The sequence below is a fragment of the Salmo trutta genome, chromosome 5 (genome assembly GCF_901001165.1).
Source record: "Salmo trutta chromosome 5, fSalTru1.1, whole genome shotgun sequence".
In the NCBI taxonomy this organism is placed as follows: domain Eukaryota; kingdom Metazoa; phylum Chordata; class Actinopteri; order Salmoniformes; family Salmonidae; genus Salmo; species Salmo trutta.
In genome coordinates, this window is record NC_042961.1 from 20,959,566 (window position 1) to 21,103,744 (window position 144,179).

Consider the following 144,179-nt stretch of genomic DNA (forward strand, 5'->3'; position numbering starts at 1 on the left):
GTGATTAGGTTTACCCATTCAATTGTTGGGAGCATAGCGTGTGCAGCGTTCTTACATTTCTTTCTACAAGCTGTTAAATGAAATATCTCCCAACTTTTGTCAGCTGCATATAACTTGTATTTTCTTGCAGAATTTGCTAAACTTTTCTTGTTGAACTGAATAAAAACATAATGGTTGTTGAAGGAGTACCGAAGCCATTTGTAAAGACCACTGTATGAACTGTTGCTCGTAATGTTTGCCCGCAATACTCACCTTGGTGGAACGTATAGACAGCAATAGAGGAGGATGGAGGTAATTTTTTTTATTAAATCTCCAAGTAAAGTTGTACTCTAGTATGGATCAAAATTCAATAAATAACCCGTGCGCTCTTTGTGTGTTGACTCCTAGAGATGGACATCAGGCAACAAGCTGTGGATGAGATGATGCAGAGAATCAAAAGGGGGGTTAACCTCCGACCCGTTGGCCAGGCCCCCAACAAAACCAAGCCCGTCCAGGTACATGCAGAATATACCTCACAAAGGGTCCCCAACATCGTACCACTTCAGCTCAGAGAAAAGCTGAGTTTCTACATAAATGCACTCTTTTTCCTTGTTATAGGTGAAATGGCTTTATGACCTGTGCAATCATGTTTCATGAACCTGTGTCCTAAGAATAGTGTATGTGGTACTGAAGCGAGCTTGTTTTTGTACGTTGTAAGTCATGTCAACATGGAGCTCTGTACAGTATGTTTACCTTAGAGAAAAGCTGTGTTTCAACAGGAACACAGTGAAAGGCTTAATGACCTGTCAGAATCATGTTCACGGGCCTGTATGTTTCTAAGTAGCATAGCGTCTCTGATGGAAGAAAACCTTGTATCTCCATAATTGAAACTTCAGGAAATTTAAAAACTGCTCTATTTTACAAATTGGGTCCACACGACTATGTAAACTTCAGAAGCTATTTTGAACACATTGTCACATTCTAACAGGGATGACAGTGTGCTGTATGTGATTACCGCATGAGCTTGTTTTTCTTATGAGATCTCTAAGACATGTCAACATGTAGCACTCTGCCCACAGTTCTCTCAAAATTGGAGACCATTAGGACCTATACTTTACCCAAATTATTTTATAATGTGTAAATTGTCTGTTTGCATGGGAAATTAAATAATTATACACTATGTGGACATCTTTTTATTTTTTGACCCTGTTTTAACCCGTATTCTGGTCTCTGTGGTATGAAGAGTGGTCTAGAAATACACTACAATGCTAACAGGTTCTGTAGGCTGAAACAGTGATTGGGATAAATGTGTCAAATATGTGCTGCTTATTTACCAAACCCATCTTCCCATCTGTCCTCATCCTCTTACCAGCGAGAAAGGGTACCCTCTAATTCTGCCATTCAGGAACTTAAAGGAATTCTGGTAATGGAACCTTTTAATAATAGCAGTAGTCCTTTCTGAGGTACTTTTCTTTTCCAAAATGTTGTTATTTGTTGTTGGTGATAAAAACATGATTTGTTAGACACTACAGTATACAAGCTACCAGAACAAACAATATTTTATAATACATAGCTACTTAAGTTGTTAGAGGTTATTCTCAAAAACATACCAGAATCTGTTTCCCTTTTTGTTCCAACTGTACAGGCCACTTTCAAAAGGCCCTCCCCCCACCTTAAAGTTGGATCTCCATCAACAAACACTGAGTCTGAGTTGGAGAGAGTTCTACAGAGACGACGGGGCGCATTCAAGATCTCACAGGAAAGTTGTGAGTTTTGTCTCCTTTAAAATATATACAACTAAAGAATGACAAGCCCATACTTACTCTGGAGGGGGTTTCAGTGGTCGTAAAGATGACAAACAATATTGTATCACTTTTTGTCAATTTAGACAAAGGCAGTCTTATGTCCTGCTAAAGGTTTAAGTACGAATAGCTAAAGGATGGGATCATGGAGAGAGTCTTGTGTAACAAGGAATAGGTAAGATGCCATCCGTGGTAGAGTATCATAACGGAACGTTTCTTGTTTTTGCTTTATTGTTAATATTAAATTAAACAAGTAATTTTACATTTAGGAGACTATATATATGAGGCATGTTCAAATGAATTTCCAGTAATTAATGCAAGAATACGGTTATTGCCTTACTCCTTTCACCTGTTGTAAATTTTATATAAATATCAATCATTTGCAAACACATGTTCTAATTATTTAATAATTATTTAGTGAAACAACATATTGCAAATCTCAAAATATGACATCTCATCTTCCACACAGCCCACCCATGTTTTGTAGTATGGACAGCACTTTCTGCTTTGCTGAGGAGGTGGTTCCTGGTAGTTGATTTAGTTAAATGTTACATTATTTTACACTCCTCTGCAAACATACCTACAGAATAATATCAGTTCTCTGTCACTGCAGATCCTACCATCAGACAAATAGGTAAACATACTGTAGGCCTACAGTAGCAATTTCCAACTGTTGAATGTAGAAATACTGTGGATCTATATGTGATTGTGTTTGTGTCTGTCTCTGTGAAGGTTCGCCGTCGTCACCTCGTCCCTTCCCCAGCAGTGTTCTGGATGTCACCAGGGTGAGAGGGGACCAGCCCCAGACCAAGCAGAACTCTGTCCCGCTCTTGGCCCACTCAGCTGACCTGAGTCCTGGCCACTAGCACCCCAGGGCCCTGGGTAAGTGCGCCTCACAGAATGTCTCAACACCTGGAATCCCTGCATGATTTACAATGAAGTTTAAGTCCCAAGACCCAACTGATCGAAAATGAGAAACCTACTTCTTTCTGTAAGATAAATCTCCTAGAGTAAGAACCAGTCTGGCCCTAGTTGTTTCTGATGATTACAGGAATAATTAGAACAGCTCTTGAGATCCAGTGCACCGTGGCTTCATGTTGTATTAAGCTGTGATGTTTTCACACTGCTGCTTGTTTTGTTTTGGGGAGGGAGTGCACTACTGTATGAAGGATTACCATGGGGCGATTGATTTAGGTGAAATGAAATACTTTGTTCCCACAACCGGAGGCTTTGTTAAAATTTCTTTAATGGTGAAGGTGAAGCCCACATTTTTGACACAGTCTTTGTTTGCACTGAGAGGATCCGTCAGCCGGCTTTTGTAGCCTTGAACATTTGCCAAAGCAAGTATGTCTTTAAATTGGTCTGTCTAGACCAGTATTAACCTTGTAGCCTCCCAGTGAGCAATTACAGGGCACTGTGGCAGATTTTGTTTCCACTACTCCCCTCGCTCGATACTCCCCCGGTCTTTCATGGACCAAGATTATTTTTTTTGTGCAGGTGTTATTTGAAGGCATTATTGTAAAGATTTTTTATAGCAGAATCTATTTCAAGACTAAAGAATTTCAAGCATGTAAATGCACATATAGCATCGTAACTGGTAGTACATTTAGGTCATTTAGCAGACGCATCGTACTGGAGCTTTAGATTTTAGTCAAATGCTTGACATGTCAACTACAGGTTAAGCTGTTCTGCTAGGTGTTTGTTACGGAACAATTGGATTGGGATCAACTTGCTCTCAGAACGCCACAATGACCATCACGCTTAGTTGACCATGAGGATGGGCTTTTTTCACTCACCTGCACAAATTCGTTGGACTATTTCTGAAGTGAGGGGGGAATGTGAGAGCCAGAAACAGGAGTGTGACGTCCCGTAGCCATTGTGTGGGGCACTAATTGAGGATTTGGGTCTCATTTGTCACTAAGGCACAATTTCCACTTGGAGCACAGTTGAAAGGGTCAAATCCCCCAAGATTGTGGAGGAAATTCAATTTGAGTGACTTTTCTTTCTGCCATCTTGTTTACATGTATACTACTTACCCCCAAAAGCCTGTTTGAGGATAAAGTGTCTTATGTTAGATTTATCTTCCAGGCGCCTCAAGGGGCTCAGACTTCATCTTAAGACCTATTGGCTCTGCACATTCATTCATCAGCGGACTGCTGCAAAAATACAGACAGGGCTACAACGTTGTTGGAAGAGGAAGTCACTTTGTCATTTTATTTAACAGCAGAATTCCCCTCGACAATGGCCTTGCAGACAGTGGGATCAGTGGACAAGGGGATGTTTGCTTGCACCAAGGACTCGGAAATGACTAATTGTGCAGACTGACATGTTTTTCTTATGGCCCTCCATTCTCTCATGTTGAAGGAAGAGGAGGTTAACTAAGACTAAACTTAGATAACATCCAAGGAGATGAGAGTGTCATGGAGCATCACACATTGCTTGAGTAAGCCACTCTACGTGCTGGACAGACAGGAAGCGAGACAAAGAGAGAGAGAGAGAGAGAGAGAGAGAGAGAGAGAGAGAATACCTTAGTAATAATGGAAGTTATAGCAGGAAATGGTACCACCGGCTGGGATTCAAACACAGATAAACAACCTTCGCGCTGCGATCCTGATTCATAAATGTAAAATATTGCCTTGATTCCAACTGTGTTAACTGTCAAAATGCTAATAGAACTGGTACATCATTTCATTCAAACAGAAAATTAAGCTTCAAGGGAGAAAAGATTTTCATTGATTTGATGGCAGTTACTGCGGTTCCACCAAGTGCAGTGCGATGTCAGTAATCTGCGTTTCTTTGAATCCTGGCCTCAATCTCTCCTCACCCTCTTTGAAATGATTGCACTTAAAAAGTATGTCATTGTAGGTCTTCAGTATTTCGTACGGAATCTGATTCTAGAAGTCACAAACAGTATCACCGACTACGGCCAGCTGATGCTTGCTCTCCTTGGAGCTGTTGTTTTCAGCCCATGGACCTCAACAGCTCAACGTTGAAACAGAGTCCATGACCTGGCCTTTCCCTGCTTCCTCTTTAGCGATCTGCCGTCTGACATTGATTGACAAGCAGTAAAGATTCTGTCAATCACGGCGACAATGTAATTATCCGGAGGCATGCAGTGTCCCTTTTTATTTTGGTGAGAGCCATCTTTACCGCTCTCTATTTCTGTCGCCATCAGCCAATACAATGCAACGTTTTGTTGTTTTTTTTCCCCCCAGAGGGATTGCCAATTAGGAAGCCTCTTTTTAGTGTGTCTGGGAAACACTTAATTTAGCCTATTTTGTTAGTCATTCCGTTTATTTTCCAAACAGAGTAATTGCCTGGTGGGGAACCATGGCTGCTCAGGGCTAATTCACACGGCTGCTTTCTCTCTGCCCGCTACGTCTGGCTATCCACACTCATTGATTAGAGGATGTCTGTAGATCCAGTGAACTCCCTAGCTCTCTCTCTCTTTCTCTTCTTCCTTGGCTGGTTTGGATGTTAAGTAGATGGCTATATGAACACAGAATATTCTCTCATCTTTATCAACAATGCTGTATTACATACCATAGTAGTTGAGGCAATGCCGAGCTAAGCACTTTAAAACCAAGTGAAATCCAGTCTATTATGATGCTTACAATCTTTAGTAAGTTGATATTCCAATTAAAATGCGAGTTTACTCATGCTAAAATGTTGTAACGACGCAGGTATTCTTGATAACAGGAGTAATTGTGCTTTGTGCCATGTTCAGCTTTTTCTCAGATAGAATGTTATGCCTACGTAAGTTACGATAAAGATAAGCCAAGTTAAATAAGTATGGAAAAACTATCCTTAAATCATAAATCAAGTAAATTGATAGGTTAAATACAGTAATTAATGGATAAATCAATGTTGCATTTTCAGTTGAAAAGAGCATGAATGAAGAAGTCCTTTGACAGGCCCATTGAGGCAGGCCGTAAGTGCTCCAACACAGCTGTGTGGTGGCTCTCCCTGTCTGTTGGTGCACAAAGCACCACTGAACCGTCTACTTCCCACTGGAACAACTGCCCCCTCTGTTACACTGACGCAGGGCATGCCGCGACTGTTTAGACCGCTGGTTTTGTCTTTAAAAAGGGCTACATAATCATTTCCTCTAGGAACTGTGTTTTGGAGTCGGATGAGGATATGACAAATTATGAAGGGGGCCTTTCTCAGTGTGTTGGCTTTAATCGGTGGTCAGCATTGATTCGCTGTATGCTTTAGCCTTCTTTTGTGTCGGCTCTTTCAGATCCATCTGTCATCCTGTCAACATTGCTTAAAAATAGGACGTTTCCTAAACAATAACTTATATCAGCATTTACATGTTACACAAAGATATTGATTAATAGTCAGTTCCACTAATTGAGTAATAGTGAGTGCCACTAATATCAAATATTTTTCTGTCTGTATCAAACTATTCCAGTACTTTGGTGGATTTCTAATCAAGGTCGATTTAAAATTGCTTTACACTCAAACGCTTGTTAAGATGGATGAGTGTATAAATCGTTGGTCTTGCTCAGTGTTTCACATCTATGTTTCTTTTCATCTATTTCTCTTTAGACAACAGACCTGCACCTGTCGATGCTGCAGTCAGCTCTCTGGTGAAGGAAAGAAGACCTCAGAGTACAAAGCCTGCCTGGTGTCCCCACTGCACTACACAGGGTTGGGGAGTAATGAATTACATTTTGCAGTAGGTTGAACTTATTAAAATCTAAGTAGTGTTTTCAGTAGTTAATCCTTTTTTTTGCCATGTAGCGGTGTAGCTAACTACTGGAACTACACACTACTTTTTTCCAAAATGAAAAGATAATATGGGTGAAGTAGGCAATATTTTCCTTTCTTTTTCGGCATCAGACCTGCCTAATTCTCACTTGAAACACAGTTTTTGTGTTTAATAGGCTAAATTACACATTCAGATGTACATATGATACTTTTTCAAAAAGTCGTTTGGATGTAGTGAACTCCTTTTTCAAAGTAACTTCAGTTAATTCAACTATATTTTTCTTAAGGCTAGCATTAGTTTAGCTTAAATTCTTTCAGTGTGAAGTAATTGGTAGCTTGGTAAACTATCTTCTCAGAGTAGCTTCCCCAACACTGGCATTATACCAATAATGGAAATGTAGTCATAAACCACATAAAAATAGTGGTTATTAAATGGACAGGTTTATTCAAAATAATTGTGACCACAGTGTCACATAATCTTTTTTGTATGTGTGTGTATTTTTTATTTGGAATTTGCAAATATATGTGTAAATATCATGTTCTGTTTATTCCAGAGTATGTGATGCCAAATTATTGTGATTCCTTTATGTGCTCATTTTGATCAATTCAGTTTTGTTTCCACGAAAAAATACAGATCAACGCTGCATTTGGTTAGCGTGAAACCTTTTTGCACTAAGTGACGACTGAAAATTCATTCATTTTAATATGGGAAGAAATGTAATGGTGTATAATTTAAATAGATTGTATGAGCTATTCATTTTAAGACTTGTAATTACATTAGATTGACGTAAACATAAATAGAAAATGTCATTTTGGAATAAAAACACTATGGTATTCATTTAATCCTTGTCCTCAAGAATATTATGTAAATGACCGCTCCTCCGTTTCTCCAACAAAGAGCGAGGATGTGTCTTTTCTTAAATCTGCAGACAGAAAACAAGTGAAATAAGTTGAATGGACAACAAAGGCTTTAAAAAGGCCAAAGCGAAACTAGCCCCTGCATGACAGTCTATTGAACATGTTCTGTAGAGGTCTGTGCACATTGAACATGTCCCTCCTCGCTCCAGGCCCCTCTATTCTAGGTCTGTGATGATTTCTACTGCTGTGACAGCACTAAAAATATATATATTCCACATAGCCAGAGCCAAACGATATACAAGAGTCCTGTATATGCAATTGGTGCAGAAGTTAATTCTTTATTTTATACAAAGATGAACTCGCTTTTCAGTAATTGCCCAATATCCCTGTCCCTTTTTTTGGGAGGCGTAATTAGGTGGCCAATTAACAGAACCAAGGTAGGGGTTTTTCGCCAGCTCCTTTTCCCCCTCTTCATGATTCCTGACACACAGTTTCCTTTCACGTCCAGGGAGAAATGTATTCTCACCAGCCCAGCCATTACTGCCTCTCCTCCCCATAGCTTTGTCTAGCCCCCTCTTTCTACTGGCTGAAAAGGCGAGAGGAAAAAGCCATACCCAGTATTCCATGCTGGGCCAATTCTTCCTCTATAGAAATCCGACGGTTGTATTTAGTCAGCTGCTCTCCACGACTCAGACCTCCCAGTTTGACATACCCAACTCCCAGGCCTACGACCTGAGGGAGAGAGAGAAACGCACAATGACAAGAGTTTACGGGTGCCGAGTGCCAACGTGCGACGACTGCTCATCGCCAAGGGACGGAGAAGACGCCGTCACTTGGCTTTGTTTTGGTGTGAGTACACAATGACAGGCAAACTGTTTATTATATCACTTCAATAGAGGTTCTAGGGCCTTGTAAATACAGACATTTGTATTATAAAACTTGTACAGAGCAGAATACATACATAAGTGATGCAATGGATTGTCAGACTGAAATGTGCAGATTTTCAGTCCAACACATTACTAGATAAAGACAGACAGAGAGAGAGAGACATGTAAACATATAGATCTAAAGAGAATGACTAAGCCTCACCACATCTGAGAGTGAGTTGTCACTGCAGGGCTCACCACATGTCGTTCCAATTATTACCTCACCTGACATACAAAAAGACACACACACACACAAAAGTAATGTATTACCAGGTCAATGAATCAACTCTTTACACCAGGGATGGGCAACTTTTGAAGGGCCTCGGATCAACCCCCCACTCTTAACTATTTTTATGTCAGTCACTGATAGTCAGTCAATTAGCCCATGTCAGCTAACATTTTTTGGATTGTAAAGTTAGTTTAGCAGCCAGCTATCTAAACTTGTCGAATTACTGGCCGGGGGGCCCCCATTGATTTTATTAGTCAGTTTCACTCAGATATCATTGAAAACTGCAAACATTTCTCCCACCCTGTGGCAAAATGAGTAGAATTGCAGCAAACGTGCTTCAAAACGGCAACATTTTCTCTACAGCCCATGGGAAATGTGTAGAATTGCACAAAATTAACTCTAAAACGTTTATTTTGTATTTTCTTTTAGCTCTGCTGTCAAGACGGGGCTCGCAATGCAATCTTTTTTTTCCTTTTTTATGTGACCCCCACCCAATCAAAGCTGCCCACCCTGCTTTACACTATCTGTCATTACAGGGGTTCCTCTGAAAAACAGTGCATTCCCCAAAATAAGCATGAACAAACTAACAAACCATAGTTTCATATAGAAGAACATTCATTTGAGTGAGATTTTAAGAACAAAGGTTATCTCGGACACCAGAACTAAAATCTTGCGTAATTGCATCAGATGCTCAGTTGAGTTCAGGGGGAGACAGGTTAGAAAATATACTAACGAAACTAGCGAAGTCTCCACCCCTCTAATCGTAAACTCTCTGACAGTTCAAGCAAGTCTATTGGCCAAATGTCCCCTCCCATTCAGAAATTCAAAAGATGCGAGCACCTGCGGAATCATCATTTGCCCAAATGATCAGTGGCGAAAAATCTGCATACCGGAAACAAAGTTCCTCGTTAGTCATCGCATCCCAGTCTGTAGACAGATAATACTACCATTTATGCTACATGCATCTGTCCATGAGAGATTAGGACAAAGATAAACCGACTGAACATAATTTTGGGTCCCGTGACCTTTAACAGTAGAAGTATCGTCGGGTTGTGTCATTCGATCGATACATGGCCCACGCGGGCATTCATTTGGCTCCCTGTGATAAAATGTTCGATTCAGCACCACTCAAATGGGAAAATCTTCATTTGGAATTCATCCAACTGAATCCATCAGAGGAACCATGTAAGTCACCTATTTATTCCAAAATATTTATACTGTCGTGTTCATACTACTGTTTCTATTCACAGTATTGATGTTGTGATGGCAATTATTTGAGGTCAATCTGGCCAATATAACGGCTTATTCCCCTAGCATGGATTTGACCTCCAATTTGTCTTGACATTCCATCAATAAAATGATGCACACTGTACATTTGACCTACATTAGGACAATGAGTCATGTATTAGTAAACAATAGCTCTATGTAAAACTCCATCAGTGGATTCCCTTTGTGCTCTGTGGTGACGTAGGTCAGGTCGGTGACTTTATTGGTCTGATTCAGGATGTACCCCTGGAAGAGATGGGGCGTCTTCCTGTGAGCCGTAACACTGGGGCTTAGTGGAGATGTCAAGAGAGCAGGCTGCAGGAGGCTCCAGCCACACTGCTCAGTCTCTCCTACTGCTCCTTACACATCGGGTCACACACACACCGTGAGTTTCTATAAGCACACCAACGCATGTCTTTCGTTTACTGTGGATGTGTGTTCGGAGGGGTGTTCACATCTTACCTCTTTTCACAGAGGATTGATCAGGGCTACGAATGCTGGGTATTTACTAATCAAAGCCTCATCCACTAGTTAATTTGGAGACTTGGGGGTTCCTGTAATAACTTCATACTTTCCTTTTGGCTGTAGAGGAGCAAAGAGAGAGAAAATAAAATCTAACTTCAAAGTAGATCTTTTTGCAGCTTATATTTTGTATTGAATAACTACAGTATTTTAACATCAAATTCTAATTTTAACTAACAAAATCATTATTGAAGGTTAAACATTGGTTTCAATGGGAAATCAAATCAAATGTTATTTGTCACATGCTTACTTAAGGGCCCTTCCCAACAATGCAGAGAGAAATAAATTATAATATAATAATAAGTAATGATAACATGGCTATATACAAGGGGTACCAGTACTGAGTCGATGTGCAGGGGTAGAGGGATTTGAGGTAGATAGCTACATATTCTGTAACTAAGAATAAAGTGCCTAGGCAACAGGATAGATAATAAACAGTAGCAGATAGTCCGGGTAGCTATTTGGTTAACAATTTAACTAACTAATTAGCAGTCTTATGGCTTGGGGCTAGAAGCTGTTCAGGGTCCTGTTGGTTCCAGACTTGGTGCATCGGTACCGCTTGCTGTACCCGCATTTAGAATTTTACGTAAGGACACACTGTGCGTGTTTTAACGTTCTGTTTACATACATAGTCCATTATGTCGTGAGCAGCACAGTTTACTGCCAAATGGATCTCCTTTCCAAGTGCCAATCCAAGATTGTTAGATGCTTCCGTGATTAGATCTAGAGGCTGCTTAGGACTCAACAACTAAGGCTCTAGAGTCAGACAGTGTTGGCAGTACAGGCTGGAAAGAGAAGGAATGTCTAGTCAGCCATCATAAATGTACACAGTGTCATCGTTAATAATATGCATATATCTGTGGAAAGAAGTGCTGGATCATACTGTATGTCAGGGATTCTACATTTCCTCCTGCAAAGCTACTGGGCATGCAGGCTTTTGCTCCAGCCCTGCTCTAACACACCAGATTCAGCTCACCCAGTAATTCTCCAGGAGGAGGGATTGCCACCTCTAATGAACGTTAATGATATTTAAAATGCATGTACTTTAATTAGGTTAGCGGGTATGAATAGGATTTAGACGTTCCTGTTTCCAAAGCTTTTGAAGGTATTACATGGAATATATTTAACCCACCATCAATAATATTGTTAATCCTATAAATGTAGGCCGCGAGCTGTTATCGTCTCATCTTGTGATGTTCATCACATAATAAAATAGGGAAAGGGATTTCCTATCGACAACCTTTTATCTCTTCGCAGTTAGATAGTGCTTCTAGTGCTAAACACAGGACGTTGCTGAGGTGAGGACGGCTCATAATAATGTCTGGAATGGAGTCAATGGAATGGTATCAATCCCATGGAAGCCATGTGTTTGAGGAGTCCAATGTCATTCTATTAATTCCGTTCCATCCATTACTATCAGCCCATCCTCCCCAGTTAAGGTGCCACCAACCACCTGTGGCACTGCTAAACCATAGACAGACGGCATTGAATTGATTCTAACTTTGAAGAACGTAACTACAACGTTGAAATTGTGATATACTCAGAGAGTTGTCATGTAATGTATATATTCAGTCTTAAAAATAAATCATAAGCTCCCTATACTGTACAGTAGATCCCCTATACCAGGCTCTGCCGCAATGTTCCTTATCCCTGTTTTTGAAGCAATGTTCATTATTTGAATCATCTCCTTTTGAAGCTTGAGGACCATTGTGATGATCTGTTGGGGGAGTTCACAGATCGTTTTAGGTAAATGTTTCTTTATACTATGTACAGTGCCGTGCAACATTATTTGCCCTCTTTCTGATTTTCTCTATTTTCTTGTGCATATTTTTGGTACTAAATGTTATCAGATCTTCAACCAAAACCTATTATTAGATAAAGGGAACCTGAGTTTACAAATAAAACAAATTGATGCTTATTTAATTTAATGAGCAGTTATGCAACACCCAATTCCCCTGTGTGAAAAAGTAATTGCCCCCTTACACTCAATAACTGGTTGTGCCACCTTTGGCTGGCTGTAACCAAATACTTCCTGTAGTTGTTGATCTGTCTCACATCACTGTGGAGGAATTTTGACCCACTCTTGCATGCAGAACTGCTTTAACTCAGCGACATTTGTGGGTTTTAAAGCATGAACTGCTCATTTCAGGTCCTGACACAATATCTCAATCGGGTTTAGATATGGACTTTGACTAGGCCATTACAAAACTTCAGATTTGTTGCTTTGTAGACTTGATTGTGTGTTTTGGATCAGCTCACAGACAGATGGCCTGACATTCTCCTGTAGAATTCTCTGATACAGAGCAGAATTCATGGTTCCTTCTATTAAGGCAAGTCGTCCACGTCCTGAGGCAGCAAAGCATCCCCAAACCATCACACTACCACCACCATGCTAGACCGTTGGTATGAGGTTCTTACTGTGGAATGCAGTGTTTGGGTTTTTGCCAGACATAATGGGACCCATCTCATCCAAAAAGTTCTCTCAAGTTTGCCAAAAAAGCACTTGGAAGCACCTGGATGGTCGTCAAGACTCCTGGAAGAATGTTCTATGGACAGATGAGTCAGAAGTAGAACCTTTTGGACGACATGTGTCCTGTTATGTCTGGTGAAACCCAAACACTGTATTCCACAGTAAGAACCTTTTACCAATGGTCAAGCATGGTAGAGGTAGTGTGATGGTTTGGGGATACCCATATCACCTCCCTGGTCAAGGCCCTTCTCCCCTGATTGCTCAGTTTGTCCGGGCACCCAGCTCTAGGAAGAGTCTTGGTGGTTCCAAACTTCTTCCATTTAAGAATGATGGAGGCCACTGTGTTCTTGGGGACCTTCAATGCTGCAGACATTTTTTGGTACCCTTCCGCAGATCTGTGCCTCGACACAATCATGTCTCACAGCTCTACGGACAATTCCTTCGACCTCATGGCTTGGTTTTTGCTCTGACATGCGCTGTCAATTGTGGGACCTTATATAGACACGTGTGTGCCTTTCCAAATCCTGTCCAATCAATTGAATTTACCACAGGTGGACTCCAGTCAAGTTGTAAAAACATCTCAAGGATGATCAATGGAAAGAGGATGCACCTGAGCTCAATTTCGAGTCTCATAGTAAAGGGTCTGAATACTTATGTAAATAAGGTATTTTTTTAAATATTTTTTTTATACATTTGCTGAAATTACCAAACTAGTTTTCTCTTTGTCATGAGGGAAACAAATTATTTAATACATTTTATAATAAGGCTGTAACGTAACAAAATGTGGGAAAAGTGAAGGGGTCTGAATACTTTCTGAATGCAGTGTAGATGTTTCTACATCTGCATTGCTTACTCTGGGGTTTTAGGCTGGGTTTCTGTTTATTTTTATATATAAAAAAATGTATCCTTTATTTAACTAGGCAAGTCAGTTAAGAACAAATTATTATTTACAATGACTGCCTACCAAAAGGCCTCATGTGGGGACGGGGGCTGGGATTAAAAATAAATTCAATACAAAATATAGGACAAAACACATCACGATAAAAGAGACAACACAACACTACATAAAGAGAGACCTAAGACAACAACATAGCATGGCAGCAACACGTGACAACAGCAGGGTAGAAACACAACATGACAACAACATGGTAGCAGCACAACATGGTAGCAGCACAACATGGTAGCATCACAAAACAGGGTACAAAAATTATTGGGCACAGACAACAGCACAAAGGGCAAGAAGGTAGAGACAACAATTCATCACGCAAAGCAGCCACAACGGTCAGTAAGAGTGTCCATGATTGAGTCTTTGAATGAAGAGATTGAGATAAAACTGTCCAGTTTGAGTGTTTGCTGCAGATCGTTCCAGTCGTTAGCTAGAGCGAAATGAAAAGATGAGCGACCCAGGGATGTGTGTGCTTTGGGGACTTTTAACAGAATGTGACTGGCAGAACGGATGTTGTATGTGGAGGATTGATTGAAGATGGTCAATATTATTATTAAAAACTTGTTTTACTACACGCTACATGTTTCATATGACAACTAGATGAAATAGCCTCCCTTAACATCCACACATATATCTGGCATTGCCTTCAAGCCTATCATTCCTGATCAATGAACTATATAACATTGCATAACATCGCATGGTGTGTGTGTCAGTGTGTGTGTGCGTGCTCAAAGGGGAGCTCACTGACCTGTTTTTTCCTCCAGAACGGTGATGTACTTGCAGTAGAGCCCCAATCTTGGCCACAGCCATGGACACTGAACCAATGGCCATGCAGCCAGGCAGGACCGGCTTTGGAGGTGAGATGGGCTTCTCTGTGCTGCTACTTTTTTTGCCTGGAATACCAGAAACAAACTTAATCTGCCTCAATGTTGTTACACAACTTGAGAGGAAGAACAATTTCCAAAAGTGACTGTCTGAGAGGCCAGCCCTCCCACAGGGACTCTCTTACAAGACAAGGCTTTATCTGTCACTAGAGAGAGGGGAAGAGGAGGAGGTTTACCTCAGGGGACCACTAGGGAAATAAGCCAGAGACATGAGTGCATTGGACCAGCGCTTCAACCGAGATTCTCTGTGGAGATGGGACCTAATACTTGCAGAGCTAGCTCTTCAAATAACACCTAAAATAACACCTCTCGATGTGTCTCCCAGGTGTAAACTTCAGAGGCACACTTAACCTGCACATGACCTCTTTACTTATACTTAAAACACATGGTCCCTCTGAGGTATTTTATTGAGAACAAGCTAATGTTTTGAAAGGAAAGCATCCAGTGGTAATGCGATGTCAGAAATCTGTCATGCTGGCCCAGGGCAGAGGTTGTTATCTTTGTCTTCACCCTTCTTGTCAGCATGCTTGAATGACACTATGGGGTTGATAAGGACAATGGTTCCTTCTACCCTTGAATGAGCCATTGTATAATAGGAGAACTTGGACATCGAAATGTCAGATATCGACCAAAGAGGTACTGATGGAGAATGGAACATAGTCCTTGTGTCTAAATTACTATCGGCCCGTAGCACTCACATCTGTAGCTCTGAAATGCTTTGAAAGGCTGGCCATAGATCACATCAACACCATCATCCCTGACACCCTTGACCCATTCTAATTTGCATACCGCCCCAACAGATCCACACATGATGCAATCTCCATTGCACTCCACAATGCCACCTGGACAAGAGGAACACCTATGTAAGAATGCTGTTCATTGACTACAGCTCAACGTTCAACACTATAGTGTCTTCAAAGCTCATCACTAAGCTCAAGACCCTGGGACTGAACACGTCCCTCTGCAACTGGATCCTGGACTTCCTGATGGGCCGCCTCTAGGTGGTGAGAGTAGGCAACAACACATCCGCCACGCTGACCCTCAACACGTGGGCCCATCAGGGATGCGTGCTTAGTCCCCTCCTGTACTCCCTGTTCACCCACGACTGCGTGGCCGCGAATGACTCCAACACCATCATTAAGTTTGCTGATGACATGACAGAGTAGGCCTGATCACCGACGATGATTAGACAGCCTATAGGGAGGAGGTTAGTGACATGGCAGTGTGATGCCAGGACAACAACCTTTCCCTTAATGTCAACAAGACAAAGGAGCTGATCATTGGCTACAGGAAATGGAGGGCTGAGCACGCCCCCATCCACAGGGCTGTAGTGGAGAGCTTCAAGTTCCTCGGTGTCCACATCACCAAAGAATTAACATGGTCCACACACACACACACCAAAACAACAATGCCTCTTCCCCCTCACGAGGCTGAAAATATTTGGCATGGGCCCTTATATCGTCAAAAGGTTCTACTGCTGCCCCATGGAGAGCATCTTGACTGGCTGCATCACAGCTTGGTATGGCAACTGGTTGGCATCCGAACGCAAGGCGCTACAGGAGGTAGTGCATACGGCCCAGTACATAACTGGGGCTGTGCTGCCTGCCATCCAGGACCTCTATTCTGGGTGGTGTCGGAGGAAGGCCCTAAAGATTGTCAAAGACTGCAGCCACCCAAGTCATGGACTGTTTTCTCTGCTACCGCACGGCAAGCAGTACCATTGCACCAAGTCTGGAACCAACAGGACTCTGAACAGCTTCTACCCTCAAGCCATAAGACTGATAAATAGTTAGTTAAATAACTGCCCGGACTATCTGCATTGAACTCTTTTGACTCATCACATACACTGCTGCTACTGTTTATTATCTATCCTGTTGCCTAGTCATTTTACCCCGACCTATATGTACATGGACTCGGTACTGGTACCCAGTGTATATATCCAAGTTATCGTTACTTGTGTATTTATTCCCCGTGTTATTTTATTTTTCTATTATCTTTCTATTTTTCTCTCTGCATTGTTGGGAAGGGCCTGTAAGTAAGCATTTCTCTTCTAGTCTACACCTGTTGTTTACAAAGCATGTGACAAATACAATTTGATTTGATTTGATGTGACACCAGAATAACCAGATCATTGCATTTGAGAGAGGACAGCAAACTATGTTATGTCTCTGCTAGCACAGAGCCTTCAGAAAAAAAATCTCAAAATAAGCAGGATTTCTAATTATTTCTGAATTATGGCTAATGCTAGGCTATTTCTATTAGATTTTTGGGGGGCTTAGTAAGAATAGAGATGGAGGTACAGAGTAAACAAAACTTGCTTGATAAAATAACTTGCTTGACTAGGTATTTAAATACAAATCACAGGGTCTTCTTTTCAGTCGATATGTTTTAAACAAGTAGGCTAATATTTTTGTCATGTTAAACCACTAATCTACAGTCTTTATGATTTTAACAAACAGGAGGCAGGAGGCCCCAGTCCATCCAAAATGATGTGCAAAGGCAACCCTGCTGTTACTTCAATGAAATAGACTAGGTTGGATGACATTTCCCCTCCGAACAATACCAATAGGACACTCATAGGCCATCTCTGTTGGTTCATGTAAGGACGGTACAAAGGGACCAATAAAAAGACACAGTGCACTGTAATCATACGATTGGCTCTGACAAGCACAGAGCTTTTCTTCCCTGCGGGCATGACCTCACTCTGCAAGGTCAACAAACAGTGAGCAAAATATGTGTTGGTAAAAAATAAATAATGTTTTACCCCTTTTTCGTGGTATCCAATTGGTAGTTACAGTCTTGTTTCATCGCTGCAACTCTCTTATGGACTCGGGAGAGGTGAAGGTCGAGAGCCTTGCGTCCCCTGAAACACAACTCAACCAAGCCACACTGCTTCTTGACACAATGCCCACTTAACCCGGAAGCCAGCCGCACCAATGTGTCGGAGGAAACACCATACACCTGGCGACCGTGTCAGCATGCACTGCACCCGGCCCACCACAGGAGTCACTAGTGAGCGATGGGAAAAGTACATCCCTGCCAGCCAAACCCTCCCCTAACCCGGACGACGCTGGGCCAATTGTGCGCTGCCCCATGGGTCTCCCGGTCATGGCCGGCTGCGACAAGAGCCTGGACTCGAACCCAGAGTCTCTAGTGGCACAGCTAGCACTGCGATGCATTGCCTCAGACCACTGTGCCACTCGGGAGGCCCCACAGTGAGCTAAATTTGACCACATCTGTGCACAGATGAAGGAGACCCATTGGTGGATTTTCAGAGAAGTTTTGGCAAATAGGTCTATGTAGTGACATAAAAACATCTAACCATCTTGCTGAATCATTTTACCGCATGGTGATACACTAATGAGAGAAATAAAAAGGCTAGACACATTCAATAACTGTTACTTGGACTTTGGTTGAATTGCACAGTATTGATATACTGTATATATACCAAATGAAGACTGCTTCAGAAACAACCAAGATGAAAGTTTGATGACTTTCATGTTCGTGACACTAACGCAATCCCGTTTAGGCAAGGGTATCTCATCAGATATTGCAGATCTGCCAAGATGAGAGGATGACGGCAGTTCAGCAGAGGGCAATACCACGCTAGGCTTTGGCATCCTGGCAGTCTGCCCTGGGGGCAGGGGTAAAGCTAAGCAGTGCCCCCCACCTCCCTCTAACCCAGTGCCCTTGTGACTCCAGAGGGATGCCAACACCACCGCTTAACTTTGTGAGATCATATCATGGGACCATCACAGCTAATGTTGCCACTTGGAGAAGCGCCATAACTTTCAAATAATCTAATGAGCGTGCTCTGTTATCCTCTTAAGGATCCACCCCTTTAAAAAATATATATTTCACCTAAAATAACATACCCAAATCTAACTGCCTGTAGCTCAGGCCCTGAAGCAAGGATATGCATATGGTTGGTACCATTTGAAAGGAAACACTTTGAAGTTTGTGGAAATGTGAAAGGAATGTAGGAGAATATAACATAATAGATCTGGTAAAAGATAATCCAAAGAAAAAAATAACATTATTTTGTATTTTTTTGTACCATCATTTTGAAATGCAAGAAAAATGCCATAATGTATTCTTCCAGCCCAGGTGCAATTTAGATTTTGCCCACTAGATAGCAGTAGTGTATGTGCAACGTTTTAGACTGATCTAATGAACCATTGCATTTCTGTTCAAAATGTTGTATCAAGACTGCCCAAATGTGCCTAATTTGTTTATTAATAACTTTTCATGTTCAAAATTGGGCACTCTCCTCATATCAGATATGTCTATGTCCTGGGAAATGTTCTTGTTACTTACAACGTCAGACTAATCGCATTAACCTACGTTTTCTCAACCATCCCGTGGAAGGGACACCGATCCCGAAGACAATTTATACAAGTCTTGGCACTTTGCACTATGCCATCTGACAGTTAACCAACTTGGAGAGACAAACCTGAAAAACATCTCTCTAAGACGACTGGAATTTGGAATAAAGATTTGCTGGCTGGAGATTCAAGTTCTTTATTAATTCAAAACATTATCAGGGAACATTTATCAGGCATTGATATTGCACTAGGTTTTAGAACAAGCTACTTTTTATCTGCAGTCCCTGCAACTAGATTAAAACAACAAACCTGTTTCATCTACATCAAAACAACAAACCTGTTTCATTTATTGTAGATCAAAACAACGAACCTGTTTCCCTACTTCATGTGGATTGTTAGGGATTTTGTTTTTGTCTTTTGGGGCATTCTATAAAATAACTAGATAATACTATAGTTAATTAACCAGATACTCTTAAATATTTGTAGCCATGATAAACTGTCTAATTACATTTTTACATTAGATACTTTGTGGTCACCCACAGGCTCCATTGAATCAGTGCATTTCCTTAGTTATAGACTAATTCTGTTTTGATGATTGCTGTGATTCATCCATCACTGACCTTGGCTTTAATTTAATTGACCTGGGAGTCTTCGGGCTTGCTTCTTTTTATAGTTAGTAGTTACATATCCAACAATACCTTTAAAAAAGCAATGATTTCTGCAGTCTGCAAAAAATCTAGAATTTAACTTGTACTATGTGATAATCATTAATCACCAATATCTCGACTTTCAGTATTGGCAATTACTTGTTTTGCGAACATTTCTATCCACAGAACTTTAGAGAGGATGCGTACCTAAGTATTTTGACCATTCCTCTCTGGTCACAAGGATCAGAGCCCTTTAGGATTGTACTCAGTGATGCATGGATCAAGTGGAGAGTGGCCATCACCGACTCTCTCCTCTTATCATTGTTGATAATGGTCACACCACTTGCGTCCTGGAAATGGTCTTTGAAGACCTCACTGTGGTCTAAAATAAATCTATGGTCCCTCCTCCGATAACAAACCACAGGAGGTTGGTGGCACGTTAATTGGGGAGGACGGGCTCACTGTAATGGCTGGAGCAGAATAAGTGGAATGGTATAAAATAGATCAAACACATGGTTTCCATGCCATTCCATTCACTCCGTTCCAGCCATTATTATGTGTCGTCCTCCCCTCAGCAGCCTCCACTGTTACCAAGAAATGCTTACCATATGTCTATTCACATGGTCAATAAACAATAGAGATTGTTTTGGTACAGGGGGGGGAAAGAATGAGAAATGTAACCAGGGTGTTACAGTGTAATAAGGCAAACAAAACGGCAGACGTCAAAAGCATTGCACTCTGCACTGAGTTAATGGCCCAATGTGTGAAACAATGAAGTTATTGGCGGGACAGTGAGATAAAGGTTTGTTTGGATTTGCTCTTCCCTCTGCCATCTTAGAGAGGGCCCAAACTGTGATGAGCACTGAGGCAGGCATCGCTGACGCAGCCATCTCTCACTGACCTGAAGCCAGCAGCATTGTTAGGAGGTGGAGTATCTGAGTTAATATCCACTTTCCTCTCTCTCTCCCTTTAGGTTCAACCACTAGCCTCGTTGTTCCCTGTCATGGCCGATTACCATCAGCAATCTCACTGTATCTGCCAAATGGGTGTGGTAATAATCCTCGAGCATCACTCTACTAAAGGCTGATAAAGCCAGTGTGCTGTCCCTTATGCCGACTGTGAGAGAGGGACTGCTGTGTCGGATCTAAAACTGCTGGCATCAGCACAGTCTGTTACACATGCTGAGATTATGTAAATGAATGCCCGGGTGTTGTAGAGGCGACTGTTTAGTAAAAGCTGTCATTAAGGCAAAGGGTGGCTAATTTGAAGAATCTAAAATATATTTTGATTTGTTTCTTTTTTGGTTACTACATGATTCCATATGTGTTATTTCATAGTTTTGATGTCTTCACTATTATTTTACAATGTAGAAAATAGTAAAAATTAAGAAAAACTCTGGAATGAGTAGGTGGATCCAAACTTTTGACTGGTACTGTATGTATTATTAGCTTGCTAGCTACAGTAACTCAAATGAGCTGCTAACGTAATGTTAGCTAGCTAGCTAACTTTACGTACTGTATAGTTAGCTAGCTGAGTGAATTAAATATCACCAGCTAGCTAACTTCACTCACATAACAGAGGACAAAACAGAAAAAATGTATCTGCAGATGAAGAGTCCCAATGAATGTCCCAAGAGAAGTGTAAAAATCACACCAATGTATAAAATAGGGATATTAACGGTTAAATACATTTGACCGGTCATGCTTATCGTTCTATAGGTTAACTTGCATAATTTATATATATGTTAGCATTAGTCACTGCCTTCAGAAAGTATTCACACCCCTTGACTTTTTCCACATTTTGTTGTTTACAGCCTATAAAATGTAGATTGTGTCACTGATCTAAACACAATACTCGAATTATGTTTTTAGAAATGTTTACAAATGAATAAAAAATGAAAAGCTGAAATGTCTTGAGTCAATTAGTATTCAACCCTTTTGTTATGGCAAGCCTAAATAAGTTCAGGAGTAAAAATGTAACTTAGCTTAACAAGTCACATAATAGGTTGCATGGACCCACTTACTCTGTGTAAAATAATAGTGTTTAACGTGGTTTTAAATGACTGCCCCATCTCTGTACCCCACACATACAATTATCTGTAAGGTCCCCCAGTCGAGCAGTGAATTTCAAACACAGATTCAACCACAAAGGCCAGGGAGGTTTTCCAATGCCTCGCAAAGAAGGGCACCTATTGGTAGATGGGTAAAAAAAATAAAAAGCAGACACTGAATATCCCTTTGAGTGTGGTGCAGTTATTAATTACACTTTGGATGGTGTATCAATACACCCAGTCACTACAACGATACAGGCGCCTTTTCTAACTCAGTTGCCGGAGAGGAAGGAAACCACTCAGGGATTTCACCATGAGGCCAATGGCGATTTTAAAACAGTTACAGAGTTTAATGGCTGTGATTGATTTTATTAGGATCTCTTTTAGTCCTCATTAGGACTAGTCTTCCAAGAGTCCTTTAACATTAAAATACAGGAGGATGGATCAACAACATTGTAGTTACTACACAATACTAACAGGGTGAAAAGACAAATATTCCAAAACATTCATCCTGTTTGCAGCAAGGTACTAAAGAAATGCTGCAAAATATGTGGTAAAGAAATTAACTTTTTGTCCTGAATACAAAGCATTATGTTTGGGGCAAATCCAATATCACACATCACTGAGTACCACTCTTCATATTTTCAAGCATGGTGGGTATGGGTATGCCAAGATGTGGGTATGCTTGTCATCGGCAAAGACTAGGACATTTTTTTTAGGATAAAAACAAACGGAATAGAGCTAAGCACAGGCAAAATCCTAGAGGAAAACCTGGGTCCAGTCTGCTCTCCAAAAGACACTGGGAGACAAATTCACCTTTCAGCAGGACACTAACCTGAAGCACAAGGCCAAATATACACTGGAGTTGCTTATTAAGGCGACATTGAATATTCCTGAGTGGCCTCGTTACAGTTTTGACTTAAATTGGCTTGAAAATCTATGGCAAGACTTGAAAATGGATGTCTAGCAATGATTAACAACCAAATTTTCAGAGCTTGAAGAATTAAAAAAAGAATAATGGCCAAATATTGTATAATCCAGGTGTGCAAAGAAAATAAAGACTCACAGCTGTAATCGCTGCCAAAGGGGATTCAAACAGGTATTGACTCAGGAGGTTGAATACTTATCTAATCAAGATATATTTTTCATAAATAAAAAATATAATTTCTTCTACTTTGACATTACAGAGTATTTTGTGTGGACCGTTGACAAATAAATTACAATTAAAGCTGCAATATTCAACTTTTTGGCCGATCTGACCAAATTCACATATAAATGTTACATTTACATTACATTTAAGTCATTTAGCAGACGCTCTTATCCAGAGCGACTTACAAATTGGTGCATTCACCTTATGATATCCAGTGGAACAACCACTTTACAATAGTGCATCTAAATCTTTTAAGGGGGGGGTTAGAAGGATTACTTTATCCTATCCCAGGTATTCCTTAAAGAGGTGGGGTTTCAGGTGTCTCCGGAAGGTGGTGATTGACTCCGCTGTCCTGGCGTCGTGAGGGAGCTTGTTCCACCATTGGGGTGCCAGAGCAGCGAACAGTTTGGACTGGGCTGAGCGGGAACCGTGCTTCCTCAGAGGTAGGGGGGCCAGCAGGCCAGAGGTGGATGAACGCAGTGCCCTTGTTTGGGTGTAGGGCCTGATCAGAGCCTGAAGGTATGGAGGTGCCGTTCCCCTCACAGCTCCGTAGGTAAGCACCATGGTCTTGTAGCGGATGCGAGCTTCAACTGGAAGCCAGTGGAGAGAGCGGAGGAGAGGGGTGACGTGAGAGAACTTGGGAAGGTTGAACACCAGACGGGCTGCGGCGTTCTGGATGAGTTGTAGGGGTTTAATGGCTCAGGCAGGGAGCCCAGCCAACAGCGAGTTGCAGTAATCCAGACGGGAGATGACAAGTGCCTGGATTAGGACCTGCGTCGCTTCCTGTGTGAGGCAGGGTCGTACTCTGCGAATGTTGTAGAGCATGAACCTACAGGATCGGGTCACCGCCTTGATGTTAGTGGAGAACGACAGGGTGTTGTCCAGGATCACGCCAAGGTTCTTAGCACTCTGGGAGGAGGACACAAGGGAGTTGTCAACCGTGATGGCGAGATCATGGAACGGGCAGTCCTTCCCCGGGAGGAAGAGCAGCTCCGTCTTGCCGAGGTTCAGCTTGAGGTGGTGATCCGTCATCCACACTGATATGTCTGCCAGACATGCAGAGATGCGATTCGCCGCCTGGTTATCAGAAGGGGGAAAGGAGAAGATTAATTGTGTGTCGTCTGCATAGCAATGATAGGAGAGACCATGTGAGGATATGACAGAGCCAAGTGACTTGGTGTATAGCGAGAATAGGAGAGGGCCTAGAACAGAGCCCTGGGGGACACCAGTGGTGAGAGCGCGTGGTGCGGAGACAGATTCTCGCCACGCCACCTGGTAGGAGCGACCTGTTAGGTAGGACGCAATCCAAGTGTGGGCCGCGCCGGAGATGCCCAACTCGGAGAGGGTGGAGAGGAGGATCTGATGGTTCACAGTATCAAAGGCAGCAGATAGGTCTAGAAGGATGAGAGCAGAGGAGAGAGAGTTAGCTTTAGCAGTGCGGAGAGCCTCCGTGACACAGAGAAGAGCAGTCTCAGTTGAATGCCCAGTCTTGAAACCTGACTGATTAGGATCAAGAAGGTCATTCTGAGAGAGATAGCAGGAGAGCTGGCCAAGGACGGCACGTTCAAGAGTTTTGGAGAGAAAAGAAAGAAGGGATACTGGTCTGTAGTTGTTGACATGGGAGGGATCGAGTGTAGGTTTTTTCAGAAGGGGTGCAACTCTCGCTCTCTTGAAGACGGAAGGGACGTATCCAGCGGTCAAGGATGAGTTGATGAGCGAGGTGAGGTAGGGGAAAAGGTCTCCGGAAATGGTCTGGAGAAGAGAGGAGGGGATAGGGTCAAGTGGGCAGGTTGTTGGGCGGCTGGCCGTCACAAGACGCGAGATTTCATCTGGAGAGAGAGGGAAGAAAGAGGTCAAAGCACAGGGTAGGGCAGTGTGAGCAGGACCAGCGGTGTCGTTTGACTTAGCAAACGAGGATCGGATATCGTCAACCTTCTTTTCAAAATGGTTGACGAAGTCATCCGCAGAGAGGGAGGAGGGGGGGGGGAGGGGGGGAGGAGGATTCAGGAGGGAGGAGAAGGTAGCAAAGAGCTTCCTAGGGTTAGAGGCAGATGCTTGGAATTTAGAGTGGTAGAAAGTGGCTTTAGCAGCAGAGACAGAAGAGGAGAATGTAGAGAGGAGGGAGTGAAAGGATGCCAGGTCCGCAGGGAGGCGAGTTTTCCTCCATTTCCGCTCGGCTGCCCGGAGCCCTGTTCTGTGAGCTCGCAGTGAGTCGTCGAGCCACGGAGCAGGAGGGGAGGACCGAGCCGGCCTGGAGGATAGGGGACAGAGAAAATCAAAGGATGCAGAAAGGGAGGAGAGGAGGGTTGAGGAGGCAGAATCAGGAGATAGGTTGGAGAAGGTTTGAGCAGAGGGAAGAGATGATAGGATGGAAGAGGAGAGAGTAGCGGGAGAGAGAGAGCGAAGGTTGGGACGGCGCAATACCATCCGAGTAGGGGCAGAGTGAGAAGTGTTGGATGAGAGCGAGAGGGAAAAGGATACAAGGTAGTGGTCGGAGATTTGGAGGGGAGTTGCAATGAGATTAGTGGAAGAACAGCATCTAGTAAAGATGAGGTCAAGCGTATTGCCTGCCTTGTGAGTAGGGAGGGAATGTGAGAGGGTGAGGTCAAAAGAGGAGAGGAGTGGAAAGAAGGAGGCAGAGAGGAATGAGTCAAAGGTAGACGTGGGGAGGTTAAAGTCACCCAGAACTGTGAGAGGTGAGCCATCCTCAGGAAAGGAACTTATCAAGGTGTCAAGCTCATTGATGAACTCTCCAAGGGAACCTGGAGGGCGATAAATGATAAGAATGTTAAGCTTGAAAGGGCTGGTAACTGTGACAGCATGGAATTCAAATGAGGAGATAGACAGATGGGTCAGAGGAGAATGAGAGAATGTCCACTTGGGAGAGATGAGGATTCCAGTGCCACCACCCCGCTGGCTCGATGCTCTAGGGGTATGCGAGAATACGTGGGCAGACGAGGAGAGAGCAGTAGGAGTAGCAGTGTTATCTGTGGTAATCCATGTTTCCGTCAGCGCCAGGAAGTCTAGGGACTTACACTTTGGAAGGATTAAATGGGTGTTATGGATATGTCATTCTCATTAAAAGCAAGTCAAAGAAGCGGTAGATCTGTTCTATGTGCGCTATTTCTATGCTTCCCATTGTTAAATTTCGTTTTTGCGTCTTTTACTTTCGGTTTTGTACACCGGTGAAAATACAATATTTTTGGTTATGGAAAATATATTTCACAGCGGTTAAGATGGTACGATGATTCTCTACACTATACTTGCTTGTTTTGTCACATAAACTGAAATTAAACAAACTATTTGAATTCCATTTTAAAGTCAAGGGGCACTGCATCTTATTTATCACATGGGCACAGCATACAGAGCCTAACTTGAGGAGCATAATGACCTATCACCTGTCAGACATAAAAAAGATGGTACTGAAGTGAAACGTGCCTTTATAGGGTACCACACTATGAGTCATAATACCCATAAAACCTAGCGGTTAAACAGGGAAATGGTTTCAATTATTTTTCCCCCATTAATTTTTCCCATAGGGGATTTTAGAAACGCTTAAAATAAAGGCGTTGTTTCATGTAGGCCTACCCTGCCGTGACATTTTGATAACCATGTAAATCTCGGCAGGACAAGGTGACTTTAATAAATATATTCGCCTGTATTTACCCCCTTAAAATTAAATGCTAATTAGCTGCTAATGTGGCTATCATAAAGAACTACAAATGCCATGATGATCTGGACGAGACTGCTGAATCAAGACAAAGGTAAGAATCTCTGGATTGAGTATCTAATGTTAGCTAAATGTAGAAATTAATAAATTGGCAAAATTATAAGGTGTCTTATATAGTGGAGATCCCTACAGTATTTTCTGTTGGTCACGTCATTTTACTGTTTAGGAAAAACATAGCAGTTTGTTGACCGGTTAATGAGGGACGGTTAGTCAAAATTTGCATCCTTAGTGTAAACCTTTTACAACTGGAGCAAGCCAATCTTGCTGGGTGTGCAGGCTTCTGTTCCAGCCCAGCATTAACAAACACCTGATTCAAGTTATCATACCTAATTAGATGATAATCAAGTGTGCTATTGCTGGGATGGAATAGAAGTGATAAACAAGTAGATCAGGGATCAGTAGAGCGAGGCTGGTCACCTCCGGTATTGACTTTTTTTTTGTTCACCTGAATTTATGCGTTTAGTAATAATAGCCTACTTGTTACTAAGATGTCTAACCTTTACATGTGAGTTGTACACTTGTGCACTTTGAAATTATATGAAATAAAGTGTTGATTCTTTGAAGTGAAGTGTTTAAACTTGTTTACATTTTTGTTATAAAAAATATTATCCAAGACGATCTATTGTCAATGTTGATTAATCACAGATCGCAATCCTGCAATAAAGAGGGGAATCTGTCTCTAATTTGTCTGTGTTTCTGTGTTGTATTCTCAAATGAAGGTTACCTTTTTGTTCAGTTGTAAGCTCTTCAATTAGTTTCATTTGATTGTCACCCTCTCTCAGGATATCAGCCATGTGAACACATTTTGCAGCTCGTAATGGCATGCATCGCCAATGCAGCCATAGGTCTACAGTATGATGGCTAATGAGGCTAATGCCTTATTGGCATTTGCAATGCACCCCTTGACATTGTGCATCTGAAGCAGAGAATAGCTTCACTCACACATTATTTGCATATTGTTGAGCTGCAGTACAAGTCAAAAGTTTGGACACACCTACTCATTCAAGGGTTTTGCTTTATTTTTACTATTTTCTACATTGTAGAATAATAGTGAAGACATCAAAACGATGAAATAACACATGGAATCATGTAGTAACCAAAAAAGTGTTAAACAAATCTAAAAATAGCCACCCTTTGCCTTGATGACAGCTTTGCACGCTCTTGGCATTCTCTCAACCAGCTTCACCTGGAATGCTTTTCCAACATTCAGTCTTGAAGGAGTTCCCACATATGCTGAGCACTTGTTGGCTGCTTTTCCTTCACTCTGCAGTCCAACTCATCCAAAACTATCTCAATTGGGTTAAGGTCAGGTGATTGTGGAGGCCAGATCATCTGATGCAGCACTCCATCACTCTCCTTCTTGGTCAAATAGCCCTTACACAGCCTGGAAGTGTGTTGGATCATTGTCCTTGGAAAACAAAGGATAGTCCCACTAAGTACAAACCAGATGGGATGGTGTATCGCTGCAGAATGCTATCATTGCCATGCTGGTTAAGTGTGCCTTGAATTCTAAAGAAATCACAGACAGTGTCACCAGCAAAGCACCCCCACACCATCACACCTCCTCTTTATAATATAAAGTAACCCAATAAAATAACAATAAGGAGGCTATGTACAGGGGGTACCGGTAGTTAATGTACAGGTTAGTCGAGGTAATTTGTACATGTAGGTAGGGGTGAAGTGACTATGCATAGCTAAAAAACAGTGAGTAGCAGCAGTGTAAAAACGGGGGGGGGGGGGGGGGGGGGTCAATGTAAATAGTCCGGTGGCCATTTGATTCATTGTTCAGCAGTCTTATGGCTTGGGGGTATAATATGATCATAATGAAAATGTAATGAATTGCATAATAAGAATACAAATAATAATAAGAATACAAAGAAGAGCCTACTTGAGCTTAAGAAAATACATTTTCTATCATTCATGATTTATTGTGATTATTATTAATATCAGAAACAGCAGCAAGAGCTGAGGCTTATACACTGAGTTAGGAACACCTGCACTTTCCATGACAGACAAACCAGGTGAATCCAGGTGAAAGCTATGATCCCTTACTGATGTTACTTGTGAAATCTACTTCAATCAGTGTAGATGAAGGGGAGGAGATGGGTTAAAGAAGGATTTTTAAGCCTTGAGACAATAGAGACATTGATTGTGTGATTGCCATTCAGAGGGTGAATGGGCAAGACAAAATATGTAAATGCCTTTGAATGGTATGGTTGTAGGTGCCAGGCGAAATGGTTTGAGTGTGTCAAGAACACCCAGGCTGCTGGGTTTTTCATGCTCAACAGTTTCCCGTGTGTATTAAGAATGGTCCACTACCCAAAGGACATCCAGCCAACTTGACACAACTGTGGGAAGCATTGGAGTCAACATGGGCCAGCATCCCTGTGGAACGCTTTCAACACCTTGTATCCATGCCCCGCTGAAATGAGGCTGTTCTGAGGGCAAAAGGGGGTGCAGCTCAATATTAGGAAGGTGTTTAATGTTTTGTACACTTAGTGTACGTCTTGAAGGGTCAGAAAATAATGGCTTCGGTGTTCATAAGCCATGCAGCTGAGACTGGTATCACTGCATAGAGAAACCAAATCCCAAAATATTACAATAACCTATTGGCTCCCATGGTTGGAAAAATGACTTTGACTAAACGCTCGCACAGAGCTGGAGACAAATGATTGAATAAAGGACGACTATTCTGATCCCAACCACACAAAAAAATCCTACATATTTTTCTTCTACCATTGGCATTTCACTCAGACCTCCACTAAACTGTAGATAGGAGATAAAGCATGGTCGGAGTAGGCTATGCCTATGCCATTGAACATATTAACTCAGTGTTACGTACAGTTTCAGCAAAGACCCTAATGTTGTATTAGGCTCATTTAAAATAACAACAAAGGAACATTTCAAGATGATTGGTCGATGATCTTTGGAATTCCCATTCTCACGTCTGCTATTTGACCATCGGGCAACTGTATCAATAGCCTACATACGTCGGTATAATGGCCAATAACCTTTAACATCATTCTGCTTTCCACATCTTTATTTTAGACTGCACTGCATTCCACCTTGCCTGAATCTTACAACTAACTGGCTTTTAAGTTTGTCTAGAAATATGGCAATATCTTTGCATTATCCAAATGTATATATATGCTATAATATTTATTTGATAATAACTCAGGTCAGAAGAGAAGGCTGTATGCATAATTATCTGGGGTCAATCTGGTGATTCATTGAGGTTATCTGGCTAGATTATCCATAGACAACAGTAACAATGTGATATGGGTTTCCAACCCAAATGTAATTTTATGTAAAAAAAACTAAACAAAAAACAAGCAGACAAAAAACTGTGCCTTCGCCGTATTTACCGAAATGATCATGCTAGGCATTTGAACGCTGCTAATATTCATTCTCAACAAACACTCATTTTGTTAAGCCTATAGGAGCAACAGTTCATAGTTGCATGGCTTGAGTCATGGTTGATAACAATAAAACGAACAGTTTAAAAAACAGAGGTTGATGGCTGTTTAAATACAATTCATAGCCAAATCAATTTTTCTATAAAAAGTAAATGCCTAACGACTGGCCTAGAAGCAGACATCAATACACCTGGTTTAGCTGCCAATGTAATACCCTTCAACAACTAGGCCTATCTCTAGGCTAACCATCACTGTGGAATAAATTATATTCATATTTGAATCTTCCCCATAGAGGCTATATCCATATGAAATACGTTTCACTTCATGCTGTAAGGATGAGAGCATTCCACTTTGTCTTTCCTTTTAAAATGTTTGTGACCTTAAAACCTCTTAAGGATCCGCCCCCTTTTTTCAATTTTCACCTAAAATGACATACTCAAATCTAACTGCCTGTAGCTCAGGCCCTGAAGCAAGGATATGCATATCATTGATACCATTTGAAAGGAAACACTTTGAAGTTTGTGGAAATGTTAAATTAATGTAAGAGAATATAACACATTAGATCTGGTAAAAGATTTAATCACTTGGGGTATAGAAGGCATACCAAGGTGAACTTGTGACCATCTATTTTAAACCCTGTTAGAGGATAATGGACAAGCCTATCTGGTATGTAATTATATTGCAGTCCAGTCTTGTGTTGAAGTCACAAACACTAGTACACTATCGTAAGTGAGAACAGGACTCCTACATTCTGTTTTCATAGGGGTGCATTGGAGTATGAGGAGCGCAATATGCACAATTCAGGAATACTCCTCTAATTGCCAATCACTTTTCCCAGCTTGGTCCTTATAGAGAATTTACAGTCAATTACAATATCCCCAATATGCGTAAGATTGTTTAATCTGCATTTTTATATTTACTACATCCATTTCTAATAATAACACCTGGGCATTCAGGGTTGGCAGAATGCCAGAGTTCAATCCGGCAACACAGGGTCAAATAGCGGGCAGAGGTGAGATTAACACCAATGTGGCCATGTCTCGTTTAGTCTTCTATCAATAATCATGTTCGATATTAAAATGCTCACTTGCCAGAAGCCGAGGCTGCAACCTGGACTCAGGGTTAGACATAACATAATAAACGGAAATCCGGGACACTCCACTTAGTATGATATGTTATGTTTTGTATGGTATGCATTCATTTTTGGAAGTCCATCATCCATTTCGTCGTATGATATGTTACGAATTACAATTCATCTCATATGTTCCGAATATGCAAAATGTATAATATGTTACAAATTCCAATTTGTTCTCGCTAACATTAGCTAGGTTAGGATTAGCTAACATGCAAAGTAGCAAGTACTGTAGTTGCAAAGTTGTCTGTAATGAGATTCGAACACACAACCTTTGGGTTGGTAGACGTCCCCAACCAACCACCCTACCTTAAGTAACCTTCTGTCTTATGTAATCACACCAAACATAAAACACTGTATCATACTAATTTGAGTGTCCCGGATTTACATGTACTATGTTATGAGACAAGGCTGGAAGAAAACGCGGCAGTCACATTTGGCACGCTGAAATGTATAGAAAATGAATATGATTAAGTTGAACAAATAAGAGATGTTGAACATTTTCCATCCTCTTTAAATTCAACATTTACAGAAAAGGTCTGCTGTTCCACAGCCTAATTCTGTTTTTGTAAATATATTCACATCTTGGCAATATCTTTATTTGATTTATAGGCTGCATTTGGTCCAAATATATGTTTCAATTCATACACCTACATATTAGCCTACAAGCTGGGTTGAGGGTGGTTTAATCATTTGCATCTTTGAAATTCTAATTTATGTATATGTTTTAGTTAAGCCTATGTTTTATACGTCTTTATATACCCCCAAGACAATATAAATCATTGGTGGAAGAAAGCAAAATAATACATGTGAAATATAGCACTGCATAATTTGGGAACATACGCGCATAAAATCAAGGCATCTGCTAAAAACTGTAATACGGCCATGGCTACATTGTTTCGACATTAAAACAAACAAGCAACGTTGCTTAGAATGTGCCTCTACCTAAAAACTATGCAGCAAACTGTTCACCCCTCCCTTTACCCAAGTTAATACTGTGGCCTATGCTAAGCAGTCCTAAAACCGCATTGGATGAACAGCCACACGTGTATCAGCTCAAGCTTAACCAGGGTTCACTCAAAGGGCAGTTTGCTCCAGGACAGTAAGTCAACGAGGGCACCAGCGTCGGCAACGTCACGAAATCGAGCGCATTCATTGGCTAGTATCCAGGTTGTGGCTGGGTATGCAGATGCCACTGACACAACAAAATCTGTTTTATGTAAATACAAGCCCATCTCCATCACATTCACATATAGCATGCACATTGGGTTGTTTTATATAGCGAAAGCACAAATTATCGATCTAACAAAGTAATTTTCCCTGATGTGACTCCAGTGAGAGTAATTTTACGGTTTAGTTAACTGTATCGGGAGACTAATTATCCTGATAGTTAATACATGATCAATCACTGTTCTCAAGACAAAACCGTTAACTCCCTTTCCTTAAGAAATAAATTCCCTATAATTAATTGGGGGAAATGTCTTATTTGGATAACCGGCAGTGATTATAAAATTGGTCCAAAGCCAAACAGTCAATGCTATTAATTGTTATGCACATTTAAACATGTGTATTATTAATGATATATGCATGATTATTAGGTCATGTGGAGGTTTATACAAATAGTATGATTGCTTGTTACTGCCGCCATCGCCTGGACATAACATGAAGTAGTCATTGTACAGCCTTTTTATGATTTCAATATTCATAAACACAGGGGCGGACTGGCCATCTGGCATTTCGGGCAAATGCCAGATGGGCTGGTCCATTTTTAGCCCAGTGGGCCTGTCTAACTTTTTTAGGGGGCGCAAAATTATTATTGGTGACGAATGGGGACCTCAAGGTAAAAAATATGCCAGTGTGGGTGTCTCAAGAAATAAAATGAGCCGGTGTGTTAGAAATACCAGGGCTGATTTCTGGGCCCGGTCCTCCCCTGCATAAATACTTTAACCTTCAGGTATATCAAAATTCCATCTACCATGTGTCATTATCACTCTAAAAAGCTTCCTGGAGGATCCTTAAGATCATTTAACGTTAAAAAAAGGAAACTTTAGGTCAATGATCATCAACCTGTAGGTTCATTGGAGAACCCATACTCATTTAACCTTTGCAGATGTAAAAGGATGCTTTCAGGAACCCTTTTCAAAGAGGGGTTCATTTTGGAACCAACAGGACGCTCGTGCGTAAAATCCGAATATCCAAACGGACGCTTATAAGCCATTATACACACAAAAAAATAATGATAGTTCTAAATAAGGGTTATTTGGCTCGTAACGATAGCAGGATCCATTTTTGGAAGGTTCTATAAAGAACCATGCTCATAAAGTTTTGGGCTCCTGAGTGGCGGAGTGGTTTAAGGCACTGCATCTCCGTGCTAGAGATGTCACTACAGACCCTGGTTCTATTCCAGGCTATCACAACAACTGACTGTGATTGGGAGTCCCGTAGGCCGGTGCACAATTGGCCCAGCATTGTCCGGGTTAGGGTTTGGCTGGGGCAGGCTGTCATTGTAAATAAGAATTTGTTCTTAACTGAATTGCCTGGTTAAATAAAGAACCCTTTCCTAAGGTTCTATAAATAACTATTAAAAAAAGGTTCAATATAGCACCAAAAAGGTGGGTACAACCCATGGTTATATATAGAACCCTTTTTAATGGTTCTTTATAGAACCTCATTCTCAAAGGTTCTACAAATAAACTTTTGAAGAACCATACAAATTCCATAGGTTTTGTTATTGTGTTAATTGACAATTTGAATCAGGTGTGCCACTGATTCAGTCAACAGTTCTCAATTGATGCAAGGCCATATGTGAGTCTTTCACACAGTCACTGGCCAAAGTCATATTTAAAGAGATTCTCTGGTACTTTTGTATACTAAAAAGTATTAGCTAGTAGTTCTGAAAGTAGCATTCACGAGCCAAAAGTGGTTGTGAAACATTGTGTACTAGGTTACATATGTGCAAATATGCTGTGTCCACTGAGCCGTTGGGCCCGCCCTGCAACCTCATTGGATAACACTGGGCAGGCATCTTGCTAGCTGTCACTCAAATGCAATGAGGCTGAAGCTCATAGGCTGGAACTTGAATTGCTAGGGGGCTGGCCCACGTGGGGGGAAATGTAGGGAAAATGGCGCGGCACAGCTTCAAGAAAACAGTCGCTTTCAAACTAAGGATTTTGTGGTTAATTGAGGTAAAACAGTAATTCTGCTCATAGATTCTGCATTTATGAACTACAAATTGACACTTCCAACCCAAAGCAGAAGGTTTAAAAAACACTTTCTTAGTCGCCAAAGACCGGAGCATGTTTTTAACATGTAATGGCCTAACACAAGATATTAGATAAAATGGAATCCCACTCCCACTTATGATTGCACAAAAAAAGTTGTGAGTAAAGAAATAAAACATTTCTGAACTGTAAAGAACCATTGAAGGGCTCAAATGATTCTTTGGGTCAGTATGGTTCCACAGAACCATCATCCTTCCCAGAGTACCCTTTAGGAACCCTCTTTTCTTAGAGTTTACACTGGCAATGTTTTGAGGCTATACTGCAGAGCAATATTCCCAGCAATGGTTGCTGCAACCTTTTCCATTGAAAATGAGCAACTTTTTATTATCTGGTGAAATTTGATTGGAAGTGGCACCTAGTTGGCAAATTTGTGGGATCTTCCAATCAGAGCGCAGATATTAGCATAGTCATGTGATCACCATTCTAAAACCATTTAGAAACATGTCAGACGTTTTCTGAGTTGAAGCGAGAGAAAATCAACTCTGTCTTTGGAGTGAAATGTTGCTTGTTTGTTAGCTGATACATTTAAGTACAGCTGTGGCAGTCAACAGCCAATAACAAACTATAAGAAACAACAGATGCTTGTGCTTTTCTTTCTTCTGTATTATATATCTATATGGTTGTCAAGGTGTATGTCAAATGTAATGCAATTGTAATGGAAACAATAAAATTACAATTGGACTAAATGTGTTTCTGAACACTTCTAAATGCATTACCGAGACACAAATATGGCATCCCTATGATTAGTAATGGCTGGGAGGTTTCCCACTGGGCTAAAACTGTTTTAACATAATTTCAACAACAATAAAAATACATGTGATGACATTGTGGGAAACTGATTGGACTTGAAAAAAGTCATACTTTTTTTCATTTTATTTTTTTAACCAACTTTTAACCTTAATCCATTGACATGGTGACATCTTTTGTTGATTTCACGTTGAATTCATGTTAGTTGACAACTCAACCAAATATAAATAAAACTAGACGTTGAACTGACATTGTGCCCAGTGGGTTTTCTTTAGTCAGAAGTTACATGTTGGATAAATGCAGGCGTGGCAAAACAAGAGAAGGAACATAAATTCCCTACAAAAAAAAAAATGAAAAGGATTGAAAGACATAGATAACAATTCATCAAACAGCACAGCACGAAAACAGTACCCGGCACTCCGTTTGTCAGCCATTGTAAGAAGACAAAAAGTATAATAGAAATAAATGGTTAAAAAATAGCACAACCATGCGCGTAGCCGGGTACTCAATAGTCCCATGAAATCATGTGCCACAACATGTATCAAGTCCCAAAACGAATTCAATAAACAGGTTACACTAATAGGATGGCATAAAAAAAAAAGGTACAGATTTTGGACTTCCCTTTGTTGCCTCTCAGTGAAAATAGCAATAGACCTACCTGTGGGGGGAAAGAAAGATCAGTTACATTTTAGACCAAGCATATACGTTTGCTAAAATTGCTGACAATATATTTATTTTTTTGAATAGGTTATGACAGCATTACCAGTAAAGCCATCACTTTAAGTAGCCTTACTTGAGAAGCAGAAATCGATAAGTGATTTTCCACAAAAATACCAGCCCCGTCTCCCCAACCCCACCTTGACATTGAATTCGAGGCTGCATTTGGGGCCATGGGCAATTTTGGGGGCATGGGCAATGCTGGGGTGCCTATAGACTTCTAAAGCGAAGGCTACGCCATTTCAATGTAGGGCCCTAGGCTATTTCATTAGACTTTTGCTTGTCTTTCTGAGATCGTTTTTTATTATGCAGCGCCTATTATGAATTTGGTGACATAGGCCACTTGAAAAATGAATAGGACCTGTTTTTCGAATCGGCCAATATAGGCTATGAATCCTTGAGAATTATGCGCATTATAGGAAAGGCCTTTCAAGATAATGTAGAGAGGGTGGCGCGAGCAAGACTGTGTAGTCTATATTTATACAGTGGTGAAGATCACCTGTTGTTCAGTTACATGCCACATTACTTGACAGCTATTTTTATTATTTTAATGTCATCCCTATAGGCTACAGCTCATCCCCAAAGAAATTATAGCAATTGTTATAGGCCTACGCGTCTGTGACTGTCAGGCCAACCCAAGAAGGGTGGTTCATTTGCATTCACACGTTTTAATTGTTTAACTAATAATGTTAAACAGCTTGCCAGGGGTCTTGGTGAGGTCACATGGAAAAGTAGCGTTTCTACCTAATTAGTGCGTCTTTTCCCAACCTTAAGCCGCCAAATGCACACCCAAGGAGAGGTTGTCATCTTTAATTGCCCCTAACTGAAATACCCGCATAGTCATGTTTTCAAACTTGACCAGGTGTTTGCTGAATTGGGTATTGATGGTCTTTAAACATGTTTTTCCAATCGAATCTAATGTTTTGCTCTTAACTGAGAATAATATGCTAAATTCTTGAAGCTATATTGTGGAGAAACCTTCCTCAATTTCGTTCCACCTTGGAATAATTATTTGTCGACAGTAAACTACTTATATATATATATATATAAGTAGTTTACTGTCGACAAAGAATGATTTTTACGAAATAATATTTGTAGCCTATATAGAGCATGTAGCCTAGACCTGGGCAGTTTAGTTCGAAGTCGGTAAAACAACAGGCATAGCTCTATATTTACAAATGCTGCTAAACAAAATGTCCAATACAGCACAAATTGGATGGTTGCTTGTGAATATTCAATAAAATAATACAATATTTCAACTAGGCAAATAGGTTGATTCTTCAATCGAACTTGTTTTTAACTGACTTGCCTAGTTAAAACATTTTTTTCAAACTTAACTCCATTAACTGTTTTCTTTCAGTTCAACTCTTAAAATACAGGTACAACTCAATGAAAAGGTATGTTCAAGGACTTTTGTATTTAATAGGCTGTTTGACTACTTTGTTACTGATTTGATATGCCATCACATGGGACTTGTCACAACATTGACAGAATCCTTCAGCTGATCAAACCTTTTGTATAGGATGGTCACCTAACTCCATTAAAACAGTTTAAACAAAAATGTTTCTCATTGCCAAAAGGTGAACTATTTCAAGTCCCTGAAAAAGCCGCGGATGCCATTTAACTGAAACGCATGTAAGCTATCAAATGTTGAAGGACCTAGTTGTTTATCACATGATATTCGCCTTTCTATTGCCCTTGCCCCTTCCCCTATCCATTAGATTATGTTTGACAGCTATGCTACGGTGGAAAATGCATACTCATAGAGTGAAAAGGTTAAGAGTTTTGGGCATTTCGTTAGCTCCAGACGGTTACGCAGGAAGAAAGGAAAAATATTTCAATATATAATCCTCAGACGTGTTCAGGTAGCCGAGCAGAGCAGTTTATGTGCCATGTGCCTTTGCATAACGCAAATAAATGGCCGACCTGTCCGTAAACCCTGTCTCAGTGGGCTTAGCAAAGTGATTTAAACAAGACCTAGCGAACTCATTAAGCCAAGTCTTAAGAGTGTACTTTACACAAAACCGCCAATCTCCATGTTTTATACTTGCCAACAACAATTGTACTCTGAAACGACACTTGAACCACTGAACAATGTTTCTAATAAGTGTGTACAGTAGCTTGCAGACATCGATCAGTTCCTACATAAGTAGACGACATGAAGAGAACGGACATGGGTAGATGATATGGAGCAAGTCTGATTTAACTTATTGTATGGGCAATAATAGGCTATATTGTATAACACCAGGTGTCAAAGCGCCCAAAATAACAACTTAATTTGCTTTAGGTTATGTCCATATCGCATTCTCTTGTTGAAAATACTCTAAACACGGACGGAATAGGCATTAGTATTGTATTACTTCCGATATCTATCTCGTTTAAGGATTTGAAATGGAAAATAATTGTCAAAATATTATAGGACAAATACCTTTGTCACAAAACGCAAGCTTGAAAAATACATAGAAATCCCACACACCAATGTTTACTTGGAAAAATACATGGTTCCATAATATCCATGAATTAAAACGTTGTATAGCTATATCAACACATACAATATGCACCACATATTGCACCATAAACTATCTGACTAATACGTCTATATTGCAAGTAGGCCTAAGTAGCCTAATTATATTATTGTAAAAACATTTTGGGCAACTTTATTGTTTCATATATTGAAGTTCTTTGCATGTTTTTCGTTTCGGCAATAGCATGCTTACTATTCTGAAAACATACATTTGAAGAGCACATTTCATTCCTCTTTTTGAAGAACACATACTTCCTCTTAGATTTAGAGATTTAGAGAACATTCTCATCATGCCAGTCATATAAAATAACACGAGATTTACAACCATATCTAGTTCATGTGTATTAGCCTTATCAAAATATGTTGTGTGTATTCATTATTAATAGTTAAAGATAAGATTGGCAAATTGTACATAAGTTAATAGAAATAATATAACTTATTATTTATGCATAACTTAGCCTAAAAGGTTACACATATGCCAAAAGCTGTGTGACAATGGTATAATGGACAGAGCCTGTTTAAATAATTGAACATGCGCTGTCGTCATCTTATTCATTATTTTTGTTAGTTCCTAAATATAAGGCATTGTCTCAAAATGCTAGACTAATTCAAGGCCTGTAGCCTATCTACAACAGAAAATAATGATTAGGAACCAAACAAAACAATTAATCCAACTTCTTTCTCTTGTGTTACATTGTATTTAGAGTGATGGTGATTACTGATTGGGATAGTCACTGAATTCCCATAACATCTCACTCAACCTGTTGAGTTGGTTTTACAACTGTAGGCGACAAATGACATGATTATTTTAATACTCTCCACGCACTGTTTTGGAGGGGGCGAATATAGCTTAGTAGCCGTGCTTGTAGATTACACGTTGATCTTATCAGATCTTTCGAAGTTGATCACTTTATAATTCATTTCGTGGTTTGGGTTCAATATAATTATTATAAGACACCCCGTGAAAAGAATGGCACGTCCCCTCCGTGGGCTAATTCAGGTATTTATTATGTTATGCTCGTAAGAGAAAGTGTTTCATGAATTTCTTGACCCTCCTGCAGGTGCCCGTTCTCCCCTGAACATAGCGTGAGGACAAAAGTGCCACAAGTTTTGACCGTTTCTGCACCGACACTCCCCTCTTGTGGACTAGGGAAGTGGTGGTTTGGTTTCAGATCCATGCATCCAAATCAGTGTCTCGTGACACGAGCATTATGCCAGCAATTATCTAGCAAGCCTTCAAAGTTTCTGCATGAAACTAGAACTAGTATAGCTATTTTGTAGTTTCCATGCGCTTCGGCATGGTAGGCTACTTTATTTCTCCCATTAATGTTATAGATAAGACTGTTTTCATTTTACCCAAACAAAGTTGTTGTCAATGGTATACATAATCACTATAGCCTACTGTTGATGTTTTAAAAATCCAGTAAAGCATTTATTTATATTAATTTGTACCACCCCTGAAAGGCGTTTGTTGGTCATTTGTCACTTTTCTGATGCAAAAAGAGGGGTAAATTCTTATTCATACAACACATAAATAGTGTAATACAATACAACACACTGGCCTTTACAGTTCTCATTTCTAGTACATTTACTAATCCCAATTCAAGATGGTAATAAATTGACCTAAATGGAAACAAAGAGGCAAGCTAATGACAAAGAGCAGACATGAATACAGTGCATCTGCAATCTGAGAAACAGAACCCTTCTTCCCAGTTGGATAATTAGTAGGGACATTGTGTTTACCACCCTTGAATATTTGTTGTACTCCAGGATTTTGCAACCATTTTCCAATTAGGCAGATATAAATTGATAATAATAATGCTGGAAGACTGCAACAAGAAACAATGCTAGTAAAATCATTAGTGGTGGAACATGAATCCAGCTAAACATAAAATGTTGCCTGATTCATCCAGGCCTTTATGCACTTTGTGAAAGGAGAGAAGGGCCCTTGTCCCCACAACCAATATACACTTTTAAGGCTCTTAAACCCCATCACAGTGTTTGCTCCTGTGCTAGCATCATTCATGGATGTTTTTTACATTTTTTACATTTCTTCTCCTTTAAAAAAGATGATTAACCTGGTTTTGGAGAAGCTCGACTGCATTGCCTGTACTGTTTGTGCACGCCAGATCTGGGTTCAAATACTATTTATTGTATTTCAATTACTTTCACATACATTTTGAAGTATTTGGATATTTGTTCTTTGGAAAATACAAGGAGCTGAATATTGGAATGTATTATTAGAATGTATTTTGGCATGTATTTGAAAATATTTGAAAATACTCCAACACAAAGACAAGTGTTTTTTCAAATAATTAAATACTCCATGCATTTAAGCTCAGGTCTGTTTGGTCCTATGGGTATTTAAAATAGTGTGTTTGGAAACAGGGGGTGTTATGTGTGTTTATTATATTGTCGTTTGGATGCTTGAGGAAGATCCAATAGTGGAGGTCTTGCAGTTTTACATTTGAAGGTAATGACTGTGTTTGAGTGCATCAAAACTGTGATGCATCATGGGGAAATTGTAACTGACTGATCAAAAGATAGTGTTAAGTCGTTATTTATGATGCAAGGTGATTTGTAGATCAGTCATTTGGAAGTCACCTGCACTGTCGGCTGCAATGTCGAACAAGCCCACTGTATCTATGGCAGGGAGTTGCCTTGCTGTGCATGATGATGTCATATTGCTGAGTACATATCAGTCATTCAATTAGCCATGTCAGCTAACAATTCTTAGATTTGTAAGTAGTCTAGCCAGCTATCTAAACTTGTAGTAATCATGGCTGAATAACAACCGGGAACACAGGGCATGTGCCAAGGGGCCCTGACCTCCAGGAGGCCCCCATTGGTTTTGTTAGTAATTTTCACTCAGATATTATATTAACATGGCATATCATTACAAAATGTTTAGAATTGCAGGAAATTAGCTTTAAAACTACAAAAATGTCTCTCCACCCCATGTTAAATGGGTAGAATTAGCTTTAACATTGCAATGTTTTCTCTCTGCCCCATGGCAAAATAGCAGAAAGCGTGCCTTGAAATGGCAACATTTTCTCTACGCCCTTTGGCAAAAAAGAAATAATAGCAGGAAATTAACTTAAAAACTAAAATGTTTCTCTCCACCATCAAGAGGGGGGAAACTAAAATGTTTTGCCGCAAGGTGGGGGGCCTCCAACCAAATCTCGCTCAGGGCCCCCAAAAAGAATACAGCCGGCCCTACCGCATGTGCAATTATCGGTCCTCTGAACCAACATGTAGTACTAACATAATTGACTGACTACCATCATTGTAGAATTATATATTGACAAGATAGTCGAATGACCACTCTAACAATGGAAATACATGAAAGGCAGGTGGGAGCTTAGGTGGGACCATTCTAACCAATGAGAGGGCAGATACGCGTGTGAACAACAGGCACAACTAAGTCGTTTTTCTCAAAGTTGACGGAACGCCACGTGCCTCCACTTATATCAGTACATTTGTAACAGCCTAAGCAATAAGAAACGTATATTTGTTTAAATAAACCTCACATAATTCGACACTCTCATAGAGCTCCATACAAAAAAGGACTTATCTCAGGCGGAAAGATTTTGGGCGGAGTAAATCCACTCGTTTTGCCTCTTCCTCTCTGGTTTGACTATGAAAAAGTCACATAGTAAGTGACCACTAGATGGGGCAAGGAGCTGATATTTTGTGCACCACTGGCTCGGATGCTGTAGTGACCTGTCAAGGTTCTTTTCTCTCTTTTTTTCACCAGTTGCCACAGTAACTGAATATATTTGGATCTCTCTCAATGAGACAATAGTGGAGGAAAATGTTTGATTTTTTTTGACTAAGGGGTAGTTCCTCGTCTCTCAAATGACTCCACCTTTCTGGCTTGAAAGGGGGGAAAGAAGAAAATTCGGCATTCGGCCTCTGTGAAGTATGTGCTGCTTTGGCGTCTGGCTCAGCTCTGGCTGACTTAATTGGAAACTTGTGCTGCATCACTCCTCAGTGTAGCTCTTCTCCTTCCCTGGATGGTTAACATTCACAAGGCTGCAGGGCCAGACGGATTACCAGGACGCGTACTCGGTGTCGTCACTGACATTTTCAACCTCTCCCTGACCCAGTGTGTAATACCTACATGTTTCAAGCAGACCACCATTGTCCCTGTTACCAAAAGCTCCAAGGTAACCTGTCTAAATGACTAGCAGCGGTAACTCACCAGAACTACCATCATTACGACCAGCAATACGACTTCCATGGAGCAGATCCTTTGTTCACTCTCCCCAGAGCAATCAAACTTAATCCAGAGGCCGACCCAAAACATCACTGGCGGAGGAGAGCCACTCGATGTGGCCTGCTAGTTCGACTTAGGAGGCGCGCACACCACCCACCACTTCCGGGTATATTACTCGCTAATGTTCAGTCTTTGGATAACAAAGTTGATGAGCTTCGAGCAAGGATTTCTTTCCAGAGAGAAATCGGGGCCTGTAACATACTATGTTTCACAGAACCATGGCTCTCTCGGGATACTCTATTGGAGTCAGTACAGCCAGCAGGATTCTCGGTACATCGCGCAAATAAATCTCTCCGGGAAGCAGAAGGGCAGAGGGGTGTAGAATACCTCACAATTAAATGCAGACCACATTATCTCCCAAGAGAATTCTCCTCCGTCATCGCCACGGCCGTTTACATCCCACCTCAAGCCAAAACCTCAACGGCCCCCAAAGAACTTCACTGGACTTTATGCAACCTGAAAACCACATATCCTGAGGCTGCATTTATTGTAGCTGGGGATTTTAACAAAGCAAATCTGAGGACTAGGCTGCCGAAATTCTATCAACATATTGACTGTCCTACTCGCTCTACTAAGACTTTCGATCATTGCTATTCAAACTTCCAGAACCCGCCCTTCCCCGCCCTCCTTTCGGCAAATCTGACCACGAATCCATCTTGCTCCTCCCATCCTATAGGCAGAAACTCAAACAGGAAGTGCCCATGCTTCATACTATTCAATGCTGGTCTGATCAATCGGAATCCACGCTTCAGGATAGTTTTGATCACGTGAACTGGGATATGTTCCAGGTAGAGTGCGAAAATAATCTAGACGCATACACGGATACGGTGACTGAGTTCATAAGGAAGTGTATAGGAGATGTAGTACTCACTGTGACTATTAAAACCTACCCTAACCAGAAACCGTGGATAGATGGTAGCATTCGCGCGAAACTGAAAGCGCGAACCACCGCATTTAACAATGGCAAGGCGACTGGTAATATGTCAGAATATAAACAGTGTAGTTATTCACTCTGCAAGGCAATCAAACACGCTAAACGTCATTCAACGGCTCAGACACGAGACATATGTGGCAGGGACTTCAGACAATCACGGACTACAAAAGGAAAACCAGCCACATCGCCGAGAACGACGTCTTGCTTCCGGACAGGCTAAACACATTTTTCGCACGCTTTGAGTATAACAAGTGCCACCGACGCGGCCCACTACCAAGGACTGTGGGCTCTCCTTCTCCGTGGCCGACGTGAGTAAAACATTTAAATGTGTTAACCCTCGCAAGGCTACCAGTCCAGACGGCATCCCTAGCTGCGTCCTCAGAGCATGTGCAGACCAACTGGCTGGTGTGTTTACAGGCATATTCAATCTCTCCCCATCCCAGTCTGCTGTCCCCGCATGCTTCAAGATGGCCACCATTGTTCCTGTACCCAAGAAGGGAAAGGTAACTGAACTTAATGACTATCGCCCTGAAGCACTCACCTCTGACATCATGAAGTGCTTTAAGAGACTAGTCAAGGATCATATCACCTCTACCTTACCTGCCACCCTAGACCCATTTAAATTTGCTTACCACTCCAATAGATCAGCTCCCTCCTGTACTCCCTGTTCACCCATGACTGCGTGACCATGCACACCTCCAACTCAATCATCAAGTTTGGAGACGACACAACAGCAGTAGGCTTGATTACCAACAATGACGAGAGCCTACAGGGAGGAGGTGAAGCTCTGGGAGTGTGGTGCCTGGAAAACAACCTCTCACTCAACGTCAACAAAACAAAGAAGATGATCGTGGACATCCGGAAACAGCAGAGGTTTTTACCCCCCTATCTACATCGACTGGAACACAGTGGAGAAGATGGAAAGCTTCAAGTTCCTTGGCGTACACGTCACTGACAAACTGAAATGGACCACCCACACAGACAGTGTTGTGAAGAAAGCACAACAGAGCCTCTTCAACCTCAGGAGATTAAAGAAAGTTGGCTTGTCACCTAAAACCCTCACATTTTTACAGATGCTCAATTGAAAGCATCCTGTCGGGCTGTATCACAGCCTGGTACGGCAACTGCACCGCCCGCAACCACAAGGCTCTCCAGAGGGTGGTGCGGTCTGCCCAACGCATTACTGGGGCAAACTACCCGCCATCGAGGACACCTACAGCACCTGATGTCACAGGAAGGCCAAAAAGATCATTAAGGACATCAACCACCCGAGACACTGCCCGTTCACCCCGCTTTCATCCAGAAGGTGAGGTCAGTACTGGTGCATCAAAACTGGGACCGAGAGACTGGAAAAACAGCTTCTATCTCAAGGCCATCAGACTGTCAAACAGCCATCACTAGCACATTAGAGGCTGCTGCCTATAGGCATAGACTAGGAATCACTGGCCACTTTAAGGAATGGAACACTAGTCACTTTAATGTTTACATATCTTGCATTACTCATCTCATATGTATATACTGTATTCTATATTGTTTTACGGTATCTTAGTCACTTAATAATGTTTACATATCTTGCATTTCTCATCTCATATGATATACTGTATTCTATACTATTCTACTGTATCTTAGTCCGTTCCGCTCTGACATCGCTCGTCCATATGTATATAGTCTTAATTCATTCCTACTTAGATTTGTGTGCATTGGGTATATGTTGTGTAATTTGTTAGATTTTACTTGTTAAATATTAATGTACTGTTGGAGCTAGAAGCACAAGCATTTCGCTACACCCGCAATAACATCTGCTAATCACGTGTATGTGACCAATATCATTTGATTTGATCACCCCTTAGCACTCACATCTGTAGCCATGAAATGCTTTGAAATGGCTCACATTAACACCGTCATCCCAGACACCCTGGACCCACTCCAATTTGCATACCGCACCAACAGATCCACAGATGATGCAATCTCTATTGCACTCCATACTTCCCTTTCCCGCCTGGACAATAGGAACACCTACGTGAGAATGCTGTTCATTGAGAACAGCTCTGCGTTCAGCACCATAGTACCCTCCAAGCTCATAACTAAGCTAAGGACCCTGGGTTTGAGTCCAGGCTCTGTTGCAGCCGGCCGCAACCGGGAGACCCATGGGGCGGCGCACAATTGGCCCAGCGTCATCAGGGTTAGGGGAGGGTTTACCGGCAGGGATGTCCTTGTCGCATCGTGCACTAGCGACTATTGTGGCGGGCCGGGCACAGTGCACACTGACACGGTCGCCAGGTGTACGGTGTTTCCTCTGACACATTGGTGTGACTGGCATCCGGGTTAAGTGGACATTGTATCAAGAAGCAGTGCGGCTTGGTTGGGTGGTGTTTCGGAGGACGCACAGCTCTCGACCTTCGCCTCTCCCGAGTCTGTACTGGAGTTGCAGCGATGAGACAAGACTGTAACTACCAATTGGATACCACGAAATTGGGGATAAAAAGGGGGGGGGGAAAGTTGGCCAACAACACAACGATGGTAGGCCTGATCACCGACGACAACGAGACAGCCCATAGGGAGGAGGTCAGAGACCTGGCAGTGTGGTGCCAGACAACAACCTCTCTTTCAATGTCAGCATGACAAAGGAACTGATCATGGACTACAGGAAATGGAGGGTCAAGCACGACCCCATTCACATCGATGGGGATGTAGTGGAGCGGATCGAAAGCTTCAAGGATCTATATGGTCCAAACATACCAACGCAGTCCTGAAGAGGGCACGACAATGCCTCTTCTCCCTCAGGAGGCTGAAAAGATTTGGCATGGGCCCTCAGATCCTCAAAGTTCTACAGCTGCACCATGGAGAGAATCTTGACTAGCTCCATCACTGCTTGGTATGGCAATTGCTTGGCATCCGATCGTAAGGCGCTCCAGAGGGCAGTGAGTACGGCCCAGTACATTAGCCATCCAAGCTTTCTGCCATCCAGGACCTTTATACCAGGCGGTGTCAGAGGAAGGCCCTAAACATTTTCAGACTCCAGCCACCCAAGTCATAAACTCTTCTCTCTGCTACTGCATGGCAAGCATTACCGATGCACCAAGTCTGGAACCAACAGGACCCTGAACAGCTTCTAACCCCAAGCCATAAGACTGTTAAAGACTGCCAAATAGCTACCCTGACTATCTGCATTGACCCCTTTTGCACTAACTTTTTGACTGATCACATACGCTGCTGCTACTGTTTACTATCTGTCACTTTAATCCTAGTTACAGTATATGTACATACAGTTGAAGTCGGAAGTTTACATACACTTAGGTTGGAGTCATTAAAACTCATTTTTCAACCACTCCACAAATTTCTTGTTAACAAACTATAGTTTTGGCAAGTCGGTTAGGACATCTACTTTGTGCATGACACAAGTAATTTTTCCAACAATTGTTGGCAGACAGATTATTTCACTTAATCACAATTCCAGTGGGTCAGAAGTTTACATACACTAAGCTGACTGTGCCTTTAAACAGCTTGGAAAACTCCAGAAAATGATGTCATGGCTTTAGAAGCTTCTGATAGGCTAATTGACACATTTCAGTCAATTGGAGGTGTACCTGTGGATGTGTTTCAAGGCCTACCTTCAAACTCAGTGCCTCTTTGCTTGACATCATTGGAAAATCAAAAGAACTCAGCCAAGACCTCAGAAAAAAAACTGTAGACCTCCACAAGTCTGGTTCCTCCTTGGGAGCAATTTCCAAATGCCTGAAGGTACCATCTGTACAAACAATTCATCTGTACAAACAATAGTGCGCAAGTATAAACACCATGGGACCATGCAGCCGTCATTCCGCTCAGGAAGGAGACGCGTTCTGTCTCTTAGAGATGAACGTACTTTGGTGCAACAAGTGCAAATCAATCCCAGAACAACAGCAAAAGACCTTGTGAAGATGCTGGAGGAAACAGGTACAAAAGTATCTATATCCATAGTAAAACGAGTCCTATATCGACATAACCTGAAAGGCCGCTCAGCAAGGAAGAAGCCACTGCTCCAAAACTGCCATAAAAAAGCCAGACTACGGTTTACAACTGCACATGGGGACAAAGATCTTACTTTTTGGAGAAAAAAAGTCCTCTGGTCTGATGAAACAAAAATAGAACTGTTTGGCCATAATGACCATTGTTATGTTTGGCGGAAAAGGGGGAGACTTGCAAGCCAAAGAACACCATCCCAACCGTGAAGCACGGGGGTGGCAGCATCATGTTGTGGAGATGCTTTGCTGCAGGAGGGACTGATGCACTTCACAAAATAGTTGGCATCATGAGGAAGGAAAATGATGTGGATATATTGAAACAACATCTCAAGACATCAGTCAGGAAGTTAAAGCTTGGTCGCAAATGGGTCTTCCAAATGGACAATGACCCCAAGCATACTTCCAAAGTTGTGGCAATATGGCTGAAGGCCAACAAAGTCAAGGTATTGGAGTGGCCATCACAAAGCCCTGACCTCAATCCCATAGGACATTTGTGGTCAGAACTGAAAAAGCATGTGAAAGAAATGTGCAGTTACACCAGCTCTGTCAGGAGGAATGGGTCAAAATTCACCCAACTTATTGTGGAAAGCTTGTGGAAGGCTACCTGAAACGTTTGACCCAAGTTAAACAATTAAAAAGGCTATGCTACCAAATACTAATTGAGTGTATGTACAATTCTGACCCACTGGGAATGTGATGAAAGAAATAAAAGCTGAAATAAATCACTCAACTATTATTCTGACATTTCACATTCTTAAAATAAAGTGGTGATTGTAACTGGCCTAAGACAGGGAATTTTTACTAGGATTAAATGTCAGGTATTGTGAAAAACTGAGTTTAAATGTATTTGGCTAAGGTGTATGTAAACTTTCGACTTCAACTGTACATATATACACATACACACATATACGTATACGCACATACATATACATATCTACACAAACATTCATACCCCAAAATAATAATCTACACTAACTTAAAATATACACATACATAATAATAATAAAATGCTAAGAGAAAAAAATAAATACAAATTAAAAATAATATAGTACAAATAATAATTATATGTACACACACCTACACATATAAACACAAGCACCACAGAAGGCTGGTGGGAATCTAATTGGGAGAGCGGCCCACAGCTCTGACAGAAGCAGAACGGCACAAAACACCAACTTGCTATCCAGGTGTCTGCATCTGTCCCGCCCCATCCATCACCCTTAGTCCCCTGCAAGCAATAAATAAATGGTATGATAAGAATAATGTAAGAATTGAGAAATAAATAACGAAACAAAACAAAAATGAGGGAATATAAGTATATCCATCCAAAGTGTCAATGATCAATCCTGGAAGGCCACTCAAACAGGCATCGCTCTGAACTCCAACGACAGGTCAGTCGTCCAGCCGGAATGAACGTGAAATGAACGTTAAATGAGAGCTCTGACCGCCCTCCATTGGTCAGCTCAGCGTCTTACATGTTCGGTAGCAACAATAAACCTAAAGTTGGCAGCTCTTGCTGAGATAGTTTAATAAGGTTTCACCCGTTATGTTATAGTATGGATTCGAGTCCATGAGCAGATGCTAACACACAATGACAAGGCGCTCTAACCCGTACGGGGGATTGGTGTATATTCCCGGATAAACTTCTCTGTGTCCAAAACCGAGGAGAGCCAAATCTTCTCACCGGATGGAGGGGTAATTCTGAGTCTTGCAGGGAAGAGCAAGGCTGGGCGAAGATGGAGTTTGTAGAGTTTGGTCATGACATCTCTGTAGCCGGTGCGATGCTTTGCCACATCGGGCACATAACCCTCATAAATAAAAGACATCCCTTCCGTGTCTAACAGGTTACCCCTGATTCGAGCCTCAAACAAGATAAGATCCTTGGTCTTGAAATGATGATTACTGGGCGAGGATGTTGGCCCGGTCCAGGCACTGGGACTAGAGCGCGATGTGCTCGGTCCAGCTGGGGAGCCGAAGCCAAAACATCCGATCCCATTGCATCCCTGAATAGCTTGGCAAAGAAGTCGGTGGGGCGAGAGCCAGCCTCCACCCCCCTGCCAGACCAACAACGCAAAGGTTATGACGTCTGGATCGGCCCTCTAGGTCGACCACTTTCACAGAAAGCCTCTGCACACTATCCTGTAAGGACGTGCATAGCTTCTCTAACTCGGCGATTCTACCAGCGTTGAATTCAGAAGCCTTCTCAAGGTCCACAATACTCTGGCCCTGCGAAGCAACCGTTCAAATGGTGCTCTTCGATTTTGGTGTCCAGTTCAGCAAAAGTAGCCTTAAAATCCTCAGCTATAGCAACATGTAGTTCTCCCAGAGCGCGGGTAAGTTCTGAAAGTGCCACGTTGTCACCTGTGCCTTCCGCCATGTCTGTCTCGTTGTTTGGTGGGGGAGGAGGCCTCCGATGAGGATTTATTGTCCTTTGGTCGCCTATTACTCGGCATGTTCACATAGAAAGTTACAATATTGTATTAGAAAGAGACATTTTTGTAAAAAGTGCTGTAAAGTAGGTTAAGTTAGATTGTTTCGCAAAAAAGTTGCAGGAGCCTCTCTCACACATCCGTTCACTCCAACATGCTAGCTCCGCCCCCTCGCTATTGGAATTTTAACATATTGTACATTGTGTAATTTACCGATGGTCCCTAACTAGCCCCATAGGGATCTCCAAAGTCAACCCAAATTGGGTTGGGAAATGTTTGGGAAACGCTTCCCTAGGCTATATGAATATAACATTTCACTTCCCCTTCTCTTTTAAGTTCAAGTTCATGTTTGTTTATTTGTCACATAGAGTGCCTTCGGAAAGTATTCAGACCCCTTTACTTTTTCCACATTTTGTTATATTACAGCCTTATTCTAAAATTGATTAAATAAATAAGAAAAATCCTCAGCAATCTACACACAATACCCCATAATGACAAAGTGAAAACAGGTTTTTAGAAATGTTTGAAAATGTATTATAAATGAAAAACAGAAATACCTTATTTACATAAGTGTTCAGACCCTTTGCTGGAACTTGAAAGTGAGCTCAGGTGCATCCTGTTTCCATTGATCATCTTTGAGATGTTTCTACAACTTGATTGGAGTCCACCTGTGGTAAATTCAATTGATTGGACATGATTTGAAAGGCACACACCTATCTATATAAGGTCCCACAGTTGACAGTGCATGTCAGAACAAAAACCAAGCCATGAGGTCGAAGGAATTGTCCATAGAGCTCTGAGACAGGATTGTGTTGAGGCACAGATTTGGGGAAGGGTACCAAAACATTTCTGCCGCATTGAAGGTCACCAAGAACACGGAGGCCTCAATCATTCTTAAATGGAAGAAGTTTGGAACCACCAAGACTCTGTCTAGAGCTGGCCGCCCGGCCAAACTGAGCAATTGGGGGAGAAGGGCCTTGGTCAGGGAGGTGACCAAGAATCCGATGGTCACTATGACAGAGGTCCAGAGTTCCTCTGTGGAGATGGGAAAACCTTCCAGATGGACAACCATCGCTGCAGCACTCCACCAATCAGGACTTTATGGTAGAGTGGCCAGACGGAAGCCAATCGTCAGTAAAAGGCACATGACAGCCCGCCTGGAGTTTGCCAAAAGGCACCTAAAGGACTCTCAGACCCTGAGAAACAAGATTATTCAGTATGATGAAACCAAGATTGAACTCTTCGGCCTAAATGCCAAGTGTCACATCTGGAGGACACCTGGCAAAATCCCTACAGTGAAGCATGGTGGTGGCAGCATCATGCTGTAGGATGGAGCAAAGTACAGAGAGATCCTTGATGAAAACCTTCTCCATAGCGTTCAGGACCTCAGACTGGGGTGAAGGTTCACCTTCCAACTGGACAACGACCCTAAACACACAGCCAAAACAACACAGGAGTGGCTTCGAGACAAGTCTCTGAATGTCCTTGAGTGGACCAGCCAGAGCCCAGACTTGAACCTGATCAAACATCTCTGGAGAGCTGAAAATAGCTGTGCAGCGATGCTCCACATCCAACCAATAAATGTACAAAAATGTCTAAAAACCTGGTTTTACTTTGTCATTATAGGGTATTGTGTGTAGATTGATGAAGAAAAAAAACGATTTAATCTATTTTAGGATAAGTCTAACGTAACAAAGTGTGGAAAAAGTAGAGGTCAGTATACTTTCCGAATGGAGCTCACAGTGTAATGAAAAGTTTACTTGCAGCTTAATCTCTAGACAATGCAGCAAAAATAGAAAACGTAAGTAGCTAAGTGAATAAAGAGTAATATAAAAGAAAAGCTCAGTTAAATAATTTTACCAATTTAATATGTGCAGCTTTTTACAAATAGTTACATAGCCTATATGGAAATAACAGACATGAGCCAAGCATGTTTACCTGTAGAATGGAATAACGTTAGGTTATAAGACCTCTATGATTAATTTCATTTAGTCAGTTCTTCCCCCTCAACATTGCCCATTTTAAACAGGGTTAAATATCTAGTTGTAATAAATTAACACACTCAGTGGATTTTAAAATCTTCCTAATATTATGACTTATATCAACATCCTTAGCTTGCCCACTCACTAAATATACTGTTAAATAACTCTGACAGACACCCAATAGTTTAAGGATGCTGAGCGCTAACGCTAGCTTACTAGCATTAGCCAACTCTTATGCGGAGACTAGCAAGATAACTACCACCAACCCTGCACAAACCTGTGGCTAACTCTGCTGCTGCACTTTGACTCTCTGGCTGATCTGTCCTCTCCACCTCAGCCACTGCTGCCTGTTCCTGCACAACCTGCTCGCTTTTTTTGCCTCTCTTTTGGAAGGATTTCCGAATATCCATATTTGCTCTGTTTTATGCAGCAGACTCTGACTGAGTGACAGGCATTTTTCTGAGTGCTGACATTGGCATCTAACCCGTGCTGTAGGAGTGGGGGAGGGATCAAGGGACGTGAGTTGTCCACTGCGTTGAGAAATCTCAACCAATCACAGTAGGCACCGCGTCATCCCAGGGGCTTCTTTCAGTGCCTGCTACTGCCTAGTGTACTATTTCATGGTTTTGATATAATGATTTATTTCAGAAATTCTGACATAGATAAAGATGTAGTATATTTAATTCAACTGCTAATAATACTAGGTAAATTTCATATTCACAAATGCAAATGGTCTAATTCAAAACCTAACTTTTTTCCCTTTATAAATGAGTTTAAACAATATGGCACCACTTTAACTAAAATGAAAAACAAAAAGGCAATTAAAACTTGTTGTATTATTAATGAATATGATTTGTTTGTTTAGGATTCCTGGCAAAGTAAATAGTTTATTTGTATGCTTGTTTGCGTGTGACTATTCCTCTTTTGTTTGTTGATATTTGTTAATAAAAAAAAAAATATTTAAAAAATGCTACTGCCTAGTGCAGTATATAGTATTGTTTATTTTTGTCCTTATAATTTGTCAGTAAAACATATACTTTTAAATACTGCATAGCTCAAGTTATGTTTTAGTTTTTTTTACCATCAAAAGGTTCGGGGCTGGACCAAAAACATTAGATGTGATCTGTTTTCTCCTTATGCACTACACCCCACAATTCTCAGGCTAAAAAACGTTTAGAATATAATATTTTTCTCATGGGCGTGGGGAGGTGAGCCCCTTTCTGTCCAATAAGGTCATTTCTAGACAATATGTCTGCCCATTTAGGTGACCCCTTTTTGCTCAAGAGCACCCTCAAGAGGCAAAACATTGATAATGCAACTAATATTTCACACTGGCATCTTTATATTACCCTTTAGCAAGACAGAATACCGGTTTAAAATATATTTTTTACTGACTGCTTCAAATATGTTTTTGACCAACTGCTAGTTTATCAACTTTTTATCAATCAATCAATTAATCAATCTTTTTTTTTTTTTCACTGATAGTTTAATGTTTTTATTGTTGTCAATGTTCATTGTTGTATCAGTAAACCATTTTCTGTTTGGGGATTAATAAAGTAGGCTTTAGGTTTATATTTGTGCCAGCCCCTAAGAGGTGGGTCATTCTTGAATTGGAGTGGCATTTGCATCCCTCGCCTTTGCAACCATGAAAAACACTTTTAATGACAAATAGTTAGGCTACACATCATACATGTTTCTGTTTATATTGAACTGTTTATCAATGATCAAACATAATGCAAACATACTGCAAAACTTTATGTTTATGCATTGTAATGTTTATGCATTGTACTTAGGGCAAGCAAATTGGCTTTTCATGGTAGTGATGAGTAAAGTTGCAGTGACATGGTTTGGGTATTTAGAGACATCTATCAAGATATGCCATTTAATATTGTGAATGCTGAAAAGTAAACAAAAGTATTTCATATCAATAAAAACAAAGGCGGCTATTAAGATACCAGTTTTTTTTTTTTACAAATATAATGTGTCTCTACATTTTATGTCATTGGTGTTACCACTTTGAAAATAACTCATTACAAAGATATACAAGGGCCTTGAGCATTCCCTCCAGTGGCAAACTTATCAGAGAGTGGTCTATATTAAATAAAATTATTAGCTAATCACACACTTTTAGTATGTCTTAAATTGAAGTATTCCATTGATATTTGGTGTCTAAATAAGAACTGTCATTGGTGTTACTCAATTTATGAATTGAAGGGAAATTACATTGTGAGCAAAATTATTAATTGTATGACTTCAGCAAATTATTTTTAAAGGGTTAATGTGTTAAGTGGGGCAGAGCAGGTGAACCCAAGTGCAGACTCAGACAAGGAGACAGGGATAAGGTAACTAAGGTACTTATTGAACTGCAGGGGGAAGATGGGGTGTAGAACAGGGGAGGCTCGGGCGGGTAGCAGGGAACCAGGGACTGAGGCTGAGGCAAGGAGAGCGAGGGCCAGGTAAGCAGGTCCGGAGCGGAATCCAAGGAAGCTGTAGAGCGGGGGTCGAAGGCAAGGAAGCAGGACTGATGAGACTAGGGACTGGGGACAGGAACCAGAGCGGAAAGAACTGTAGCGGAGAGAAAAGCACCGTCAGGTTAGGGAAAACAGGCACAACAGGAGCAAGCAGCTTGAACAGTAGACTGACTGAGCAGAGATTACAATCTGGCAGCGTGGATGTGGCAGGGCTGAGTATTTGTAGAGATCTTGATTATGGAACAGGTTGCAGCTGGTGGGGATCTGCTCTGCCTCCAGCACACCTGTCTCCACTCACACAATCACATGCACCCACAGAGAGAGAGAGAGGGAGAGAGCACTGGGGGAGTGGCAGCAGCTTAGGGAAAACAGGATGAGAAGTAGAGGGCGTGGCAGGGGCAGATGTAACATAATGACCTTAGAATTGGTACAAATGATTTAAAGTCATTAATCTGCCATAGTACAGTGAGGAAAAAAAGTATTTGATCCCCTGCTGATTTTGTACGTTTGCCCACTGACAAAGAAATGATCAGTCCATAATTTTAATGGTAAGTTTATTTGAACAGTGAGAGACAGAATAACATTAAAAAAATCCAGAAAAACACATGTCAAAATGTTTATAAATTGATTTCCATTTTAATGAGGGAAATAAGTATTTGACCCCTCTGCAAAATATAACTTAGTACTTGGCGGCAAAACCCTTGTTGGCAATCACAGAGGTCAGACGTTTCTTGTAGTTGGCCAGCAGGTTTGTACACATCTCAGGAGGGATTTTGTCCCACTCTTCTTTGCAGATCTTCTCCAAGTCATTAAGGTTTCGAGGCTGACGTTTGGCAACTCGAACTTTCAGCTCCCTTCACAGATTTTCTATGGGATTAAGGTCTGGAAACTGGCTAGGCCACTCCAGGACCTTAATGCGCTTCTTCTTGAGCCGCTCCTTTGTTGCCTTGGCCGTGTGTTTTGGGTCATTGTCATGCTGGAATACCCATCCACGACCCATTTTCAATGCCCTGGCTGAGGGAAGGAGGTTCTCACCCAAGATTTGACGGTACACGGCCCCGTCCATCGCCCCTTTGATGCAGTGAAGTTGTCCTGTCCCCTTAGCAGAAAAACACCCCCAAAGCATAATGTTTCCACCTCCATGTTTGACGGTGGGGATGGGTGTTCTTGGGGTCATAGGCAGCATTCCTCCTCCTCCAAACACGGCGAGTTGAGTTGATGCCAAAGAGCTCCATTTTGGTCACAACACTTTCACCCAGTTGTCCTCTGAATCATTCAGATGTTCATTGGCAAACTTCAGACGGGCATGTATATGTACTTCAAGGCTGCAGGATTTCAGTCCTTCACGGCGTAATGTGTTACCAATTCTTTTCTTGGTGACTATGGTCCCAGCGGCCTTGAGATCATTGACAAGATCCTCCCGTGTAGTTCTGGGCTGATTCCTCACCGTTCTCATGATCATTGCAACTCCACGAGGTGAGATCTTGCATGGAGCCCCAGGCCGAGGGAGATTGACAGTTCTTTTGTGTTTCTTCCATTTGCAAATAATCGCACCAACTGTTGTCACCTTCTCACCAAGCTGCTTGGTCATGGTCTTACAGCCCATTCCTGCCTTGTGTAGGTCTACAATCTTGTCCCTGACATCCTTGGAGAGCTCTTTGGTCTGGGCCATGGTGGAGAGTTTGGAATCTGATTGATTGATTGCTTCTGTGGACAGGTGTCTTTCATACAGGTAACAAGCTGAGATTAGGAGCACTCCCTTTAAGAGTGTGCTCCTAATCTCAGCTCGTTACCTGTATAAAAGACACCTGGGAGCCAGAAATCTTACTGATTGAGAGGGGGTCAAATACTTATTTCCCTCATTAAAATGCTAATCAATATATAACATTTTTGACATGCGTTTTCTGGATTTTTTTGTTGTTATTCTGTCTCTTACTGTTCAAATAAACCTACCATTAAAATTATAGACTGATCATTTCTTTGTCAGTGGGCAAATGTACAAAATCAGCAGGGGATCAAATACTTTTTTCCCTCACTGTAGCTGATTTAGAAAGGGATTATATACCCAATAACATTTAAATAAATACACTGCTCAAAAAAATAAAGGGAACACTTTAACAACACAATGTAACTCCAAGTCAATCACACTTCTGTGAAATCAAACTGTCCACTTAGGAAGCAACACTGACTGACAATAAATTTCACATGCTGTTGTGCAAATGGAATAAACAACAGGTGGAAATTATAGGCAATTAGCAAGACACCCCCAATAAAGGAGTGGTTCTGCGGGTGGGGACCACAGACCACTTCTCAGTTCCTATGCTTCCTGGCTGATGTTTTGGTCACTTTTGAATGCTGGCGGTGCTTTCACTCTAGTGGTAGCATGAGACAGAGTCTACAACCCACACAAGTGGCTCAGGTAGTGCAGCTCATCCAGGATGGCACATCAATGCGAGCTGTGGCAAGAAGGTTTGTTGTGTCTGTCAGCGTAGTGTCCAGAGCATGGAGGCGCTACCAGGAGACAGGCCAGTACATCAGGAGACGTGGAGGAGGCCGTAGGAGGGCAACAACCCAGCAGCAGGACCGCTACCTCCGCCTTTGTGCAAGGAGGAGCAGGAAAAGCACTGCCAGAGCCCTGCAAAATGACCTCCAGCAGGCCACAAATGTGCATGTGTCTGCTCAAACGGTCAGAAACAGACTCCATGAGGGTGGTATGAGGGCCCGATGTCCACAGGTGGGGGTTGTGCTTACAGCCCAACACCGTGCAGGGCGTTTGGCATTTGCCAGAGAACACCAAGATTGGCAAATTCGCCACTGGCGCCCTGTGCTCTTCACCAATGAAAGCAGGTTCACACTGAGCACATGTGACAGACGTGACCGAGTCTGGAGACGCCGTGGAGAACGTTCTGCTGCCTGCAACATCCTCCAGCATGACCAGTTTGGCGGTGGGTCAGTCATGGTGTGGGGTGGCATTTCTTTGGGGGGCCGCACAGCCCTCCATGTGCTCGCCAGAGGTAGCCTGACTGCCATTAGATACCGAGATGAGATCCTCAGACCCCTTGTGAGACCATATGCTGGTGCGGTTGGCCCTGGGTTCCTCCTAATGCAAGACAATGCTAGACCTCATGTGGCTGGAGTGTGTCAGCAGTTCCTGCAAGAGGAAGGCATTGATGCTATGGACTGGCCCGCCCGTTCCCCAGACCTGAATCCAATTGAGCACATCTGGGACATCATGTCTCGCTCCATCCACTTTTTTTATTTATTTTTTATTTATTTCACCTTTATTTAACCAGGTAGGCAAGTTGAGAACAAGTTCTCATTTACAATTGCGACCTGGCCAAGATAAAGTAAAGCAGTTCGACAACATACAACAACACAGAGTTACACATGGAGTAAAACAACATACAATCAATGATGCAGTAGAAAAATATAAGACTATATACAATGTGAGCAAATGATGTGAGATAAGGGAGGTAAAGGCAAAAAATGCCATGGTGGCAAAGTAAATAAAGTATAGCAAGAAAAACACTGGAATGGTAGATTTGTAGTTTGAAGAAAGTTCAAAGTTAAAATATAAATAATATGGTGCAAAGGAGCAAAGTAAATAAAATAAATAAATACAGTAGGGGAAGAGGTAGTAGTTTGGGCTAAATTATAGATGGGCTATGTACAGGTGCAGTGATCTGTGAGCTGCTCTGACAGCTGGTGCTTAAAGCTAGTGAGGGAAATAAGTGTTTCCAGTTTCAGAGATTTTGTAGTTCGTTCCAGTCATTGGCAGCAGAGAACTGGAAGGAGAGACTACCAAAGGAGGAGTTGGCTTTAGGGGTGACCAGAGAGATATACCTGCTGGAGCGCGTGCTACAGGTGGGTGCTGCTATGGTGACCAGTGAGCGGAGATAAGGGGGGACTTTACCTAGCAGGGTCTTGTAGATGACCTGGAGCCAATGTGTTTGGCGACGATTATGAAGCGAAGGCCAGCCAACGAGAGCGTACAGGTCGCAGTGGTGGGTAGTATATGGGGCTTTGGTGACAAAACGGATGGCACTGTGATAGACTGCATCCAGCTTGTTGAGTAGGGTATTGGAGGCTATTTTGTAAATGACATCGCCGAAGTCGAGGATTGGTAGGATGGTCAGTTTTACGAGGGTATGTTTGGCAGCATGAGTGAAGAATGCTTTGTTGCGAAATAGGAAGCCAATTCTAGATTTCACTTTGGATTGGAGATGATTGATGTGAGTCTGGAAGGAGAGTTTACAGTCTAACCAGACACCTAGGTATTTGTAGTTGTCCACAAATTCTAAGTTAGAACCGTCCAGAGAAGTTATGCTGGACGGGCGGGCAGGTGCAGGCAGCGATCGGTTGAAGAGCATGCATTTAGTTTTACTTGTGTTTAGGAGCAGTTGGAGACCACGGAAGGAGAGTTGAATGGCATTGAAGCTCGTCTGGAGGGTTGTTAACACAGTGTCCAAAGAAGGGCCAGAAGTATACAGAATGGTGTCGTCTGCGTAGAGGTGGATCAGAGATTCACCAGCAGCAAGAGCGACATCATTTATGTATACAGAGAAAAGAGTTGGCCCAAGAATTGAACCCTGTGGTACCCCCATAGAGACTGCCAGAGGTCCAGACAGTAGGCCCTCCGATTTGACACACTGAACTCTGTCAGAGAAGTAGTTGGTGAACCAGGCGACGCAATCGTTTGAGAAACCAAGGCTACTGAGTCTGCCGATGAGGATGTGGTGATTAACAGAGTCAAAAGCTTTGGCCAGGTCAATGAATATGGCAGCACAGTATTGTTTCTTATCGATGGCGGTTACGATGTCGTTTAGGACCTTGAGCGTGGCTGAGGTGCACCCATGACCAGCTCTGAAACCAGATTGCATAGCGGAGAGGGTGCGGTGGGATTCGAAATAGTCGGTAATCTGTTTGTTGACTTGGCTTTCGAAGACCTTAGAAAGGCAGGGTAGGATGGATATAGGTCTGTAGCAATTTGGGTCAAGAGTGTCACCTCCTTTGAAGAGGGGGATGACAGCAGCTGCTTTCCAATCTATGGGAATCTCAGACGACACGAAAGAGAGGTTGAACAGGCTAGTAATAGGGGTTGCAATAATTTCGGCAGATAATTTTAGAAAGACAGGGTCCAGATTGTCAAGCCCAGCTGATTTGTAGGGGTCCAGATTTTGCAGCTCTTTCAGAACATCAGCTGAATGGATTTGGGAGAAGGAGAAATGGGGGAGACTTGGGCGAGTAGCTGTGGGGGGTGCAGTGCTGTTGAATGCAGTAAGGGTAGTTAGGTGGAAAGCATGGCCAGCCGTAGAAAAATGCTTATTGAAATTCTCAATTATAGTGGGCTTATCGGTGGTGACAGAGTTTCCTATCCTCAGTGCAGTGGGCAGTTGGGAGGAGGTGTTCTTATTCTCCATGGACTTTACAATGTCCCAGAACTTTTTAGAGTTGGAGTTGCACGAAGCAAATTTCTGTTTGAAAAAGCTAACGTCACGTTGCACCACAGACTGTCCAGGAGTTGGCGGATGCTTTAGTCCAGGTCTGGGAGGAGATCCCTCAGGAGACCATCCGCCACATCATCAGGAGCATGCCCAGGCGTTGTAGGGAGGTCATACAGGCACGTGGAGGCCACACACACTACTGAGCCTCATTTTGACTTGTTTTAAGGACATTCCATCAAAGTTGGATCAGCCTGTAGTGTGGTTTTCCACTTTAATTTTGAGTGTGACTCCAAATCTAGACCTCCATGGGTTGATAAATTGGATTTCCATGGATTATTTTTGTGTGATTTTGTTGTCAGCACATTCAACTATGTAAAGAAAAAAGTATTTAATAAGATTATTTCTTTCATTCAGATCTAGGATGTGTTGTTTAAGTGTTCCCTTTATTTTTTTGAGCAGTATATTTACAAAATTAAGTTAATTCTTTCCAAAATGCGGTGCCCAAATTCTACTCAAATTCAATAATTAAGCAGGTACATTAACTAGTTCTAAAGATTATTTAATGTACCTGGGTCATTCTTGAATTGGAGTGGCATTTGCATTCCTCAGCTTTAAAACCATGACAAATACTTTAAAATGACAAATAGTTACACATAAAAAAATGTTATCCAAAATGCAAAGCCCAAATGCCACCGCAATTCATGAATTACCCTACTGTGACAGGGTAGGAGACACCAAAGTTCCGGTCAGTGTTTCTTGTTGGACCTTTATTATTGGCAAACCTGAGTTTGAGGTGAGGGCTTTGTATCTGAAGGTCCGTGTATGCTATTGTGCAGTGTCGTTACTTTGCAAGTCTATTTTGTGAGGGCAACCATTTTGGGGGCTATGCAGTCTTTTTGAAAATAAAAGTTTTGCGTATAGTCAATGTCTATGAAGGTATGCTACTTAATCTGCATCAGTGTTTGTTTATTTGAGTTGAACTACATTCAAGATGTTTATTGTTAAAGTTATGCCACTGCAATAATGTCCTTTTGTTTTCAGTTGGTTTCAACCCTCCCTTAATGTGATTTTCTTTTAAGGTCCAATGCAGTCGTTTTTATCTCAATATCAAATTATTTTTGGGTAACAATTAAGTACCTTACTGTGATTGTTTTCAATTAAAATTGTCAAAAGGAAACAAAAATAACTTACTAGCAAAGACCAATTTCTCAAGCAAGAATTTTGCTAGGACTGTTGGGAGTGGTCTGAGATGGGAGGGGAAAACAGAAAACTAGCTGTTATTGGCAGAGAGACTTTGAACTCTCTTGCTTATTGGTCTATTAACTAATTTACCACCTGGTGATGTCACCAGGCAGGCCAAAACTTCATCCCACCACAACAGGCTGAAATTTCAGGCGGTCTTTTCAAACAGCTCTTAAGCTAAAAGGGAATTATCATTATTTTCACAATTTCACAGTATTATTCCAACCTCATAGTGTGGAAATATATATAAAGCACAGGGAAATCAGGTTCTGGACTGCACTTGGCCTTTAACCAAATTAATTTGTATTTGTATTAATATTTTCTGTTTTCTGTGAAAATTAAGTTGCTAACTGTTTTCTCTTTCTTCCAGTTACATATTGTTTGTCACTGGCTTTGGTCTGTGTTTTTGCGGTGAACTAATTAGGTTGAACACCTGTGAAAGCAATGTTGCACTGCAGAAAGTGTTAGATCTATCTAAAGGAAGCAAGATATCTAAGAAACCATTTTGTGTACTCTTATTCATGTGTTTTACTGTAATCCTGCATACAAGCAAACCTTTAGCATCTAATAAACTTAGCTTGTTTTTGTTATATGTGCCTCCAGACTGTTTTCCTGAAATGGACATAGAAACTGTACTTCGAATAGATGTTACAATACAGTTATTACTTATTAGTAAGAAATTCAAGTCAAACCCATACCTAAAGCAAAAACAGACCCACACGTGCTGCTGTGTCAGGTTGTCAGAGAGCATACACTACATGACCAAAAGTTCTTGGACACCTGCTCATCGAACATCTCATTCCAAAATCATGGGCATTAATATGGAGTTGGTCCCCCCTTTGTTTGCTATAATATCCCCCACTCTTTTGGGAAGGCCTTCCACTAGATGTTGGAACATTGCTGTGGGGACTTGCTTCCATTCAGCCAAAAGAGCATTAGTGAGGTCGGTCACTGATGTTGGGCAATTAGGTCTGGCTCGGCTCTCAGTCGGAGTTCCAATTAATCCCAAAGGTGTTCGATGGGGTTGAGGTCACGGCTCTGTGCAGGCCAGTCAAGTTCTTCCACACCGATCTCGACAAACCACTTCTGTATTGAACCTCACTTTTTGCACGATGGCATTGTCATGCTGAAACAGGAAAGGGCCTTCCCCAAACTGTTGCCACAAAGTTGGAAGCACAGAATCGTCTAGAATATAATTGTATGCTGTAGCGTTAAGATTTCCCTTCACTGGAATTAAGGGACCTAGCCAGACCCATGAAAAACAGCCCCAGACCATTATTCCTCCTCTACCAAACTTTACAGTTGGTACTATGCATTCGGGCAGGTAGCGTTCTCTTGGCATCTGCTGAACCCAGATTTGTCTGTCGGACTGCAAGATGGTGAAGCATGATTCATCACTCCAGAAAACGCATTTACACTGCTCCAGAGTCCAATGGCGGCTAACTTTACACCATTCCAGCCGACGCTTAGCACTGCACATGTTGATCTTAGGCTTGTGTGCGGCTGCTCGGTCACGGACAACCATTTCACGAAGCTTCCGATGAAGAGTTCTTGTGCTGACGTTGCTTCCAGATGCAGTTTGGAACTCGGTAGTGAGTGTTGCAATCGAGGACAGACGATTTCTACGCACTACGTGCTTCAGCACTCGGCGGTCCCATTCTGTGAGCTTGAGCGGCCCACCACTTCGGGGCTGAGCCGTTGTTGCTCCTAGACATTTCCACTTCACAATAATAGCCCTTACAGTTGACCGGGCAGATCCAGCAGGGCAGAAATTTGATGAACTGACTTGTTGGAAAGGTGGAATTCTATGATGGTGACATGTTGAAAGTCACTGAGCTCTTCAGCAAAGGCTATTCTACTGCCAGTGTTTGTCTATGGAGATTGCATGGGTATATGCTCAATTTTATACGCCTGCCAGCAATGGGTGTGGCTGAAATAGCTGAATCTACTCATTTGAAGGGGTGTCCACATACTTTTGTACATACAGTACCTGTAACAAGTTTGGACATACCTACTCATTCAAGGGTTTTCTTTATTTTACTATTTTCTACATTGTAGAATAATAGTGAAGACATCAAAACTATGAAATAACACATGGAAGCATGTATTTTAAACAAATAAAAATATATTTCATATTTGAGATTCTTCAAAGTATCCACTCTTTGCCTTGATGACAACTTTGCACACTCTTGGCATTCTCTCAACCTGCGTGAGGTAGTCCCCCTGGAAAGCATTTCAATTAACAGTTGTGCCTTGTTAAAAGTAATTTTGTGAAATTTCTTTCCCTCTTAATGCGTTTGAGCCAATCGGTTGTGCTATACAGAAGACAGCCCTATTTGGTAAAAGACCAAGTCCATAGTGCAGTCGCAAAAAACATGAAGCGCTATGATGAAACTGGCTCCCATGAGGACCGCCACAGGAAAGAAAGACCCAGAGTTACCTCTGCTGCGGAGGATAAGGTCATTAGAGTTAACTGCACCTCAGATTGCAGCACAAATGAATGCTTCAAGTAACAGACACATCTCAACATCAACTGTTCAGAGGAGACTGTGTGAATCAGGCCTTCATGGTCGAATTGCTGCAAAGAAACCACTACTAAAAGAACAGCAATAAAAAGAAAAGACTAACTTGGGCCAAAAAACACGAGCAATGGACATTAAACCAGTGGAAATCTGTCCTTTGGTCTGATACGTCCAAATTTGAGATTTTGGGTTCCATCCACCGTGTCTTTGTAAGATGCAGAGTAGGTGAACGGATGATCTCTGCATGTGTGGTTCCCACTGTGAAGCATGGAGAAGGAGGTGTGATGGTGTGGGGGTGCTTTGCTGGTGACACGGTCTGTGATTTAGTTAGAATTCAAGGCACATTTAACCAGCATGGCTACAATAGCATTCTGCAGCGATATGCCATCCCATCTGGTTTGCGCTTAGTGGAACTATCATTTGTTTTTCAACAGGACAATGACCAAAACACACCTCCAGGCTGTGTAAGGGCTATTTGACCAAGAAGGAGAGTGATGGAGTGCTGCATCAGATGACCTGGCTTCCACAATCACTCGAGCTCAACCCAATTGAGATGGTTTGGGATGAGTTGGACCGTAGAGTGAAAGAAAAGGAGGCAACAAGTGCTCCGCATATGTAGGAACTCCATCAAGACTGTTGGGAAAGCATTCCTCATGAAGCTGGTTGAGAGAATGCCAAGAGTGTGCAAAGCTGTCATCAAGACAAAGGGTAGCTACTTTGAAGAAGAATCTAAAATCTAAAATATATTTAGATTTGTTTAACACTTTTTTGCTTACTACATGATTCCATGTGTGTTATGTCATAGTTTTGATGTCTTCACTATTATTCCACAATGTAGAAAATAGCTAAAATAAAGAAAAACCCTGGAATGAGTAGGTGTGTCCAAACTTCTGACAAGTACTCTACATGTTTTTTTGTACATACCTAATTGTTAAAACATTTTTTTTCTAAAGAGCCCAGCCTTGACCATCTAATTTTGTATTGAACTCAAAGTGTTTATCATCAAGGGTCCTCATGAATGTAGCCTACTACAAACCACAAGCATAGTGCATTTTACCAAGCTTGAAAGATGCAGTATACGTTTATTGATGTTGCTGGCAAAAAGAAAAACATGAGAGGTAGGCTAACCTGAAAACCATTTCATAGATTTGGGAAGGGTTCTTATTTGCATAATGAGGAGATGACTAATGAAAATTTCTAAGTGCAGGACAGCAGAAATGTAGATGATGATTTATAGGCTAGCTAGCGCTGCATCCTTGCAGACCCTACTGTCGATATTTAGCTCTGGATTATTGGGAGACATTCCTTGCCAGAACAGCCGTTCGAGCTGACGGGAGGGGCGGGACAGAGGGCTACCTAACGATCGGAAAGTAGCAGCCTGGGTAGCAGACCTCATTTCTTTGGAGGTGTAGATCGGTCAAACTCGACGACAATCTTTCAGTTGAATGGGTCAACCACGCTGTGGATCCGTTAAATGGGCTTTTTAGCGCGCCATCCATAGCAAGTCCTATTTTCCATTTAAAAGAACTGAAGAGAAAGAAAGCAGGTTTAAGGGGAATAATCCGAGTGAGAGAATTTAGCTTTTTTTTCATCAATCTAATGATTCAGACTGGCAAGTAAACAAGGACAAACTGCATGTGTAACTGTTTAGGGGAGACTCAAGGAAAGATAAAACAGCTGGACATGATGACCGAGAAAGAATCGGCAACAGACAACATAATAGCAGGTAAAATGCTTCTTTCTAACCCTCTTGTGATTCTGAAGTATCCTTCAGAGGCCTCTACGCTATTATGCAGCATCAAAGCTGCACTCTATAGGTGCGCTCATTCAGTGCGCATTCTGAGCCTTTTTGAGACCTTGCCAGGAGACTACTTTTCCGTTTTCATGTTTGATTTGGGCAATAGTCGTCCGGGTTACGTGATTCTGGTGGTATAGAGGTATTTGCTCTTGTTATATTTATCTACGAGAAATTGCAATTTATACAAAGGTTTATAATGAATATTCTTGGAAAGCTTAGGATATAGGCTATAGTCGTGTTCATGCAGCTTCAAGAGAGCTTTGCCGCAACGTGAAGGAAACAGCCTACCGCTGAGAACCCACCTCGACAGCAACACATTTAATTATTAGAATCATAATATTACTCTGCAGAACATTTCCCCTGTAGTCCCAGAAAATTGGCACACACACTAACGCCCTTTTGCATTTGGGAAGTAAAACTATAAATACCCGCCCAGTAGCCTATAGTTTGGTCCTCCATAACTGAGCAGAGTTTGGTCACATGGTCAATCCCACCGGAGGTTTGACACAATGCAGCAAAAGTCTGCGTGCCCCACCACCACCCCAGGTGTCGCATTCGCAGCAATGTGGTTAAAACGTCTGATTAGAAGTCATCGCTATATAGTCTGAGTGCGCTGATAAATGCAGCGATAGGAATGGTTGGTTCCTCTATTATGGACACAATGTGTGTAATGGGCGGATACATTTCTGCATTTCAATTGTCTTCAATCTCAACCAGTGCTCAAGTTTTCATGTTGTTTTACTTATTGAACGTTTTCTTCGAGGGTTTCATGTCTAACATGTCATTTAGGACTAGGACTATTTACTTTTATGTCATATCGGTCCCTCTGCAGGACAAATGGTGCTTTCAAGACAACTGGGAACTCGGGAAGATCACTGACGTCAAATCATGACGTCAGTGATCTTCAGGTCGTAAAGAGAGCTCTAGAAAGATGCCCGAGTTTAGGACATGGAATTCCGAATTGGATGACTGTTCAAAACGAGTTTTTCCAGTCGGATAACGTTTTTCCGAATTCCAAGTTGTCATGAACGCACTGGAGTTGGAAATCTCTGATTTCCGAGTTCACAGTTGTTTTGAATGCAGCAAGTAGCCTAAATCATCTGACACCACTCCTATATGATGTAAAATTGGAGGGTAATTGTGTACAGTAGGCCCTATGTACTTTTGGCTGGATGTGCTTGAAATCCAAAGGCGAGAAGCCTAGTGTGAAAGTCTGTTGTTCTTCTTGTGATTGTGATTGCTCACTGAGAAGTCAAAGTGAACAGAGGGGTCTGTCATGTCCTAATTATCACACTTCATCACAGGATGTTGCGCATGCTTGTTATTTGTTGACACCCAGTTGTCAATATGTTAATTATGATGTTGTCACAATGAACTTGAGGCTTGACCATTTGCCTGTCCTACCTTTGGGGTTGGGTGTTGTGAAAGTTTATGGAATGGCTTAACTTTGTTTGCTCATATGTTCCTCAAAACATGTAGCCTACTCTGGGGCTGCAGGTAGCCTAGTGGTTAGAGCATTGGACTAGTAACTGAAAGGTTGCTAGATCGAATCCCTGAGCTGACAAGGTTCAAATCTGTTGTTCTGCCCCAGAACACGGCAGAATGCTGTCATTGAAAATAAGAATTTGTTCTTAACTGACTTGCTTAGTTAAATAAAGGAAAAATAAAAAACTCTTATAGTTGAGCAGCCATCAGAAAAACCTTTGGCTTTTGGATTAAATCCCAATCCATGCTTGTTTTTCACATTCCCACGATGACACATTGAAGTTGCTGATAAAGAGACCTTTGTTCATTTTGGGGGCAGCCAGGATGAGTGCACACAAAAGCTCGTTCACCGATTGAGCCCTTTCCTGGGGGACTGATGTCATACAATGACGATGAATGCAGCTTGTTAGTACTTTTGACATCATCAGGGTGAAATTATACAGTAATAATATTAACATACGTTCTTGTGTTTTGAGCGTCAGAGCTGGTTAGAGAGAAAGTTTTTGCGATAGTTTTGTTCCACAGTGTTATGAATTAGGCTTACCCATGTATTATTTTTATGGTCTTCATTGTTGATCCAGATAATTTATGAAGAGTTTATATTTATAAAAAAAATAGGCCTATATACCAAGTTTTCACATTTGTGTTTTTTTCTTCAAAAATAAATGCTTACCTTCATGTGTGTAAAATATTACTGTTCTCAGATTTTTTTATTCATCGATTTTAGATGTGTATGAAAATGTTATTTTTTTTATAAAAACGCTTTATATCCATTGTTTAGCTGGAATGGAATGTTTCTGTCCTGTATATTTGACTGTGATATGTGGTTGTCTCACCTAGAGATCTTAAGATGAGTCCACATTGTAAGTCGCTCTAGATAAGAGCATCTGCTAAATGACTAAAATGTCAAATGTAAGTGTTTTACATACAGATCTCATATTACTGTATTGAATCATAAAAAATATATATATTGATGTCACAAATGTATCATTTGTACATTTCTTTATCAAAAAAATGTAGTTATTTGTTACATTTGACTGTAAAACCTAGCAGTACTACTTATTTCACAGTGTGAGGTGGATATACAGTGCATTCTGAAAATATTTAGGCCCCCTGACTTTTTCCACATTTTGTTACGTTACAGCCTTATTCTAAAATGGATTAAATTGTCCCTGCACACAATACCCCATAATGAGAAAGCAAAAACAGGTTAAGAAATGTTGCTAATTTAAAAAAAAATCTAACAGAAATATCACATTTAGATAAGTATTCAGACCCTTTACTCAGTACTTTGTTGAAGCATCGTTGGCAGCGATTACAGCCTAGAGTCTTCTTGGGTATGATGCTACAAGCTTGGCACACCTGTATTAGGGAAGTTTCTCACATTATCCTCTGCAGATCCTCTCAAGCTCTGTCAGGTTGGATGGGGAGCGTTGTTGCACAGCTATTTTCAGGTTACTCCAGAGATGTTCGATCGGGTTCAAGTCCGGACTCTGGCTGGATCACTCAAGGACATTCAAAGACTTGTCCTGAAGCCACTCCTGCATTGTCTTGGCTGTGTGCTTAGAGTTGTTTTCCTGTTGGAAGGTGAACCTTCACCCCATTTTGAGGTCCTGAGCGCTCTGAAGCAGGTTTTCATCAAGGATCTCTCTGTACATTGCTTCGTTCATCTTTCCCTCGATCCTGACCAATCTCCCAGTCCCTGCCGCTGAAAAACATCCCCACATCATGATGCTGCAACCACCATGCTTCAGCATAGGTATGGGCCAGGTTTCTTCCAGATGTGACACTTGGCATTCAGGCCAAAGAGTTCAATCTTGGTTTCATCAGATCAGATAATCTTGTTTCTCATGGTCTGAGAGTCCTTTAGGTGCCTTTTGTCAAACTCCAAGTGGGCTGTTATGTGCCTTTTACTGATGAGTGGCTTTCGTCAGGCCACTCTACCATAAAGGGCTGATTGGTGGAATGCTGCAGAGATGGTTTTCCTTCTTGAAGGTTCCCCCATCTGCACAGAGGAACTCTGGAGCTCTGTCAGAGTGACCATCGGGTTCCTGGTCACCTCCCTGACCAAGGCCCTTCTCCCCCGATTGCTCAGTTTGGCCGGGCGACCAGCTCTAGGAAGAGTCTTGGTGGTTCCAAACTTCTTCCATTTAAGAATGATGGAGGCCACTGTGTTATTGGTGACCTTCAATGCTGCAGAATTCTTTTGGTACCCTTCCCCAGATCTGTTCTTCGACACAATCCTGTCTCTGAGCTCTATGGACAATTCCTTTGACTTCATGGTTTGGTTTTTACTCTGACATGCACTGTCAACTGTGGAACCTTATGTAGACAGGTGTGTGCCTTTCCAAATCATGTCCAATCAATTGAATTTACCACAGGTGGACTCAAATGAAGTTGTAGAAACATCTCAAGGATGATCAATGGAAACAGGATGCACCTGAGCTCAATTTCAAGTCTCATAGCAAAGGGTTTGAATACTTATGTAAATAAGTTATTTCTGTTTTTTATATTTAATACATTTGCAAACATTTCTAAAAACCTGTTTTTGCTTTGTCATTATGGGTTATTGTGTGTAGATTGATGAGAAATAACATTTATTTAATCCATTTTAGAATAAGGCTGTTACGTAACAATATATGGGAAAAGGGAAGGGTTCTGTATACTTTCCCAATGTACTGTATAGCATTTTGCAAAAATAGCATGATTAGGCTATTTGTCTCTTGGAAATTAAACCATTAAGTGATAGATTTTAAGCAAATACATGTGTCATTGAACAATGCCATGCCATGATTTGATAGTAAAAGCACCAATCGCTCATAATTTCTTTAAACAATAAATGCTAATTTACCAACATTTCTGAAAATGGATATTTAGCGTTTTGGAATGAAACTCAATATCAACATACATGCAAGTATTTGATTGAGAATCATTTAATAGGTTGTGACAAGGTGTTTCAGAAGTTTTGAACAGACTGCATTTTGTTTGTACACGGCACTGCACTATTTGAGCAGTGCTGCCAATCCTAAACTCTCCTGCCAGGCACTCGTGACCTTGTGAAATGGTGGGTGGGGATGTGCACTAACGGCACTTACTTTCGTGAGCTCAGCTGCAACATTGGGGTGAGGCAGATGCAGTGGGACGTGGCCTGATCTCTCCCTCCATGTCTGCTCTCAGTCTACCCTGGTTTATCTGGACTCCCCCTGAAGAAGAGGAAGATAGGGGAGAGTATGGGTGGCCCCTGGCCCAGCATGGTCTGCTGCTCAGTTTGTACAGCACAAAGGGGCATAGCTACCTTAAGAGCCACTGATATAGAGGTCACCATCACAGTCACTGTGGAATCGATCAATATGTACATTTGAGCCTCGCAGCAGAACGTGACAATGGAATCCCCATACTATTCAGGGTCACAGTCAGATGAGTAATGTTGTCTTTTTCAGATTATTGATATGCAGTGTTTGGCTAATAAACTTAGCAAAAAAAAGAAATGGCCCTTTTTCAGGACCCTGTCTTTCAAAGATAATTCGTAAAAATCCAAATAACTTCACAGATCTTCATTGTAAAGGGTTTAAACACTGTTTCCCATGCTTGTTCAATGAACCATAAACAATTTATGAACATGCACCTGTGGAATGGTCGTTAAGACACTAACAGCTTACAGACGGTAGGCAATTAAGGTCACAGTTATGAAAACTTAGGACACTAAAGAGGCCTTTCTACTGACTCTGAAAAACACCAAAAGAAAGATGCCCAGGGTCCATGCTCATCTGTGTGAACGTGCCTTAGGCATGCTGCAAGGAGGCATGAGGACCGCAGATGTGGCCAGGGAAATAAATTGTCTGTACTGTGAGACGCCTAAAACAGAGCTACAGGGAGACAGGACGGACAGCTGATCCTCCTCACAGTGGCAGACCACGTGTAACAACACCTACACTGGATCGGTACATCCGAATATCACACCTGCGGGACAGGAACAGGATGGTAACAACAACCGCCCGAGTTACACCAGGAACGCACAATCCCTCCATCAGTGCTCAGACTGTCCGCAATAGGCTGAGAGAGGCTGGACTGAGGGCTTGTAGGCCTGGACCAGACAGGACTGGCAAAAAGTGCTCTTCACTGACGAGTCGCGGTTTTGTCTCACCAGGGGTGATGGTCGGATTCACGTTTATTGTCGAAGGAATGAGCGTTACACCGAGGCCTGTACTCTGGAGCGGGATCGATTTGGAGGTGGAGGGTCCGTCATGGTCTGGGGCAGTGTGTTTACGTTTACGTCATTTAGCAGACGCTCTTACAAAATGGTGCATTCACCTTATAATATCCAGTGGAACAACCACTTTACAATAGTACATCTATATTTTTTTGGGGGGGGGAAGGTAGGGGGGGTTAGAAGCATTACTTTATCCTATCCCAGGTATTCCTTAAAGAGGTGGGGTTTCAGGTGTCTCCGGAAGGTGGTGATTGACTCCGCTGTCCTGGCGTCGTGAGGGAGCTTGTTCCACCATTGGGGTGCCAGAGCAGCGAACAGTTTTGACTGGGCTGAGCGGGAACTGTGCTTCCGCAGAGGTAGGGGGGCCAGCAGGCCAGAGGTGGATGAACGCAGTGCCCTTGTTTGGGTGTAGGGACTGATAAGAGCCTGAAGGTACGGAGGTGCCGTTCCCCTCACAGCTCCGTAGGCAAGCACCATGGTCTTGTAGCAGATGTGAGCTTCAACTGGAAGCCAGTGGAGTGTGCGGAGGAGCGGGGTGACGTGAGAGAACTTGGGAAGGTTGAACACCAGACGGGCTGCGGCGTTCTGGATGAGTTGTAGGGGTTTAATGGCACAGGCAGGGAGCCCCGCCAACAGCGAGTTGCAGTAACCCAGACGGGAGATGACAAGTGCCTGGATTAGTACTCAGCGAATGTTGTAGAGCATGAACCTACAGGATCGGGTCACCGCCTTGATATTAGCGGAGAACGACAGGGTGTTGTCCAAGGTCACGCCAAGGCTCTTAGCACTCTGGGAGGAGGACACAATAGAGTTGTTAACAGTGATGGCGAGATCATGGAACGGGCAGTCCTTCCCCGGGAGGAAGAGCAGCTCCGTCTTGCCGAGGTTCAGCTTGAGGTGGTGATCCGTCATCCACACTGATATGTCTGCCAGACATGCAGAGATGCGATTCGCCACCTGGTTATCAGAAGGGGGAAAGGAGAAGATTAATTGTGTGTCGTCTGCGTAGCAATGATAGTCTCTCCTATGTGAGGATATGACAGAGCCAAGTGACTTGGTGTATAGCGAGAATAGGAGAGGGCCTAGAACTGAGCCCTGTGGGACACCAGTGGTGAGAGCACATGGTGCGGAGACGGATTCTCGCCACGCCACCTGGTAGGAGCGACCTGTCAGGTAGGACGCAATCCAAGAGTGAGCCGCGCCGGAGATGCCCAACTCGGAGAGGGTGGAGAGGAGGATCTGATGGTTCACAGTATCAAAGGCAGAAGATAGGTCAAGAAGGATGAGAGCAGAGGAGAGAGAGTTAGCTTTAGCAGTGCGGAGAGCCTCCTTGACACAGAGAAGAGCAGTCTCAGTTGAATGACCAGTCTTGAAACCTGACTGATTTGGATCAAGAAGGTCATTCTGAGAGAGATAGCAAGAGAGCTGGCCAAGGACGGCACACTCGAGTTTTGGAGAGAACAGCATCATTGGACTGAGCTTGTTGTCATTGCAGGCAATCTCAACGCTGTGCGTTAAAGGGAAGACATCCTCCTCCCTCATGTGGTACCCTTCCTGCAGGCTCATCCTGACCTGACCCTCCAGCATGACAATGCCACCAGCCATACTGCTCATTCTGTGTGTGATTTCCTGCAAGACAGGAATGTCAATGTTCTGCCATGGTCAGCGAAGAGCCCGGATCTCAATCCCATTGAGCACTTCTGGGACCTGTGGGATCGGAGGTTGAGGGCTAGGGCCATTCGCCCCAGAAATGTCCGGGAACTAGCAAGTGCCTCGGTGGAAGAGTGGGGTAACATCTCACAGCAAGAACTGGCAAATCTGGTGCAGTCCATGAGGAGGAGATGCACTGCAGTACTTAATGCAGCTGGTGGCCACACCAGATACTGACGGTTACTGACAGGATTTTGACCCGCCACTTTGTTCAGGCCCCCCCTATGTTCAGGGACACATTATTCCATTTCTGTTGGTCACATGTCTGTGGAACTTGTTCAGTTTATGTCTCAGTTGTTGAATCTTGTTATGTTCATACAAATATTTACACATGTTAAGTTGCTGAAAATAAATGCAGTTGACAGTGAGAGGACATTTCTTTTTTTGCTGAGTTTATTAGGTTCTTTAATTGTGTGCAGTAGAATGTGTGAAGGTAACAAATTGACATCAATTGATTTTGCACTCAGCTGATTACCTGAGCTACAGGGACCATCTCATCATGAGAGCTGATTATTAGCTCTGCTCAATGCCTCAAGTACCTATTAGTGTGCTGATACAAATCCCAGAGATGACATATAGCATGTAAAAAAAAAAAAACTGATTGAGCTAGTAGACACACCCAAAACTGCAATGACTTGTTTCAAGTTATCATTACTTCTTATTCCCGACGTCACCATCATAACTTGCAATGCACATTTAAAGAGCAAAATCAAAAACACATTTTTGAAATATTTTTAATTGGCTTTAGCCAAGTGGGAACACCCAATGACTGCGCTAACGGAGAGCTTTGCGTTCCATAAGGGACAGCCACACATGTTCTACACATTTAAAGCAGAGAGAGAAGGAGAGCTCAGAGAAGGTGGGGGAATCATACTCAAGATTTATTTCATTTGTGATATTAATATGATTGCAGATTCCAAAAGCACAGACTAATCCTGTATTGCCTTTGTAGATAGCATTGGCGACAGCTTGATGCAACAAGGCATTAAAATAGAATGCGACATATAAAAGTAATCTATCACAAGCTAGTTCATTTCCATCTCAAAGCTCTTCAAATCAGACCAAGTGTTTTGCTGTGGGTGGATTCTCTAGATTGAGTATACTATGATCTAGGAATTCAATCAGATTCACTGTGCTAGACAACTTTTAGCCCCGTTGCTAAGCCCTGTTTTCCTCTGGTCTGCTGAGCTGCACAAAGTGGAGCTCATCACTGGGCTGTTTTCTGGGTGCTCTGTCCAGCTGCTCTACAAGTACTTACGTACGCTCCCACACGTGGCTCCAGCCTACCGACGTGTGATTCCTCCACATCAATCATCAATGAGAGGATGGAACAGTTGCAGAGTGTTTTCAAAGAATAGGGTCAGCGTTGCACATTCCATGCATGCAAGGAACCTATTTTGAGTATCAATAAACAGAAGAGTGTGAATGTGATGAGGTCAGGTCAGACGACATTTCAGAGGTGACATTGAAATGCCTTGAGTTAAGGAGACCTTTTACCATAAGATAGTGATGTATGAATCACTACAATGTCATCCAGCTCATAAATCAGCTGGCTAACGAATAGGTGGACAGTGACGAGCATTGAAAAAGGACTTTACAATGTATTACAATACCTCAATGTGACTCGGCACACCATGAGCAGTCATGAGCAGCACACCATGAGCAGTCACGAGCAGCACACCATGAGCAGTCACGAGCAGCTCACCATGAGCAGTCACGAGCAGCACACCATGAGCAGTCATGAGCAGCACACCATGAGCAGTCACGAGCAGCACACCATGAGCAGTCACGAGCAGCACACCATGAGCAGTCATGAGCAGCACACCATGAGCAGACAAATTGCACCACAGGTGTGCTGTCATGTCATTGCACTCACTCACACATAACACACCACATTGTAGGTTCCTATAGCAACCAACACATTATTGGCTTCTTGCTGAAGTAAGCGGGGCATTCTTACAGCACAACACCAGTAGTGTTACAACTGAAGTTCATCTACCACAGTGATAAAACGGTTATTATATTCAACATGTACAGCCTCTGTACGAGACCCTTGAGCTCTAGTATACAATTGCCCTTTTAATTTACTTAAATATATAGAAGCAAATTGCCTCACTTGCAGCCATCGTTGGCATCTATTTGTGAAATGCATGGGGCGTTAGGGGTTGGTGGCTGGGAAAGGAGTTCTGACCAGGGGAGGGGGTAAGGCTGCAGTCTGAGGTGATTTAAGTCCTCAGCCATTAGCATTTCTGTTTGAGGTCAACCCAATAACTGGGAGTTCTTGAGACAAAGTGGTAGGGGGGCTGAACCTGATGAGCCAGGGCCAGGCAGGAAGTTGTTTTTCAGAGGCCCTAAAGGGCTCCACACAGTCTACGCAACAGATCTGATGGAGCTTCTTTTGCATAGCTCTCTACGTAGTTCTACCTACTTTTGTACGGCGGAATTTTTTTGTACGGCGGAATTTTTGGAACACTGTGGCAAGCCCTTACGGTCAGAAAAATCCAATCGCCACTCCTAGACGAGATACACACCAGAGAGCCCACCACAACACAGGTGTGTCCTCTCTATCGAAACGTTAATTCATGTCCTGACTAGGTGACAATGGGTGACATTGATCACAATATGATCACATTTTTGTTGCATGGAAATAAGTTGAACAGCTATTCTATATGTGACCCTTTTGGACACATTACATTAAGTTGGTCTCATACCAGTGTAATAATGCTGTAATTACTACAGTAATAACATGGTTGCTACATTTTACACGAGTAATTGCTCAGACAAGTGGAATAAGGAGCATACTAGTGTAATTACAGTGTTACTACACAGGTATGAGAGCAACTTCATGTAAAGTGCCACCCAATTGGGTAGTTGACCAATATCCCTGAAAAGCTCTAGTATTTTATCATGGAACATGTACTTTGAGAGAATTCACCCTCTCAGCAAGGGATGTTCCTCTTTACCAAAATCAAGGTTGAAAATGTGAATTGCGATGCAAATCAACTGGCAAGGTACCAGAAGTCCTATACTCAGCATTACGTCATGACTAAGATATTGGCTGTGTTTACCCTCAAGAGGAGGCACCCATTCTGTTGAGAGGCATGAGGGAGGCGCTTTTCACAAGACATTGGATTGTAGATTAAGACTAAAACAGCCGTTAGACATCAGCAGTATGACGTCTTTTCGATTGCCCAAGAGGCCCTTCGTGAAATTACTGTAAACTCTTTTCTGTATGTGTCTTTGTCGCTCTCCTCCATCAAACTCAATTTTCTCCACATAAGGAGAAATGTGTACTCTCTTTGTACTCTCACCAGTTCAATGTTAGAAACCAAAGCCTACTGAAGCACACACCTGTTTGATGTCCAATGAAGCGGTAATTGGTTTCATATGTTTCAATGGAATCCCAAGTATATAAACACTGACTGTGTTTGTGTATTCTCTTGGTCTTGGTTTTGTCACATCTCTCACTCCCATCCCAATGCTGTCAGATACAAGCTCTTCCACATACCACAGCAATGTACGCTAAGTATACAAAACATTAACGACACCTGCTCCATGACATAGACTGACCAGGTGAATCCAGGTGAAAGCTTTGATCCCTTATTGAGGTCACGTGTTAAATCCACTTCAATCAGTGTAGATGAAGGGGAGGAGACAGGTTAAAGAAGGATTTTTGAGCCTTGAGACAATTGAGACATGGATTGTGTTTGTGTACCATTCAGAAATTGAACGGGCAAGACAAAAGATTGAAGTGCCTTTGAACAGGGTATGGTAGTAGGTGCCAGGCGCACCGGTTTGTGTGAAGAACTGCAACGCTGCTGGGTTTTTCACGCTCAACAGTTTCCCGTGTGTATCTAGAATGGTCCACCACTCAAAGGACATCCATCCAACTTGACACAACTGTGGAAGCATGGGAGTCAACATGGGCCAGCATCCCTGTGGAAAGCTTTCCACACCTTGTAGAGTCCATTCCCCGACGAAATAAGGCTATTCTGAGGGCAAAAGAGGGGGGTGCAACTCAATATTAGGAAGGTGTTCCTAATGTTTTGTATACTCAGTTGTATACATCCCATAGCTATAAGGACACAAGGTGAGACCCAGATGCAGACACAGGAGGCAGATGGTTTGAGTCTTTGATATTTATTAGTATCCAAAAGGAGTAGGCAAGAGAATGGTCGTGGACAGGCAAAAGGTCAAAATAAGTTCATAGTCCAGGAGGTACAGAGTGGCAGGCAGGCTCGAGGTCAGGGCAGGCAGAATGGTCAGGCAGGCGGGTACAGAGTCCAGAAAACAGGCAAGGGTCAAAACCGGGAGGACTAGCAAAAGAGAATAGAAAAAGCAGGAGCACGGGTAAAACACACTGGTTGACTTGAAACATACAAGACGAATTGGCACAGAGAGACAGGAAACACAGGGATAAATACCCCGGAGAAAATAAGAGACACCTGGAGGGGGGTGTAGACAATCACAAGGACAGGTGAAACAGAACAGGGCGTGACAATAGCAACGTCTACATCCATCTTTCAAAGTGTTTGGGACCTTTAAGAGATTTACATCAGAACCTTTACTGAATGAAGGTGTTGCTCTTTGCTACCTTACTTCAAACAACAAAAAGCACCAAAAATGTAGGACAACTTAAAAATGTACACAGTTGAATATATGGTGTGCTGTATGATGTCTTGGTGGAAATACTGTAATAAACACCTGAGCAGATTCTCAGCCAGATTTAACTCAAAGCACCATCGCTATGTGTAACCACAATGAATTATTGGCTGTTTAGTTTGACACTGAAATGGACGATAGCATGAAAGCACTGATGGGTCACGATTACGTAAAGTTTGATATCTTGAGCATGAGCTTGCCAAATTGATGTTTTTGATAGAGGATGCTTTTGAACGTGCAGTGTTGACGTGTCTGCAATATGTACATAATCGGCAGCTATTTAAATCTGTTTTGTGTCAAATTGAATTTCGCCGTGGTTTTGTTGTTATAAGGGTCTCCAGCGTAGAGAGAGAGAGAGAAGAAGTGTCACGTCCTGACCAGTTTAGCGAGTATTTGCTATTGTAGTTTGGTCAGGATGTGGCAGAGGGTATTTTGTTTATGTGTTTCGGGGTGGTGGGGTATGTAGTAAGGTGTTTGATTTATTATTTCCGGGTTTTGGTCTATGTTTTGTATTTCTATGTTCTTTCTGGTTTGTTGTATTTCTATGTTTAGGTTGATGGGGGGGTTGGACTCTCAATTGGAGGCAGGTGCTTTCTTGTTGCCTCTGATTGAGAGTCCTATATATGGGTAATTGTTTGGTTTGGTGTTGTGGGAGATTGTTTCGCCTGTGTGAGCATGACAAGACTGTTTTGTTGTTCGTGCGTTCTTTGTTTTGTTGTTCTCTTTATTTAAAATAAATATCAAGATGAGCATCCACATTCCTGCTGCGTTTTGGTCCTCTATTCCCGACGACAGCCATTACAAGAAGAAAGTCTATTGTTTGGCGAGGTTTTTTGGAATTTCCTTAGGATGACCTAAATGCTCTGCCCTTGTAGTAAACAAGGCTCACTCTTTCTTTCTTTCAAATGCCATTCACCATTGTTCCATATCCTTGTTGTGGTAGTAAGACCAGGCACTAAGGACCTTGACACTATTCTCATGTTTGAGCTCAGTTATCTATCAGAATGTGTGATGTTGAACCTTGCATGTTATTTTTAACAGCTACATGTACTCACATCGTTGGGAATAGTGGACTAGAAATAGAACCGAGGGATGCTATAGGGCAGGAGTAGGCGGCTAGGTTCAGCCGCAGGCCGATTGTTGTCGTAGCGGATGGTCGGGGGGCTGGAACATAATAATGATTTTGAACACTGCAAATTGACCACAACTAAGCCCAAAAAATAACAATAATTGAATACCTTGATTATTTGAGACAAAATCACGTCTCTTTTTTTATTTGTGGGAATACTTGTGAACCGATTCATTTTCCTAAATTAAACCCATTTTTGTATTTATTTTGACTAAAAACGTTGGGGTTTGCCGACCTCTGTTATAGGGTGTTATGGGGTGCAGTAGACTGTGTCCCACATAAACCAAGTATATGTGGGCAAATTTGTAACGCCCTGGCCATAGAGAGGGTTTTTTTGTTCTCTATTTTGGTTAGGCCAGGGTGTTACATGGGTGGGCGTTCTGTTTATTTTTCTATGTTGGTTTGTTTCTTTGGTTTGGCCGTGTGTGACTCTCAATCAGGAACAGCAGTAGATCGTTGTTGCTGATTGATAGTCATACATGGGCAGTCTGTTTTTCCTTTGGGGTTTGTGGGTGATTATTTTCTGTCTAGGTTTTTGTTAATCCTGACAGAACTGTTGGCTGTCGTTTCTTTTCATGTTTTGTTTGTAGTGTTCATTCGTTGATTAAAATCCGTTATGATGAACACATCCTCCGCTGCACCTTGGTCTCTTTCTGACGACGGCCGTTACAAAATTTAAGAGAAAATGTACTTATCAAAATGACAAAAAGTACATATACATTGAGCCAGCCTTGACAAATTGACAAATCTGTGTTTATTGTTGCTTCCCTGTACCCACCATCTTGTCATTCATAGGTCATACTGGCATACTATCTGAGTTTCCCAGCCGCTCCCCTGCGTGGTGGGCCAGTCAAAAGCACAAGGTGTATAGCCACTGAGCTGTGTACTTTGAAACTCCTCAGGCAGATGTTGCACTGCTGTCAAAATGTCACACTGATTTACCTCCAGACTGATCTGGAACAAGGCCTTTTCTCTCTAAATGATCCGGCTGGGAGACGCTAGCGGGACATGTTTATTATACAACAGTTGAGCAGGTGTCCCTATCTCACCGTCTCCTCCACTCTGTTTGGAGGATACCTGACAGCAGCACAGAAGGACTCTCACACTCACAAGGGGTCATTCATCCTTCCTCAGAGAAACCATGTGCTGTCTGCATTGTACCTTCACCATTGAAAAAATGCAATAGAAGTCATGGTTGGAAGCCCCTCAATTTCTCATCAGTTATATTCTCTAGTTTTTCACTCCTCTCATACACTCATAGAAGACTAGGCACTATCTAGAACCTAAAATGGTCCTTCAGCTGTCCCCATAAGAGAACCCTTTGAATAACTATTTTTGGTTCCAGGTAGAATACTTTTGGGTTCCATGTAGAACCCTTCCACAAGTTTCTACCTGGAACCAAAAAGGGTTCTTCTATGGGGACAGCCGAAGAACCCTTTGGAAGCCTTATACCATAGAGTTTATGTTACTTAACATATGCCAGTACAACCTATGACCTATATTATCTGCAGATAATATAGAGGAAAGGTTGAGCTATGCATGTCTACAGAATTATCTGTAGTAGGTGAGGATATGCTGATCAAGTTAAACCTAGTTGTGTTCTATGGTAATCAGTTCATGCTTCATTCACTGCAGCGGAGGTGGTGTATTTCTGTCTGATCTGTACATTCTCCACTGCTGGGATGTTGTTTGCACTATAGACACAGATCTATAGATTGATTTCTGAGGCCAAGGCAGGTTTAGAACCAGCACCTTCCTCAGCAGTTCTTGCTACATCTAGTCGAATGGCTACCCAGACTATTTGCATTGCATTTCACTGTAAGGTCTACACCTGTTGTATTTGGCGCGTGACTAATACAATTTGATTTGATTTACATAAGTCAGTCCTAAGTATTTCAAAAACTAAAAACATTGTATTTGGGGAAAATCATTCACTAAACCCTGAACCTAAACTAAATCTTGTAATGAATAATGTGGAAATTTAGCAAATTAATGAGACTGAAGAGACACACCTGCACAGACACACGCATACACACACATATGATAACATACGCACTATACACACACGTACACATGGATTTTGTGTTGAGTAGTGACCTGAGGGTACACACTTAATGTATTGTGAAATCTGCTGTGAAATGTATTGTAATGTTTTTAAAATGGTAAATAACTGCTTTTATGTTGCTGGTCCCCAGGAAGAGTAGCTGCTGCCTTGGCAGGAACTAATGGAGGTCCATAATAAATACACATACAGTAGAAGGACATGGAGGGAGAATATGTACATTTTCCAAATATACATCACACTGGAATTGCATTTGTATTGATAAATGATGTACATTTACCCACTTAGTGTGTAAATGATGACGTCATTATTACTATTTTGAAACCAGTTGCATTTCACTAAATAGGCTAAATCTTCTCTGAAACATCATGCCGAATTACCTTCCACCGCTATCCATACAGTTGTGTTTATTTTTGAAAATCAGGCCTTATACAGAAGCAGTTGTAGTAGGACACCTGAAAAGCAGGTCTGGAATCAGTTAGACATAAGTGTGTGTATGTCATTGACGTGTGTGTAGGTGGCAGGGGAGTCAGGCGCAGGAGAAACCAACTTGGGGTAAATGGAGTAGTTTAATAAATATAAAACAAACTTCCAAAAAAACATACATAAATAAAATAACATGGGTAAAATAACCCGTCGCGCACCACTACAAAACACGAGCACATAACCACAAACAACCTCTGACAAGGACATGAGGGGAAACAGAGGGTTAAATACACATGTAATTGGATTGGAACCAGGTTTGTCGGAAGACAAGACAAAACCAATGGAAAATGAAAAAGGGATCAATGATGGCTAGAAGACCGGTGACGTCGACCGCCGAGCACCGTCCGAACAAGGAGGGGCATCGACTTCGGCAGAAGTCGTGACAGTGTATATGCATGCAAGTGTGTGTGCGGACTATGAAGGGTGCTAGAAACTCCGTTGGCCACAGCTGTTGTCAGGCTGCTGCCCTGCACTGTGTGTCTGGGCACTTGGCCAGCTGGATGCAGTTGGAAAAGAGGGAGGGAGGATGAAGGAGGCCTCTTTCTCCCTCTCTTTCTCCCAATTTCCCTCTGACTGCTTGCTGTACTAGCTGCCACATGGCATGATGGGGGAAGAAGTGGGACATTCTCTCAAAAGGAGAGCCGCTCGGTCTCATTTTCCCTTCATCTACATGAATGTAGCCCTTTGAAAGGAATGTTTTGTGTGGCACTGAATCCTTGTTACAGTGAATGTAATGGGGCATCTCTTTGCCTTTGTAGGTGTTGTTGATTGCGGCATAAATTGTGTCTGCTCTGCTTCGTTCATGATGGCCCAATCAGTGTCCACTTTCCGGAGAAACTCTGTTGATCCTGTCTGTCAGCATCACCACATTCTCTGATGTTTACAGATTCTATACATGCCACTATTACATACAACTATGTATTGAATTGATTACATGCACATGCACCTGTCCTATCATTGTTGTTATTTAAGGATGAAGTAATAAGTCTGAGTGCCTATGAGGCCAACCTTGAGATCTACTCTGGAACTTGTGCAACGGATTTCAGGTAGATCTAATCAGACATGCAAAGAGACAAGAATCTCACTTGTATATTGTTTTAAATTAGCCTCAGTGTGGACTGTGGTATAGTATTAATATGCACTTGCTCAATAGTTGTTAGTTACTTAACTACAATTTGGTGTTTCTTTTTGCGCTAAATGTAAAGAATGTTTTGAAAATGTGGTTTATTGCTCCAGTGACCTATTTCAACTAGCTTAAAGAAAAACTCTACCAAAAAACGATATTTTGATATTTGTTTCATTAGTCCATTGTGGATATAGTCCCCAAATGTGTTGCATGTCAGCAGTCAAGTTTAAGATACAGAACTTTCAAAATACAGAAATACAGCCGGTATGATGCAAAAACGCAAAGTTAATCAGGCCTTGTACTGTGAGGTATTGAGTCCTCTACTCCTGCCGTTCACGAAGGCATATTACAGTATGTTTGTATATAGATCATGCATTGTGAAGGATGGGTTTCAACACAGACGTGCATGGTAATGCACCAATCGTGAACTCACTACTTGATAAACCAGGCAGATGATACTAGATGATGTGGTTTCTTTTATGAATCAAAATGTATGCTAACCCACTACTGTAGGTTCTTTACTCATAGGACCTGTATTTGGGGATTGCGTGCGTCTCTGAACTGCAACAGCATTACAAGGAATGTGTTTGCCCGTCATGTTTATACATATTTTCTCTCATACCAGCAGCAATGACATTTCTGGCCCTGTAATCTTAGTATGAAAAGATGAGAAAATCAGAGAAGATGTCTGCACATAAAATGTCATTCACATTTCTTCCCTTCACACTTGCTGTATTGAGGAGGCGGTGTGAGCCTAGCTATCGGGGCAGAGGTGGCAAGAGGAGGCTCTGACCTCATTTCTCAGCGTGCCACAGGACCAGAGGTTCAACTCTTGGACTGGATTATTAGCCTCTTTTTTTTCCTTCATCACACAGGCACTCACCGAGAGTGGGCTATGAAAATCACACTGGAAGACACAACAATGTCATTAGAAAAAAGATGAGCTTGTCAAAGTACCCAGGCTTCTTTCTAGAGGTGAAAAGAACCCGTTTTTAGATGAATCGGTACATTTTCGCTTTCTATTTTAATATATCCAAACCATTTGTGTCTTAAGGATTCAAATTACTATTAGTTTACAACTTGTTAGTGTGATAGTGTGTGGTAATGTGGTCGCTGTATCTGACATATCAAACCTCTCGCCTTTGCCTATAGAATACCAGATTTTCACAGGGTAATACATTGCTAGTGTGCTAGCCTAAGATGATTTATTTCTATAAACTTGCAATGAACTTTAACATTGAGTTTTTAAATTCCAGTTCTTGCTGCTCATATGTGTTATCGAAAAACCTCCATTGTGCAGTCATAAATTGGGGCCTAGTTCTCCTGTAAACACCCAGTCTGACACTGACATCTGCACTGAGGGTCTGAAAAATGTAAAGAGTCGTCTGGGGAAACAGAGGAATGTGACGAGAACAGGAAGTAAAAGCCTCTCCTGCAGAGAGGAGAAAAAAGTCCAGGCGCAAAAAACGAAATCCTCGCTTTCCACTCAGTTCAGCTCCAGCTCATGTGCTCACTCAAACAGCATCATTTCTGTATCGCAATGCACCAATGAATTGGATTTTTTTCCCCCACATCTTGCCATCTGCTGCAATCCTTTTCTGGGGGTTGGGGGAGTCTGAAAATGTTTTCAACTTTATAGACACAGCACACATAAAGGTAATTCCAAAATAAAGGAAACACCAACATAAAGTGTCTTAATAGGGCGTTGGGGCACCACGAGCCAGAACAGCTTCAATGCACCTTGGCATAGATTCTACAAGTGTCTGGAACTCTATTGGAGGGATGCGACACCATTCTTCTATGAGAAATTCCATCATTTGGTGTTTTGTTGATGGTGGTGGAAAACGCTATCTCAGGCGCCACTCCAGAATCTCCCATAAGTGTTCAATTGGGTTGAGATCTGTTGACCGAGACGGCCATGGCAGATGGCTTACATCGTTTTCATGTTCATCAAACCATTCAGTTACAATGGATGGGGGTATTGTCATCCTTTTGGGGCATAGCCATGGTAGCCAAAATTATTCAAAAAATAATGGCCTGCCCAGCATTTTTATACATAACCCTAAGCATGATGGAATGTTAATTGCTTAATAAACTCAGGAACCACACCTGTGTGGAAGCACCTGCTTTCAATATGCTTTGTATCCCTCATTTACACAAGTGTTTCCATTATTTTGGCAGTTACCTGTATCTGGCTGTTTGGCCTGTCAGTCACTTATGGAAGAGGAATGGCCCCCTCCTCTGCTTTCTGCCAGAATGTGTGTAGAACGTTCTAGGCAGCAGGACCACTCTGCTAGGATGTAGGGAGGGAGGGAAGGAGGGGAAAGAGGATACTTAATCTATGGCTTCATCTAGCAGCTATTTCTGTGGTGGATCAATGTTTATTTCATCACTTATTGTTAGCAGAAAATGATCTTGTGTTGTTGGGGCTTGATTTTATTTGGACTATTATAATTCAGGATTCTAAGCTATTCTAGAGCTTCTCCACTTCAGAGATATGTATGGATTGAATAGTGAAGTACGGTACCTTCATTGAAACATTGATTCTTTAGCACTCATTATGAAGAAACTTCTGTGGCTGTTGATAGGTTGAGCAGGAGCATTGTTTGGTTATTTCCATGTCTCACCTTAAGATGAATCCAAAGTAAACCTTTATAGACCCTTTTTCAGAGCCCAACATTACCAATAGGATTTAAACACTATAGTGGGGGATGTTGAAGGAAATCATTATACTGTATATTGTTAAAACACTACATGTGTGTTGTAAGTGCGAAGGTACCACACTATTCAATGAATTGATGGATTTGCTGTTGCCAGTTATGTAAATTACTTACATTTATATTGCCATATCCTTAATGAGATTGTGAGTGATCAATTGACTTCAACAACACTGTAGTTTCCGGTTGACCTGTATTATGTACAGTTAAGGATTTTTTGGGTTATTCAAGGAAATTCAAAAGAAATAAATAGAACATTCTCACCAAGATTGTAACGGTTGTCGTCAGATAAAGCGGACCAAGACGCAGCGGGGAAATGTGCACTCATCTTCTTTATTAATAGGACAAAGAAGGAAAAACCAAAATTACGACACATACAACCAGTCTGGTCATGCACAAGGCTATACACATAACAATCTCCCACAAAGCACTCAACAAACACATACCTATATATAGGACTCTCAATCAGAGGCAACTAGAAAACACCTGCCTCCAATTGAGAGTCCAACCCCAATTAACAAAACATAGAAATACAAAAGACTAGACAGAACATAGAAATACACTAACATAGAACAGTGCCCAAAAACCCCCGGAATAAATAAATCAAATACCCTACTAAACAAACCACCACCCCGAACCACATAAAACAAATACCCTCTGCCACGTCCTGACCAAACTACAATAACAAATAACCCCTTTACTGGTCAGGACGTGACAAAGATGCCCAAATCAACTTGCACTAATTAGTCAGAAAAAACATCTGCATTGACATTTTGCAACTGTTTGTATGGAACTCAATACAATTGAATGACATTTCTCATGAAGTATTTTATACTGCCAGGTTAATAAACTACAGACTGCACTGGAACACATTTACCACTAGAGCCACAAACAGTAACAAAGCGTACACCCTGCCACTGTTTTTGGTAAACAGCTAAGGGATGGGGCTGGAGAAATGTAACCACTCTCGATCAAATTCATAGACAGAGCTATGGATACAAGGACTGATCATGCATGATATCAAAATTATTGTTTTAACCATGTTTTGAGGCTTTTCTTTGTTTTTGTTACAAACAATTTTGTTAAACAGGCTTATATTCTGGGTTCTGATGGGGTAAACTCATGCAGCCTTTATAAGTTATATTCTCCAAGAATCAATGGATAATTATCATTCATTTAAAAATCACAAAAATGTATGTAGCAAATACAGATTGCCCGTTTTTAAAATAAGTCTCAAGGTTACGATTTAAAGGAGGGGGTATGCGGGAGGGGGTGGAGAAGATGGAGTCTATCCACAGGTGGTCCGTAATTCCACACGGTAATTACCAAGCAACACATTGTGGGGATTCGGACCACTCAGTCACTCTGTAAGGGCGAGAAAAGGGCGAGCGATGTGGATAACAGACCGGTAGCGTGATGTCCCGTTGAGACTGAGACCATCCCCAGACACTTAAAAACACACAGGAAACACTATTATTGTGCATTGTCAAAGGGCCTTTTCACAAGCACTATTAAGTGAAGCTAATGAAAGTGGTGGCAAATGGACACACTTTCATTCAATTCAAATGCCATTGTGTTTAAAAGGCAGGTGCATCAGCCTTTTTCTCTTTAAAGAAGAGTTGTTAGATAGCCAGGAGTTTCAAACAAAAGGTTAGAATGGCAACATTCTTTGTAGTGCATTATCAGAGGACGACTGAACATTCAAAACTAAGATCACAGCTGCACAATTTATTTGAATTGTTGAGAAATAGGGATTGGCAGTGTACTAATGGACATAAAGTATGTCCTAAATCAGATGATTTTGATGAATCTTTCTGTTCTTTGTTGTTGCTAAGCTAAGTTGACTCATGTTGTATCTACTTGTTTCTGTCTCCTCAGATGCAATGGCAACTCCCTCTCCAGCAAAGAGCATGGGTGACCCTGGCATCACCCCACTGTCACCCTCACACATTCAGGTAAGAAACTCACCATGGAATATTCTGCATGGCGATAGATCCATAAGAGCCGTATGAAGTCTGTATAAACAACTCCATTACTGTGGAATGAGAGATCGGTATGCGAGATTCACCACACAGTCTTTTTAAGTCGTTAAACTAGCCACCAGCTTTTCCATCCGGGATAGATAACACATCTCCTTAAACGTTCTCCGTTTGTTGACTCCAGTTTTCTGTCCTCCCCACCTCAGAAAAATGACACGGACTCGAATGCCCACACGGGACCTTCGTTCATCGTGGTGGTTGCTGTCGACTTTGGTACCACTTCCAGCGGCTATGCTTACGCCTTCACTAAGGAGCCAGAATGCATTCACACCATGAGGTGAGCCAAGTCAACGCTGCAATGCAGTCGCTGGGAGCAGGGGGAGAGATGGAGATAGATTGAGGGAGTCATGGGGAGGTCCACTCAGGTCAGGTTGTTCTGTTCCGTAGCAAAGTCTTATTGAATATTCCCTGGCAGGTGATGCAGGAGACATGGGGGAACCAAGAATGCATGGTGCTGCTTTCTGTTCTTATTTAGGTCTTATTTAGGCGTAATCATAACAGAAGGGTTGCTGATAGCCAGGTAAAAGGTGTTTATCAAATTATTGCTCCTCAAATTCATTGTCATCCTTTTGGGGCATAGCCATGGTAGCCAAAATTATGGAAGAAATAATGGCCTGCCCAGCATTTTTATACATAACCCTAAGCATGATGGGATGTTAATTGCTTAATTAACTCAGGAACCATACCTGTGTGGAAGCACCTGCTTTCAATATGCTTTGTATCCCTCATTTACACAAGTGTTTACATTATTTTGGCAGTTACCTGTATCTGGGGCGGCAGGTAGCCTAGTGGTTAGAGCTTTGGACTAGTAACCGGAAGGTTGCAAAATCGAATCCCTGAGCTGACAAGGTAAAATCTGTCGTTCTGAACAAGGTAGTTAACCCACTGTTCCTAGGCTGTCATTGAAAATAAGAATTTGTTCTTAACTGACTTGCCTAGTAAAATAAATCTGGATGTTTTGCCTGTCAGTTACTTATGGAAGAGGAATGGCCCCCTCCTCTGCTTTCTGCCAAAATGTGTGTAGAACATTCCAGGCAGTAGGACCACTCTGCTAGGATGTAGGGAGGGAGGGAAGGAGGGGAAAGAGGATACTTAATCTATGGCTTCATGTAGCAGCTATTTCTGTGGTGGATCAATGTTTATTTCTTCACTTATTGTTAGCAGAAAATGATCTTGTGTTGTTGGGACTTGATTTTATTTGGACTATTATAATTCAGGATTCTAAGCTATTCTAGAGCTTCTCCACTTCAGAGAGATGTATGGATTGAATAGTGAAGTACGGTGCCTTCATTGAAACACTGATTCTTTAGCACTCAATATGAAGAAACTTTTTTGGCTGTTGATAGGTTGAGCAGGAGCATTGTTTGGTTATTTCCATGTCTGAAATTGTCACGGTTGTGATAATGGACAGACCAAGGCACAGCGTGTGTTGAGTTCCACATCTTTATTTGCAGTGGAAACTTAATAAAAAAAACTATAAACATACAACGAATGTGAACTACGTGGTGCTGAATGCACTCACACAAAACAATATCCCACAAACGCAGGTGAGAAAAGGACCACATTAAATATGATCCCCAATTAGAGGCAACGATAATCAGCTGCCTCCAATTGGGAACCATACTCACACCAACATAGAAATATAATACTAGAACACCCCCTAGTCACGCTCTGACCTACTGCACCATAGAGAACCCCAAGGGCTCTCTATGGTCAGGGCGCGACACAAATTGAGATATAAAGGGTCATGGAGGCTTCTAACTGGATTCCAATGACTGTCCTTAAAGGTCAGAAGAAACAGTGTTTGCTCCCACATTAAATGCCTCATTGGCAGTCATCATGTCATGGCCCCAGTCAGTGTAATGCTCTTGTTAGCACTGGTAGGAGGAGCTGGTTCATTTTGCTGAGGAACCAGCTAGACTGCCGTCCTGAGCTCTGTAGGATCCTCTGACCCATAAAACACACAGGTCAACTCTTTTCCCTGTGTGTGTCAGGCACCAGGGCCAACCTCCATACCTTGCAGTCTTTCACAAAACAGACAGGTTTTTATATGGTTTCATGCACTAGTTTTAAGGGGCCCTATTTGAACTTTGAATTCATGATATATCTTAGAGCAGCTGTGGACAATCTTATCCGTAGAAGGCCATTGTGGTTGCAGGTTTTTGTTGATTTGAATCATTTTTCAATTCATAGCTAAACTTGTTGATATTTAACTGGCAATCAGCAATAGTTCTAAGGAGTTGTCCACGTCCATGTCTGGAAACTCTATATACGACATGTTACAGTTTTATGCATGACTTTCGACCAAAATCTGCATTTTCCCTAATTTTCCCTCATTGTTACCCATTTCAACAGAAAATGGGTAACACTTTCGAACACCAGAAAATTTGTCTAAGGTGAAACTCGTAAATTCTGTAATAGTAAAAAATTAAAAAAAAGTTTGTTGGTTAGACTACTAGGTAGAACAGTTACACTAGCCCCTACACTGAGATGTAGCAATTATGTGCTTAATAACACAAATCTTTCTGTGTCTTGGACATCTTTCTGAGAAGGAAGTTGTTTTGTAGGCGTACTAGATAAAATGGAGTATCATTAATGTCACATCCTTAGGGCGATGCAATACAGAGAGACACAGACTGGGAGAATTGTCTATTGGGGAAACCTCTCCTGTCATGGATCATTAACTCCAGACATCAGGTAACAGTTTAGCAAGATATTTTTACTGGTGCTGCCAGACCTTGCAGTGAAAACAGCCGGAGCCCCAAGATGATTTACTTTGGATTGAACCGTCTGCTCTCCAAATCCTTACATAAACAATAATAAGCCCTCCGAATGGATCTGTAAAGTTTGCCCATACCTCGAGGGAACTGTTTTGGGCTGCTTTAATGTTTTAGTTCTCTTATGATAGAGATTTCAGTGTAGAACGCCTCTTTGAATAGAAGAGGAATGCATTGGTGTATTGATAGTGAGCATTAGCCAGTTGCATCTCTATGACATAGACATTAGCATTCCTTCCCTGTCCTCACTGTTGCTGGCCCTCACAATGGAGCAGGAATCTAATTGCCAATAGAAAACCAACCTGAGATGAAAACAGCTATTCGGACATGGCTGCCAGTTCCTCTGGAAATTGCCAACACTCTGACTCTCTCAATTGAAAGTATTTTTTTATTGTGTGTATATTTTTTAGATATAATTTCTGTTCTTGCTACATTTTGCAGTAAGCCACCCTTTAGTAATATGCAGGCTACAGTACGTGCATTAGGGCTTTTACATGGTGATTGTCAGAGGTCTGAATATAAGCTTGTCTGGCCTCCTACTGCATTAAATGCCTGTCTTACAGACTGTTCGCACAGTGAAAAGAAATGCATAATTTACAGACCTTCACTGCTTAGAGCTATTTTCAGTGAGGTATATTCCATTCCAGACCATCTACGGTCGTGTTATACAGTAGGCTAGCTATTTTTCACCTGTCATGTTCTTACATGTTAACCAGTTTAGCTACACTATGGAGTTATTTGCATTCATCAACAGTTTGAATCACAACCATGTTTTAAGTTCTGTTACGACGACTAACTGTCACATTGTCAGTTAGTCGTTGTAACTGTCACATTGTCAGTTAGTCGTTGTAACTGTCACATTGTCAGTTAGTCGTTGTAACTGTCACATTGTCAGTTAGTCGTTGTAACTGTCACATTGTCAGTTAGTCGTTGTAACTGTCACATTGTCAGTTAGTCGTTGTAACTGTCACATTGTCAGTTAGTCGTTGTAACTGTCACATTGTCAGTTAGTCGTTGTAACTGTCACATTGTCAGTTAGTCGTTGTAACTGTCACATTGTCAGTTAGTCGTTGTAACTGTCACATTGTCAGTTAGTCGTTGTAACTGTCACATTGTCAGTTAGTCGTTGTAACTGTCACATTGAGGCTATGTTGTTGTTGCAAATCTGAATCATCAGAATGAGTTTTGAGTAAATCGGCTACAGGTTTAGATTTTTTGATTGTATCAAATGACTATGTTAATTAGGGTATATGTTTTAACCAAACATAGATCATTAAAAAAGATTAGGGATGTATAGAGCGTGATCATGCTGTGATGTGATTAGGAGAAGAATTATCCATGTATTATCCATCTATTAAGTGGACATACCATCCGTCTATAGGGCTGTGGACATACCATCCGTCTATAGGGCTGTGGACATACCATCCGTCTATAGGGCTGTGGACATACCACCCGTCTATAGGGCTGTGAACATACCACCCGTCTATAGGGCTGTGGACATACCATCCGTCTATAGGGCTGTGGACATACCACCCGTCTATAGGGCTGTGGACATACCACCCGTCTATAGGGCTGTGGACATACCACCCGTCTATAGGGCTGTGGACATACCATCCGTCTATAGGGCTGTGGACATACCATCCGTCTATAGGGCTGTGGACATACCATCCGTCTATAGGGCTGTGGACATACCATCCGTCTATAGGGCTGTGGACATACCATCCGTCTATAGGGCTGTGGACATACCATCCGTCTATAGGGCTGTGGACATACCATCCGTCTATAGGGCTGTGGACATACCATCCGTCTATAGGGCTGTGGACATACCATCCGTCTATAGGGCTGTGGACATACCACCCGTCTATAGGGCTGTGGACATACCACCCGTCTATAGGGCTGTGGACATACCACCCGTCTATAGGGCTGTGGACATACCATCCGTCTATAGGGCTGTGGACATACCACCCGTCTATAGGGCTGTGGACATACCATCCGTCTATAGGGCTGTGGACATACCATCCGTCTATAGGGCTGTGGACATACCATCCGTCTATAGGGCTGTGGACATACCATCCGTCTATAGGGCTGTGGACATACCATCCGTCTATAGGGCTGTGGACATACCACCCGTCTATAGGGCTGTGGACATACCATCCGTCTATAGGGCTGTGGACATACCATCCGTCTATAGGGCTGTGGACATACCATCCGTCTATAGGGCTGTGGACATACCATCCGTCTATAGGGCTGTGGACATACCACCCGTCTATAGGGCTGTGGACATACCATCCGTCTATAGGGCTGTGGACATACCATCCGTCTATAGGGCTGTGGACATACCATCCAGCATGATGATGACGATGACAATGACAATGTTGATGATGATAAAGTGCTGTTGAATGATAAACACAGATTGTGCGCAAAAGAGCCTAAAGTCATATTTGTAATGTTAAAGTTTGTGAGAAAAATGTTTGTGCTCAGGGCACCATTGGGAATGAGTCCCTGGTCTCAATTGGGCTACCCTGAGTAAATAAAAGTTAATTAAAAAAAAAAAGTATTTATTTAGATTAGCAGTGAGCATCCAGCGGTTTCCCCCAAATCACCCAAATGAGTCCCTCACAGCAGGCTTCTCCCCCAGTGAGACTGACCCATAATCTCATCAGGGCACTTAGCAAACATATTGTCATCTCCAAGGGAACCAAACTAATTATAGTAACTAATCCTTAACTTATCCAGAACTAGTGTAGCGCAATTAGTGTGTAGGTCATGTTGTGTCTCTTTGTTTTTATTCATTTTTAATTTTTAATTGAACCTTTATTTAAGGCAAATCAGTTAAGAACAAATTCTTATTTACAATGACGACCTACTAGAAGGCAAGAGACGGGGAGCGACCCAGGACGTGTGTGTTTTGGGGACCTTTAACAGAATGTGACTGGCAGAACGGATGTTGTATTTTGAGGATGAGGGCTGCAGTAGGTATCTTAGATAGGGGGGAGTGAGGCCTAAGAGGGTTTTTGTTAACAATAGCTGGTGCGCAATCTCTAATATTAAGGAAGTCTCGAGGTTCTGCTCGCTTGAGTTAGAATACCTTATAAACTGTAGACCATACCAAGAGAGTTTCATCTATATTTTTTTGTATCTGTCTATTTACCACCACAAACTGATGCTGGCACTAAGACCGCACTGAACGAGCTGTGTAGGGCAATAAGCAAACAAGAAAATGCTCATCCAGAGGCGTTGCTCCTAGTGGGCGGTGATTTTAATGCAGGGAAACTGAAATCCGTTTTACCTCATTTCTAACAGCATGTGCACCTAGAAGCAAAGAAACTCTACATCTCCTTTACTCTATACACAGAAATGCATACAAAGCTCTCCCTCGGCAAATCTGACCATAACTCTATCCTCCTGATTACTGCTTAAAAGCAAAAACTCAAACAGGAAGTACCAGTGACGCGCCCAATACAGAAGTGGTCCGATGAAGCGGACGCTAAGCTACAGGACTGTTTCACTAGCATAGACTGGAATATGTTCCAGGATTCATCCGATGGCATTGAGAAGTTTACTACATCAGTCACCGGCTTCATTAAAAAGTGCATCAACGACTTCGTCCACACAGTGACGGTAAGTACATATCCCAACCAGAAGCCATGGATTACATGCAACATCCACACTGAACTAAAGACTAGAGCTGCCGCTTTCAAGGAGCGGGACACTAATCTGTAAGCTTATAAGAAATCCAGCTATGACCTCCGACGATCCATCAAAGAGGCAAAGCGTCAGTAGAGGACTAAGCCTGAACCCTACTAAGTCGGATCGGACGCTCGTCGGATGTGGCAGGGCTTGCAGACTGTCATGGATTTCAAAGGGAAACCCACACGCAAGCTGCCCAGTGACGCGAGCCTACCAGATGAGCTAAATGCCTTCTATGCTCGCTTCAAGGTAAGCAACACTGAATCATGCATGAGAGCACCAGCTGTTCCAGATGACTTTGTGATCACGCACTCTGTAGCCGATGTGAGTAAGACCTTTAAACAGGTTAAAATTCACAAGGCCGCAGGACCAGACGGATTACCAGGACGCGTACTCAGAGCATGCGCTGACCAGCTGGCAAGTGTCTTCTCTGACATTTCCAACCTCTCCCTGACCCATTCTGTAATACCTACATGTTTTAAGTAGACCGTCATTGTCCCTGTGCCCAAGAACACCTGTCTAAATTACTATCACCCCATAGCACTCACATTTGTAGCCATGAAATGCTTTGAATGGCTAGTCATGGCTCCCTGGACCCACTCCAATTTGCATAGCCCCCAACAGATCCACAGATGACAAAATCACTATTGCACTCCACACTGCCCTCTCCCACCTGGACAAGAGGAACACCTATGTGAAAATGCTATTAATTGACTACAGCTCAGTGTTCAACTCATCACTCTAACTAAGCTCATTACTAAGCTAAGGACCCTGGGACTGAACACCTCCTTCTGCAACTGGATCCTGGACTTCTTGACCAACCGCCCCCAGGTGGTGAGAGTAGGCAACAACACATCCGTCATGCTGACCCTCAACACGGGGGCCCCTCAGGGGTGCCTGCTTAGTCACTTTCGGTACTCCCTGTTCACCCACGACTGCATGGCCACGCACAACTCTGACGCGACTGTAGTAAGCCTGATCACCAATGACGATGAGACAGCCTATAGGGAAGAGGTCAGAGACCTGGCAGTGTGGTGCCAGGACAACAACCTCTCCCTCAATGTCAGCAAGGTGAAAGGAGCTGATTGTGGACTACAGGAAACTGAGGGCCAAGCACGCCCTCATCCACATTGACAGGGCTGTAGTGGAGCGGGTTGAGAGATTCAAGTTCCTCGGTGTCCACATCACTAAGGTTCTATCATGGGCCACACACACCAACACAATCGTGAAGAGGGCACGATAACACCTCTTCCCTTTCAGGATTCTGTAAAGATTTGGCATGGGCCCTCAGATCCGCAAAAATGTATACAGCTGCACCATTGAGAGCATCTTGACTGGCTGCATCACCGCTTGGTATGGCAACTGCTTGGCATCCGACCGCAAGGCACTACAGAAGGTAGTGCGTACGGCCCAGTACATAACTGGGCCTGTGCTCACTGTCATAGCACACGGCACCAAGTCTGGAACCAACAGGACCCTGAACAGCTTCTACCTGCAAGCCATAAGACTAATAAATAGTTAGTTAAATAGTTAACCAAATAGCTACCCGGACTATCTGCTACTGTTTATTATCTATCCTGTTGCCTAGTCACTTTATTTCCAGTTATATGTACATGTCTACCTCAACTACCTCGTACCCCTCGACTCAGCACTGGTATCCCGTGTATATAGTCAAGTTATCACTACTCATTGTGTATTTATTATTACTTTTATTATTATGTGTTATTGCTTTTCTATTATTTCTCTATTTTCTTTCTCTCTGCATTGTTGGGAAGGGCGCCGTAAGTAAGTATTTCACTGTTAGTCCACACCTGTTGTTTATGAAGCATGTGACAAATAAAATTGTATTTGATTTGACCTGAGGTTCAGAAAGCCATTAATGACTGACAACGAGGGACTGATGAGGACACACTACTTTAGTATGATGAGGACACACTACTTTGTGTGATTGACCTTAGACGTGTCTGTTGTCTGCAGACATTTCTGTTCAGGTTGTAATATTGACAGGATACATTAATGCTTTTAAGTGCATTCTGCCTTATTCAGACATATTGAGTCATTTGACACAAATAGAGAAAATGCACTGCAGGGAACTGTCTGGTGGTTTCAACAGATTAAAGATAGATGAAACTAAGATGAAAAGTAAACCGATGAACGATAGAGGCCCACCCACAACCAAACTGGAGAATGTCCCCCTAATAAAGCACAAGATGCCGAAATATGCTCTTTGTAAAAAATGGATCAATTAGCTGCCATAATTCAGTTGCTCATTGGTTTAAATGTTTTGTGGTCTTTCCTAGACGCTGGGAGGGCGGCGACCCCGGAGTATCCAATCAGAAGACACCTACCACCATCCTCCTGACCCCGGACAGGAAGTTCCATAGTTTTGGCTACGCAGCACGTGACTTTTACCATGACCTGGATCCATCCGAGTCCAGGCACTGGCTCTACCTGGAGAAGTTCAAAATGAAACTCCACACCACTGCGGTAAAGACATACATGCACGCACACACACACACACACACACACACACACACACACACACACACACACACACACACACACACACACACACACACACATACATACATAAAAATACACAAACGAACACACACCCTTCCCTTATTACTCGGTGTCTGCCCTTGTGCAGGGCTGGCAGCTTGGCTGCCCTGAGCTGACTTTGCAGCAAGCTCTTGAAGTTCTGTGTTCTGTGCCAAGTAGGAGGTAACACAGCCAGTAACTGTTGGCTCAGGCTAGTGTTATTGCACATATTTCACCATAGAATTATGAATGGACATGATTTGGATAAGGCTATTCAAGTATGTTGGCTCAATCTGTCTTAGTGTTTATCAGTAGATGGCTGTATGGTGTTTCAATTAAAATATTACGATAACATGGAACTTTTGTTTTCTCTGTCAATGTTTCTTTCCCCCAATCAGAATCTCTCCATAGACACAGAACTCCATGCAGCCAATGGAAAGAGAGTAAAAGCTATTGATATTTTTGCATACGCTCTGGCGTTCTTCAAGGAGCAAGCACTTAAGGTAAAGTATTAACAGGTTCTACTGCACGGTATATCTTTTATGCAAAACAATACACAGAGTGTACAAAACATTAGGAACACCTTCCTAATATTGAGTTGCACCCCCCTTTTGCCCTCAGAACAGCCTCAATTCACCAGGGCATGGACTCTACAAGGTGTTGAAAGCGTTCCACAGGGATTCTGGCCCATGTTGACTCCAGTGCTTCCCACAGTTGTGTCAAGTTGGCTGGATGTCCTTTGGGTGGTGGACCATTCTTAATACACACGGGAAACTGTTGAGCGTGAGAAACCCAGCAGTGTTGCAGTTCTTGACACACTCAAACCGGTGCACCTGGCACCTACTGCCATACCCCATTCAAAGGAGCTTCAGTATTTTTTCTTGCCCATTCACCCTCTGAATGGCACACATACACAATACATGTCTCAATTGTCTCAAGACTTAGAAATCCTTATCTAACCTGTCTCCTCCCCTTCATCTACACTGATTGAAGCTGATTTAACAAGTGACATCAATATGGGATCATAGCGTAGCTCATGTTTTGTACACTCAGTGTATATTGAATACATGTATCTGTTATGAATTAGAAATAGCTCTTAATACTCAGTGATAGTGCTGATGTTATGGTGGGTCAGGGTAAAGAGATACCATGTTTAATGTGATCCCGTGCAGGAGTTAAGTGACCAGGCGGGTGCAGAGTTTGACAACACAAACATCAGATGGGTCATCACAGTGCCAGCCATCTGGAAAATGCCAGCCAAGCAGTTCATGAGGGAGGCAGCCTACAAGGTGGGTGGGCCCCTGTCAATCAACACACGTCCACGTGCACTCGCATGCAATCACACAGAGAGGCACGCACGCTCATGCATGTACACACACAGACACACAGTCAAACGTTCAATTCGAAGAACTGGTCTGTCTGCTGTAGTCTGCTCTCAACATTTCAAACCGTCTATCCCCCTCAGTGTGAATGATGCTTCCGCATAGTCTCACCACTAGCTCCTAAGAGGTAAGCCATCTGTCGTTTGACAAAGGTACTGCAGGTACTTGGGAAAGAAAGTGATGACGGGGCATGATTAGCTTTACCGCTGCTGTGATGTCGTGCAGATAGGAGAGAGGTGGGTGGCTTTTCTGGAGCTGCAGTGGCAGACCACCCTCCTCCCTCTCTCCTGTATGGGGGCAGACAGACTGATCCACGACTGCGGTAGAGGAGAGCTGGAGGGAGCCAACAGGGAAAGCGATTACTTCATCACTATGAGTCGTCCCAAGAGAGAGAGGATATGAGGATAGGACAGTGGGACAAGGGATAGCAGGTAGAGGGTGCATACTGAGGATGAGAATAGAGGAAGAGAATGAAGTGGCTATTGTGAGAATTCTCAATAGACTGTGAGAATAAATATTATGACAAATACCTTGGTACTACAGATCATTAGACAGTGTAGTGGAACTCCAGTGTATACTGTTCCACGATACAGACATGCCAGCTCACAGCATCACAGCATAGTAACACAAGCAGGGTTGTTTGTTTCCCCCCAGAGGAGAAGAGGGGTGGGAGGGAGCTGCAGAGCTGTATGATGAGTACATGGTAGTATAGGTGTGGTACTCTGGGTAGACTGTAGAGGAATGTCAGGGGAGAGGCCTGGAGGAATGGGTGTGTGCAGAGGGACAGGGGGCCGGGGGTGGGGGGGACGGGGGTGGGGGGGTATAGTACATGAGAGAAGGTCAAATCCCACTGGGCAAAAACTGGTTGAATCAACCTTTCCACGTCGTTTCAACAACAAAAGTTATACTTGATGACGTTAGAACAACTTGGAAAACTGATTGGATTTGCAAAAAGTCATCAACGTAAGGGAAAATGTATGCACTCACTGGATAAGAGCATCTGCTAAATGAATTTTTCTTTTTTTTTAACCCAACTTCTAACCTAAATCCAATGACATGGCGACATGTTTTGTTGATTTCACATTGAATTCACGTTAGTTGACTCAAATGTGCAAATGTAAATCAAAACTAGACATTGAAATGACGTCTGAGCCCAGTGGAATGGGTGTGTCAGTCTGTCTGAGGCTGCAGCACCGGATAGAGACACCACCCTCCCCTCTGCAGTGAACAAAGAGGATGGGCTGGGGAGAGAGAGGGAGAAGGGAGGGGGGAGAGAAATAGAGGGAGATGGCGGAGGAGATATGTGAGACGGAAAGGAGAGAGGCTTTTTAGATGGCTTGACCACTTGATATCTGCAGTGGAGATTGAGGTACAGTAAGAGGGGGAGGATGTTCGTTGGGGGGGGGGGGCTGCGTATCTGCAGTGACTCAGCATCCTCTGGCTTGATAATTTATTATTGGCACTGGGGGAAGCAGGCACACCTCTCCCTTACCCGCTCCTCCCTCTTCAACTTTCCTCCTCCCTCTCCTCCGCTCCTTCACCACAACATGCAGATCTCACAGAGCGGAGAGATGTGATGCAATGCTCAGATTTTATACTTAGTCTGTCTTTTTCTGTGTGTATTGTGGATAGAAACACATACCAGCCTGCACAGCATGTGTTCATTGATTGGTTTCCATTGTTCTGTTGAGTGATAGGTCTCCATTGTTCTGTTGATCGATAGGTCTCCATTGTTCTGTTGATTGATAGGTCTCATTTGTCTCTGTTGTTCAATAGGTCTCCAGTGTTCTGTTGGTTGATAGGGCTCCTTTGTCTCTGTTGTTCGATACGTCTCCATTATTCTGTTAATCAATAGGTCTCCATTGTTCTGTTGATCGATAGGTCTCCATTGTTCTGTTGATTGATAGATCTCCATTATTCTGTTGATCGATAGGTCTTCATTGTTCTGCTGATCTATAGGTCTCCATTGTTCTGTTGATTGATAGGTCTCCATTGTTCTGTTGATCGATAGGTCTCATTTGTCTCTGTTGATCGATAGATTTCCATTATTCTGTTAATCGATAGGTCTCCATTGTTCTGTTGATCGATAGGTCTCCATTGTTCGGTTGATCGATAGGTCTCCTTTATATTGTTGATCAATAGGTCTCCATTGTTCTGTTGATCGATAGCTCTCCATTGTTCTGTTGATCAATAGGTCTCCATTGGTCTGTTGATCGATAGGTCTCCATTGGTCTGTTGATTGATAGGTCTCCATTGGTCTGTTGATCGATAGTTTTTCATTGTTCTGTTGATCGATGGGTCTCCATTGTTCTGTTGATCGATAGGTCTCCATTGTTCTGTTGATCGATAGGTCTCCATTGTTCTGTTGATCGATAGGTCTCATTTGTCTCTGATGTTCGAATGCTGCAAAATCAGTGGTTGCTTGAGGAAATGTAATAGCTTTTGGAAATTCCTTTTTATGTTTGGATCGCATGATTTATCCCTGAGTATTTTCCTGTTCAAATCTGTGGCTTGCCCAGATCCCCATACTTTCCTTAAAGCTATTTATCATTTAGTACTGAATTAGATTGTTTTATATTAATTATGGTTGTGTTAAATGGTTCCAGCTGTAGATGGTATTTACACAGTATTGTATAAGTGTATGTAGACAGTATATTTGCTTTTACAAAATTAATTATTTGAGTACTGATGGCCATATTGTCTTACTTCCTATTTGGAGGTATCTTGAATCCTTAGCATACCCTGAATACTTAGCAATGAGGGTTGACCACAGCAACTTACTAGGACAGTTATTCACAATGCTAGTTTTATTGGGGTCCTGTTAAGGAAAAAGCAGATGTCCTGTATTTCCTGTCTGTGCTCTGCCTTCCTCTAGGCTGGTCTGGTTCCCCGTGACATCCCAGAGCAGCTGATCATCGCCCTTGAGCCTGAGGCAGCCTCCATCTACTGCCGCAAGCTCCGCCTCCACCAGATGATTGACATTGGCACCAAGACCACTCAGAATGGTTTCAGCCCCACTGAGAATGTGGGGGCAGGGATGACCCAGGGTAAATCCCACCCTGCGACCCCACAGGCCAATAACAATATGAGCATCACATTGAACATCCCAATAATGTACCATAATAACATTTTGCATCCCCATGTGACGATTTCATACAGTATGTGCCTCTCAAATTAATATTGAACTATAGATTGGTTATTGGTTGACACTACAGTGATATTGTAGGTTTTTTATTGTGGTATTGTAAGTTTATGCTAATAGTCAAACAACCAGTGCCTTCAATTAATCTTAAACATACATTTCCTTTCAACGGAAAATATGTATGTGACAATATCCTCATCCCTAACATCACTTTTATTGTCATATTCAGACACAAAAAATGCATGGACAAATTTCTAATAGTCACACTCCCTGTCTATTTGCCTTTGCTTATTTTTCCTAAAATTCCATTGAATACTATGGGAAAATTGGCCTTGGTATATTTCAATTACTTTTTGTATTCAGGATGTAACATGGCAAATATACTGATATCTGATTGTACAGAAGGTCATTCAAACAGTAAATAATGCCACCTTAGAACTGGTCCATATTATCCAATGAAATCCAGTCTAATTTGACAGCATGCGAATCAGCAATAGCAAATGACTATAAACTCCCTCAAGCCTTTCCTCTCTCTCTCACTCATCATTCTTTTTTGTTTCGGGAAAGAGTTTATGTTCTCCACAGATGATCTAAACCAGAGATTTAGAAGCTTAGTGCCCTTCAGTCCTATCTCTCTGCTATTGACTGGGGATATGACTGAATGCCACTCACAGTAGCATTCACTTGCATGCATGGCAATTATTCATCTCCCCTTTCTTTTAGTTCAACAACTCATCAGCAGGGGGAATGTGTATTACACCTATGTTGGTTCAATTGACGTCATGAAGCTTCTAAATCTCTGGTTTAGATCATCTGTGGAGAACATAAACTCTTTCCCGAAACAAAAAAGAATGATGAGTGAGAGAGAGAGGAAAGGCTTGAGGGAGTTTATAGTCATTTGCTATTGCAGGGGCACGTGCCCCCTCAGATTTGTCCTGTTTAAAAATAAAAAATAAAAAAATCTTATTTTTTTCTTCTCTGTAATACTACTAGCCACCTAGCAATTTTATGAAGTTGGCTTTAGCTAGCCTGGATAAATTCCCAGTCTCTCAACCGCATAACTACTGCATTTAAGGCTATCAATCAAGTCTTAGCTGGCATGCACAAAAAAAAGCAAGCAATTACGAAACGTACTGAATAAGACTCACAATCCTTTCAATCCTTTACCCAGAATTTAGCAGAGATGCAGATTAAAAAAAATAACCACCAGTCCTTTAAAAAAAATAACCACCAGTCCTTTAAAAAAATAACCACCAGTCCTTTAAAAAAAATAACCACCAGTCCTTTAAAAAAAATAACCGCCAGTCCTTTAAAAAAAATAACCACCAGTCCTTTAAAAAAAATAACCACCAGTCCTTTAAAAAAAATAACCGCCAGTCCTTTAAAAAAAATAACCGCCAGTCCTTTAAAAAAAATAACCGCCAGTCCTTTAAAAAAAATAACCGGCTGTCCTTTAAAAAAAAAATAACCACCAGTCCTTTAAAAAAAATAACCACCAGTCCTTTATAAAAAATAACCACCAGTCCTTTAAAAAAAATAACCGCCAGTCCTTTAAAAAAAATAACCACCAGTCCTTTAAAAAAAATAACCGCCAGTCCTTTAAAAAAAATAACCGCCAGTCCTTTAAAAAAAATAACCACCAGTCCTTTAAAAAAAATAACCACCAGTCCTTTAAAAAAAAATAACCACCAGTTAGGAGGATACAGCCAGCTACATTTTTGGGGTTCATGACACCCCTGATTGAATCCATTCTTCCAGTTGTCTGTGACCCTGGTGAGAGGCTGACATTTATCCAAGGTGTCAATTCAAAACTATATGCTCCAGCTCTTGAATGCCAAGTATTTTATGACAAACTGCTACAAGACCATGGTGCTTGCCTACGGAGCTGTGAGGGGAACGGCACCTCCGTACCTTCAGGCTCTGATCAGGCCCTACACCCAAACAAGGGCACTGCGTTCATCCACCTCTGGCCTGCTGGCCCCCCTACCTCTGCGGAAGCACAGTTCCCGCTCAGCCCAGTCAAAACTGTTCGCTGCTCTGGCACCCCAATGGTGGAACAAGCTCCCTCACGACGCCAGGACAGCGGAGTCAATCACCACCTTCCGTAGACACCTGAAACCCCACCTCTTTAAGGAATACCTGGGATAGGATATAGTAATCCTTCTAACCCCCCCCCCCCCCCCAAAAAAAAGATATAGATGTACTATTGTAAAGTGGTTGTTCCACTGGATATCTTAAGGTGAATGCACCAATTTGAAGTCGCTCTGGATAAAAACGTTTGCTAAATGACGTAAATGTAAATGTAAAAACAAACATATCATTTCTACCATCTGTCAAACATATTTCCTGAATATGATTCACTTGTTAAAGTAGTACTGCAGCTTTAGTTTGAATTCAATATGATTCACCCACACATTCAGTAGGGGAAACCCTGTAAGACAACAGTGTACATGGTATACTGTCTTTAATAAGAACTGAGATGAGAGATGATTTACTGTACTGTATAGACAATTATTGTTGATTCTGAATACTCAGTGCAACAATACGAAAACAGTATTCGCTCTGTAGCTGGACACTTGTTGCCTTGGGGTTCTTGGATGAAGATCATTACATTGATGGAATGGTCATTGCCTCTGTCATGGTTTACAATGCTCTAACCGCATGCTGTAACACAGCTGAAGGCTATTGGTGTCTCTTTGGAGCAGATGTGTTCCTATGTTTTTCCTTTATAGACTCTGTAATGGCATGTTTCAGGCTGTGTCTGGTCAGCTTATGTCACGGGTGTCGTATGAACGAGACCAAGGCGCAGCGTGTGTATCGTTCCACATTTTATTTTAACTGTGAAACTATGCAAGACATACAAATAAACTACTATACAAAATAACAAACCGTGACAAAGTGGTGCAACATACACTACCTCAAAATAATCTCCCACAAACCCAGGTGGAAAAAACAACTACTAAATATGATCCCCAATTAGAGACAACGATGACCAGCTGCCTCTAATTGGAGATCATCCCCAAAAAAAACAACATAGAAAAACAGAAACTAGAACCACACAACATAGAAAATATAAGCTAGACAAAACCCACTGTCACGCCCTGACCTACTCTACCATAGAAAATAAAAGCTTTCTATGGTCAGGACGTGACACTTATGAACATACTGTAAGACTAGCAGAGTTTGAATGTTTCCTGTATATCTCTACATTCCTGTGAAATGCTTAGTTTGTTGTGCAAAATGGTGCTCAAAGTGTCCCAAGGCCATATACAGGATTTCAGAACTAGTGAGGTCAATGTAGCGCCATCCAACGGATATATCTTTTACTAATAATAATTATGGAATATTAAGTTGGTTTGAAATAAACCCTGTGATGAATAGTCAGATTGTGTGTAGGCCTAGCGCCTTGCCTCCAGTAGCAATGCAGAGGTCAGAGAGAGGTCGGAAAAAAAGAAGAGGGCGCAAGTCAATATCCCCAAGTCTAATGCTGGGGTTTCCAACAGGATGTTACAACTCTATTTGTGTTGGAAGAGAAGTGTACTCTCTGTCCAGCTGCTGCTGTTTCCTCCTTACATTAACTTTCCCATAATGGCTGCTCCTTTACTCGAGCAACTTCCACCATCGCTAACTCACAACATTCTCACAGCGTTCCTGGAAGGCTATTTCTTCATTTTGTTGTCTGTGTTTTGACATGTTGATGGAAGAGGTAATGGTGACATAGATAGAACCCACTCTCACGCCTTCCTGAGAACTAATAGGAGTAGGAAATGCCTCCTTCCCCTTTGTGTTTCCTCTCTGTTGGAGGAAATGTCCTTCTGACATCTTGATCGCCGTGGTCATGCTACTACTACTGTCTCTTCGTGTTTTCAGCCGGTGATTACAAGGTCCATATGTGATTAATCCCATCATTAGCCCATAAGTACTGATCATAAGTTTTGAACATTGAGTGTAAAATGTCCTTGTTCTCTCATCCCTTTGCAGCTAACACATTTTTTTCCCTATGTAGGAAGAACATTTCATCAGCGACACACTGATAAAGCACAGTTTCAATATGAATACATGAATTGAAACACTAGAAACTGTCAACACAGAATCTCTGAGATGGGTACCTGCGGTTAAGCCATATTCTAGAGTTCTATCGCTGACTTCACATCTAGACATCATATAGCCCTGTCATCCAGTTGCTTGACCCACACAGCTTCACCAAAGCGCTTTCACCCTTCTCACACTCGGTCATTCTCTTTCTGTCAATAACCAGCCAAGGAGCATGTCCGGAGCAAACGGCAGAGCCGCACCTTTTTGGTGGAAAATGTCATAGGGGAGCTTTGGTCGGAGTTGGAAGAAGGTAGAGTCTCTTTCTCTCTTTTACGCTTCTGTTTCTTTCTCCCTCCTTCCTCTCTACATTATTTGCTCTTGCTGTTTCTTATACTGCTGATCATGCATCGTGCTGGTTATTCACTACCCTAAAAAACAACGACATGCTTATTGAGTGGGAGGATCTTCTCTACTTAATATCATTCTAGTTTTTGCTTATAACCTCATGCTTTTACGGTCTAATCGATTACTTTTCTCTACTAATCAAATGCTTCCTGTAGGTTTTGCTGGATGTTGACATGTCAGGGATCATATGGTTGTTTACATCAGTGGTTCCCAACCAGGGGTACTAGGACACCTGGGGGTACTTGGCCTATCCACAGGGGGTACTTGAAAAGACTTATGAGACCATAGGCCTACTGGTAAAATGCACATGAGGGGGTACTTCAGGGGTACTCCAGGCAGAGCAAAATTCAGTTGGTGCTACAGTAAGCAAAAAAAGGTTGGGAATCACTGGTGATTACTGACCACTGTGACAGTGTGGGCACGGTGATAATATAGGTTATTCACTGTATGAAAGGACTGAAATCCAGTATAGCAATTGGTTTGTCCTCTATCTCCCTCCTCCATGCCCCTGTTGTCCCAGTGTTATAGTAGCTACACTGTATCTAGGTCGCCAGTACCCACTTGGGATTTTAGGGCTTGACAGTATCATGACTACTCGTGTTCAACATCCTCTGAGTGTGTCCCAAAAACAGAAGCTGCTTTTAGAGGGAAATGTTTGAAGTCATGCTTCAGAGGCGCTATTGGCTACCGCTATAGTCTTCTGCCCCTTGTCCTCCAATGACGTTTCTTTCGCTCCGTGTCGCCAGGTGACCGCTATGTGGTGGTTGACTGTGGTGGCGGAACGGTTGACCTCACGGTCCATCAGATACAGCTCCCCGAGGGACATCTCAAGGAGCTCTATAAGGCATCAGGTACAGAGACTGCTCAATGCTCACATAGCAGCTCTTGCTGTATGCATGTTACACTGAGATGGATCTAGGCAGTGTCCTCAACACAACAACAATCACATTATTCTGGCTGTTATATTGCATTGTGGGGTGGATGCTTGGACTCCTAGACTAAAAAATACTTTCAAAGCAGAAGTCTAGCGGTGGGCTTAATCAGGGTCCATGCAACCAACTCTATGAGTTCTATGAGTCATTTGAGCTGTTATTGACCGACACTCATTTTCGCCTTCTCAGGCGGTCCTTATGGCTCCATTGGTATTGACTATGAGTTTGAGAAGCTCCTGTGTAAGATCTTCGGGCCCGACTTCATCGATCAGTTTAAGATCAAGCGGCCGGCTGCCTGGGTGGATCTGATGATCGCGTTTGAGTCCAGGAAACGGGCGGCGGCCCCGGACAGGACCAACCCCCTGAACATCAACCTGCCCTTCTCCTTCATCGACTACTACAAGAAGTTCAGAGGTCACAGTGTGGAACACGCCCTGCGCAAGAGCAAGTGAGTGTGTGTGTGTGTGATTAGGGAGAAGGGTTAGAGGATTGGTACGGGATACCGCGCACACCGAAAGTCTAGAGCTCAATCAACTCCCTATTGAGTGAATACCCGATTACCCAAGCATGTGTCTGAATAATATGTCCTAGCTGTCAGATGTAATATACACTGAGTGTACAAAAAATAGGAACACCTGCTCTTTCCATGACATAGACTGACCAGGTGAATCCAGGTAAAAGCTATGATCCCTTATTGATGTCACATGCTAAATCGACTTCAACAGCCAGAAGCAGGTGAAAAAGGTAACTCAAATAACCAAATTCAACCAAGCTAATTTCTGATTCGAAATTGTTTGATTACAGAGGTAGCAAAACTGTACTTCAAATCTATGATACTCCCCCACTTAACATACCGCTTGACCAGTTGGGTCCAAGCTTGCTGTACAACATTAAAACCCATTCAGTCTGTCTACAAACAGGCTCTCAAAGTGCTTGATAGGAAGCCCAATAGCCATCATCACTGTTATATCCTCAGAAAGCATGAGCTCCTGAGTTGGGAAAATCTTGTGCAATACACTGACGCATGTCTTGTATTCAAGATCCTAAATGGCCTGACTCTCCCTCGACGTAGTACTTTTGTTAAACAGAAAACCCAAACCAATGGCAGAAGATCCACAAGGTCTGCCATGAAAGGTGACTGAATAGTTCCGTTAAGGAAGAGCACTTTTAGTCAATCTGCTTTCTCTGTGAGAGCTTCCCATGTCGGGAACACACTTCCATCAGACACGCACAACTGCACCACCTATCACACCTTCACAAAAAACATGAAGACATGGCTAAAGGCCAATCAGACTTGTGAACATAATCCCTAGCTGTGTATTGCCGCTTTCCATGTTGTCTGTAGCTTGTGAGATGTGGAAACACTGTTGCTTTTATATATTTTGTTTTGTTGCTTTTTGTGTTATGTTCCTTTGTCTGTGTGCTACGTGTTGCTTGTTCTATGTTGCTCTGCATGTGCTCACTGCTCATTGTTTGTCTGTATTGTTATTGTAATTGTTTTTAATAACCTGCCCAGGGACTGCAGTGGAAAATTAGCCGGCTGGCTAAACCGGGACATTTACTGAAACCTTGATCAATGTGCACTGTCCCTGTAAAAAGAAACTCAAAAATAAACTCAGTGTAGATAATGGCGAGGAGACAAGGGATAGCAGGTAGAGGGGATAGCAGGTAGAGGGGATAGCAGGTAGAGGGGTGGTTAAAGAAGGATTTTTAAGCTCATTCTTAGGAAGAAGCTTGTTATTAGGAAGTTGTGTTTTGTACACTCAGTGCATGTTTACTTGGTGTATGTATCCATGTGAATACACACAAGCTTCCTCTGCACAGATTTCAATTCCATTGCCCAAACATTTAATGACCAACTTGCGTCATATTACCATATATTTTCCATTATATACCAGGGAATTCAGAATTCACTGCCTTTCCCCCTCCACTACCTCACAGTCAGCTCATTAAGAGACAGCGGGCGCCTCTATACTCAGCCAGACTAGAGAGTGATATCAGAGTGATACAGGGTCTTTATGTAAACAAGCTTTATTTGAATGTTATTCAGTCATTTTTTGTGAATTGAAGTGCACAAAACTGCATCAAACATTTATTAAGGTAAAACTACTACTGTCCATACTACAGTGTGTAGGCAGGAAGAAAGCATTTCAGACTTGTGTCTTGGCTGAAATAATTTGAACTGAATGAACCTGAGTGAGAGTACTTAGTCAGCTACTTACACTAGTCTAGTGTAATGTACATATACTAGACTAGTATCTCACTTTGATACCACCCTGTAGTCTGGGTGTTATGTCTTGCATGAGTTATTAAACTCATGGGACCCTTAAAGACATTCAGATTCCCAAAACCTGAGCCTCCAGCAGTCCTGTGGGTCCTCTGACTCACAGTCATAACTGTAAATAATGTAGTCTGTCTCACTCTGCTGGAGAAGCATTTGTGTGAAAGAGTATGTGTATGTGTGCACTGGCAAGCACACACTCTCACAAACACCTGGGAGAATACGCAAACGATACCAGATGGATTCTATACACTCCTATAAGATATGTTATATGGGTTCCCGAGTGGCGCAGCGGTCTAAGGCACTGCATCTCAGTGCTAGAGGCGTCACTACTGACCCTGGTTCGATTCCAGGCTGTATCACAATCGGCTGTGATTGGGAGTCCCCTAGGGCGGTGCACAATTATCCCAGCGTCATCCGGGTTAGGGTTTGGCCAGGGTAGGTCGTCATTGTAAATAAGAATTTGTTCTTAACTGATTTTCCTAGTTAAATAAAATGTTGCAACAAGAGCAGAGTGAGGGGAAGGAGTATACAGTACATATAAAAAAACACTGGTCTCATGAAAGAAACTCACGTGAGCTACTGTATTGAGGCAGACACCACTTATCCATTGTTCTCCTACAGACATAAATGTAACCCACCAACTCAATTTGGGTCTTATCTAGCAACATTTTAAATTGTGTTTTTTTACATTGGATAAAAGAAGAGACTCAGAGCCACAACATCGTATATCATACATTGCATTTGAGGAACAACGGGAAAGTAATTCTGCTTTGAAAGTCGATAAAGCTGTAACCCCACCTTTGAGAAGATGGCCCTTGAATGTTTTCCTACTTGAGAGCTCGTCTTTGTCTAAACCCCTTCAGCATTGTTCACACCCTCTTAAGCCTTGGCCTCGTATGGGAATCCGGAGATAGATGGGGCTATGTGCTAAACAGTGTGAGTAACCAACTAGCTAGCTAACATTAGTCTATAACTAGCAATGCAAATGGTTTTCTGAGATACAAATAATATTACAACACAGCGAGCCAGCAAACGAACGTTGGCTAGCTAGCTAACAGTGTGCTTTCACTTCCAATTAAAACGACTTTCTGACGAAATTAGAAACGTTTAATATCTGACTCTTTCCCATATACATGGATGAACGGTTGTTTGGCCTGTTGTGTCAAGTCACTCTGGTTCACACTGACGGTGTACAGAAAGTAGTCCGACGCAACTTTTTCCCACTGAAATTCAGGGCAGCAATGTTGTTGAGAGCAGTAGCAACACTTTTTCAGTTCTCCTTGGCTAACATATCTTTCATAAAAGCCGCAGTAGCACACATGTTCAAATGTCTCTCCTGTGAAGTAGTGACATGCGACATATGTCCAGCTTCCTGAAACGGGTCACCAATATATTCCATAGAGAGCTCACTGTGTTAAATCTCCATATAGATAATATACCAAGCACAAGAGGTAAAACGTAGTGGAAGACACAGCGATTTCCTTATATCCATTCAGGGGACTGTAAAAAAAAAAAGGTTTTGTTTCCTTTGTTGCTTTTACAGTAGCCTACCAATCTACTGGTAATCAGAGCAGGGTCAATAATGGCATGCTTATCTCTCCTCTCTTGTCTCTGCAGTGTGGACTTTGTGAAGTGGTCCTCCCAGGGCATGCTGAGAATGAACCCTGATGCCATGAATGCCCTCTTCAAGCCCACAATAGACCACATCATTCAGCACCTCAGTGAGTAGCAGCTCCTACTAATACATAACCCTTTTTTTAAACACTGAGGGACTACATATACTGTATAGTATACCAGTAGTATCTGAGAGATGTAGCCTGTGATGATTATACAGTAGGAAGCTGTCCATGTGTTTGCCTGCAAGGGTTGAAACCTGAAAGGCAAAGCAGCATGAGGGAAATACTCAGTGTGGAAATGGTGTCAGTCATCCATTTTTATGAGCTGAGATTTCTGAACTTACATTCAAAATGGCTGATGTTCCCAATGTTTCCTTGTAACTCGCAAATCTTAGGTTTAGCAATACTGCAGCCTATCTAATGCTAATCTAATCTATTGGCCTTTCTGCTGTCTTGAAAAAGAGATATCTCAACTGACCTAGATGAATAAAGCGTGATTATGTTTCCTGTTTGGATCATATGGTATGCATCTCCATACAGTATGTGAGCTATCCACCCAGGCTTAATTGAAAGCATGCCCTTCCAATTCCAAGCTCAAAGGAGTTGAGATCCCAAAGAGTCATTTGGGGAGTGCACACTGCACCCCTAAGGGTTCCTCTCACTGTACATTGAGCAGTCTTCCCAGTACTCCCACCTAGAATAAACCAACCTACTACAATAATGCATGCGGTGTTTTTGGACAGAGAGTAAGAAGTGGGTCACATTACTGAATTCCTAGAGTAAACAACTTGTTTGTTGAAGAGGTTTTTAATGGAGTTACTAATGGCATAACACATAGTCATCTGCTAATGCCTGCAGAAAATTGACATTTGAATAATACTTCACATACTGTAGAGTAGAACTCCTGCTGAATAACAACTCTCTTCCTTTCAGCTGACCTCTTTGATAAGCCAGAGGTGTATGACATCAAGTTCCTGTTCCTGGTGGGCGGCTTCGCTGAATCGCCGCTGCTGCAGCAGGCGGTGCAGAACATGCTGCATGGCCGCAGTCGCATCATCATCCCCCACGACGTGGGCCTCACCATCCTCAAGGGGGCTGTCCTCTTTGGCCTGGACCCCGGCGTCATCAAGGTGCGCCGCTCGCCCCTCACCTACGGCGTGGGCGTCCTCAACCGCTACATAGAGGGCAAGCACCCGCCCGACAAGATGCTGGTGAAGGACGGCACTCGCTGGTGCACTGATGTCTTCGACACCTTCATTGCGTGCGACCAGTCCGTGGCCCTGGGCGAAACGGTGAAGCGCAGCTACACGCCCGCCAAGCCCAGCCAGCAGGTCATCGTCATCCACGTCTACTGCTCGGAGAAGGAACGCGTGGGCTTCATTAGCGAGCCGGGCGTGAGGAAGTGCGGCACTCTGCGGCTTGATGTGACCGGTACGGAAACCAGCGCCGCACGCCGTGAGATCCAGACGCACATGCAGTTCGGGGACACGGAGATCCGGGCCATGGCGGTGGACGTGGCCACCTCTCGTACTGTCAAGGCTAGCATCGATTTCCTCGCTCAGTAAATAGGGTGACAGAACCATAGGGTCCAAAGGTCATAGGAAGTGAAACCTCCAGCAGCACAGCACACAATGAACCAGGGGACAGTGCCTAGAATGCTGTAGCAGTATATTGATCTTTAGGCCTGTTCATATTCCCTGTAGCATGATTAGTGCTAGTTTGTTTCTGCTTTAGCTAACTCCTTGGTCAGAAACAAACAAGCACTCAGGTTTTCTACCATCTGTGTATGTACTGTGTCTAGTCTTAAATGCAGGCTACATTGATGTGCTCTGCTCTAGAGATTTACAGATTTGCAGATATTACTACTGACACATGCAGCCTTGTTTCAGGTTCATTGTGTGTTATCTGTTGTTGTGTGCTGTAGCTGTTTTAGGTCATGGTAGATGGATACTGTAGTGGATACTGTATTACTCCTCTTACAGTGACAACATCATGCTATGACACAATGCTGCACAAACCTCAGTGTCCTCTTCAACCCTGGCTCATGGGACCGTGTTTTCATAACTCCTATGATTATTAAGACATTTAAAACCGAACCCCTGGGGCTTCCATGAACATGCAGTTATACAGTGAGGGAAAAAAGTATTTGATCCCCTGCTGATTTTGTACGTTTGCCCACTGACAAAGAAATGATCAGTCTATAATTTTAATGGTAGGTTTATTTGAACAGTGAGAGACAGAATAACAACAACGCAGGACCTTAATGTGCTTCTTCTTGAGCCACTCCTTTGTTGCCTTGGCCGTGTGTTTTTGGTCATTGTCATGCTGGAATACCCATCCACGACCCATTTTCAATGCCCTGGCTGAGGGAAGGAGGTTCTCACCCAAGAATTGACGGTACATGGCCCCGTCCACCGTCCCTTTGATGCGGTGAAGTTGTCCTGTCCCCTTAGCAGAAAAACACCCCCAAAGCATAATGTTTCCACCTCCATGTTTGACGGTGGGGATGGTGTTCTTGAGGTCATAGGCAGCATTCCTCCTCCTCCAAACACGGCGAGTTGAGTTGATGTCAAAGAGCTCCATTTTGGTCTCATCTGACCACAACACTTTCACCCAGTTGTCCTCTGAGTCATTCAGATGTTCATTGGCAAACTTCAGACGGGCAGGGTATATGTATTCTTGAGCAGGGGGACCTTGCCGGCGCTGCAGGATTTCAGTCCTTCACGGCGTAGTGTGTTACCAATTGTTTTCTTGGTGACTATGGTCCCAGCTGCCTTGAGATCATTGACAAGATCCTCCCGTGTAGTTCTGGGCTGATTCCTCACCGTTCTCATTATCATTGCAGCTCCACGAGGTGAGATCTTGCATGGAGCCCCAGGCCCGAGGGAGATTGACAGTTCTTTTGTGTTTCTTCCATTTGCGAATAATCGCACCAACTGTTGTCACCTTCTCACCAAGCTGCTTGGCGATGGTCTTGTAGCCCATTCCTGCCTTGTGTAGGTCTACAATCTTATCCCTGACATCCTTGGAGAGCTCTTTGGTCTGGGCCATGGTGGAGAGTTTGGAATCTGATTGATTGATTGCTTCTGTGGACAGGTGTCTTTTATACAGGTAACAAACTGAGATTAGGAGCACTCCCTTTAAGAATGTGTTCCTAATCTCAGCTCGTTACCTGTATAAAAGACACCTGGGAACCAGAAATCTTTCTGATTGAGAGGGGGTCAAATACTTATTTCCCTCATTAAAATGCAAATCAATTTATAACATTTTTGACATGCGTTTTTCTGGATTTTTTTTGTTGTTATTCTGTCTCTCACTGTTCAAATAAACCTACCATTAAAATTATAGACTGATCATTTCTTTGTCAGTGGTCAAACATACAAAATCAGCAGGGGATGAAATACTTTTTTCCCTCACTGTATACACTAGCATTCAGATACTTGACCTACTCATCAGACCAGAGTTTTGAGTCATGGTTGGAGACCACCTGAGATAACGAGGGAAGGCGGTAGTTCTCCAACAAAAACACTCCATTTGATCAGTTTTCAACAGTAAAACGTTACAGCAGGGGTGTCAAACTTATTCCACGGAGGGCCTAGTGTCTGCAGGTTTTTGTTTTTTACTTTCAATTAAGACCTAGACAACCAGGTGAGGGCAGTTCCTTACTAATTGGTGACCTTAATTAATCAATCAAGTACAAGGGTGGAGCGAAATCCCGCAGACACTCGCCCCTCCGTGGAATAAGTTTGACACGTGCTTACCAGGATAGCTTTCGAATCTGTATTTATTTCTACCGTCTCCTGTGGTTAGGCCCAAGATGTCATAAAAAGGAGTTCTATTACCATACGAAAACAAACTTGGTGCATTAGCTTTAAAAATGTTCGGTGAAATTTAATCAGACAGTGTCCTATCCTGTCAACAATATATGTTTAATGGTTTATTGTGCACTGCAAACAAATATATGTGTTAGAAATATAGAGAGACTAACAGCCACCTGTTTAGACACCAGGCTTGATTGTCAAGACATTCATTTCTCACAAACAACGTAAAAATCCACCTCACTGGTTAATATGTTGCGCTGATCCACAGCCAAATATAAATCCTTGGATGTGAAAAGTGGCAGACTTGACAATGCTGCTAGCTGAACCTACAAACTGATTTGAATATAACCATTGCCATGTGCTTTGTTGTTGCCTTCATTTGTTATGCTTATCATTCAACGGAGGACAAAAAGCCACTGAATTTCCTTTTTGAATATTTCAAATTCAGGAGATTTCTGTACAAGTGCAGGCCCTTAAAAAGGAAAGATTAAATTGAAAATATGTTTATTTCTGTAAATACAGTATTTAAATATTGTACAGATTTTTTGCGTTATTATTTTAGCAGCTTTAGAGCAGAGAGTGTGTGCTTTCACGCAGACACCTTATTTCATTATTCTCACCAGCCATGCATGGCATGTGTCAAGGCGGAATTTGAATGGCATATTCATCGACAATGAGTGAAAGTGAATGTTGCTCTGTTGCTCTGAAAAAAGAAACTTGAATACCTTTGCCCTTAAAACATGAGTGGTTATTGTTATGGAACATGGAGTTTCTTTGGGTTGGGAAAATCTTTTTTTTCTTTTTTTATTAAATGTTTTTCTTGTTATTGGTAAGACAGGTACACATGGACAAGAAACAAGTGACAAGGCCAAACAGGACAAAGATTTACCCTCCCACCCCCCTCCCACAGAACTTCCCTAACCCAGAGTTTGATTAGTGGTTCACAGTAGCAGTCTACAGAGTCATGCGCTGATGAAAGAGCAATTACGTTTCTTTCACTACAGATGTAGGATCTTCATTTGAAGATTATTTGGATTATTTGACAAATTGACTCAAATTAAGATCCTACATCTGCAGCCTCATGGGTACGTGCTACAGATATTTCCATGTGGGTAAATCATTTTGTTTGCTTTGTAACTGTGAATTTGTATTTAGTTTAGATTACATTTTTTTAATTGGTTTGGTTTATGAAAAACCTGTTTTCTACATTGAAATGATCGATAGTAAATCTTTGTTGGCTCTTTCTAACGACAGTAATTGCCAATTCAAAACTATCCTTCAACCACCTTGCAAATAATATAAAGTGACAATTCCAAATCTCTGCCCTTCTCTCCCAAACAATAGTAATACAAGAGCAATAACACCTTGCAATTACAAGGTATTGTTCCTTACCACGATTTAACACAACCATTAAACATTTTTGTGCTGTGCTTCCATTTTAAATTTGCTTCAAGGCTGCAGCTACTGGAAGCTTCTGTTGAAAGTATTATCCCCTAAATCAAGTATTGATGGAAGGAAAGAAACAACAAAATAAAAACAGCTTGATATATTTAAAGATTGTGAAAATCTATATCCTTGTTCAATGAAAAATAAAGATACAATTAATAGCTTTGCACTCTGGGGAAAAAAGTTTATGGCCCAACATACAATAATATACACAAATGAATGCCTAACATAAGATGAGATGTCCGAACTATTCACCATATAGATACAATTCATGTCTCTTGTCTTGATTCAAGACAGAGGTCATCTATTACTCACTAGTAACTGATGGTCACATTGTATTTGAATTTATTCTGTTTCCTACAATAGCTGCAGGTCGTAGGTGTAAGAAGTTATAGCTCAGACGATGCATGACAACCTTACTTGAAGGTTTATGGTCTTTCTGCAGTGTTCCTCTATGAGAACCCTACACTAAGGGGTTTAAAACTTATTTAAATTAGATCTTCACGGAAAACTCTGTGAATTTAGGTTGGTCTCCATTGATTTGTTGATGTGAAAAAGTGCACAAGCTTTGGTCTATGATGCTGCCTATGGCGCTCTCCTGCAATGCACGTTTTGCATGATTAACTCTTTACGAATGGTGAGAAAACATCATTTCTAACAACACTTTTTTAGGTTTGAGGTTTAGGTGTGGCGATAATGTTACACCACCATGTGTGGAGAAAAGTGTGGCCTTTTCAACTCCAGATGCAACAACAAATGAACCATTAACTGTGAAGGAAACGTTTGTACATGTCCCAATCACTCATTCTCACAAACTGTTATCAGAGCATATCTGTTCAATCTATGGAAAGCCCTGAAGTGCTTTCTCCATCCTAATAACTAATATCATATTCATCTATATGTCATGTTAATCTAGCTGCACCTTACCCATCCCCACCATTATATGGAGGTCAATGTATGACTACTAAGTTGAAGGAAATAAAAATACATCATTTTGTTTCTTTAATGTGTTTCTACTTTGTTAAATACCATGTATTTTGTGCAGCCTCCAGTATATTGTAATGCACAAGATGCTGTATGTAGCTGCTTAGATGTATATTCAAAGCTATGTCAGAATTGTGTGTTTAGCTAAAGTTTGCATTGTATTTAGTTTATAATGCAGAAGAAGATGACAACTGGCACGCTAAAGAGAGTAAATATGTTAAATTCTATAGTAATTTATGAATCTGGAGTTCAATGGGTGGATAGGCAATTAAGGAGCATAATTGTAGCTAGCTTCTGCATACCAAAATAGAAAGTGCTTAACTCTTAATCTAGATTTTACAATATTACAGGACATACAAGTTCACTGCTACTTGATTCTGTGCTTGTTGTAGAACAAGTGACTTCCCTATTCTGCCAAATTTGACACTCTTACTTATTAATGTTTCACAAATCACACATTTTTTCCCAGTTTATCTTTGGGTTGACGCACATGTGATTTTTATACTGTTGAGTTACAAGTCTCTTGCTCTTACCATTTTAACTCAAATGTGTTGTATCCACAGCCAAACTGTCATCCAATAAAATGTATGTGTATTTCAAAGAATATCTGACTATCTGTTGTTATTCGTTTCTGGTGTCATGACAGCCCGAAGGCATGCTGGTTTTATGACATACAGTACATGATACACATCAAAAACACATCTGGCAACCCTTCACACATAAATAACAGGAAGCAAGGCAGAAAACAGACAATATAATGCTTTTACATTTTGCCAGTGCAATGTCTATAACTAGTCAAATGTGTTTTATCACTAATATTGGAAACAACAGCTACAAAGTATTCTGCAATAAATCAAAAGTTTGGAAATCCAATTCAAACTCATTTTATGTGTCTATGTATTCTATTCAGTGTTAGGAACATTTGGTGAGGAAAGTCCAACACAGCCACAGATATTTAAATGGGTGTGACCAATTTGGATCTGTGCCCTCGGGAGCCAAGAACGAGAATATCTGAAAAGCAACACTGCTCTCCAGTGGATATTTTTAGAAACTACAGTACCCGAGACATGTAATAGCATTGAAATGATGGAATATCTTGTACTGTGCGTAGTGATACCCTGCTTCACCAGCTGTACCTGTTTTTGAGACAATTCCAACTCAGTGGTCTATATCTCCAGGATAATAACAACTCTAAATTATTTCAAACTTTGGTGCTCATCTGTTTCTGATCTCTCCACCCAGTCCAGAACAGTTTATAGGGAGAAAGAACAGTAGATCAAGATTAAGCTCCAGCTGTTTTTGTTGAAATTCAAGACTAATTGACGTGCACTGTGTCAAGTTGTGACGTTATGGAGACATGGCTCCATATTGTCCTCTGGCTGCCAGTAACTATTAGACCTAATGGCTTTGGAGTGCCTTATGTAGTACCCCTGTAGTACAACGATGATTGGTACAATTTGTCCCGGATTTGATAACAGAAGTTGTGAAATAAGCTCTGGCTTCAAACCAGCCTCACTGTGCTATTCTCTACTTGTACTGCCGTGCCATTATTCAATTCACATGTACATAGTTTTGAATTATACTGTAAATCCTATGCTAAATTGTAGTTAGCCTCAAGCACCCTTGCTAATGATCCAACAAGCTGAATATGAAACTAAACACAGGCACTTCTTATTCAATCACCGTGTGCGTTTAGGAGCGAGTGTGTTATTCTAACAGGAGTGCTAGTGGAGAGGCTCTCAACCCCACACAGGGCAAGGATGTTTTTAGTTGGTGGATGTGTGAGAGGGGGATGGGGAGGGAGTGGGTGCTAGATAGGTGCGCTGGTTGCCCCCAAAATGGCTGGAAAGTAGGGCAGTTGCTACGGCAATTTCAAGGGGGAAATCTCTCGAAGTAGGCCCTTCAGTTGCTGGTGTGATCCCTCCCACACACTGTCACGTACTCTTACACACTCACATATTCTGTCAGAGAAGCAGTGAGGTTTGGTGCTGTGTGTGCTTGTCTACCAATAACATAATGCAGAGGAAAAGTGGGAGCTCGACACGGTTTCTTTCCTCTGTCAGGTTACCATTATTACCATTTATTTGATTTCATTAATATTTGTTTGGTTAGCAGACACCCTTATCTATGAGATGAGTGTCACTGAATGTTGATGAGAGGTCTGTTTGGGTAACCTCCCTCCCTTCCCACACACGCACACCCGCAATCACACACACACACACACACACACACACACACACACACACACACACACACACACACACACACACACACACACACACACATAGACACAAGCACATACATACACTAACAAACTGTGTACATGAGAGGAATGAAGCTGTCTAGACTGTGAGGCCCATCCAGACTGTAATATATTCCAGCTCCAATTACAGTAACAGAATCCAGTGTTAGCAAGACCCGAGATAGATGTATTGGTCTGAAAGGCAGACTGAACATGTGACTGCATGTTTTGATTTATTTGTGTGAGTTTTACATGACTAACTGTTAGATATTCTAGTAGGGGTTTATATCAACAACTGTTAGATATTCTAGTAGGGGGTTTATATGACTAACTGTTAGATATTGTAGTAGGGGGGTTATATGACTAACTGTTAGATATTCTAGTAGGGGTTTATATCAACAACTGTTAGATATTATAGTAGGGGGTTTATATGACTAACCGTTAGATATTCTAGTAGGGGTTTATATCAACAACTGTTAGATATTCTAGTAGGGGATTTATATGACTAACTGTTAGATATTCTAGTAGGGGGTTTATATGACTAACCGTTAGATATTCTAGTAGGGTATTTATATCAACAACTGTTAGATATTCTAGTAGGGGGGTTATATGACTAACTGTTAGATATTCTAGTAGGGGGTTTATATGACTGACCGTTAGATATTCTAGTAGGGGTTTATATCAACAACTGTTAGATATTCTAGTAGGGGGGTTTATATGACTAACTGTTAGATATTCTAGTAGGGGGGTTATATGACTAACTGTTAGATATTCTAGTAGGGGGTTATATGACTAACTGTTAGATATTCTAGTAGGGGGTTTATATGACTAACTGTTAGATATTCTAGTAGGGGTTTATATGACTGACCGTTAGATATTCTAGTAGGGGTTTATATCAACAACTGTTAGATATTCTAGTAGGGGGGTTTATATGACTAACTGTTAGATATTCTAGTAGGGGGGTTATATGACTAACTGTTAGATATTCTAGTAGGGGTTTATATCAACAACTGTTAGATATTCTAGTAGGGGATTTATATGACTAACTGTTAGATATTCTAGTAGGGGGTTTATATGACTAACTGTTAGATATTCTAGTAGGGGGTTTATATGACTAACTGTTAGATATTCTAGTAGGGTATTTATATCAACAACTGTAAGATATTCTAGTAGGGGTTTATATGACTAACTGTTAGATATTCTAGTAGGGGGTTTATATGACTAACTGTTAGATATTCTAGTAGGGTATTTATATCAACGACTGTTAGATATTCTAGTAGGGGGTTATACGACTAACTGTTAGATATTCTAGTAGGGGGTTTATATGACTAACTGTTAGATATTCTAGTAGGGGGGTTTATATCAACAACTGTTAGATATTCTAGTAGGGTATTTATATCAACAACTGTTAGATATTCTAGTAGGGGGTTATACGACTAACTGTTAGATATTCTAGTAGGGGATTTATATGACTAACTGTTAGATATTCTAGTAGGGGGTTTATATGACTAACTGTTAGATATTCTAGTAGGGGGTTTATATGACTAACTGTTAGATATTCTAGTAGGGTATTTATATCAACAACTGTTAGATATTCTGGTAGGGGTTTATATCAACAACTGTTAGATATTCTAGTAGGGGGTTTATATGACTAACTGTTAGATATTCTAGTAGGGGGTTATATGACTAACTGTTAGATATTCTAGTAGGGGTTTATATCAACAACTGTTAGATATTCTAGTAGGGGTTTATATGACTAACTGTTAGATATTCTAGTAGGGGGTTTATGTGACTAACTGTTAGATATTCTAGTAGGGGGTTATATGACTGACTGTTAGATATTCTAGTAGGGTATTTATATCAACAACTGTTAGATATTCTAGTAGGGGGTTTATATGACTGACTGTTAGATATTCTGGTAGGGGGTTATATGACTAACTGTTAGATATTCTAGTAGGGGTTTATATCAACAACTGTTAGATATTCTAGTAGGGGGTTATATGACTAACTGTTAGATATTCTAGTAGGGGTTTATATGACTGACTGTTAGATATTCTAGTAGGGGGTTATATGACTAACTGTTAGATATTCTAGTAGGGGTTTATATCAACAACTGTTAGATATTCTAGTAGGGGGTTATATCAACAACTGTTAGATATTCTAGTAGGGGGTTTATATGACTAACTGTTAGATATTCTAGTAGGGGGTTATATGACTGACTGTTAGATATTCTAGTAGGATATTTATATCAACAACTGTTAGATATTCTAGTAGGGGGTTTATATGACTGACTGTTAGATATTCTAGTAGGGGGTTATATGACTAACTGTTAGATATTCTAGTAGGGTATTTATATCAACAACTGTAAGATATTCTAGTAGGGGTTTATATGACTAACTGTTAGATATTCTAGTAGGGGGTTTATATGACTAACTGTTAGATATTCTAGTAGGGTATTTATATCAACGACTGTTAGATATTCTAGTAGGGGGTTATACGACTAACTGTTAGATATTCTAGTAGGGGGTTTATATGACTAACTGTTAGATATTCTAGTAGGGGGGTTTATATCAACAACTGTTAGATATTCTAGTAGGGTATTTATATCAACAACTGTTAGATATTCTAGTAGGGGGTTATACGACTAACTGTTAGATATTCTAGTAGGGGATTTATATGACTAACTGTTAGATATTCTAGTAGGGGGTTTATATGACTAACTGTTAGATATTCTAGTAGGGGGTTTATATGACTAACTGTTAGATATTCTAGTAGGGTATTTATATCAACAACTGTTAGATATTCTGGTAGGGGTTTATATCAACAACTGTTAGATATTCTAGTAGGGGGTTTATATGACTAACTGTTAGATATTCTAGTAGGGGGTTATATGACTAACTGTTAGATATTCTAGTAGGGGTTTATATCAACAACTGTTAGATATTCTAGTAGGGGTTTATATGACTAACTGTTAGATATTCTAGTAGGGGGTTATATGACTGACTGTTAGATATTCTAGTAGGGTATTTATATCAACAACTGTTAGATATTCTAGTAGGGGGTTTATATGACTGACTGTTAGATATTCTGGTAGGGGGTTATATGACTAACTGTTAGATATTCTAGTAGGGGTTTATATCAACAACTGTTAGATATTCTAGTAGGGGGTTATATGACTAACTGTTAGATATTCTAGTAGGGGTTTATATGACTGACTGTTAGATATTCTAGTAGGGGGTTATATGACTAACTGTTAGATATTCTAGTAGGGGTTTATATCAACAACTGTTAGATATTCTAGTAGGGGGTTATATCAACAACTGTTAGATATTCTAGTAGGGGGTTTATATGACTAACTGTTAGATATTCTAGTAGGGGGTTATATGACTGACTGTTAGATATTCTAGTAGGATATTTATATCAACAACTGTTAGATATTCTAGTAGGGGGTTTATATGACTGACTGTTAGATATTCTAGTAGGGGGTTATATGACTAACTGTTAGATATTCTAGTAGGGGGTTATATGACTAACTGTTAGATATTCTAGTAGGGGTTTATATGACTGACTGTTAGATATTCTAGTAGGGGGTTATATGACTAACTGTTAGATATTCTAGTAGGGGTTTATATCAACAACTGTTAGATATTCTAGTAGGGGGTTATATCAACAACTGTTAGATATTCTAGTAGGGGGTTATATGACTAACTGTTAGATATTCTTTTAGGGGTTTATATGACTAACTGTTAGATATTCTAGTAGGGGTTTATATCAACAACTGTTAGATATTCTAGTAGGGGGTTTATATGACTAACTGTTAGATATTGTCACGTCCTGGCCAGTATATAAGGTTAATTGTTTTGTAGTTTGGTCAGGGCGTGACAGAGGGTATTTGTTTTATGTGGTTCAGGGTGGTGTGTTTGTTAAAAGGGGGTGTTTGATTTAGTATTTCCGGGGTTTTGGTTTATAGTCTATGTTTATGTATTTCTATGTCTAATCTGGTGAGTGTGTTTCTATGTTGGTTAATTGGCTTTGGGACTCTCAGTTGAAGGCAGGTGTTGTCTATCTGCCTTTGATTGAGAGTCCCATATATAAGGGTGTGTTTGTGTTTGTGATTGGGGGTGATTGTTCTGTGTTGAGCTTTGCATTGCAGACTGTCAGTGTATCGTTCGTTTTCTTGTTTGTTGTGTTTGTATTCGTGTTGAATTTCATTAAATGTTCAAGATGAACTCTATCGACTCTGCTGCGTGTTGGTCTACCTTTTCCGACGATGATTTCGTTATATCGTCTGAAGACGAAGATATTCGTGACAGAATCACCCACCACTCAAGGACCAAGCAGCAGAGGAAGGAGCAGACGGCGTTCGAGTTGGACTGGCGGGAGAAGTGGACTTGGGAGGAAGTTCTGGACGTGGCCGGACCTTGGCATCAGGCTGGGGAGTATCGCCGCCCGCAGTGGGAAATAGAAGCAGCCAAGGCAGAGAGGCGGTGGTACGAGGCCAGAGACGCGCTGAGGGAGAAGCACGAGAGGCACCCCCAATAATTTTTTTGGGGGGGGCACACGGGTAGTTTGGCTAGGCAAAGGAAGAGCCGGAAGCCAGCTACCCGTGGTTATATGGAGGAGCGTATGAGGTGGGGAGCGCCATGTTTTGCTGAGAAGCGCACTATCTCACCCATACGCACGCACAGTCCGGTGCGAGTTATTCCAGCCCCTCGCAGGTGCCGTGCTAGAGCGGGCATCCAGCCTGGTAGGAGGATGCCTGCGCATCTGGTCGCCGGTACGCCTCCGAGGACCAGGCTACCCAACTCCCGCTCTACGCACGGCTACCATCAGGCCCCTGCACAGCCCAGTCTGCCCTGTACGAGCACTCCGCTCGTACAGGGCTACTAGTTCCATCCAGCCAAGGCGGGTTGTGCAGGAGGTAAGATCTAGACCGGCTGTGCGCCTCCATAGCCCTGGGTTTCCAGCTCCTGTCTCTCGTGCGGACCCGGAAGTGCGTCCACCCAGTCCGACTCGTCCTGTTCCCGCTCCCCGCACTAAACGACAAGTGCGTAAACCCAGCCTCGCCAGTCAACAGTCGTCGGAGCTGCCCGCCAGTCAACAGTCGTCGGAGCTGCCCGCCAGTCAACAGTCGTCGGAGCTGCCCGCCAGTCAACAGTCGTCGGAGCTGCCCGCCAGTCAACAGTCGTCGGAGCTGCCCGCCAGTCAACAGTCGTCGGAGCTGCCCGCCAGTCAACAGTCGTCGGAGCTGCCCGCCAGTCAACAGTCGCCGGAGTGGCCAGACTGCGCTGAACTGCCGGAGTGGCCAGACTGCGCTGAACTGCCGGAGTGGCCAGACTGCGCTGAACTGCCGGAGTGGCCAGACTGCGCTGAACTGCCGGAGTGGCCAGACTGCCCTGAACTGCCGGAGTGGCCAGACTGCCCTGACTGTCCCGAGTGGCCAGACTGCCCTGACTGTCCAGACTGCCCTGACTGTCCCGAGTTGCCAGACTGCCCTGACTGTCCCGAGTTGCCAGACTGCCCAGACTGTCCCGAGCTGCCAGACTGCCCAGACTGTCCCGAGCTGCCAGACTGCCCAGACAGCCTGGAACGGCCTGAGCCGGAGCCACCTCCAAAAAATAGGTGGGTTGGGGGGGGGGGGTGTAGCACAGTGCCGTCATTGACGGCAGCCACCCTCCCATCCCTCCCTTTAGTAAGGGGGAATTTTTCGTTTGGGTATTGTTTGGGGTTATTTTTTTTTTGTTAAGGTGCTTCCGGGGTAGCACCTTTAAGGGGGGGGGTACTGTCACGTCCTGGCCAGTATATAAGGTTAATTGTTTTGTAGTTTGGTCAGGGCGTGACAGAGGGTATTTGTTTTATGTGGTTCAGGGTGGTGTGTTTGTTCAAAGGGGGTGTTTGATTTAGTATTTCCGGGGTTTTGGTTTATAGTCTATGTTTATGTATTTCTATGTCTAATCTGGTGAGTGTGTTTCTATGTTGGTTAATTGGCTTTGGGACTCTCAGTTGAAGGCAGGTGTTGTCTATCTGCCTTTGATTGAGAGTCCCATATATAAGGGTGTGTTTGTGATTGGGGGTGATTGTTCTGTGTTGAGCTTTGCTTTGCAGACTGTCAGTGTATCGTTCGTTTTCTTGTTTGTTGTTTTTGTATTCGTGTTGAATTTCATTAAATGTTCAAGATGAACTCTATCGACTCTGCTGCGTATTGGTCTACCTTTTCCGACGATGATTTCGTTATATCGTCTGAAGACGAAGATATTCGTGACAGATATTATAGTAGGGGGTTTATATGACTAACCGTTAGATATTCTAGTAGGGGTTTATATCAACAACTGTTAGATATTCTAGTAGGGGATTTATATGACTAACTGTTAGATATTCTAGTAGGGGGTTTATATGACTAACTGTTAGATATTCTAGTAGGGGGTTTATATGACTAACCGTTAGATATTCTAGTAGGGTATTTATATCAACAACTGTTAGATATTCTAGTAGGGGGGTTTATATGACTAACTGTTAGATATTCTAGTAGGGGGTTTATATGACTAACTGTTAGATATTCTAGTAGGGGGTTTATATGACTGACCGTTAGATATTCTAGTAGGGGTTTATATCAACAACTGTTAGATATTCTAGTAGGGGGTTATATGACTGACTGTTAGATATTCTAGTAGGGTATTTATATCAACAACTGTTAGATATTCTAGTAGGGGGTTTATATGACTGACTGTTAGATATTCTAGTAGGGGGTTATATGACTAACTGTTAGATATTCTAGTAGGGGTTTATATCAACAACTGTTAGATATTCTAGTACGGGGTTTATATGACTAACTGTTAGATATTCTAGTAGGGGTTTATATGACTAACCGTTAGATATTCTAGTAGGGGTTTATATGACTAACTATTAGATATTCTAGTAGGGGTTTATATGACTAGCTGTTAGATATTCTAGTAGGGGGTTTATATCAACAACTGTTAGTCATATAAACCCCCTACTAGAATATCTAACAGTTAGATATTGTAGTAGGGGTGTTATATGACTAACTGTTAGATATTCTAGTAGGGGTTTATATCAACAACTGTTAGATATTCTAGTAGGGGGTTTATATGACTAACTGTTAGATATTCTAGTAGGGGTTTATATCAACAACTGTTAGATATTCTAGTAGGGGGGTTATATGACTAACTGTTAGATATTCTAGTAGGGGTTTATATGACTAACTGTTAGATATTCTAGTAGGGGTTTATATCAACAACTGTTAGATATTCTAGTAGGGGGGTTATATGACTAACTGTTAGATATTCTAGTAGGGGATTATATCAACAACTGTTAGATATTCTAGTATGGGGTTTATATGACTAACTGTTAGATATTGTAGTAGGGGGGTTATATGACTAACTGTTAGATATTCTAGTAGGGGTTTATATCAACAACTGTTAGATATTCTAGTAGGGGGTTTATATGACTAACTGTTAGATATTCTAGTATGGGGTTTATATGACTGACTGTTAGATATTCTAGTAGGGGCTTAATATCAACAACTGTTAGATATTCTAGTAGGGGTTTATATGACTAACTGTTAGTCATATAAACCCCCTACTAGAATATCTAACAGTTAGTCATATAAACCCCTACTAGAATATCTAACAGTTAGTCATATAACCCCCTACTAGAAAATCTAACAGTTAGTCATATAACCCCCTACTAGAATATCTAACAGTTGTTGATATAAACCCCTACTAGAATATCTAACAGTTAGTCATATAAACCCCTACTAGAATATCTAACTGTTAGATATTCTAGTAGGGGTTTATATGACTAACTGTTAGATATTCTAGTAGGGGTTTATATCAACAACTGTTAGATATTCTAGTAGGGGGTTATATGACTAACTGTTAGATTTTCTAGTAGGGGGTTATATGACTAACTGTTAGATATTCTAATAGGGGTTTATATCAACAACTGTTAGATATTCTAGCAGGGGGTTTATATGACTGACTGTTAGATATTCTAAATCAGGGGATAGTCAGCTGAGATCAGACCAGTGGTGTCATTAGGTCTGGGCTTCCATGCTTCAGCCCTGGATGTTTTTGGTCCAGACCTTTTTAACTTATTTTATTTTTACACTTCCGTGTGATATGAGTTTCTATAACCACACATCACTTGTGCTATGCAGTATATATAGAAAAAAGATTTTCTTGCACATTTGTATGACAAATATAAGCAATACAATACGCTGCGTTATGCAGTAGAAGGCACTGCAATCAGCCCTTGACGTGATACGGTGCCTGCAGTGATTGGTCGAGGTTTCACAAGGCAGAGGACCGCTTACGCTCCTTGACCCCTCCCCCACTCCTACAGCACCTGTTTTATGTCGTCACTCAGCAAAACGTCTGTCACTCAGTCAGAGTCTGCAGCATAGCACTTTATAGGACAGCATAGGAACTCTTCTTCCAAAAGATAGGCCAAAACAAGCGAGCAGGTTGAGGCAGCAGTGAATGAGGTGGAGAGGACAGAACAGCCAGAGAGTCAGAGTGCAGCAGCAGCAGAGTTAGCCACAGGTTTGTGCAGGGTTGGTGGTAGCTAACTAGCTAACGTTAGTCTACCTCAGTCTACCTCAGCATAAGGTTGGCTAATGCTAATAAAGTAGCTTAAGCTATTGGGTGTCAGTCAGTTATTTAACAGTATATTTAGTGAGTGGGCAAGCTAAGGATGTTGATATAAGTATTGATATTAGGAAAAGTGTTTATTTCTTGAGAGTGTATTTGATGGGTTTCGTTTTTTTAGCTAGCTACTGGCTGGCTATCTAGCTGAGAACGTTTTTCTGACTGAAGCACGTCTTCTGACAATGACACAGTGTCCCCCCGTGGACTGAAGCTGAACTTTACTACAATATAATATTTTGCCGTTTAAATTAGCAATGTTGAGGTGGTAGAACTGACTAAATGAAAAAAGAAATTAATCATAGAGGTCTTATAACCTAACCTTATTCAATTATACAGGTAAACATGCTTGGCTCATGTCTGTTATTTCCATATAGGCTATGTAACTATTTGTAAAAAACTGCCCATTATTAAATTGGTGATATTATTTCATTTAGCTTTTATTTGTATTACACTTTGTATTCACTTAGCTAATTACTTTTCTATTGTTGTTGCATTGTCGAGAGGTTAACCTGCAAGTCAGCATTTCATTGCACTGTGTACACCATGCATTTCATGTGTATATGACAAATAAAAAAAATCTGAAGGGGGAGGGCAGCTAGTATAACATCATGCAGAGGAAAAGCGAGAGCTGAGCACGTTTTCACTCCTCTGTCAGGTTACCTATCCATTATTTGATTTAATTAGTATTTGTTTTCTTAGCAGACACCCTTATTTATGAGACACGAGACAACCACATCATACCACATCCGAAACCAACTCACGTTTGAATTTAGTCATGCCGCTAGCATTTCTTAATGAACCAATTCTTAAACGAGGCCAAATCAGGAAGTGTATTTGCCCTTTAAAACGAATTAATGACATGTTGCACCTCTACCTTGCTACCTTTCAGATGAGCCAAGGAGGATGACAGATGAGAACAACAGGCCAGTGGAGCACTTAGAACAGCAGCAGCCAGGGGCAGCTGGTAGGGAAGAGGATGCTTTAGGTGACCCAGACATAGGCCCAAAACAAGTTCAGCTACTCCAGTATCCCCTTGACCGTTTTGGATTGAAAAACTAAAGAGACGCACCAGACAAGACACAGGGGCAGCAACAGAAAAGTAAATGATGGAGAGAGACACGAGACAAGACACAGAGATAGCAACAGAAGAGTAGGATATGATCGAGCGAGACACCAGAACGGAACAGGCCATAACAGAAGAAGGAAGACAAAGAAGACATTAACAAACAAGAACTTGAGACAGCAACGGACAAGACACAGATAAAGTGACAAGAGGGCAGATGGAGAGAGAACAGAGGTGGGTTGAGCACACAGTATCACTTCAAGCTGATCTATAGATTCAAATGATAACAGGTGAAATACAGACAGTGAAAAATCAAGACATGGTTTACAAATAATTTGCAGGTGAGGTACTACGAAGCTATATGGAATTGTTTTAAGAAGGTCATACCAAGGAACATTTTGCTATTTAATTTAGAATTGTAACATTTAATTACATTTACATTACATTAAGACCCCTTGAAGTATATATATTTTTTTATAAAAACGTTTTTTAATAAGTTGTATTTGGCCTTACTGCTATTAGTCCATACAAACTCATTGAATAACAGATTCACTACATGGAGCAACAGATAGTCCCTCCCTCCAAAAAAATCCTATATCTGAGAGATATAAGAAAGATTAGGAAACATTTGTAAAAAATTTTTTTTACATGTATTTAACCCGTTTGTTTTGTCACTAAACAGTCTCCATATATACAGTACCAGTCAAAAGTTTGGACACACCTACTCATTCAAGGGTTTTTCTTTATTCTACATTGTAGAATAATAGTGAAGACACCAAAACTATTAAATAACACATATGGAATCATGTATTAACCAAAAATGTGTTGGAACAAATCAAAATAGATTTTAGATTCTTCAAAGTAGCCACTCTTTGCCTTGATGACAGCTTTGCACACTCTTGGCATTCTCTCAACCAGCTTCACCTGGAATGCTTTTCCAACAGTCTTGAAGGAGTTCCCACATATGGTGAGCATTTGTTGACTGTTGACCAAAAATCTCAAATTTGGACTCATCAGACCAAAGGACAGATTTCCACTGGTCTAATGTCCATTGCTTGTGTTTATTAGTCCAAGCAAGTCTCTTCTTATTGTTGTCCTTTAGTAGTGGTTTCTTTGCAGCAATTTGACCATGAAGGCCTGATTCACCAGTCTCCCCTGAACAGATGTTGAGATGGGTCTATTTCTTGAACTATGTGAAGCATTTATTTGAGTTGCATTTTCTGAGGCTGGTAACTCTAATGAACTGATCCTCTGTAGCAGATGAAACTCTGGGTCTTCCTTTCCTGTGGCGGTCCTCATGAGAGCCAGTTTTATCATAGCGCTTGATGGTTTTTGCGACTGCACTTGAAGAAACTTTCAAAGTTCCTGAAATGTTCCGGATTGACAGAGGTAGCCTAGTGGTCAGAGCGTTGGGCCAGTAACCGGAAGGTTGCTGGATCGAATCCCCGAGCTGATAAGGTAAAAATATGTTGTTCTACCCCTGAGCAAGGCAGTTAACCCACTGTTCCACGGGTGCCGAAGATGTGGATTTCGATTAAGGCAGTCCCCCGCACCTCTCTGATTTAGAGGGGCTGGGTTAAATGCGGAAGACACATCAATCAGTTGGACAACTGACTAGGTATCCCCCTTTCCCAAACACATTAAGAAGGAAAGAAATTCCACGAATTAACTTTAACAAGGCACACCTGTTATTTGAAATGCATTCCAGGTTACTACCTCATGAAGCTGGTTGAGAGAATGCCAAGAGTGTGCAAAGCTGTCATCAAGGGGAAAAAAATTATTTTTTATTATTATGCTAATACATTTTTGCGGGGGCACATGCATCGACATTAGGGGATTCAAGTTTCTCTATGTATTGTAATTACTGCACAGTATGTGTGTGTGTGTGTTTGGGTACTCTGGGATTCTTTAATCAGTTTGGCTCATTGGACAGGTCAGAGTCTGTGTTTGAAGATCTATTCTCTGAATGTTATAATCTCAAGGTGCACAAAATTCATGCATTTTGCTGTTGAAATTACTTATTTTTTTGCCGGGGGAGAATGCCCCCGAACAACCCTACTGGCTTTGGGCTAAGCCCCGAAGGTCTTAAAATCCTAGAAACGCCCCTGGATCAGACCAGCAACCCTTTGTTCCTAATGTGGGCACAACAACTCCAGTATGATTAGCCCTCACGCACTACTAGTATGCTTAGAGCACGATAGGTACTAAATTATTCTGATATTTTTCACTCGCCAGGAAACATCCTAGTCCATTTATGAATCTATGATAATCTAGATAACCACACCCCAACCATATTTACATTGACATTTTAGTCATTTAGCAGACACTGTTATCCAGAGAGATTTACAGTTAGTGCTTTCATCTTAAGATAGTTAAAATAAAATAACATTTAATTGTCACATGCGCTGAATACAACAGGTGTAGACCTTACCTTGAAATGCTTACTCACAAGCCCTTAACCAACAATGCAGTTCAAGAAATAGAGTTAAGAAAATATTTACTAAATAAACTAAAGTGAGAAAAAAAAAGTACCACAAGAAAATTACATGGCTATATCAAGGGGGTACCGGTACCGAGTCAATGTGTGGAGGTAGAGGTTAAGTCGGGATAATTTGTAAAGCGACTATGCATAGATAATAAACAGCGAGTAGCAGCAGTGTAAAAACAAAGGGGGCAGGGTCAATTGAAATAGTCCGGGTGGCTATTTGATAAATTGTTCAGCAGTCTTATGGCTTGGGGGTAGAAGCTCATAATGAGCCTTTTGGTCCTAGACTTGGCGCACCGGTACTGCTTGCCGTGCAGTAGCAGAGAGAACAGTCTATGACTTGGGTGACAGGAGTCTTTGACAATTTTTTGGGCTTTCCTCTCACATCGCCTAGTATATAGGCCCTGGATGTCAGGAAGCTTGGCCCAGTGATGTACTGCCGAGCAGTTGCTATATCAGGTGGTGATGCAACCGGTCAGGATGCTCTCGATGGTGCAGTTGAAGAAATATTTGAGGATCTGGGGACCCATGCCAAATCTTTTCATTTTCCTGAAGGGGAAAAGGTGTTGCCTTGCCCTCTTCCAACTGTCTTGGTGTGTTTGGACCATGATAGTTCGTTAGTGATGTTGACAGCAAGGAACTTGAAACTCTCGACCTGCTCCTCTTCAGTCCCATCAATGTTAACGGGGGCCTGTTCGGCCCTCCTTTTCCTATAGCCCACGATCAGCTCCTTTGTCTTGCTCACATTGAGGGAGAGGTTGTTGTCCTGGCACAACACTGCCAGGTCTCTGACCTCCTCCCTATAGGCTGTCTCATTGTTGTCAGTGATCAGACCTACCACTGTTGTGTCGTCAGCAAACTTAATGATCGTGTTGGAGTCGTACTTGGCCACGCAATCGTGGGTGAACAGGGAGTACAGGAGGGGACTAAGCACGCACCCCTGAAGGGCCCCAGTGTTGAGGATCAGCGTGGCAGATGTGTTGTTGCCTACCCTTACCACCTGGGGGCGGCCCGTCAGGAAGTCCAGGATCCAGTTGCAGAGGGAGGTGTTTAGTCCCAGGGTCCTTAGCTTAGCGATGAGCTTTGTGGGCACTATGGTGTTCAATGCTGAACTGTAGTCAATGAACAGCCTTCTCACATAGGTGTTCCTTTTGTCCAGGTGGGAAAGGGCAGTGTGGAGTGCGATTGAGATTGCGTCATCTGTGGATCTGTTGGGGCAGTATGCGAATTGGAGTGCATCTAGAGTTTCCGGCATGATGGTGTTGATGTGAGCCATGACCAGCCTTTCAAAGCACTTCATAGCTACTGACGTGGTTGAAAATGTCAGTAAAGACACTTGCCAGTTGGTCCGCGCATGCTTTGAGTACACATCCTGGTAATCCGCCTGGCCCTGCAGCCTTGTGAATGTTGACCTGTTTACATCAGCTACGGCGAGCGTGATCACGCAGTCGTCCGGAACAGCTGGTTCTCTCATGCATGTTTCAGTGTTGCTTGCCTCGAAGCGAGCATAAAAGGCATTTAGCTCGTCTGGTTGGCTCACGTCACTGGGCAGCTCGTGGCTGGGTTTCCCTTTGTAGTCCATAATATTTTAGTGGGATGTCTGTTAAGCGTCTGGATTAGTGTCATGCGCCTTGAAAGCGGCAGCTCTAGCCTTTAGCTTAGTGCAGATGTTGCCTGTAATCCATGGCTTCTGGTTGGGAAATGTATGTAGAGCCACTGTGGGGATGACGTCGTCGATGCACTTATTGATGAAGCCAGTGACTGAGGTGGTATACTCGTCAATGCCATTGGATGAATCCCGGAACATTTTCCAGTTGGTCCTAGCAAAACAGTCCTGTAGCGTAGCATCCACGTCATCTGACCACTTCCGTATTAATCAGGAGGATAGAATTATGCGTCTCTGTGTGTGGAGTAAAGGTGGTCGAGAGTTTTTTTCCTCTCTGGTTGCACATGTGACATGCTGGTAGAAATGAGGTAAAATGGATTCATGTTTGCCTGCATTAAAGTCCCCGGCCACTAGGAGCACCGCTTCTGGATGAGCATTTTCTTGTTTGCATATGACCTTATACAGCTTGTTGATTGTGATCTTTGTGCCAGCATCAGTTTGTGGTCCTAAATAGACGGCTATGAATAATATAGATGAGAACTCTCTTGGTAGATAGTGTGGTCTACATGAGGTATTCTACCTCAGGCGAGCAATACCTCAAGACTTCTGTAATATTAGACATCGCACACCAACTGTTATTGACAAATAGACACACACCCCCCCGCCCCTCGTCTTACCAGACGTAGCTTCTCTGTCCTGCCGATGCATGGAGAAGCCAGCCAGCTCTATATTGTCAGTGTCGTCTTTCAGTCATGTCTCGGTGAAACACAAGATATTACAGTTTTTAATGTCCCGTTGGCAGGATAGTCTTAATCGTAGATCGTCCAGTTTGTTTTCCAATGATTGCACATTGGTCAATAATAAGGAGGGAATTGGTGGTTTACCTACTCGTCGGCGAAGTTAGGTGGGGGAACCACATATCTCAATAATAGTAAGGGCATTTTTCCTCAATAAAGTAGTTATCAGCAGAGTCAGTGCTAGTTGGAAACATTTTTAAATAGTAAAATAAACATTCAGGCCTCCCGATTGGCGCAGCGGTCTAAGGCACTGGAGTGCTAGAGGCGTCACTACAGACCCAGGTTCGATTCCAGACTGTGTCGCAGCAGGCTGCAACCGGGAGATCCTTGAGGCGGCACACAATTGGCCCAGCGTTGTCTGGGTTAGGGGAGGGTTTGGCTGGCCGGGATGTCCTTGTCCCATCGCGCTCTAGTGACTCCTGTGGCGGGCCGGGCGCATGCACGCTGACTTCGATCACCAGTTGTAATGTGTTTCCTCCGACACATTGATGCGGCTGGCTTCCGGGTTAAACGGGCAGTGTGTCAAGAAGCAGTGCAGCTTGGCATGGTCGAGTTTCGGAGGACGCATGGCTTCCGACCTTCGCCTCTCCCGAGTCCGTACGGGAGTTGCAGCAGTGGGACAAGACTGTAACTACCAATTGGGTATCACGAAATTGGGGGGAAAAAGGGTAAAAAGTAAGGAAAATAAATAAACATTCAGGTTTTTTCGAAGCAATTATTCAGAAGATTGGTATTCAAGGAGTCCAAAAAACCCATTATCTAGCCCAACCATTATCTAATCCAAAGTTACCAAAGTACCAAACCCTCTCTCTGTCATTCATATAGTAGCATGCTTTTGTATACACATCCAATTATATAACTGTATACACATTGAAACATCTTTTATCTGTCATCTGTCGTGTTTTCCCCTGTTTTAAGTATACCTTGCTAATGCTTAACCTGCCTGTCCTTTGTTAGCTCCAAAGCCACCCCCAGAGCTCCGGGAGCACTGATCAAAATGAAACGCTGTCATACACAAATTCCCTCAGACAAACAGCCATAATTACTGGAATTAGCCAGCTATTTTGTCATTAGCCTCTGCATTCAATGAGCCTATTAAAAAGAAACAGAAAAGAAAGACAGTGATGGATGTCTAGGGCGGATTTGAAGACACAAGCATCCCCCCCACCCCTTAGCCCCATATTTAATTCTGTGTCTAATACCATAATGTAGTCACTCTCAGAGCTGTGTCTCTGCAGATTGTTCTGATTGGTATTGTGTGAGTGCTGATGGCTCGACTCAGAGAAGTCACTGCATACAAATGCACTTTGTTAGCATTCTGATGAAAATGGCAGCTTGCCTTTTAATGCTGTATTTTCCCCAGCCATAATCATAGGGTGGTATTCAAATAAATGAAGCCAAAACAATGAGACCCAATCAGGACTTCATAAGCTGGTGAAAGGCCAGGGACATGTTAATGAGAGCTGTGAACACATTCCATCTGTTGGAAATACACATATCTGACACATTAGGCAGGCTTTTTGGCTGGCTGCACTTTGTGTCTAAATGGGAAAAGGAGAGAAATGATCTTAACGTGTAATTTAGTGTAAATTTGTGTTTGCACAAATGCAGCCCCCAGTCTTTCAACATTAATGATGGTCATAAAGAGATGTGGAACTTTCTTTCTGCAAGCATCGTGCACACACTTTATGCAAACACACATCTCAAGTCAGGATTTCAACCCAACTCTGCATATTCTTTCATATGGTAGCTTATACTTTTTTGGCATTTCAAGCATTTGTTTGTTCTTGAACAGGTAAGAATATACTGATGTCCTCTATCTTTCACTCATGTTGCTGCCGTGCTTTATTGTTTAGATGTCTTTACACAATTGTAGAAAGGATCAGATGACTGTGACTCATAGAAAGAGTTCAAATGCTGTAACTTTATTGTAAATCTCTGTAAACCATGTTTGGTTGTGCTTCACTTAGGTCAGCATGGATCAAGGATCTGGTGTACGTTTTCACGCACCCTCATCTTTCCACAGAACAAATAACTGCAACAGAGAGGAGAGAGATGGTAAGTCAGTGGAACGTGAATGGGCAAACATCTATCACGATGGTGGTCATACACTGCCCTCTAGTGTTTTACAGAACAGACATCTTTTAGAGAGCTGCACTTTACTTCTCAAGATAATCCCTTGTTATACATTATATTAAAGGATACAGTCCATGTTTGCCTGTGTATACAATACATTAAAAAAACAACTAGTAGCATGTAATTTAATGTGTTCCTCCTTTCATAGGTTTACACTCCAAACCAAATGTAGAGTTACGCTTCGAACACATCGACCACGTGCGTCATTGCATTGTGGTACAACAGAATTACATTAATTTCCAATGAAATGCAGTGTTTGCCTTGCAGCATTGCGTTGCAGAGGCAGTTGCAGTGCGTTCGGTGCGTATGTGTCGAACTGTATGCGTAGGCAAAATGGTAGCAGAAGGTGAATGTTGAACTTTTGTTGCATACATATCCAGATGATGCAGCGTGCTATATTGCGCAATGACGGTGTCGGTGTGTTCGAAGCGTTAACCATAAACATCTGTATAAGGGTGCATAGGCAGTAAATCATAATGCGGTAATCGTTTTGTTAGGGCTGAGTTTGAAGCCTCAGGGGGCCATATTGGCACTAGGGGTGTACAGCTAGCATTAACAGAATGCCCTTGCTTGTCCTCCTGAGGCTCAGACAGCTGCCACACAAGTGGGACTGGCAGGGCTGGGAGGGTAGATAGACATGCAGGGCAGACCGGCAGGATAGACAGAGAGACTGATGTACAATTTGCTATCATTCCCTCGCAGCTGCTCAATCTTGGTGGCACCATACATGGGGCGCAGGGGGTTGATGATGTGGTTGTTCCAGCGGAACTTCATCCCAGTCACCTCGCCAATGTCCGTCTCAGCATCGATGAAGAGCTTGTACTGTAGGTTTTACCAGGTCTCAGGAGACCACTTTAGGAAAGAGGAGAACATTTTCATTCCTTTAGTCAGTTTAGATTGGGGCAGGGTCAGTCTGTTGTCCTATGAATAGATCTTTTTGTTATTCAAGTTCAACAGTCTTCAGAAATCCAAATGATTTTATGGGCTATGATGTTGACACTTACAATTAGAAGAATGAAATATAAATGAAACAATTTAAAACGTGTGTGACATAACATCTCAACTCGTCTATAAGCTAGTTTATATCAGGAGTGGTCACATACAGTACATGTAAACCTGATACTGGCGGGTGTTGCCATGCTCTTCATACAGAGCTATATGTTCATTATCCCTGGCTGGGATCTTCTGCCATCGATGGTTACATTTGCTTTGCAGCGGTACTCAGGAATTTGAATACAGTGCCTTCGGAAAGTATTCAGACCCGTTGACTTTTTCCACATTTTGTTACATTACAGCCTTATTCTAAAATGTATTAAATAATTATTTACAGACAAAGGGCTCAGCATCTCCAGTGTTCAGGTAGAACTTCATATTGGATTGGCCACTGGGGATGGGGAACGTGTCAACATAGCGACCATCATGAGGTCAAGGTGTATACATTGATGTTAGAGAGTGGATTTGACAGGGCAGAGGGACCCGAATATAGAATATGACCATATATACTGTATGGTAAGGTATAGAAATATTATTTGTAGATGTTTGTACTTGGGGACATAGAATTGAGGCATTTCAGTTTGAAAATAAAGATTAAAGCTTAGTATTTATAAACAATTGCCATTTCTGGCCATTCAAGAGGATTCAAAAGAATATAAAAGCATTGGTCAGCTCATTTTGCACATTTCATAAACCATTATAAGTCACTGAGCTGCTGTTAATATTCTGATCAAGGTGAAATGTGAAAAGGGATCTTTTATTTTACGACCCAGCGCTTTCAACATCTTTACGCCCTACACTCCGAGGCCTCTGTGAGTAATCATCTTTTCTTATTGCAGTTTCTCACCATCCGTGTCAAGCACAGGTGGCCAGTGGCACCTTAATTGGGGAGGACAGGCTCATAGTAATGGCTGCAACAGAATAAATGGAATGGTATCCAACACATGGTTGTGTGTTTGATGCCATTCCATTCACCCCATTCCAGCCATTATTAAGAGCCGTCCTCCCCTCAGCAGCCTCCTGTGGACTGTCAACACCCTTGGCTTTTCGAGTACCCCCAAGCAGAGGGAGAACCCTCAAAGTTTTTTTCTCTCTTAACTTGTATGTGTCTTAGATCACCACCCTATTAATATGTAGATCAGGATGACATCAGTTTATAGTGGTTTATAGTGTGGGAACAGCAGAGTTTATGGCTGTCAACTGGGCGAAGGAATAACACCCAAGGGCGTTTACGAGGTGAACAACAAGGAGGCGTCTGTCGGCCTCTCTGGGGAAATAGTCATATGAGGTCATGAACCACACTCCCGAGCTGTTTGATTGGGATGCGACCTAGAGCAGGGATAAACTTTCATTAATGTGGACAGCTGCAGACGCAGGCCCCTCCCATAGAAATAATGGGGGAAGCCTGTCTGCTGTGGTCCTCGCTGAACCCAATCCCGACGAATCAACTTCTAAAACCATAGAAACGGTTCACAGCCGTATCAATATCATGTACACACAACAGGTGGTCCCCCTCCACACACACCCTGATCAAGAGCCGTCTTTGCAGCCAGGGCCGTCTTTGCAGGCAGCAATGCACACCCAAATAAAGAAAACACTTAAAGTAAAAAAACAGTGGCATACATTGATATGCAATGGCTTTCTCGTGGCTTTCTTTTGCAAAATAACTATGAATTAAGAGACATTTAAAAATAATTGTCAACTTGCACTGAGTATACCGAAACATTAGGAACACCTTCCTGATATTGAGTTGCACCTCCCTTTTGTCCTCAGAATAGCCTCAATTCGTTGGGGCATGGACGTTACAAGGTGTTGAATGCGTTCCACAGGGATTCTGGCCCATGTTGACTCCAATGCTTCACACAGTTGTGTCAAGTTGGCTGGATTGCCTTTGGGTGGTGGACCATTCTTGATACACACGGGAAACTGTTGAAAACCCCAGCAGCGTTGCAGTTCTTGACACAAGCCGATGCGCCTGGCACCTACTACCATTCCCCGTTAAAAGCACTTTTTATTTATTTATTTTTTATTTCACCTTTATTTAACCAGGTAGGCAAGTTGAGAACAAGTTCTCATTTATAATTGCGACCTGGCCAAGATAAAGCAAGCAGTTTGACACATACAACAACACAGAGTTACACATGGAGTAAAACAAACATACAGTCAATAATATAGTAGAAAAATAAGTCTATATACAAAGTGAGCAAATGAGGTGAGATAAGGGAGGTAAAGGCAAAAAAGGCCATGGTGGCAAAGTAAATACAATATAGCAAGTAAAACACTGGAATGGTAGATTTGCAGTGGAAGAAAGTGCAAAGTAGAAATAGAAATAATGGGATGCAAAGGAGCAAAATAAATAAATACAGTAGGGGAAGAGGTAGTTGTTTAGGCTAAATTATAGATGGCTATGTACAGGTGCAGTAATCTGTGAGCTGCTCTGACAGCTGGTGCTTAAAGCTAGTGAGGGAGATAAGTGTTTCCAGTTTTAGAGATTTTTGTAGTTCGTTTCAGTCATTGGCAGCAGAGAACTGGAAGGAGAGGCGGCCGAAGGAGGAATTGGCTTTGAGGGTGACCAGAGAGATATACCTGCTGGAGCGCGTGCTACAGGTGGGTGCTGCTATGGTGACCAGCGAGCTGAGATAAGGGGGAACTTTACCTAGCAGGGTCTTGTAGATGACCTGGAGCCAGTGGGATTGGCGACAAGTATGAAGCGAGGGCCAGCCAACGAGAGCGTACAGGTCGCAGTGGTGGGTAGTATATGGGGCTTTGGTGACAAAACGGATGGCACTGTGATAGACTGCATCCAATTTATTGAGTAGGGTATTGGAGGCTATTTTGTAAATGACATCACCGAAGTCGAGGATCGGTAGGATGGTCAGTTTTACGAGGGTATGTTTGGCAGCATGAGTGAAGGATGCTTTGTTGCGAAATAGGAAGCCAATTCTAGATTTAACTTTGGATTGGAGATGTTTGATGTGAGTCTGGAAGGAGAGTTTACAGTCTAACCAGACACCTAGGTATTTGTAGTTGTCCACATATTCTAAGTCAGAACCGTCCAGAGTAGTGATGCTGGACGGGCGGGCAGGTGCAGGCAGCGATTGGTTGAAGAGCATGCATTTCGTTTTACTTGTATTTAAGAGCAGTTGGAGGCCATGGAAGGAGAGTTGTATGGCATTGAAGCTCGTCTGGAGGGTAGTTAACACAGTGTCCAAAGAAGGGCCAGAAGTATACAGAATGGTGTCGTCTGCGTAGAGGTGGATCAGAGACTTACCAGCAGCAAGAGCGACATCATTGATATATACAGAGAAAAGAGTCGGCCCAAGAATTGAACCCTGTGGCACCCCCATAGAGACTGCCAGAGGCTTGGACAACAGGCCCTCCGATTTGACACACTGAACTCTATCAGAGAAGTAGTTGGTGAACCAGACGAGGCAATCATTTGAGAAACGAAGGCTGTTGAGTCTGCCGATGAGGATATGGTGTGACATTTAAATCTTTTGTCTTGCCCATTCACCCTCTGAATGGCACACATACACACTCCATGTCTCAATTGTCTCAAGGCTTAAAAATTCTTTAACCGGTCTCCCATTAATCTATACTGATTGAAGTGGATTTAATAAGCGACATAGCTTTGACCTGGTCAGTCTATGTCATGGAAAGAGCAGGTGTTCTTAGTGTTTTGAATACTCGGTGTATAACACCATATTAAGGTGTGGGACATTCACTGTATTAGAAGCAGGTCTATTTTGCTCAAGCAGCTGGCATATTGTGTCTTTTCACAAATCACCTGTGGGAACATGGCGGCTCTGAACACCAGACAACAGAAAGAGTTTGCTACTACTATCCGAGATAGTTTGTGAGGAAATTACCTCTGCCTTGACATGCAATTAAAACCCGTAAATTAATCTATTGCACTGCTCACTTCTAAAGTGGGTCCGTACTTGGAAGAAGAATGGCGCCGGAGGGGATGGCTGCCATTTTACGGGCTCCTAACCAATTGTGCTATTTTGTGTGTTTTTTCGCATTGTTTGTAACTTATTTTGTACATGTTGATGCAACCGTCTCTTGTGACCAAAAAGAGCTTCTGGATATCAGAAGGGATTACTCACCTCAAACTGGATAAAGATTTCTGTATACGTTACGAGCTGTATAAGTCCATAAGCAAACAAGAAAATGCTCATCCAGAAGCGGTGCTCTTAGTGGCCGGGGACTTTAATGCAGCCAAACTTAAATCCATTTTACCTCATTTCTACCAGCATGTCACATGTGCAACCAGAGGGGGAAAAACTCTAGACCACCTTTACTTCACATACAAAGCTCTCCCTCGCCCTCCATTTGGAAAATCTGACGATAATTCTATCCTCCTGATTCCTGCTTACAAGCAAAAACTAAAGCAGGAAGTACCAGTGACTCGCTCAATACAGGACTGTTTTGCTTGCACAGACTGGAATATGTTCCGGTATTCATCCAATGGCATTGAGAAGTATACCACCTCAGTCACTGGCTTCATCAATAAGTGCATCAACGACGTCGTCCCCACAGTGACCGTACATACATATCCCTACCAGAAGCCATGGATTACAGGCAACATCCGCACTGAGCTAAAGGCTAGAACTGCCGCTTTCAAGGAGCGGGACACTAATCCAGACACTTATAAGAAATCCTGATATATCCTCAGATGAACCATCAAACAGGCAAATCGTCAATACAGGACTAAGATTGAATCCTACTCAGACACTCGGATATGGTAGGGCATGCAAACTATTACGGACTGCAAAGGTAAACCCAGCCGTGAGCTGCCCACTGACGCGAGCCTACCAGATGGGCTAAACACCTTTTATGCTTCCTTCAAGGCAAGCAACACTGATGCATGCATGAGAGCACCAGCTGTTCCGGACGACTGTGATCACGCTCTCAGTAGCCGATGTGAGCAATACCTTTAAACAGGTCAACATTCACAAGGCGCCTGGGTCAGACGGATTACCAGGACGTGTACTCAGCATGCACGGACCAACTGGTAAGTGTCTTTACTGACATTTTTAACCTCTCCCTGACCGAGTCTGTATTACCTACATGTTTTAAGCAGACCACCCTAGTCCCTGTTGCCAAGAACACTAACGTAACCTGTCTAAATGACTACTGCCCTGTAGCACTCATGTTGGTAGCCATGAAGTGCTTTGAAAGGCTGGTCATTGCTCACATCAACACCATCATCCCGGAAATACTAGACCCACTCCAATTCGCATACGGCCCCAACAGATCCACAGATGACGCAATTTCAATCGCACTCCACATTGCCCTTTCCCACCTGGACAATAGGAATACCTATGTGAGAATGCTGTCTTATTGATTACAGCTCAGCATTCAACACCATAGTGCCCACAAAGCTCATCACTAAGCTAAGGACCCTGGGACTAAACACCTCCCTCTGCAACTGGATCCTGGACTTCCTGACGGGCCGCCCCCAGGTGGTAAGGGTAGGCAACAACACATCTGTCACGCTGATCCTCAACACTGGGGCCCTTCAGGGGTGCGTGCTTAGTCCCCTCCTGTACTCCCTGTTCACCCACGACTGTGTGAACAAGCACAACTCCAACACCATCATTAAGTTTGCTGACGACACAACGTGGTATGTGTCAGGCGGTGGGTGTAGCTGGTGCATGAAGTCAGGCACAGGAGAGCAGAGATGAGTGAACAACGCACTTTACTATAGAAAATAGCACAAAGTAACAAAACCAATGTGCGAACAATAATGGTTGCCATACAACACGGGTGAACACAGCACCCGGAACAAACCAGCCGGAAACGTACCGACCCTAACAATAAACAAACACACACAAAGACATGGGGGAAACAGAGGGTTAAACACATGACCAGTAATTGGGAAATGAAAACCAGGTGTGTGGGAGACATAGACAAAACCAATGGAAAATGAAAAGTGGATCGGCGATGGCTAGAAGACAGGCGACGTCGACCACTGAGCGCCGCCCTAACAAGGAGAGGAACCGACTTCGGCGGAAGTTGTGACAGTATGCCTGATCACTGACAACGATGAGACAGCCTATAGGGAGACCTGGCAGACAGCCTATTGGGAGACCTGGCAGAGACCTGGCAGTGTGGTGCCAGGACAACAACCTCTTCCTCAACGTTAGCAAGACAAAGGAGATGATCACGGACTACATGACAAGGAGGGCCAAACACACCCTCATTAACATCGACGGGGCTGTAGTGAAGTGGGTAGAGAGTTTCAAGTTCCTTGGTGTCCACATCACCACCAACAAACTATCATGGTGCAAACACACCAAGAAAGTTGTGAAGAGGGTGCACGACAACGCCTTTTCCCTCTCAGGAGACTCAAAAGATTTGCCATTGGTCCCCAGATCCTCAAACATTTCTACAACTGCACCATCGAGAGCATCCTGACCGGTTGCTTCACCACCTGGTATGGCAACTGCTCGTCATCCGACCGTAAGGCGCTACAGAGGGTAGTATGTACAGCCCAGTACATCACTGAGGCCAATCTTCCTGCCATCCAGGACCTACAGTTGAAGTCAGAAGTTTACATACACCTTAGCCAAATACATTTAAACACAGTTTTTCACAATTCCTGACATTTAATCCTAGTAAAAATTCCCTGTCTTAGGTCAGTCAGGATCACCACTTTATTTTAAGAATGTGACATGTCAGAATAATAGAAGAGTGATTTATTTCAGCTTTTATTTCTTTCATCAAATTCCCAGTGGGTCAGAAGTTTACAAACACTCAATTAGTATTTGGTAGCATTGCCTTTAAATTGTTTAACTTGGGTCAAACTTTTCGGGTAGCCTTCCACAAGCCCATTTTGGCCCATTCCTCCTGACAGCTGATGTAATGGAGTCAGGTTTGTAGACATCCTTGCTCGCACACGCTTTTTCAGTTCTGCCCACAAATTTTCTATGGGATCAAGGTCAGGGCTTTGTGATGGCCACTCCAATACCTTGACTTTGTTGTCCTTAAGCCATTTTGCCACAACTTTGGAAGTATGCTTGGGGTCATTGTCCATTTGGAAGACCCATTTGCGACCAAGCTTTAACTTCCTGACTGATGTCTTGAGATGTTGCTTCAATATATCCACATAATTTTCCTGCCTCATGATGCCATCTATTTTGTGAAGTGCACCAGTCCCTTCCGCAGCAAAGCACCCACACAACATGATGCTGCCAACCCCGTGTTTCACTGTTGGGATGGTGTTCTTCGGCTTGCAAGCCTCCCTCTTTTTCCTCCAAACATAACGATGGTCATTATGGCCAAACAGTTCTATTTTTGTTTCATCAGACCAGAGGACATTTCTCCAAAAAGTACGATCTTTGTCCCCATGTGCAGTTGCAAACCGTAGTCTGGCTTTTTTTATGGCAGTTTTGGAGCAGTGGCTTCTTCCTTGCTGAGAGGCCTTTCAGGTTATGTCGATATAGGACTCGTTTTACTGTGGCTATAGATACTTTTGTACCCGTTTCCTCCAACATCTTCACAAGGTCCTTTGCTGTGGTTCTGGGATTGATTTGCAATTTTCGCACCAAAGTACAATAATCTCTAGGAGACAGAACGCGTCTTCTTCCTGAGCGGTATGGCGGCTGCCTGGTCCCATGGTGTTTATACTTGCATACTATTGTTTGTACAGATGAACGTGGTACCTTCAGGCGTTTGGAAATTGCTTCCAAGGATGAACCAGACTTGTGGAGGTCTACAATTTTTTTCTGAGGTCTTGGCTGATTTCTTTTGATTTTCCCATGATGTCAAGCAAAGAGGCACTGCGTTTGAAGGTAGGTCTTGAAATACATCCACAGGTACACCTCCAATTGACTCAAAGTATGTTAATTAGTCTATCAGAAGCTTCTAAAGCCATGACATCATTTTCTGGAATTTTCCAAGCTGTTTAAAGGCACAGTCAACTTAGTGTATGTAAACTTCTGACCCACTGGAATTGTGATACAGTGAATTATAAGTGAAATAATCTGTCTGTAAACAATTGTTGGGAAAATGACTTGTGTCATGCACAAAGTAGATGTCCTAACCGACTTGCCAAAACTATAGTTTGTTAACAAGAAATTT

At 42.2% G+C, this 144,179-nt stretch overlaps 2 protein-coding genes and 1 long non-coding RNA gene across 4 annotated transcripts in view; all 3 read left to right on the forward strand.

Moving 5' to 3' along the window:
* shtn1 (shootin 1) overlaps positions 1-7,340 on the forward strand; it is a 42,134-nt gene extending 34,794 nt beyond the window's left edge. The window contains exons 13-17 of the mRNA XM_029752912.1: positions 388-494; positions 1,352-1,402; positions 1,625-1,745; positions 2,514-2,663; positions 6,336-7,340. Coding sequence (XP_029608772.1) covers positions 388-494; positions 1,352-1,402; positions 1,625-1,745; positions 2,514-2,647 — 413 coding nt within the window. The 3' untranslated portion in view covers positions 2,648-2,663; positions 6,336-7,340. The remainder of the gene's footprint in view (positions 1-387; positions 495-1,351; positions 1,403-1,624; positions 1,746-2,513; positions 2,664-6,335) is intronic.
* A 57,564-nt stretch (positions 7,341-64,904) lies between these two features.
* Positions 64,905-112,038, forward strand: LOC115193841 (heat shock 70 kDa protein 12A). 2 transcript variants are annotated; one of them, XM_029752913.1, is made up of 12 exons: positions 64,906-65,350; positions 86,888-86,964; positions 87,195-87,325; positions 95,816-96,002; positions 96,455-96,559; positions 97,229-97,345; positions 100,314-100,485; positions 104,839-104,925; positions 105,767-105,871; positions 106,142-106,400; positions 109,854-109,957; positions 110,786-112,038. In XM_029752913.1, the coding sequence occupies exons 1-12, from the start codon at positions 65,260-65,262 to the stop codon at positions 111,415-111,417; spliced, it is 2,067 nt and encodes a 688-aa protein (XP_029608773.1). In that variant the 5' UTR covers positions 64,906-65,259; the 3' UTR covers positions 111,418-112,038. The 2 variants fall into 2 exon arrangements, with proteins under 2 accessions (XP_029608775.1, XP_029608773.1); XM_029752915.1 differs by lacking the exon at positions 104,839-104,925 and having other exon boundaries at positions 64,905-65,350.
* Positions 112,039-126,668: 14,630 nt separating this feature from the next.
* Positions 126,669-136,349, forward strand: LOC115193842 (uncharacterized). Its single transcript, XR_003878244.1, has 4 exons — positions 126,669-126,906; positions 127,901-128,308; positions 134,933-135,020; positions 135,801-136,349. It is a non-coding gene; the product is annotated as an uncharacterized LOC115193842 (long non-coding RNA).
* The last annotated feature ends 7,830 nt before the right edge of the window (positions 136,350-144,179 follow it).

Coding starts and splice junctions, on each gene's coding strand:
- LOC115193841 (XM_029752913.1), top strand. CDS start 65,260: ATGTGTAACTGTTTAGGGGAGACTCAAGGAAAGATAAAACAGCTGGAC. Junction 96,003..96,454: donor TGAAACTCCACACCACTGCG/GTAAAGACATAC, acceptor TCCCCCAATCAG/AATCTCTCCATAGACACAGA. Junction 104,926..105,766: donor TTGGTCGGAGTTGGAAGAAG/GTAGAGTCTCTT, acceptor CCGTGTCGCCAG/GTGACCGCTATGTGGTGGTT.